The sequence below is a fragment of the Nicotiana tomentosiformis genome, chromosome 2 (assembly GCF_000390325.3).
Source record: "Nicotiana tomentosiformis chromosome 2, ASM39032v3, whole genome shotgun sequence".
NCBI lineage: Eukaryota > Viridiplantae > Streptophyta > Magnoliopsida > Solanales > Solanaceae > Nicotiana > Nicotiana tomentosiformis.
In genome coordinates this window covers 25,635,699-25,779,877 of record NC_090813.1, presented here as the reverse complement: position 1 = coordinate 25,779,877, position 144,179 = coordinate 25,635,699, and the positions used below count along the sequence as shown (strand labels likewise).

Here is a 144,179-nt window from a genome sequence, read left to right as displayed (position 1 = left end):
ATTACACGGGTTATGGCGTAAGATTGTATTGATGTGGCATGTCACTAGAGTGGTCGTGTTGGATGAGATAATATCATTGGACCTAGAATGGATACTATTGGAATTGATTACAGCATATTCTGAAGGATAATATCGAAAGTCGGCTTAGAATTTGCTATAGTTCTTGTCGAATAAGAGGGAATCCCATGACTGGTCGATCAGATGAATGGTTATGAGTTCTGCGTGTTTCTTTCATCATCGGCAGTGTATGAAGGTTTTAGAATGAGGTTTTGTTTGATATGAGGTTTATTACCGGTATTGGGTTATTTTGAGCAGCTACTGTGATTTGAAATTATCGCTATAAGTATTTCAGTTATGTGGTACATCATGTGATTACATCTTGGGTTATGGTGAAGGCTTGTTACAACTTGTTCAGACTTATACAGTGTGTAGATGCGAGATTCTGATCTTATAGAAATTTCGGATGTTGGAAATTGGATTCTAAGGTTTATGGGCTAAGTTGAATTAAGAAACTATAGTTATGCTGTGTTGTCGGGCCTATATGGGATAGGGTGACGCGATATCACCCCCGGGTATGTGCATGATAAGGTTACACGATGATTTGATGGATTTTGGAACAACTCTTGGCACGTTCGACGATGAATGTATGTTTAAGTGGGGGATGATGTAACGACCCGACCGGTCGTTTTGAGCATTTACACTTCGCTCGGTTGTTTGAGGGCATGAGTAGCTCCGTATGATATATTTTTACTTGTGTGAATCATCGAGTTTGACTTTCAGGTTATTCGGAATCGAATTGGAAGAAAGAATTTTATTGTTGAAACTTAAGTTGGAAAAGCTGACCGGATATTCACTTATGTGTAAACAACCTCAGAATTGAATTTTGATGATTCCAATAGCTCTATATGGTGATTTTGGACTTAAAAGCGTATCCGAAAAATTTGTTGGAGGTCCGTAGTTGAATTAGGCTTGAAATGACGAAAGTTGAACTTTTGGAAAGTTTGACCTGGGAGTTGACTTTTTGATATCGGGGTCGATTCCAATTCCGGAAGTTGGAGCAGGTCCGTAACGTCGAATGTGACTTGTGTGCAAAATTTGAGGTCAATTGGACGTGATTTGATAGATTTTGGGGTCGTTTGTAGAATTTGAAAATTTTGAAGTTTCTTAGGCTTGAATCCGTGTGTAGTTTTTCGATGTTGTTGGAGGTGATTTGAAGATTCGATTAAGTTCGTATGATATTATAAGACTTGTTGGTATGTTTGGTTGAGGTCCCAGGGGGTCTCGGGTTGATTTCGGGTGGTTAACGAACTTGGAATGTGATTTGAGAACTTGCTGAAGTCTAAGAGTTGTTGGTGTCACCGCTCCTGTGGAGAGGGGACCGCAGATGCGATGCCGCAGGTGCGGCAGGTTGAGCGCAGGTGCGGAAAGGGTGGAGACCAGCAGGGGTCGCAGGTGCGATGGTTTCTCCGCACATGCGATAGCGCAGATGCAGACCATGGGTCGTAGGAGCGGAGGCAACCGGAGTTAATCATTTTCGCAGGTGCGCCCAGATTTTTTGCACCAGCGGGTGCGCAGGTGCGAGCCCAGGCTCCACAGGTGCGGAAGTGCCTGGGCAGAACCTATATGAGCGGGGTCCGAGATTTTTGGCTTCATTTCATCATTTTGAGCTCGGATTTTAGAGATTTTGAGAGAGCTTTTCAAGTGGGATTCTTGAGGTAAGTTTCTTGTCTTCATTTTTCTTCAATAATTATGTTTTCCCACTGATTTCCCACTTAGATGGTGTGTTTTTGAGGTGTAAATTGAGAATTTGAGGCTATGGATTTGGAGAGTTGGTTTTGAGGATTTGAATGACCAATTGGTGTCGGATTTTGATGAATTTGGTATGGTTGGGCTCGTGAGTGGATGAGCTTTCAGATTTTGTGACTTTTGTCGAATTTCGAGACGTGGGTCCAAGGGTCGGGTTTGGGCCGATTTCGAATTTTGGCTATAATTTCATATTTTTCTTGTGAAATTAATTTCTTTAGCCTATATTGATTGTATTGAACTGCTTGTGGCTAGATTCGGGACGTTTGGAGACGTATTTGAGTTATTTTTGGTTAGTTTTGAGCCGTTCGGAGGTCGGAAAGTGCGCGATGGCATCTTTGGAGCATCGCTTGGCTTGCTCAGCATTGGTATTGGCTTGTTCGAGGTAAGTAACACTTCTAATCTTGGAGATGAGGGTATGAACTCTGAATACATGTATTATGTGAATTGTTGGGAGGTGACGCACAAGCTAGGTGATGGGCGTGTGGGCGTGCATTATGGAAATTGTGACATAATTATTTCCGTGAAATTTTATAATAAACTAATCTTGGCATTTTCCTCGTATTGTCATATGTTAAATAAATTTGAGCTGAGAATCATATTAAAAATCATGTTGAGGCTATGTGTCAGTACTATTGGGACCCAAAGAAGTCATATTGCTGTGAATTATTTGTTTTAAATTAAAAATTTATACTCAGTCATATTCATGTCATTACATATCATATCTCAGTCTCTGTTATTATTTATTGATACATCATATCATCATTTTTGGTCTATTTTCATGACATTGTGAACCCATGAGAGAGAGACTCGAGAGATTGATGACTAAGTGAGACCGAGGGCCTGATTATGAGGATTATTATGTGGATCGAGGATGTCCGCCTGCAGCAGGCCTTATAGGATTTATTATAGCACGTGAGTTGTCCGTACGGATCCAGATATTATTATAGCACGTGAGTTGGTGCGGATCCAGATATTATTATAGCACGTGAGTTGTTCGTACAACACGTGAGTTGTCCGTGCAAATTATAGCTCTTGGGCTTAAGGAGCCCCTCCGGAGTCTGAACACCCCAAGTGAGCGCAGGTACCTACTGAGTGCGAGTGCCGAGTGATTGGGAGGACTGAGTGACTGTGAGGACTGAGTGACTGGGAGGACTGAGTGAAATGATACTCTGAGAGTATGCATATGAATTTATCACTGAGTTGCATCGCATTGACATGCACACATGACATACAGGCATAGAGATGTATTTTTTCTCATGTTGTACAGTATCACATCATTCATGATTTTCTCACACATATTGACAGATTGGCATAGTGATACATTTGTTTTTACATTGGTTATGTGGAAAGAAAATGAAACATCTCATTTATTATTGAAAGGATTTCGGAAAATTATTGTTTTCAAACTTACTCATATTTTTGGCAACTTCGGTAAACGATTTTGGGTTTCACCGATGTACTTGAAAGGATGAACTATTTTTGGAAATCATGATTTAGCTAAGCATTTTACCTCTGAATTACTTCTTGTATTATTTGTTTTACGTTGTTATGGACTGTGGTGGACTATTAGTTTTGGACCCGACCTTAGTAAAAGTTTGTCATTGCTTTCAACCTAAAGTTAGGTTTGTTACTTACTCAGTACATGAGGTCAGTTGTACTGATACTACACTTCTGCACATTACGTGCAAATGTTGGCTGATGTTGTTGCTGTACTCGATGGTTGCCGGATTTGAAGATGTACATGCGTTCCTATTGTAGCTGCCTCTTATTCATGGTAGCCTTATATTCATAAAACTCTGTTTATGTACTTTTCAAACAGATGATGTATTTATTTCATACCAGCTTTGTATACTCTATTCTTAGAAGCTCATGATTTGTACTACCAGTTCTTGGGGAATGTATAAGATTGAGATTTTTCTTTACTTAAACTGCTTTAATAATTATTAATGGAATTGGATAGTTAATAATTGGCTTACCTAGCGGGTTGGGTTAGGTGCCATCACAACTAGTTGGATTTTGAGTCGTGACATTTAGCAAATGAACTAAAAAACTTAAGCATGTTTAGTCTGAAGTTTTAGCAAATAAACTAAATAACTTCATCATGCATTAACAAAAACTCATTAGAAAATTACATACTGCAAGACAAGAACTTAAGCATGTTTAGTGTAAAATTTTAGCAAATGAACTAAAAATCTTAAGCATGTTTAGTATAAAATTTTAGCAAATGAACTAAAAAACTTAAGCATGTTTAGTCTGAAGTTTTAGCATATGAACTAAATAACTCAAGCATATTTAATCTAAAGTTTTAGCAAATGAACTAAAAAACTTAAGCATGTTTAATATGAAATTTTAGCAAATGAACTAAAAAACTTAAGCATGTTTAGTATGAAGTTTTAGCAAATGAACAAAAAAACTTAAGCATATTTAGTCTGAAATTTTAGCAAATGAACTAAAAAACTTAAACATATTTAGTATGAAGTTTTAGCAAATGAACTAAAAAACTTAAGTATGTTTAGTCTGAAGTTTTAGCAATTGAACTAAATAACTTAAGCATATTTAGTCTGAAGTTTTAGCAAATGAACTAAATAACTTCAGCATGTTTAGACTGAAATTTCGGATAAAATTCATGACAAAACTGTAGACTGCAGGATAAATAATTTTAGCATGCATTAGCATGAAGTTTTAGCTTCAATATGAAACAACTTCATGCTATATTAGCATGAAGTTTTAGCTTCAACATGAAACAACTTCATGCTACATTAACATGAAGTTTTAGTTTCAAGGTGAAACAACTTCATGCAAGTGTGATTCTAAAGATGAATCTGGACAAGTTTCTTATTTTTTGATAAAGCTGCTCAGAGGAGAGGAGGAGATATGTTTTCACGGATGAGGTTGCAGATCACGTGATTAATGCGTGATGCAGGTTTTATATCTTTTGTCAAAGGTGTAATAGTCATATTATTACGGATTTTTTATCAGCTGACTATCAAATCAATAATTTTTAAAAATAGGATAAAGGTTATAAGATGTCACAAATATAGGGTACGGCTGCAAATCCCCAATATATATTGTTTAGTTATTAGCACCATTTTGGTCGGCAAATTTTCTTAGTTTTCCTCGTTGGTCCACGCAGAAGTACTCATGCTTTCTCACTTTATTCATTATAAAAACGTCGATCCATGTAATGTAAGCTGCAGCCATATATCATAAGATAGTCTTAAAATAACTATTTTACAAAATATTGACCTCTTCACCGTATATATCTAACAATTGTTTTATTTAAACACTGATTCAATAGATAAATATTAACATTCACAGATTAACATCACTATCAAATTCTAATCTTGTTTTATTTAAGGAAAATCTTATGCGAATTTGGACTAAGCGCAACTTATCATGTGAAAATGACACCAGGGGTGTGTTTGGTACGAAGGAAAATATGTTTCCGGAAAATATTTTTCAATTTTTCATGTTTGGTTGGGTTAAATGTTTTGAAAAATATTTTTTTCGTCAACTCATTTTCCTAAAATGTTTTCCCTATCAAAGGCAGGGAAAATATTTTTCAAAACTCTTTTTCAACCTTCTCCAACTTATTCTTCATGCCCACCAACCCACCCTCACCCACCCCATCCCCAAACCACCACAACACCCTCCCCCAAACCACACCCCACCCATCCCGACCTAGCCCACCACCCACCATAAATAAGAACTATTATTAAGAGTATTTTCTTTTCATGTTGTAGATAGAGTATTTTTTTTTTTATTTCAACAAAATTAGTATATTCTTTTCATGATATAGTAAAAATATTTTCTTTCATTTTAACAAAACGAGCACTTTTTTCATGATGTAGAAAAAAAATATTTTCTTTCATTTCAACAAAATGAGTATTTTCTTTTCATGATGTAGAAAAAATATTTTCTTTCATTTCAACAAAATGAGTACTTTTTTTTATGACGTAGAAAAAAGTATTTTCTTTCATTTAAAAAACGAGTACTTTCTTTTCATGATGTAGAAAAAATATTTTTTTTCATTTCAACAAACTAAGTATTTAAAAGTAATTTCTTTCAAAAAATGAGTACTTTCTTTTCATGATGTAGAAAAATATTTTCTTTCATTTCAACAAAACGAGTACTTTCTTTTATAATGTAGAAAAAATATTTTTCTTTCATTTCAATAAACTAAGTATTTTCTTTTCCTGAAATAGAAAAAGTATTTTTTTTTCAAAAAATGAGCACTTTCTTTTCATGATGTAGAAAAAATAATTTCTTTCATTTCAACAAAACAAGTACTTTCTTTCATTTCAATAAACTAAATATTTTATTTTCCTGAAATAGAAAAAGTATTTGTTTTTTCAAAAAATGAGTACTTTCTATTCATGACGTAGAAAAAATAATTTCTTTCATTTCAACAAACTTTTTTTTTATGATGTAAAAAAGTATTTTCTTTCAATTCAACAAACTAAGTATTTTATTTTCCCGAAATAGAAAAAGTATTTTTTTTTTCAAAAAATGAATACTTTCTTTCCATGATAGAGTAAAAGTAATTTCTTACATTTCAACAAAACGAGTACTTTCTTTTCATGATGTAGAAAAAGTAATTTTTTTCATTTTAACAAAACAAGTACGTTCTTTTCATGATGTAGAAAAAGTAATTTCTTTCATTTCAACAAAATGAGTACTTTATTTTTATGATGTAGAAAAAGTAGTTTCTTTCATTTTAACAAACTAAGTATTTTCTTTTCCAGAAATAGAAAAAAATATTTTTCCAACAAAGCGAGTACTTTCTTTTTATGATGTAAAAAAAATATTTTCTTTCATTTCAACAAAAAAAGTACTTTCTTTTCATGTTGTAGAAAAAGTATTTTCTTTCATTTCAACAAACTAAGTAATTTCTTTCCTAATGTAGAAAAAATATTTTCTTTCCTGATGTAAAAAAAATATTTTTTTTCAGTTTAACAAAACGAGTACTTTCTTTTCATGATGTAAAAAATATATTTTCTCATTTTAACAAACTGAGTATTTTCTTTTCATGATATAGAAAAAGTATTTTCTTTTATTCAACAAAATGAGTAATTTCATTGTAGAAAAGATACTTTTTTTTTCAACAAAATAAAATATTTTCTTTTTAGTTATCAAGCTCAAACTTTAACGTTGTTCTTATGTGAAAAAGTAAAGTAGCACATTATTTTCTTTGGGTTGTGTGAATTTTGAAAAGAATAATTAAATTCTTGAAGAAAATAGAGTCCGGGGTGGAGGAGGGGGAGGGGGAGGGGGGGGGGGGGGGGAAGGAATACAGGAAACATGAGGATTTTGGGGAAGGTGGGTTGAGGAGAGTAGCATAAAAAATTATTTTCCAAAAAATATTTTATACTCTTTAACCAAACACTAGAAAATATTTTTCGGAAAAAGTTTTCCACTCTCCAACCAAACAAGGAAAAATAAGTGATAAAACCATTCATTTTTCAGGAAAATATTTTATAGAAAAATATTTTTCTTCATATCAAACACACCCTAGATAGTCACTTTTAAGCATGTTGTTTAAAATATATCCATAGTTTACAATGTATTTAACCATTAGCCAATTTCGCTCAAACTTCATGACACGAAATCCTAGAGTTTAAATCTCAAAGTTCAAACTTCAGGACATCGTATCCTAAAGTTAGAAAATTGGTCTAGAAGTTCGAATCTTATGTTCTGAATTTTAAATTAGTAGTTCCGAAATTCAGGACTATTAGCAGCTCAAAAATTCATGACAGTAAGTCTTGTATTTCCAAATTCAGGAGAATAAATTGGCTAAATTTTAAATATATTATAAATTATGAATATATTTTAAATAGCGGGCTTAAAAGTGACTTTGGTGGACTTAGCCCACTTGTCATCAAATAAAAGCAAACTTAAAGTAGTAGTAGTAGTAGACAGTAGTATTTTAATTTTTTAAGAATGAGACTCTCCAGAGTCGTAATATTTGAATTGTAGAAAGAGTCAAAGACAAATTAATAAAACTCTCTGGTTAAAATTAGACTCACTCAAAAATTCTCGTACCCAAGAATAAAGAAAGGTCAAAACCTAATCTTGGAACACTTGCTTACTCTCTGACAAAAGGAAATTAAAATAGCAGCCAATGAAATCGCAAAGCTTTACTTCCAAGATTATGTGACCTTTGTTCCATCAATTTAAGGAAGTCATATATCTCCATCAAAGTCTCCCTTTCTTAATTTTTCAAAAGGATACTGCTAAATGCCAATCTTTTGATGTCTAAGAATGGCTGGAAAAAGATAAAAATGCTACTCTCTCAATTTATTTTGTTTGCCATAATTTGACTTACAGAAAGTCTAATATAAAAAATTAAAATTAAAATTAAAATTTTTGGTCTTAAATATGCCATAATTTTTGTATGGTAATAAAACTTTTGAAACCTTATGGTTCTAAACATGACATAACGTTTGTGTGACTATAAATGTTTATAATTAATAATAAAATATTAAAATATATTATATTTTAAATTATTCACTCCGTTCACTTTTACGTATCATGTTTCGCTTTTCGAGAGTCAAACTATATAATCTTTAACCAATGTTTTAACATGTATATTTTTACCATATTGATATGAGACGAATATTAAGAAAATCTAATCTAATTTAACTTCAAAGATTAGTCAAATTGACCATCGAAAAGTAAAATGTGGCAAGTAAAAATGAATGAAGGGAGTAATAAGGAAATAATGTCAAACAACAAATTGGAATGAAGGGAGTATTTGTCCTCTCATTGTAAAATGGCTCCAAAAGTCGGTCTTTATGTTCCACTTTAGTTTTCATTTGAAAGCAATAATTAATTGTATCAACAAGTAATTATTTTTACCTTCCCAACAATAATACATTTGCCACAATTTCTCAAAGTTAGCGCATGAAGTTCGGGATGAGCAAATTAGCCAGACCTTGAACGATTTTCTTGAAATTTGGCTATTAAAAAAATCACATGTTACAATTTCTTCAAGCAAGTTAGAGAAGGAAAAAGGAAGAAATTACATCAACTAAATGATTTGCTAATCTCACGTTAAGTTAGGAATTCAATCTCACCAAACTCCCAAAAAAGAAGAAAAAAAGGCCATAACTTTGAACTACAAACCAACACAATTTCTCGAGGTAGTAACCCCACCATCTACCACAAGATTATGACCACTTACATATCTTGATTCATCACTTGCTAAATATAGAGCAGCCTCAGCAATATCTTTAGCCCTTAAAGTTGTACCTTTTAAATCTGCCAAATTTCTCACAAACTCTTCAGTTTTCTCTACTTCTTTCTCACTAGGCACCCCAAAATTCATCCCATTTATTTCCCCTTCATCTCCATCTTCATCACAATGGTTCCATGCATTAATCAACATTGATGTTGCAACCCCAAATGGTGATATACAATTAACCCTAATCCCATAACGTCCCAACTCGCACGCTGCATTCTTCGTTAGCCCTACAATCGCGTGCTTAGACGCCGTATAAGCATGTGGCCCGAGCCCTCCCAGGACTCCGGCCACACTAGACGTGGAAATGATGCAACCGCAGCCTTGTGGTATCATTACACGGGCCGCGTACTTCATTCCCAAAGCAGCTCCTCTTACATTAACGGACATAACACGGTCGAATTCGTCAGGGTCAAAATTAACTATGCTTTTTTTGTGATTCGATTGACTTCCTAGGACTCCGGCATTGTTGAACATAATGTCGAGATGTCCATATTTGGAAATTGTTGAGTCAATTAAATTCTTGATTTCTTCTTCAGATGTAACATCACAATGAATGTAAGTAACTGAGGGAGCTAACAAATTTGATAGAGTATTGCCAAGATTGTCTTCTATGTCCGCAATTACAACTTTGGCCCCATGTCTTGCAAAGAGTCTCACTATTGCCTCTCCAATCCCTCTAGCTCCACCTGTTACAATCGCAACCTTTCCTTCTAACCTGTACAATTAATTACATAATAAAGTTGATTTAGGAATCTCAGGTAGTAGTCCAATGACATTCATAATTTAAAGATTTTTTATCTGAATACAATATATATCGGAGTGAAACCTACTTCTGAAAAGTCTTAAATGAGAGAATATAGAAAATTTTGTCATCATAGAAATATGTAGCGTTACTAGATGACAAATGTGCCAATTTCATGTATAGGATACAAATTGATTCTCTCGCGTTCACATTTTTCAAAATAAAGCTTTTAGTTTTGGCACTTCAATAAAGTTGTCGACAACCCTAGCTGCTTCTTGACTACTAAGACAATGTCTAAAGCCGGGAGAGAAATCGTTAGGAGAAAAGTTTTCTTTATTTCTTTTCCTTCTCTTTCTTGTTTTAACCTCAAAAGAGCTACAAAAGTTGAAAATACAAACAAGGTGTTTACAGCTTTTCATGCATCAACTCATCTAGCTTTTATATTACTCCCCTCTGTCTCATTTTGTGTGATGCAGCATGAAGTTTTAAACAAGACATAAATATTTGTGTGTTATAAATCATCTTATTAAAAATAAAAGTTAAATTATTTTTAAATATAAAAATATATATCTTATATTTTTGGACAGACTAAAAATGAATGAATTATTAAAGTATATCACATAAATTAATTAGGACAAAAGAAGTACCTTGTAGTGAAGCTTGGAGAAGTAATGTCCTTGCCTATTGAATGAACTCTTGCAAATGTTTTCTCAGGCATCACTTGAGCAGGCATGATTACTCTTCAAGAAATAGAAAAGAGAAGGACAAAGGATACAACAGGGAGGTATAAAGAGTAAGAAAAATAGAGAATAATAGTAGTATGAGAGTAGGTGGATTATACTATAAGAAGATGGGAAATTTATAGGGGAAGAATAGAGAGAGAGAGAGAGAGTAGTACAGTGGGGAGGTGTGGGATTCTATAATTGAGGGCAACTTAATTAATTTCTTGGCAATTTCGTTCTAACCTTAACCAATATAATGTTTGTCTCTCACTGCTAAAACACAGCTATAAATTTTTCACTTTACCAGTTTCCATCATGCGGTCATGTTCTAATTGGACTCTTTTCATGTATTAAAACTACACACCAATTCCTTGGAAAATTCAGTTTGCGTATAAAGTACTCATATATATATATATATATATATACACACACACTTAGTTTATGCGCACGAAGACCGTGTAGAAAATATTTACGTAATCAGGTTATTTAAAAATTATTTAGTTTATGCATAAACTGAAAATTCAAAGAAAAGGTAAAATCATTCTATTTTCCATAGTTAAGGGGTACTTTTGGCCCTTTTCCCTTTTATATGTGTAGCATTCTCCGTTATTCTTTTTCAGATTTTATATATATTAGATAGAGACAAGTGAGGCTTGCTCAATTAGTAAAAACATCTCCACCTACGGACAGGGGTGGCTCAATAAGTTTGGTGGCCTAAAGCCAAACTTGAATGAGAGGCCTTCAATTTTTTAAAAATTAATATATAATTTTATTTAAAGTCTATTTTTAACATTTTGATATGTAGTTGTAAATAATTTTCTAAAATCTACACATTTTCAATTGAGGAAAAATAAAAAGAGAAAACAATAATGTTCATGTCAATCCTATTTCCCAATTTATTCACACCTAAAATATTTAGGGGAAGATTCACATTACCAGTTTTTTCGTGAAACAGTAAATCTATGATGATTTAAAATGTTATCATTTTTTAATTTATAAAAAACCTTTCTACAAAAAGTACTTCATACAAATTTGACTAAGTACTCTATTTTGGATAAAATTTGGGGCCCAAAAGGGGAGACCTAAAGTAAATGCTTTAGTTGCTTCACTATGCCTCTTGTGTAGGCGGATCCTCCTATACTCAATATGTAGGATACTTCTCAACGCTCTTGTCCCACTTCACATACTAGCCCGGCCTCCGAAATTCATGCTGCAACATGAAACCTTCAGCAATTCAACTACTTCGTACCCCTATCAGCCGGCCCTGCCCACAATCGTTAGGTTCTGGGTTCGGGTCACATCGGAGGGGAGTGTGGAGATCCTCATAATTTGGGAGGGTTTTAAAAAAAAAAAATATATATATATATATATAGAAGTTGGCTTTACACTATTTCATGGTCCGCGTACTCGTTTGGTATGACATATCCATTTATTAATTAATGTAATGACAAGTTGGTAAATACTCCATGATATTTCTCTCGACACTTTTATGTCAGTGTGGAATTCCCTTAGTTCAAATTTATGCGATATGCGCTGGTCTGACTTAATTGCGTAAAATAACTAAGATATCTAGGGTGTGTTTGGTATGAAGGAAAATATTTTTCAATTTTTTCATGTTTGGTTGAATCTAACTCATTTTTTTTCAATTGGAGAAAAATATTTTCCCTATCAAGAGAAGAGAAAATATTTTTCAAAACTCTTTTTCAATCTTTTCCACGTTATTCCTAATCTCTACCAACCCCGACTAATGTACCCCCACACTCCCACCCACCCTAGACCCCCGACCCCCATCCCACCCCACCCCACTCTACCCTCGACCCTCCACCACCCACTCTTAATAGAAATATTATTAAAAGTACTTTCTTCTCATGTTGTGACCTTCCATTCACCAAACAAACATGAGAAAATAAGTGATAACACCATTCATTTTCACTACTAGAAATTCGACAACCGATCACGGGTCAAAAAATCGACCAAAAAACTGACTAAAGTTGGTCGATTTTTTAAAATATTTTATTTTTAATTTTTTTTTTACGAAACCGACCAATGTTGGTCGGTTTTCTTTAGCGCAAAAATGCGGAAAAATATTTTTGAGTCCCGCGAAATTTATTTTTCAAGAAACCGACCAACTTTGATCGATTTTTCATTCAAAATAAATTAAAATTAATATTAAAAATCCGATCGAAGTCGGTCGGTTAATTCGGCCGGTCATTTTAAAAAACTGACCGAATTCGGTCGATAATTTTATTTTTTAATAAAACCGACCAACTTTGGTCGGTTATTTTCGTGCGAAAATACAATTAAAGAGTATAAATGAAATAAAAGACACTCTTAAAACAAAATGCACCAATGGTCTAGTGGCAGAATAGTATCCTGCCACAGTACATATCCCGGTTTGATTTTCAGATGGTTGCATTTTTTAATTACATAAACCGACCAATTTTGGTCGGTTTTTTTGGCAATTATTTTTTAATTTAATTGACCGACCAAAGTTGGTCGGTAATTTCCGATCAACTTTGGTCGGTATGCCTTTCCGACCTTCAAAATACGGACCGCACGTTAATGGTCGCGTTTTGGACGGTTATTGGTCATCACCGACCAACTTTGGTCGGGTTTTTTGGACGATTTTTACCGAATTTCTAATAGTGTTTCCAAAAAAATATTTTTTAGGAAAATATTTTCCTTTCGTACCAAACACACTCCTAACCTTTGCTACTTTTGAGTAGTCTTTACTCTTTAGAGCAAGCCAAAAGGCATTCCAACTGTATGATCAACTCCAATCTTATATATCTATATTATATTACAGGTTTGATGATTTTTGCATGGCAAAAGGATAGAGGAAATTAACGAGCAAACCAAAGTGGGCAAGGGGAAGGGTAAGATTTACTTGGAATTGGAAGTTATATTTTGAAAAAACTAAAAAAAACATATTTTTATTTGGTTGAAAAATAATCTTCGCAAATAATTGAAAGCATTTTCCAAAACAAATATTTTCAAAATTTTAGAAGCATGCGCCACCTTTTATTTATTTGCTATATATATAGACAAAAATATTAGTCAAACTTTTCAAAACCAAAGGAAACCTAGAGGAAAGTGAAACCAGGAAGGTAGAATAGAATTAAATATGTTTTTTTGGTTCTCATTGGTTGTTCGGTATCCGCATCACAATATTGAGACTCGACTAAATTCGAATTCGCTCCGAAAAATCTCATATTGGGAGTAAAGCATTCTCTTATAAAGACGATTTCATACCCAAGACTCGAACTCGAAATATTTGATTAAGGATAAAAGAGTATTTATCAATTCCATTATAACCTTGTTGGTAAAATTAAATATGTTGGTACGACGTGCTGTTGATCTGATCCTTGAATAGGCGTTCAACTATGTGCAAAATATAACATAACCAAATGGTGTTCGTTTTCTGTGCCAGCAAATTTTACAAGCTGGATCCTGGATATCTATAAAGCATTTTTATTTTTAGGGATTTTGGGAAGATCTTTTTAGAAACAATTACTTTATTTTAATTAGTAGATATCTCAATCCTAGTAGGATATAGTTAATCTTCCAATGAGTACGGATTAAAATATCCAAGAAATATGGACCAATTAAAAGAAGCAAAATGTTGTAGAATGGCTTGTCACAACTCAGAAGTTCATGCTATCATGTGCCTCTGAAGTGTCAACTAGAACATGATGTCCATTTTCTGCCTTCTTTTAATTTTAAACTACAACTTGATTCCTAACGATATCAACTTCTATTATATTAACTCGCCGTGGATCCTTATTTTTAAATTTCTATTATTGCATCCATTGTATATTTGAAATTGTGTGTTATATATCATTCAAAAATTTTATCAATGTCGAATTATTGAGTTCTCGGATTGATTAAAGCATAACAAGGATTCATTCGCTTCCAATTATAATACAACGGCCATAAGATGAAAAGAAGAAAAAAAAGCGTACTTTTACAATTTTTACTAACTTCCTTCATATAGTTTAAAATTAATAGAATCCATATTATCCTTTCTACGTTCAAAGCATTACACATTCCCACCTTATTGGATGGTTAAGTACCAAAATAACACTTCGTTACATCCATTTCGGTTAAGTACCAATACTGATCAGTATTACTTCTCTTTATTGGTCATAAGTATTTCTTAGTGAAATATGAAGTTTTGCATTAGTCAAAGCAATTAGCTGTAAAACATTTGTCGTTCACCTTCTTGTTCATTTTCCTAGGTTACGACTAGATTTATTACGAGTCCTCCATTTGCTTTATTCCAGCTGTATAAACTTACTCTCGATCCAACTTAGGGTCAAATTAAAGTCACAATTTTTTGATATATTAATTAGTGGAGCGTGCATGAGCCGGAAGGGCCTGCAAATCTACTTCAAAGCATACAGAACAGAGCTAGAGTTTTAGTTACGAGCCTAACCGAGTTTAATAGTTAAAAGTTTTATATTTATATTAAGAATTTAACGTGATATGTACAGATAATATATATTCAGTAAATTTCTTTTTCTAGAATTCAGTACTCATAAGCTCAAAATTCTAGATCTATTTCTAAGTACTTATGGATTGAAATTAGTTTTCAACGACACCTCTAATTTCGAACCAATATTACACATGTTTTTTAAAATTTAACTTCTAACTCATTAACATGCGTAACTTCGTCCGTATGCGGCCCTCACCATCAATCATGTTAGTTGGCTCACCAAAATTTCATTTAAACTCTATAGGCAGTTTTTAAAAAAATACTGTAACATTTAGCCATCTTGAAAGTAATGGTGGAGCTAGAATTTATACGAGGGGATTCAAAAAGTTAATACACTATCATATTCAGCATTTGAGCATAAACTTACAGTAATTTTTGGACCCTCTTTGTCATTTCACTAGACTTTTTTGTTATATCAAGCAGATTAAATAATTTATATATAATCAAAAATATTTTTTTATCCCATTTACATAGTAGTATAACTTTTCTTCGAAAGAGATTCGATATTATCCCCTTTTCTCCACTTAGCTTAGCCACTACTTATAAGATTGCGGTTGCTCTTTTGCGAGGAGGTCAATTCAAAATTTAAACTTAATGTATTTGACCTTTTTATATAAGATTTTTAATATTGAATTTATTATATTTTTTAATATTATAAGTCCAAATTTATCATTTGTTGAAATATTAAATTAAGATGAATTCGATACCGAAAAGTAGGGGTGTACAAAGAAAACCGATAAAACGCACCAAACCGATAATCCGAGTCAAACCGGAAAAAAAAACCCGATGTGGTTTGGTTTGATTTAGTATTGGAAAATAAAATCCGACCATAATTGGTTTGGTTTGGTTTTAACTAAAAAAAGTCAAACCAAACCAAACCAACTCGATAGTACATTTATAGAATTTTTAAAAATATTTTATACATATAAATATTTATTATAATATAATTTATAAATATTTCTTAAACTTTTTCATACTTTTATCTTTTAACGTATTATTTCAAGTTTAGACTTAACATTATTAAATGGTAAATAAATTTTATAGCCCATAAATGTAGTTGTAACGACCCGACCAGTCGTTTTGAGCATTTACGTTCCTTTCAACTATTTGAAGTTTTGAATAACTTCCTATGAGGTATTATGACTTGTGTGAAATGTCGATTTTGGTTTTAAGGTATTTCGGAGTTAGCTTGAAAGAATGAATTTTCATGTTGGAAGCTTAAGTTGAAATAGTTGACCGGATATTGAATTATGTGTAAACGACCTCGAAATTTAATTCTGATGATTCTAATAGCTCTGTATGGTAATTTTGGACTTAGGAACGTGTCCGAAAAATTATTTGGAGGTCCGTAGTGGAATTAGGCTTGAAATGCCGAAAGTTTAATTTTGGAAAGTTTGACCGGGGGTTGACTTTTTGATACCGATGTCGGAATTAGAAAATTTGATTATCTCCGTTATGTCATTTATGACTTGTGCACAAAATTTGAGGTAAATCGGACGTGATTTGATATGTTCCGGAGTCGTTTGTAGAAAATAGAAATTTCAAAGTTCATTAGGCTTGAATTGGGGTGTAATTCATGATTTTAGCGTTGTTTGAGGTAATTTGAGGGTTCGATTAAGTCCGTATGATGTTTTAGGACTTGTTGATATATTTGGTTGAGGTCGCGAGGGGCTCGGGTGAGTTTTGGATGGTTAACGGATCAAAAAATTGGACTTGAACAGCTGCTAGAATTTTCTGATATTTGAAGATGTTTTCCTTCTACGCGATCGTGTGAATGCGCCTGCGATCACGTAGGCTTAGTTGGTCAGTGGGGGTTTTTATTCTACCCGATCGTGTGGGGATATCTGCGATCGCGTAGGGTTAATATGAGGCAGTGGCATTTTATATTTCGCGATTGCGTGAAGCGGGACGCGATCGTGTAGCTCTGGGATTTTGTGATTCGCGAACGCGTGAAGAAGGTCGCGTTCGCGTAGAGTAAGTGGAGAGGAAATAGAAGTCATGCGTTTTGTGCTTCGCGATCGCGTGGACGAGTCCGCGACCGCGTAGGTCTGTGATGTTGTGCTTCGCGATCGCGTGGGAAAGTCCGCGATCGCGTAGAGTAAAATCTGGGCGATGAAAAATTGTTCTTCGCGATCGAGTGGGAATGTTCGCGATCGCGTAGAGCAAATGTCTGGGCAGAGTGTTTAAGTTCTGAAACGAAGTCCCATTTTCAGTTTTTGACGGATTTGAGCTCGGGAAGAGGCGATTTACGTGAGTTTTTCAAGGAAAACAACGGGTAAGTATTCTTAATTCAATATTGGTTAAATTACCCGAATCTATGATTGTTTTTATCATTTAATTGGTGAATTAAGTTGGAAAAGTTTGAAAACCCTCTTAGTTTAAATTGAAGATTTGAGGGTCGAGTTGGGGTCGGATTTTGATAAAATTAGTATGGTTAGACTCGTGGTTGAATGGGCTTCCGGAGTTTGTAACTTTTGTCGAGTTCCGAGACGTGGGCCCCACATGCAATTTTTGAGCTAAAATTCGGATTTTTATGAAAAATTAGTATTTTCTTATGGAATTAATTCTAATAAATTTTATTGACTGAAACGAATTATTTGTGACTAGATTCGAGGCATTCGGAGGACGATTTGTGAGGCAAAGGCATAGCAGAGTAAAGAATTTCACGTTCTGAAGTAAGTAACAGTTTTAAATCTGGTCCTGAGGATATGAAACCCCAGAATTTTATGTCGTGTGATTATTTTGGAGGTGACGCACATGCTAGGTGATGGACGTGTGAGCGTGTACCGAGGGAATTGTGACTTGGTCTGTCCCGTGAAACTGTAAAGTTGAATAATTTATTGTTAGCTATATGATATCTATGTGTTGAAGAAATTTGACTATAAATCATGTTAGAAATCATGCTTAGGCTATGTGATAGTACTGTTGGGACCCACTGAGGTCGCGTACTTGTTGAATTATTTGCTAATTGTTGTCTTATACTCAGTCATAATTTTTCTTGCGTATTATACCTGAGTCTTTTCTGGATATTTGTTGATACACTATGTTATCTTTGTTTGGGCTGATCTTTGTGATTTCTGAGAGCCCGGGAGACTAGAGAGGTTGAGGACTGAATAAGGCCGAGGGCATATCGGTGAGGTAAGGATATTATGGCACGTGAGTTGTCCGTGCAGGATATTATAGCACGTGAGTTATCCGTGCAACACATGAGTTGTCCGTGCAAATTATGACGCTTGGGCTGTAGGAGCCCCTCTGGAGTCTGTACACCCCCAGTGAGTGCGGGTACCCATTGATTGTGAGTGCTGAGGGCTGAGAGCCGAGTGATGAGTTGAGTGACTATTGCCTGAGAGGTTGTACTTGCTTTGCATTTGTTATTGCACTTGGTTGCTATATGTCATTGTTGTAAAATCTCTGAAAGATTTTATATCCGGATTACATGAACTTGAATTGTATAAAATTGATTTGACTTAAACTGCCAGATTTGAAAGCATGTCTATTTGTTGCGGGAATTACTGAAAGTGAACTATAACTGTGTAGCTCGTCATTATCTTCAGTTCCTTAGTTATTATTGTTACTTGCTGAGTTAGTTGTACTCATACTACACCCTACACTTTGTGTCCAGATTCAGGTATTTTCGGACATAGCGGGTATTGATCCTTTCGCGCGGTTGATTTTTAGGAGATTTTGAGGTAGCTGCCGTATTTCGCGGACCTTGTTTATCCTTCTTTATCTCCTTGTTTACTGTTTTTGGTCTCAGACTATTATAGACTTTAAGAAAATATGAAAATTATGGAATGATTAAGTTGTTAATTTGAAGGATGTAGTGCGCACGAAGTATGAATTCGATTGGTCGTGTTAAGGTAGGGTTACTTCTTTGAGTGTTGATCGTGCTAAAGGAGCACATATCTTTTGGCCCGTTTGGGATGGAGTAAATTAGATTTGAGCAGAGTGGATGACTCTCGAGAGGGTTTTAATGGATTCAAAATGTATATGTGAAAATTGAAATTTTTTTCGAATTTGTATATCACTAGAATCGGTTACTTACATTGGATGGTATCGGGACGTGCAATAATTCTGTTTGACTATAGATTCTACATTTTAGTATAAGAAAGGAAAGAGGAACAATTTTAAATTTGCATAAGGTATTTTCAGAGTGAGTGTTACAATTGTGGTATTTATGGAGGTGTTTAAGAAGAATACAGTGGCTTATGGGCCTTAGGGCGGTGTAGTTTTATGTTAGGAAGTCTTGTAGTGAGCTTTGGGTAAAGTAGTGGTGTTGTGACAAGGAGAAATGGCAACTTAAGGATAATCCAGAAGAAACTCAGAGAAAATAGGACAAATGGGTAACATGCTGGATCAATATGGTAATGATATGCTCGGTTCTTTTAGTTCTTATGATAAGGTGAGGCTTTACGGGTGTTTTGTGGTAATACTCTCGGATTTGGCAACTTGTGTGGCTTGGTGGAGTTATAGGGATTTAGTTCTGATAGCTTGGTTATATGCAAATGGATTTTAAAGTGTTCTTAATGGTTTCTACCATGGGTTGAACCGAATATATTCTAGCGGTGTAGGGAACGTGTTTTATATTATGAATTCCTCCTGGAAGGAAGCAAGATGAAGGTTACTGAATGACCGGGCATGTAATTTGCTAGTTACCCAAAGTTGATAATGAGATTCTCGTGCTTTTCATATGATGACATGATAGATGTGGTGTGTGGCGCGGGATTAAGATTTACATGTACAAGGTGTCAGTTCATTCTTGAAAGGAAGATCACGAATTTTGGATAGAATGGTCAATTTCAGATAATTAGATGAATGTTATAATTGCTCGGTAATCCCTGAGAAGGGTGCACATTTCAAAAGGCACATTGTATTTTGACTTACGAATGTCTATTGGTATTGCAGTACTCACCTAGTTGATAGACTGCTGATATTCAAATTATTGCTATGTGGCACAGAAGAATTATAAAAGTATTCCTTATGGGAAGATCGTGAATGGAAGATGTGTTAGTCATTCTAGTGCTGGAGTTGAGATCAGTTACGGTGATTCATGTGTTTGATGAATTTGGAGACTGGGAGTTCTCAGAAGTATATTGTTTCGGGTTGCGGCCTGTTTGAGATCAGTATTTTCTTTAAACTCAGTGGAGGCACTAGTTGCGTTAATTATTTGTGATATCTACGCGCTATAAGTGTACATATATGTGAGGTTTGAGCCAATGTGTGAGCATCAGGGCATGTGTTCATACTCGAAAGAATGCTTAGGCTATGATAAACCTAGAGTTGACTGTTAAGCGTAAAGTTATAACGTTTGTCATATTCATACCTTTGCTCAAAACTATCTAGGCTACATTTGAGGTTACAAAGAGGCTAATTTCCTTGAACAAATAGGGTAGTCACTATTTCTGCATTAAATTACCGATTTGAAGTGTGATGTAGAATTTGTACATGCTTACACTATGGCGTGTTATTTATACCAGTCCAGGAGCATGGGAATCTAATTTCATTATTATATACAAGTGTACTTATTTAATTTCTCCTGTATGATATGATGGGACTGGAGGCCTGTGACCATGCCAGGCGATTCATATTATTGGCACGTGAGTCGCCCGTGCCGTATGTTGGAATTTTATTTCTATGATACTTTATCTGATTTATTAATTTTCTTCCTCTACAATTGTGCACATGCGCCTACGACTTAACGAAATTTGAGGAGTTGGTTGTAACATTGCGGTTGTGGTAGTGCTTGTTGAACTTGCAATACGATTCTCTTCCTTGAGACATCTCCCATATTTGGGTACACGGATTGCACAGTTGTGGCTTGAGTTATATTGATGTGGCGTGTATGTGGGATAGTTGTTTTTAATTATATAAGGTCATTGGACCTATAATGGCTACTATCAGGTTTGATTAGGGTATATTTGGGAGGATAATATTGAAAGTCGGCTTATAAAGTGATTATGGTTTTGGTTGGGGCGAGAGAGCTTTATGACTTGTTACTCTGATAAGGGGTCATGAGATTTTTGCATGTTTCTTTTATTATCAGCAGTGTACGAAGGTTTTGGAACGAGGTTTGGCTTGATATGAGGTTTAATAGTTGCACTTGGTTGATTTGGAAATGGTGCTGCGAGCATGTCAGTTGTGTAGTATGCAATGTGATTATATCTGGGGTTATGACTATGCCTTGATACAGCTTGTTCAGGCTTATACAGTGTGTAGATGTGAGATTCGGGTCTTGAAAAGAATTCTGGATGTTAGAAATTTGGCTCCAAAGTTTTTGGGCTAATGTTAAATTAATGATTTTCAATTATGTTATGTGGTCAGGTCTATATAGAATAGGGTGACATGAGATCACCCCGGGTATGTGTTTGGTAAGGTAGAATAGAGATTTGAAGGTTAAGAACAACTCTTGGCACGTTCGAGGATGAACATATGTTTAAGTGGGGGAGATTGTAACGGCCCGACAGGTTGTTTTGAGCATTTACATTCCTTCAACTATTTGAAATCTTGAATAACTTCCTACGAGGTATTATTACTTGTGTGAATTGTCGGTTTTGGTTTTAAGGTATTTCGGAGTTAGTTTGGAAGAATAAATTTTCATGTTGGAAGCTTAAGTTGAAATAGTTGACCGGATATTGACTTATGTGTAAACGACCTCGAAATCTAATTCTGATGATTCCAATAGTTCCATATGATGATTTTGGACTTAGGAGTGTGTCCGAAAAATTATTTGGAGGTTCGTAGTGGAATTAGGCTTGAAATGCCGAAAGTTAAATTTTGGGAAGTTTGACCGGGGGGTTGACTTTTTGATATCGAGGTCAAAATTCAATTCTGAAAATTTGAGTATCTCCGTTATGTCATTTGAGATTTGTGCACAAAATTTGAGGTAAATCGAACGTGATTTGATAGGTTCCGGAGTCGTTTGTAGAAATTAGAAATTTCAAAGTTCATTAAGCTTGAATTGGGGTGTAATTCATGGTTTTAGCATTGTTTGAGGTGATTTGAGGGTTCGACTAAATCCGTATGATGTTTTAGGACTTGTTGGTATATTTGGTTGAGGTCCCGAAGGGCTCGGTGAGTTTTGGATGGTTAACGGATCAAAAATTTAGACTTGAACAACTGCTAGAATTTGTTGTTATCTGATGATGTTTTCCTTCTACGCGATCGCGTGAATGCGTCTGTGATCGCGTAGGCTTAGTTGGTCAGTGGGGGGTTTTTGTTCTACGCGATCGCATGGGGATATCTGCGATCGCGTAGGGTTAATGTGAGGCAGTGGCATTTTGTGACTCGCGAATGCGTGAAGAAGATCGCGTTCGCGTAGAGTAAGTGGAGCGGAAATAGAAGTCATGCGTTTTGTGCTTCGCGATCGCATGGACGAGTCCGCGACTGCGTAGGTCTGTGGTGTTGTGCTTCGCGATCGCATGGACGAGTCCGCGATCGCGTAGAGTAAAATCTGCGCGATGAAAAATTGTTCTTCGCGATCGCGTGGGAATGTTCGCGATCGCTAGAGCAAATGTTTGGGCAGAGAGTTTAAGTTCTGAAACGAAGTCCCATTTTCAGTTTTTGACGGATTTGAGCTCGGAAAGAGGCGATTTACGAGAGCTTTTCAAGAAAAACAACGGGGTAAGTGTGGTGCTTAGTTATGTAATTAATATTAGTACTTATTTACTATACTTATTTTAGCATGACCTATATAGTATTTTTAGATTATGTTAATTTTCATTATGGCTTATTAATTAGCAATATTTATTTTATGTAATTTTATTATTTTATCTTTGTTATTGAATATTTTGGTATAATGCTATGACTTATCTCATATTATTGTGTTAGTTTCTTGAAAAATACATTATATAATTGTATTTTACTAGGACTTAAGAAATATTTGGAGCACAAGTTATATATTTTATGCTATGAAGACTTTACAGGAAGAAACCTGAAAACCCGAAAAAACACGAAAAATTCGAGAAAAATCGAAATTGAAATACCCAATTTTATTAGTTCGGTTTGATTTAAAAATTTAAAAACCCAACACCATTGATTTGGTTTGATAATTGAAAAATACTAACCAATCTTCCAAATGATGTACACACCTATAGAAAAGCTACCTCAACCGCTGAAGCATCACAAGCGCCAAGCCGGTTAGTGATATAACTTGCGCATCACACGACTTTAATTACTTGAAGTGCTTTCATTTGAGCGTCAAAAAAGTGGCGCATATATATATACTAGATGGCCTTCGGCCACGTGCCCAATAATTTATGTTAAGATATAATTTGTTTGTAGTTTATGTCTTAACGAATTTCTCTATTTTGTTTCCCAAACAAACTTTGATATTGCAAGCATGCATGCAGGGCGGATCCAGTATAGTGTTACCGGATTCAATTGAATTCAATACTTTTATTATAAAGTATAAATTTATGTGTAAAATTCTACTAAATTTATAAAAATAGTAAATGTGAACCCGTAACTTTAAATATAAAATTGATTTTATGTCAAAAACCTTAAAAATTGAACCCATAGAATTTAAATCCTGAATCTGCCTCTGCATACATGGGTAGTTAAATATATAATCGTATACCAATAAAAATAGTTATGGAACAAATTCGTTTTTGCTGATAATTACATTTATCCTAACATGAAGTTTTAGATTATACAATTCCAATTTTTTGGTAAATATTATCAACTTTAAGACCTTTAAATTGTTGACTTTTCCATGAGAATGGGGTGGAACGGCAGGTAAGCACTTGATGGACAGACAATAATTAATATATGTATTATAAGAAAAATTAAATTTTGGTGAATGTCTACTCTTCCTCCATTATTTTCTCAAATGTTTAATGACATATTTCTATGCATAATGACATATTCGATGGCATATTTTTCTTCACTTTTCATGCCTAAATAAAGGCCTTGTAATAGATAAGAAAATACACACAATTGAAGAAGAAAATCTCTTCTTTCTCTCTATCTCTATTCTTTGTTCGTGTTTTACTAAATTACTTTTATTTCATAACAACATGTCTTGTTCATATTTTACTAAGTTGCTTTTATTTTATAACATGTTATCAGTACGATACCCTAATCAATTGAGTTACTTACATCTACAAAATTGTCCTACATCATAAAAGGCATGTTCCTGCCATGCCTAATATTCATTTTGAAGAGATAAGCTTTTCTTTCTCATTTAGCAATTTCAAAGAATGGTATCAAACATAACTGAAGTAACAATAAGGTTGAGGAGACCAGTACATTGTGATAAGGCATATAATGCTAATGCTAAGATACGTTTTCTAATCCTTTTTAATTAATTCATTTTCTTATTCGTTTTTCTCATACGTTCTTTATTTGTTATGAAAGTTTCCAATGCTAAGTATTTTCTTCTTACAAATCCATTCATATTCTTAAGTGTTTTACTTTATAAAGGAAAATACTTAAATATAAACTAATTACTACTCCATATTTTACTTATTTTATTTTGTTGCATTATCAATATCCATTTCAATGAACGAGTTTCTAATATTTGTTGTAAGTTTGATCTGATCTCTTTCATCTCGTATCCTGGTTATATAGATCTTATTATAAGAATCAGAAGTATATAATGATGCAGTCAAGAGTTACGTACTAAACCAAAAATCAAAAGAAGTACAAGAAATTGGGGAGCTACTACAGCTTTTGCAAAGTCATTTGAGGAACTTTGGTTCCTAAGTTTAAAAAAAGCAAGAACCTTATGTAAAGTTTCCCTTAACTGAACGTTTTCCTATAAAATATATGTTTGACCATCATGCGCCATTCTGACTTTTGAAAAGGTAATGTGAGGTAAGTTTCTCTCGGGTAATCTTAATAGCATAACTAGCATACGTTATTGATAAATAAATATACGATCCAAATAGAAAAATATTTTGAATTAGCATTGGCCGATCAAAACTTTTAATTCTCGTATATTGAAAAATTGAGTGAGTTTGTATCTCTACAACCCAATTTTTCATTATTTGTACACGATATTCTTAGTACATTCCATTAAATAAATAAATAAAAGGGTTTAGTTTCTTGTGACTTAAAATATATAACTGCTCCTATTTTATAACTGATGTGGGAGGCAACAAGATGGTAGAGTCATTCCAGTATTGACCTTTTCATTAAGGTTAAAAATATTGTCAATGATTTTTTCAATTAAAGGTTCTGCTATATCTCTTTGTTTTTCTAGAGAGCATAATACTTAGTTTCCATAAAAGTGCATGGTAACTAGTAGTACTATATTATTCTATTTGATACATTATTTATATTTAATGTTCTAGTCATATCACTTTCATCTTGAAATAAGCTTATTGTAGCAAAGACCACATGTGAATTTTCAATATTATTTTATATTTTTATATATCTGTTTGATACTAATTACTTAGCTGATTTGAGTAAACGAAAGTCTATTATTGAGAATTATATCCAAATGACATTATGAATAGTTTAACTCAAGAGGTAAACATTGCCTTCGCATTTTGAAGAACTATTGGTAAGCAAAATAATAAAGCACGCCGAAGAGAATGTGACTTGTGATAAGCATTGAGAATGCAGACCCATTCCTAAAGGTGAATGTTATAATATGTGATAAAAGTAATGAATAAAGACATGCAATGCATGATTGGATGAATACCACACAACTCACCTCTGAAGGAGGTTTGAGTGAAATAAAGAGAATAAATATTATTGTGTGGTTACATGAATATGTCATTGGTCGCGTACATGTGATACGCCAAAAAATAAATATATTTTGTTGTGCCTTATAGAAGGTTATTAAAGGCAAAATTAAAGCAAAAATGACTTTGCTTATGATGATTTTGATAATGACAATTTATTATGATATAATTTTTTCCATGAAGGAGACATTTACTATATGAATGGTGTGACAAAAGATCTTGTAGTACAAAAGTTATTAAGAGCTTCGGAAAAATTAATTTGTTACTACCCGGATGAATAAAAATATTCACGATATTGATATTGTAAAGTCTCAAAAGAAACTTTTTGAGTTTCAAATGTATAAGTCAAAGTGGTTGGAATATTGAGACTATAAATGAAAGGAATATTGAATATTTTTATATTTCTATAATCATAACGGATAAATATGAAAGATTACCCGATTTTCTTTCTATTTGTACTACACAAATATAAGCATGACGATGGAATCATATGTCACAAGTAAACTAGAGGTTTACTAAAATAAATATTAGTTGGCATGACCGGTTGACCATCTCGGTTCAATTATAATGCGAAAAATTAATTGAGAATTACATTGACATATATTGAAGAAATATAAGATTTTTCAAGAATTCTCTTGTGCTGCTTATTCTCGTGATATATCAGTTAAAGTTGGGATTGAATCCTTTGATTTCTGGAACTAATAAAAGGTGATAAATATATGAGCCCAATCACCTGCCATGTCGACCGTTTACTATTATATGATTTTAATAGATGCATCTATTCTTTGGTCACATGTGCATTTGTTATCAACTTGCAGTTTGGCTTTTGCAAGATTGATTGCTCAAATTATTAGAGCACATTTCCAAAATATAAATTATGATTATTTATCTTGATAATACTGGTTTAAATCCAAGTTGGTTTAGCAGAAATTGTATGTCTCCAATTATAGCTAAACCATTAGTTATGAGAATAAAATTGCCAAAATAAAATTTGGTATGTGATGTATTATTTAATATACAACAGCACTTGTACGCATCTAGTCAAATTAAGATAAGTTCTCCCTATCACAATCGGTTCAGGGTCAGGAACCAAATAATTTCCATCTAGAAATATGAATGTGTTATATGATTTAATTATTCCACCACAATGTACAAAGATGGATCCCCAAATAAGGCTGGGGATATGCATTGGTGATCCCAACAATAGGGGAAGAAAATGGGCAGCTGAAAAAGTAATGCATGTAATGAATTATTATGAGTACATCTAGATCCTCGTATGAGAAAATGTGAACTTGAAGTTCAAGGGATAATTCATTTGCAAAATATTGCCAGACGTATTTGCTGACCCAAAGTTAAATATCATATTCAGCTGCTAATGCTCCAAATAAAATAAAGTTCATAATGAATAGAGTCTATGGCATGCATGAAGCATAATAGACTAATCGGTTCCAAAGATAAAACTCCTTAAAAAAAGGAGAGGAGCAAATGTTCAAGATGGTCATAATAAGGAGGCAAGTGTTCTAGAAGAGCACCACGACATAACACTTCATAAAACTTCATGGGAAAGGCTCAGGTACCTAAAAATAATAAGATAAAGAGATCTCAATAAGTTATGTCTTTATTGGGTAATAGTAGAACCGATATAAAATGATCGTCGACGATATTGTTAATATAATGTAGTGCTCAATATTATTAATATTGACGAGGATCTTGAGCTCAAATCTATCATGAAATTTGGACAGATAAATGATTGGCCAAATGAAAAATATGCAATGAAAATTGATTTCACCTGAAAAATATGAAGTTGGACGGATAGTCCAACACCTGAAAGTATAAAGCCCATGGAGGTATAAATGCGTTCTTGTGCGAAAAAAAGGTCAAGTCGATAAACATAAAGACGACTTGTGTCACAAAAAAATTTATAAATATCCTGGCATTGATTATATAAAGACATATTCTCCTGTGGTGGATGTCGCCATTTCAGGTTTTAATCCGGCAATACAAGAAAAATATTATATGCGTATAATAGAAGTCATTGAAGGATTTAAATTGTTCTGAAGCATATTAAGGTTTCCAAGAAATTTATTAAATAAAGCTTCAAAAATTCTTATACGGATTGAAACAATCAGGGCGCATGTGATATAGTCGCCTGAGTGAGTACCTGTTGAAAGAAGGGTACAAGAAGGATTCAATTTGTCCTTGTATCTTTATAAAAAGATTTGGATCTAAATTTGTTATAATCACCGTGTATGTTGATGATTTAAATATCATTGGAACTCCTAGGGAGCTTCCTAAAGCAGTAGAGCTTCCTAAAGCGGTTGACTATTTAAAGAAAGAATTTGAAATGAAAGATCTTGGAAAGACAGAATTTTGTCTTGGTCTACAAATTGAGTATATGAAAGATGGAATTTTTGTCCATCAATCAGCATACACTAAAATGATTTTAAAGCGATTATATATGAATAAAGCACATCCATTCTGACATCATGAAAATAATGAAGAGCTTATTGGTCCCGAATTACCATATCTTAGTGCAATTGGTGCACTAATATATCTTTCTAATATTACAAGGTCTGACATAACTTTTTCAGTTAATGTCTTAACAAGATATAGCTCTGCTCCTACAAGGAGACATTGGAATGGAATAAAACACATATTACGGTATCTAAAAGGGACTACCGATATGAGATTATTTTATGGCAATGATTGTAGTCCCGATCTTGTTGGTTATGCCGATGCTGGGTATTTATATGACCTACACAAGGCTCAATATCAAACAAGCTATGTGTTTACATATGGAGGCACTGCCATATCTTGGCGATCGACTAAGAAATCAATCGTGGCTACTTCATGCTGAGATAATTGCTATTCATGAAGCAAGTCGAGAATGTGTATGGTTGAGGTTTATAATACACCTTATTCGAGACAAATGTGATTTGAAGTGTAACAAACTACCCACAATTTTGTATGAAGACAATTCAGCATGCATAGCCCAATTGAAGGGAGAATTTATAAAGGGGATAGGACAAAGCAAATTTCACCAAAGTTATTTTTCACACATGATCTTCAAAAGAATGGTGATACCAATGTGCAACAGATCTGTTCAAGTGATAATATGGCTAATCTGTTCACCAAATCTCTACCGACGTCAACCTTCAAGAAACTAGTGTACAAGATTGGGATGCGAAGGCTCAAGGATGTGAATTGATGCTCTCATCAGGGGGAGTTAATACGTGTTGTACTCTTTTTTCCTTACAAGATTTTGTCCCACCGGGTTTTTCTTGCAAGGTTTTTAACGAGGCAACCAAAAGGCGGATTTCTAAATATGTGTACTCTTTTTCCTTCACTGAAATTTTTTTTCCCATAGGGTTTTTTCCTAATAAGGTTTTAACGAGGCACATTATCTATGGACATCCAAGGGGGAGTATTATAAGAAAAATCAAATTTTGGTGGATGTCTACTCTTCCTCCATGATTTTCTCAAATGCTTAATGACATGTTCAATGACATATTTCTATGCTTAATGACATATTCAATGACATATTTTTCTCCAGTTTTTATGCCTATATAAAGGCCTTGTAATAGATAAGAAAATACATACAATTGAAGAAGAAAATCTCTTCCTTCTCTCTATCTCCATTCCTTGTTCATGTTTTACTAAATTGCTTTTATTTCATAACAACATGTCTTGTTCATGTTTTACTAAGTTGCTTTTATTTTATAACAATATGTACTTTTTCTTCTCCTTTTTATTTTTTACTTTTTTCCAGATTGTTTCTCCCTTTATTTGTATTTAATTTTGTTCTTCCTCCCTTTATTTTTTCAGTATGTCCTAAGTTTAAAAAAAATCCAACCTATAGTAAATATATATAGTTTCTACAACATTAAACTCTTAATTGATTAATTGTTCCTCAAAAATAAAATGCACTATAAACTTCTATAACTTTAAATGTAATAAATATCTTATGCTCTTTAATAGTATTTCTCAAAATTTGAATATACTATAATTGATTTTCTCTAGATTTTCTTTATTAAATAATTTACCGCATTTTATCATAACACGGTACCCAACATCGAAAGTGGTAATCCAAATAATACTCAATATTTTTCTTACAATGAAGCGCGTAAGTTTCTATAGTATTAAGTCTGTATATTGTTTTACTTGTGGTGAAACTTATAAATAATATACTTAACAATACAACAATTTATCGTTAACTCTAGAAATTAATGAAATAGACCTTAAAATAAAATCTGATTTGAAATTGATAAATTAATAAGTGATCTTGTTAGCACTCTTTTGGTCTCATTTTACGTGATTGACCTATTCGATAGAATGAATAATACAATTGTCTTCTTATCAATACTTATTACTCCGTAGTTAAATATATTCTCTAGTATTTTTAAGTTAATAAAACTTTAAATTAGTCCCTATTGAATCAAAGAGAATATACCACGCTAAGAGCCCGTTTGGCAATAAAAAGTTTTTCACTTCTTTTCGAAAAAATTTCACCTTTTTTTGAAATTAGTGTTCGGCCATAATATTTTGAAGATGAATTTTGAAATTTTTCGAAAATTTAAAAACTCAAAAAAGTTGTTTTTCAAAATTTTCATTCAACAAAAATTCAAAAACAACCTAAAATTATATTCATGTCCAAATACAATTCTAATTTTCAAATACCATTTTTGCTTGATTTATTTTTCTTCACTTTTTTTCGAAATTTTACAATTCATATGTCCAAACGCCCACTAAATTTATTGAGAAAGATAGCATTATAATAGTGCATAGTTATTTTCTTTGTTACGGGAACAAAATTGATCGAAATTACATTTTCTTTATTAGTATTGATGATAACAATTACAAGAAACTGAAAATAATTTTTAAGGTTTATTCATCATATTTTTAATATAATCCCCAAAATAATTTGTTAAAGATCATATGAGCCTATTTATTCTTGAGAGCAAAAAACATTATCTATTGCAAATATTTCATTGAATTTAGCAAACTGATTTTGTTAAATCTAAGTTTTGTTCTTTAATTGGATGGGGTGGGATGTGGGGTCCTTGTGAAGTTGTACAAAGAAAGTACGGTAAATGGCCAAATATACCCCTGTATTTTCGAAAATGGTCTAAGAATACTCATCGTTATACTCTTGGATAATCTAAACCCATGCAGTCATATTTTGAGTTCAAATATACCCCTCATTTAAACGGAGAAATACATGTCATCGTCCTGTTGGCCAATTTTAAATATCTTCTAATTAATTAAAAAGGATTTTTTTTTTTGTAAAAACTGGAAAAAACTGACTTTTTTTTTTTTTACTAAAAACTGAAAAAACGAATTTTTTTTTCCTTCAAGTTTTTACAAAAAAACTGCTTTAATAAAAACTGAAAAATATTTTCTAAAATAATATTTTTGTAAAAACTAAAAAAAAAATGAAAAATAATTTTCTAAAGCAATATTTTTGTAAAAACTGGAAAAAACTGAATGTTTTTTTTTACTAAAAACTGAAAAAATCAAAAATAATGTTTTCCAGTATTTAGAAAAATATTGCTTTAAAAAAATAAAAAATAATTTTTAAAGCAATTCTTTTTGTAAAAACTAAAAAAAAACTGAAAAGCAATTTTCTAAAGCAATGTTTTTGTAAAAACTGAAAAACAAATATTTTCTCAGTTTTTAGTTAAAAAAATTTCAGTTTTTTCCAGTTTTTAATTGTTTTAGAAAATTGCTTTTCAGTTTTTTTTTTCCAGTTTTTACAAAAATATTATTTTAGAAAATATTTTTCAGTTTTTTTAAAGCAGTTTTTTTGTAAAAACTAGAAAAAAAATATTTTTGTTTTTTTTCAGTTTTTAGTAAAAAAAAAAAAAATTCAGTTTTTTCCAATTTTTACAAACAAAAAAATTGCTTTAGAAAATTACTTTTTAATTAATTAGGAGATATTTAGAATTTGCCAACAGGACTATGACACGTGTCCCTCCGTTTAAATGGGGGGTATATTTGAACCCAAAGTATGACTTGGTATAGATAACCCAATAATATAACGATGAGTATTCTTAGACCATTTTCGAAAGTAAATGGGTATATTTGGACCTTTGCCGAAGAAAGTATGTGGGTGATGGCTGATGATTAAGGGTGTTCATGGTTAGGTTTGGGTCGGTTTTTTCTGAAAAAGAAATCAAACCAAGTAAGTCGATTTTTTAAACATTGGAACCAAACCAAACCAATTAAGTCGGTTTTTTATCGATTCAGTTTGATTAGGTTTTTGTCGGTTTTTCAATTTTTTCGGTTATTCATCGGTTGTTTTTCTTAAATATGAGACATACACTACCAAACGCATATTCCGGCGACTATATTTTCAACGTAACACTATCAAATCAATTGCTCTTTGAGAAATCTATCATTTACCAATATATATTGATGATAATTGAATCAAATAGTGATGAATAATTAAAGTACTCAATTAAAAATCGATTATTTTTAACATGAAATAAATTCTTGTACTTTGCAAAAGAAAACTACCAATCAAACTAGAATGTAAAAGCAAAAAATTAGATTATTATAATAACAAAGAACTAGACTAAAAATATAAATGACTAGTATGTACCATAAAATTTTAGAAACTTTATATTAAAATATACATATATATTAAAATACACACACACACACACACACACACACACACACATATATATATATATATATATATATATATATATATATATATATATATATATGTATATAATAAATTTAAACATCTACTTTTATAGTCGGTTTGGTTCGGGTTTTTTCGGTTATTTTTTGATTAAAACCAAAATCAAACCAAATTTGATCGGTTTTTAAAATTCAAAACCAAAACTAAACCAAACCTAAAAAGTATCGGGTTTTTTTGTCGGTTTGATTCGGTTTTCGATTTGGTTCGATTTTTCGGTTTTTATGAACATCTCTAGTGATGATATAAGCAGAGGGCTAAACTTGTCAAAGTGCTCAAAGTTTTAAAGGTGCCTGATTCTCTATCAACCAATCATATAGCTTCATTTCAACTGAAATGACCAAATACTCCTCAGAAGCCCAAGCAGACATGTCGTCCAGCTCCTGCTAACTCTCTCTTATTAGATAGTAGAATATATATATATATATATATATATATATATATATATATATATATTAAATTCAATCCAATTACTTCGTTATATAAAAAGAATTATCCAAGGAAAAATAATAAAAGTGAAAGTACGTATTCTTTGACTGTTGTAAAGAATTATGGAATGTACGCTATGCTACATGTGTTGTTAGTTGCTAGTGCTACCAGACAAAACTAAAATTGTCGTGCTTGCTGGCCACTTTATGTTTTTTTGCCTTTTTACCTTCTCTAAAATTAATGAGTATGCATCTATAAAGGCTAATATATAGTATTAATTATTAAGTAGGAAAGAAAATCCTAAAAAGAACAAAACAGTTCGTTTTAATTGCTAAAAACAAATAACCTAGTGTTGCTAATGAAAATGTTTCATCAAGTAAGTGTCAGTTTTTGACTTTCGCAATTTCACTATCCTCCCGTCTCCATAATGTAATAAAATAACAAGAAAATCGTTCATTTGTGATTTCAGAAACACGATTTCACATTTAACAGATAAGGAAAAACGGGATTAGAAAAATAATTAAAAGTCGGTTAGGCTTTACATTTGGAAATTTGAAGAATATATCCCACGGTATTAGACTATATGACTCTGACTTTGACTACAAGGTACACTCTTCTCTATTACTCCATAGAAGTTTTTTATAATAAAAATGGGAATTTATGGAATATATTCTTCTTGTTTTTCCTCTTCTTTGTTCTGCTTCTTTTCTTTTTAAAATTTTTTATGTGGACGAAAATTGACGACTGTTTGTTAGGTACCAGAATAAAAAAATAGAATAGGTGGTTTATATTTAATTTCAACGACAATGAAATCAAAAGTAGAAAGGCCCAAAACGACCGTACAGTATTGAAGTGATTGATTTTATAACAAGGTTTCTTATGAAGATAACGAGCTAATATCATATGTATTTACGACCTTTTGCACAATTTGGAATTTATGTCTTTATTATCATTTTTTAAAACTAGATATTCCCCTTTTTTGTCAAGGAATAGAATTGCTTATATCCCTTCATTATTCCTTGCATAATGGTTGCCCTTTTAAGTAAATGATGCACCAGAGAACATGTAAAAAGGGAATAAGAAAAAAGAAAAGCTAAATATTTTTCATTGGAATTGTCCGTTACCCGTTGAAAATTAAAATACTGAAACACGAAAAGAAAACATATGCGTTCTTAATTTAAATTTAGAGCACTTGAACTCGTTTCAATATTACTGAACTAATGTTCAACAGACCTACATCTTAAGCCCAGTTATGCATAAATGGGCTAATACAGGGGCAAGTACACAGATAGCCATTCTCAGAGATGCTATTTAGAGATTAGTCATTACTTATTTTGTACTAAAATTTTAATCTAAAAATATTAACTTCAGGATAACTTAAGACATTTTTGTCCTGAAAATTTGAACTGAAAAACTGAAATTCAGGACGCAGTGGCTAATTCCTAAATAACAACCCTTTAAGTGGCTACCGGGTGCCATTTCTACGCTAATACCCCATCATTAAATTTGAAAAATTAATGTGTATTATTAGCCGCTTACAAAAATAATAACCGATAAAATATGTATTTTTTGTATACATGTATATTATAGAGAAAACATATACGTATTTATAGACTTTTTGGCTGACAAATGCAATTAGTTTCAGTCGAGTGGCCAATTTTGTATTTTGGCCTAAATTTTACTGGACTTGCAAATTGCATCACTACGACTTCGGCTCATTAACCATGAAATATGTAACTGTAAGGAAAAATCATTTCCGTAATCAATCTGAGTTATGAGCTTTCATGTGATTTAGGATTATAATAGGATGATATATAAACCAAAAGGAAATAGGCAAAATTTACGTGCAATTTTAGCAATATGTGCTAATAGATCTTAGGCATAAGCAACAGCTAAATTTTTGCAACCCAAGTGTAGAAAGTCTAGAAACTATGTACTGTTATAAATCACATTATTTTAAAATTTAAAATGTTGATCTAAAGTTTAAAAATTATAATCAGTAAAAGAATTACTTGACTCTCTCCAAATATTACTGGCGCCAAACAAACTATGAATCTAGAAGAAGTAATATTAATAATGTAAGAAAAACAATATAATAGCAAAAAATAGGGAAAGAAAAATGGAGACAGAAAAATAAGAGAGGTGCAATTGAGGGCAATGCGAGTGTAACTGAATGGTCAAACTATTCACGATTTATCCAAAAATAAAAATAAAATAAATAAAAAGAAAAAGAAAAGGACTATATTGACGATTTTATTCTCCTCTATTTGTTCCTTTATTCCTCACAAATCATGAATGTTTATCTCATGAGACAACATTCTTGATTTGTCCTCCTTATTGTCTTTTGCCTCTTTGCCAAGATATTCATAGGAAACTTGTATTCTAATTTCCATTCCATCTTCAAAATTACTATAGGAATAATCCATTTTCCACATTAGGAAAAGGACCAAATTAACTAGTCAATGGATAAGAAAACTCTGCCTTTTGTTGAATCTGAAAATTATATGGAATGGTTTTAAACTCCTGAGGCAAGATTTACTTTTGAGGAGATTATATTGCAGAAAAAAATATTAAAGATGGGTGCATGTTGTACCTGTCAAAGGGTACGGCATTTTGATCAAGAAAATTATCGTCACCATTTTGTGGAGGAGAAAGAGGAGAAAGATATTATTATTGTTGAAGATGATAATTATAATGGTAATTTTGCAGGAAAGGGAGATTTTGGTGCTCATATTAGGTTGCATGGATATTCTAAGTTTGTATCAATGTATAGTCAACAAGGTAAAAAAGGGATTAATCAAGATGCCATGACTGTTTGGGAGGTACATTTTATTCTTTCTTCTTCTCCAAAAACTAATATTGTAATATTATGCATATTATCATTATGTTTGTGGGTAATTAGCCCATTCTTAAGGACGAAAGATATAATATTTACATTTTAACAGACAGATGAAAGTTATGTCTCTATTCCTTTTCCACGAGGAAGAAAGGGGTGAGAATAATCACTTTAAATTAATGTTTCCATAATCTTTTTTTATTTCTCGGATATCTAATTTGTATTTCCATTCATTACCATGAATATATAAATTTTTTTTTATGTTTACCCTCATAATAGTAAAAAAAAAATCATCCTTTTCTTATTGATGATTGTGAACTGTTGCCCGGAAATGGATGAATTAGTACTAATACATTTTAATTTATACATAATGGCTGTGTTTCTATGAAGGAAAAATATTTTTTTTGAAAAATAAATAATTTTCTTACTTATTTTCTGATGTATATGTAGAACTTTGGTGGACAGAAAGGTACGTTCTTTTGTGGTGTATTTGATGGACATGGTCCCTCCGGCCACAAAGTCGCGCGCTATGTACGCGACTTGTTACCGGCGAAAATTTCGTCATCTTTAAAGGAGTCTAATGATGTGAGTGATCAAAGAAGCACTGAAAATGATGATGAAACTGATCAGAACCCACTCTTTGCTACACTGAAAGCTGCATTTCTCAAGTCCTTTAAGGAAATGGATGAAGAACTTGAAAAGGAACCTTCTATTGAGAGTTATTCCAGTGGCACAACAGCTGTTACTTTATTTAAGAAGGTATACAAGTATTCCCTATGTTTTATTATATATGACCAGTGTTTGACTAAGTATCAAGTTTAAACAAAAAAGGACTTCAAGTGTATAGCAACATTATTACAGAGGCGGATCCAGGATTTCAAGATGATGGGTGCACTATTGTGAAGACGTGGATCTAGAATCACGTGTTTAACTTTAGTCTTTTACCATGAACTCACTACATTTTTAAAATTATATATTAATGCCATTTAAAAAGTTTTTGGTGATTTTCACGTATAAATATCAATGCTCCATGCCGAAAATAAGTTCGTCCGAAGTGGTATTTGAACCGTCAATTTTACTCGTAGAGATGCATCCAATAATTATTGCACCATATGAGTCTTTGAGCATAGGTGCACTCACATATATTTAAGTAATTTTAAAAAAATATAACATAATTACACATGGTTTAGGGAGAGGAACAATACCCTTAGGCCTAGATACGCCCCTGACAACATAGCCTTAAAATTTGTGTATTAAACATGCATGTTATGAGATTTTATCGCTATAAAGAACACGTAATTAACGATAATTGCAAGTTTGAAGTTAAAAAATTCAAAATTTAGAAAAGATTATTCTTTTTAGAATAGACTAAAAATGAAATAATGTCGATAGATGATTTGCTTGTGGTTCTTTATTTAGTCTAATTGTTGAATTTTCAGGGAGAACATTTGTTAATTGGAAACTTAGGGGATTCTCGAGCTATAATTTGCACCAGGGATGAGAAAAATCAGCTTATTTCTGAACAACTCACAGTGGACTTGAAGCCTCACATTCCAAGTAGGTCTTCTCAAGAAAATGTTTACTGAACACAATTTTAAGACCCAAATAAAAATCTCAGATTATATTTATTGTATTATTTTTTTATCATTAGGTGAATATGAAAGAATCAAAAGTTGCAAAGGAAGAGTAATGGCAATGGAACAAGAACCAAATGTGTATAGAGTTTGGATGCCAGATGAAGATTGCCCTGGCTTGGCCATGGCTAGAGCTTTTGGAGATTTTTGCTTGAAAGATTTTGGCCTCATTTCAGTCCCGGAAGTGTATTACAGAAAGCTTACTGAGAGAGACGAATTTGTTGTATTGGCAACTGATGGGGTAAGCATCTTTTTACAAATAACAAGTTTTTCTAGCCGGTATACATTGATTATACACTGATTATACACGGTTATACATATTTTTGTATATGAATTATGCATGTATGATATATTCACCGATTTTTTTTAGTTTGAGCGATTGGGTGGACAACTATTTGAATTAATTCTTCAACTTAAATACCACATTATTGCATTATCTGTCTGGTTTTTTCTACACTTGAATAGATGCATAATCCTACATATGACAAGTACAATGCATCTACATGTTTAGATCATAGGAATTACTAAATCATCTTTGACATGACTTAGTTATTACTTAAATTATTCTACATAATGCCTGAAAGGCTTACTTTTTAGATTAATTATGTTATAACAGGTTAAGTTGCATTAATAATGTAAAGATTTTTCGTGTTATCAGTTGATAGAACTTAAACTCTTTTCTACTTTTAGGTGTGGGATGTTTTAAGCAACGATGAAGTGATACGGATAGTGGCTACAGCAAGAAAGCGATCAATGGCAGCAAGATTGCTTGTGGAATGTGCAGTTAGAGCCTGGAAATACAAATATCCGCGCGCAAAGATAGATGATTGTGCTGTAGTATGTTTGTTCTTGAAACGCCAAAGGCCACTGTTAACCAAATCAATGTCCGAAGTTACTCAATTGAGCTTCAACTATACAGAGCTAGCAAACGATCAAAATTACCCTGACAACACCAAAACAGACGATGGCCTTGATACATTGCTTAATTTTCAAGTCGAAGAAGATAATGATCAAGATATTGCTCGTGGACCTGAAGATGGATCGGATAATATCGATAATAAGAATTCATCGACAGAGAATACACATAATCAGGGCCGACGAAGAAGATCTGGAATGAAGTTTGTGTATCCTGATGATCATCAATAATGTAAGAGAATATAGGTTACTGGAAATTGAAACCAAATGCTTGTATACATATATATATATAAGTGGCCAGATTTTCTTCTAAGTGTTTAATATTTATTATTACATAATATGTTGCTCTATCAGTAAGAATGTAATAACTTAGAATTTTATTATGTACATATCCTTTTGTGTCTAGTTCGTTAAATCGAGTTCTGTAACATTTGCGTTTGATAAATTTTATATATTTTAATGTATTCTCGATGCAATTTCATATTGTAATCTATTTTAAAAGTTCTACATTTTCAAAAAAATAAAAATAGAAGATTTATGAGATTTACGTGCCATGTTAGCACACTACTCCATTATAGGTATACCTAATATCAATTACACTGGTTGTGGAGTTCATATCAGTATTTTGTAAATGCGACTTATTTCGCTCTTAAAAATATCTTTGAAATGCAAAGAATTCAAAATTAGACTCAAGAGTACTCAAGAGGTAATTAAAAACGTAAAAGACATTATAAAAGAGGTAATCAATGTAACTTGTAGCTTAAAATGAAGCAGATTCATGAAACTAAAAGTAGATCGCATTTCCTAACAAGAGATCATAAATCAAAAGTCATTTGAGCTTAAAATAATATATCTACCTTATGTACATCATGATCAACTGTAACGATCCGGCCGGTCGTTTTGAGTGTTATAGCCCCGTTCCTCCCAATTACTGCTTATTTTATGCTCAATTGTCGTTATGTGACTTGTCGGGCTAGTTGGTTCGGTTCCGGGGATATTTCAGAATGAGTTGAGATACTTAGTCTCAAGGTTGGAAGCTTAAGTTGAAAAGGTTGGCCGGATATTCACTTATATGTAAATGGCTCCGAAATGGAGTTTTAATGGTTTCGATAGCTCCGTTGGGTGATTTTGGACTTAGGAGTGTGTCCAGATAGTGATTTAGAAGTCCGTAGTTGATTTAGGCTTGAAATGGTGAAAGTTGGAAAATTAGAAGTTTTGAAAATTTGAGAAGTTTGACCGAGAGTAGACTTTGTGCTTACCAAGCTCGAATTTTGGTTTTGGGAGTGGGAGTAGGTCTGTTGTGTCATTTATGACTTGTATGCAAAATTTGAGGTCAATCGGACTTGATTTGATAGGTTTCGGCATCAAATGTACAAGTTAGAAGTTCATAAGTTCATTAGGCTTGAATCGATGCGCGATTCATGGTTTTAGCGTTGTTTGATGTGATTTGACGCTTCGAGCGAGTTCGTATGATATTTTAGGACTTGTTGGTATGTTTGGTTGAGGTCCCGGGGGCCTCAGGTGGATTTCGGATGGTCATCGGAGTGGAATTGACTTGGAGAAATGGCTGGAGTCTCCTGAAGTTTGTTGGTGTTCAGGTTTGGTTTCCTTCTATGCGATCGCGTGGATAGGTCCGCGATCGCAAAGGCTTGTTTGGGAAGGTGGAATTTTTACTCTTTACGTTCGCGAGTAAGAGTATGCGCTCGCATAGGTTGGTCAGGCAGTACATCACGAGCGCGTGGGCTAAGCCACGTTCGCGAAGAGGAAGTGAGGCAGCTGGGTTCCACTTGGTTGTTATTCGCGATCGTGTAGCAGTGTCTGCTATCGCGTAGGTTTGTGAAGGTTAGTCACCGCGTTCGCGTGGGTCTTTAGGCGATCGCGTAGGGTTAATTCTTGGGCAGCTGAGTTTTTGCTTCGTGATCGCGATTAAGGGATATCTGGGCAGAATTTAAAGTCTCAAAATGACGGTTTGAGTTTATTTCACAAATTTAATTTTGGGAGCTCGGATTGAAGCGATTCTTGGAGAAATGTTCAAGGGAGTAATTGGGATAGGTAATTCTTACTTAGTTTTGTTTAAGTTCCATGATTATATCTTTGATTTTATCATTTAATAAGTGATTTGGGGTGAAAACTTTGGAAAAAATGGAGAAAACTTCTTAGGCCGAATTTTGCGGATTTGAGCGAGATTTTGGTATCGGATATGAGAAATTTTGGTATGGTTGGACTCGTGGTTGAATGGGTGTTCGAATTTTGTAACTTTCATCGAATTCCGAGATGTGAGCCCGGGGATTGACTTTTTGACTTTTGATTAAGAACTAGCATTTTCATATGGAATTGATCCCTATAGCTTGAGTTGATTGTATCGAATTATTTGTGGCTATATTCGAGGCATTCAGAGGCCGATTCGCGAGGCAAGGGCGTGTTGGAGTAGAGATTTGCACGGTTTGAAATTACCTGCTATGTGATTGATGTTGAGGTGACGCGCATGCTAGGTGACAGGCGTGTGGGCGTGCACCGTAGCAATTGTGATTTAGTCGATTCCATAGAACTGTGTAGCTATCTTGTCTGAATAATTATTACTGTACTCTATGTGTTAGAGCACTTGAGGTGTGATTTATGCTAGAAATCATGTTTAGGCTATGTGCTAGTAATATTGGGACCCACAGTGGTCGTTCTTTGTTGTTGAGCTACTTAATTGCAGTTATGTACTCAATTGCATTCATTATTGCATGTCATATCTCAGTCTCGGTTATCATACATCGTTACATCATGTATCATTTATTTGGGCTGCATAGCATGAGTGTTGTGAGCCCGAGAAACTGGAGAGATTGATGATTGAGTGAGGCCGAGGGCCTGTTTGTGAGTGATATTTATGGGATCGAGTTGCACGCCATAGCAGGATTTATTGATTCATACCATGTTTGGCTTATTATAGCGCTTGGGTTAGATCTGCCCCTCCGGAATTTGCACACCCACAGTGAGTGCAGTTGCTATTAATTCACGATATTTGATTCAGGTTGGATCTGCCCTGTACAGTGCTGAGTGATTGAGTGTTATGAGTGAGAATTGAGACAGTCAGGCCAAGTACTCCAAGAGTGTGAGTACGCGGGGCTTTCATTGTGTTGCATCACATACGATATACATATTGGCATATAGATATAGAGATGTCATATTCCTCATATCATTCAGACTTGACATATTTTATCTGTTCTGAGTTTAATTATTAAACCTGGAAGTATGTCTACATTCCTGTACTGGTACCTATAAATTATGAGTTTCTCTGAGATAGTACTATCATATGTTCTGTAAATTTCCGTACTGTTTAATTATGTGTTTGGACCGTATTGTTTGGACTCGTCACTACTTTCAGTCCAAAGGTTAGATTTGTTACTTATGGAGTTGGTTGTACTCATGCTACACCCTGCATTTCATGTGCAGATCCAGGTATTTTCAGGCACGGTGGTTGTTGATATCAGAGTTTTCAGCCGTTCGGAGATTAACGAGGTAGCTGCCTTGGCATCCGTAGACCTTGACTCTCCTCCCATATCCCTCAGTTTTATTTAGTCAATTCTACTTTCTTAAATAATGTATCAGACTATGTATTTGTGTAGATGCTCATGTACTCAGTGACACCCGGATTTTGGAAATTTTTATATTTAGTTGTGACGTTTCATCCAGTATTTATGAGGTTTTCACTTATTTAAACCTGTTTTAGTATAATATGAATTTGAAAGTGTTGGTATGCATGAGTTGTTGGCTTGCCTAGTTTCATGATAGGCGCCATCACGGCGGGTGGAGATTTAGGTCGTGATAAATTGGTATCAGAGCCTAGTTACATAGGTCTCACGAGTCATGAGCAGGTTTAGAGTCTTGCGAATCGGTACAGAGACGTCTGTACTTATCTTCGAGAGGCTGCCGAACCCTTAGGAAAACTTCACATTCTTGTATTCTTGTCGTGCAGATTTTTTTATTCCGGGAACTAAACTTCTCATATTCTATTCTGTCACAGATGGTGAGGACACGTGCTACCGGACTGGATGGACAGCCACCAGTACCACCAGCTAGGGCCACGAGAGGCCAGGGCCGCGGTAGGGGCAGAGGTATAGCTTGTATAGCAGCTAGAGCAGCACCTGCAGATCCACCAGTTGCTTCAGCTCAAGTGTAGGTTCCAGATGTGGCTGAGCCAATGGGGCCAGCTCAGGCACCAGTTGTGCCCATTTTGATTCCAGGCCTTCAGGAGGCTTTGGCTTAGATATTGATTGTTTGCACTAGCCTTGCTCAGGCAATTTCTGTTCAGACCGTGCCAGACACTTCTCAGGTCGGGGGAGGTACTCAGACTCCCGCTGCCCGTACTCCAGAATAGGTGGTACAGGGACTTCAGACACCGGAGGTACTACCAGCCTAGACGTTTGCAGTTTCTCAGGACCAGGTGGGTCCCATTATGAGTGATAAGGAGCAGAAGAAGCTAGAGAGATTTCGGAGGCTCAGGCCTCCATCATTCAGTGGGGCTGAGTCAGAGGATGCTAAGGACTTCTTGGATAGGTGCCAGCGGATTCTTCGCACGGCGGGTATTCTGGAGACTAGTGGGGTCTCCTTTACTACTTTTCAGCTATCAGGGGATGCCTTCAGATGGTGGGAGGTGTCACAACCCCAATTCACCCTCCGTAGGTTGTCGTGATGGCACCTAGTCTCTAAGACTAGGTAGGCCTAACAATTTGCGGAAATACGTAAAATAAAACTGAAGCCCAATTTTCAACATATGAAATAAATATAAAACTGCAATTCAATAATTTCAACTCCCAAAACCCGGTAGAAATAAGTCACAAGTTTCTAAGAATTTATTCTGAGTGTCTCAATACATCATAGTCTAATGAGAAATCAGGAAGACAACATATTAAGTATAGAGGGGGACTCCGAGGTCTGCGGACGTTGGCAGATGTACCTTGAAGTCTCCGTGTACAGCTAGTTCACTGATACCTAGTCTGATAGGAAATACCTGGATCTGCACAAAAAGATGTGCAGAAGCGTATTATGAGTACACCACAACGGTACCCAGTAAGTGTCAAGTCTAACCTCGGTAAAGTAGTGAAGAGGTTAGTTCAGGCCCTATTGGAAATAATAGAAAAGTAAGACAGAGGATATAATAATATAACGAAATGACTGAGAAGTGAACAACACAGTAAATAGAGGTAAACAACAGAGGCGCTCCAGAGGTACCGTCTCGTAGTCCCAAAAGTAAAATACAGTGCAGAGGAATCTCCCGAGGAACTGCCTCGCAGTCCCAAAAGTAAATATGCAGTACAGGGGGATCTCCCGAGTAAACGCCTCGTAGTCCCAAAGTAAATATGTAGTAAAGGGGGATCTCCCGAAGAACCGCCTCGTAGTCCCAAAAGTAAATATGCAGTACAGGGGGATCTCTCGAGGAACCACCTCATAGTACCAAAGTAAATATGCAACAGATATCCGAAGGAAACAACGAATTTACAAAAAGAATCTCACAGTTAAAGATTTAAATCAAATCAAATAAGCAGGTAATTCAACTAAGCATGTTGCACATATTGCAAGTAAGAGTTAGAGCATGTAGATATGTGATACTAGACTAAACATGATCACTACATATACTAAAGCAACTTAGTTAAAGAATTTAAAAGAAGACTACTCATCAAGAACCGATATTTTCAAATTTAGCCAGTGTACGCACTCATCACCTCGCATACACGACTCTCACATATCACAAAATGTTACAACAGTATCAAATCCTAAGGGGATTTCCCCCACACAGGGTTAGACAAGCCACTTACCTCAAGCCAAGCTCAATCAGTTAATAAGAATGTCTTTTCCTCGATTTTCCGACTCCGATCAGCTCGAATCTAGTCACAATTAATTCGATTCAGTCAATACAAATTATAGGAACAAATTCCATATGAAAATATAAATTTTCCAACAAAAAATTGAAATTTAACTCAAAAATTGCCCGTAGGGCTCATGTCTCGGAACCCGACAAAAGTTATAAAATACAAAAGCCCATTCAACCACGAGTCTAACCATACCAATTTTACCTAATTCCGACATTAACACGACCCTCAAATCTTCAAATTAAACCAAGAGGGTTTTCTAAATTTTCCAACTTCTGCATTCGATGCCGAAACCTATCAAATAAAGTCCGATTGACCTCAAATTTTGCATACAAGTCATAAATGACATAACAGACCTATTCAAATTTCCAAAATCGGATTCCGACCCTGATTTCAAAAAGTCAACTTCCCGGTCAAACTTCCAAACTTAAACTTTTGTTTTAGCCATTTCAAGCCTAATTTAACCACGGACTTCCAAATAATTTTTTAGACACGTTCCTAAGTCCAAAATCACCATACGGAGCTATTAGAATTATCAAAACTCTATGCTGGGGTCATTTATACATAAGTCAATATCCGGTCAACCTTTTCCACTTAAGTTTTTCCTCTTTGAGACTAATTGTCTCAATTCATTCCGAAACCTCACCGGACCCGAACTGATTACCCCGACAAGTCATATAACAACTATAAAGTACAATATGAGTAGTGAATGGGGGAACGAGGCTACAACTCTCAAAATGACCGACTGGGGTCGTTACATCCTCCCCCTCTTAAATAAACATTCGTCCTTGAACGAGTTTAGAATTATACCTAGAGTGGTGAAAAGAAGAGGATAACAGCTACGCATATCATGCTCGGTCTCCCAAGTCGCCTCCTCGACCGGATGACCCTTCCACTGTACTTTTACTGAAATGATATTTTTCGATCTCAACTTTTGAACTTGCCTGCCCAAAATGGCCACTGGCTCCTCAACATAAGATATGTCCTTGTCCAACTGGACTGAGCTGAAGTCTAACACATGAGACGGGTCGCCGTGATACTTCTGAAGCATGGAAACATGGAACACTGGATGAAATGCAATGAGACTAAGTGGTAGTGCAAGTCTGCAAGCCACCTCTTCAACTCTCTCAAGAATCTCAAAAGGTCTGATATACCTCGGTCTCAACTTGCCCTTCTTTCCGAACCTCATAACACCCTGCATAGGCGAAACCCGGAGCAAGACCTGCTCACCAACCATGAATGCAGCATCATGAACCTTCCGATCCGTATAACTCTTCTGTCTAGATTGGGCTGTACGAAGTCAATCCTGAATCAATTTAACCTTTTCCAAGGCATCCTGAACCAAGTCTGTAACCAATAGCCTAGCCTTGCCCAGTTCAACCAACCCACTGGGGACCGGCACCGCCTCCCATATAAGGCCTCATACGGAGCCATATGAATGCTTTCCTGATAACTGTTGTTGTAGGCAAACTCCACAAGTGGCAAGAACTGATCCCAAGCACCCCCAAAATCTATCACACACGCACGAAGCAAATCCTCAAATATCTGAATAGAGCGCTCGGATTGTCCGTCCGTCTGAGGGTGAAATGCTGTACTCAATTCTACTCGAGTACCCAACTCACGCTGTACGGCTCTCCAGAACCGTGATGTAAATTGTGTACCCCGGTCAAAGATGATAGATATCGGTATGCCATGAAGCCTGACAATCTTGCCGATGTAAACCTGAGCTAGCTGCTCCGAAGAGTAAGTAGTAACCACAGGTATGAAATGAGCTGACTTGGTCAATCTATCCACAATTACTCAAACTACATCGAACTTCCTCTGAGTCCGTGGAAGCCCAACAACAAAATCCATAGTGATCCGCTCCCATTTCTATTCTGGAATCTCTAGCTTCTGAAGCAATCCACCCGGTCGTTGATGCTCATATTTTAATTGTTGACAATTTAGGCACCGAGAGACATATTCCACTATGTCTTTCTTCATCCGCCTCCATCTATAATATTGTCTCAAGTCTTGATACATCTTTGCAGCACCCAGATGAATGGAGTACCGCAAACTGTGAGCCTCCTGGAGAATCAACTCATGCAAACTATCTATATTGGGCACATATAGCCTACCCTGTATCCGTAATACACCATCATCTCCAATAGTGACTTCCTTGGCATCACCGTGATGAACTGTGTCCTTAAGGACAAGCAAATGTGGGTCATCACACTGACGCTCTCTGATACGATTATAAAGAGAAGACTGTGAAACCACACAAGCCAAAACTCGGCTCGGCTCGGAAACATCCAATCTAACACACTAGTTGGCCAAGGCATGAACATCCAAGGCTAAAGGCCTCTCTGCCACCAGTAGATATGCTAAGCTGCCCAAACTCTCCGCCTTATGCTTCAAGGCATCGGCCACTACATTGGCCTTCCCGGGATGATAGAGAATGGTGATGTCATAATCCTTAAGAAATTCAACCATCTTCTTTGTCGCAAGTTAAGATCTTTCTGTTTAAACAGATACTGTAGACTCCAGTGATCGGTGTAGACCTCACAAGGGACACCATACAAGTAGTGCTACCATATCTTCAAGGCATGAACAATAGCTGCTAATTCAAGATCATGAACAGGATAGTTCTTTTCATGTACCTTTAACTGTCTGGACGCATAGGCAATCACCCTACCGTCTTGCATCAACACTGCGCCGAGACCAATACGCGACACATCACAATACACAATATAAGACCCTAAGCCTATAGGCAATACCAATACTGAGGCTGTAGTTAAAGCTGTCTTGAGATTTTGAAAGCTCTCCTCACATTCCTCGGTCCACCTGAACGGAGCACTCTTCTAGGTCAATTTGGTCATAGGTGCAACAATAGAAGAGAAACACTTTACAAATCGGCGATAATACCATGCCAAGCCAAGAAAACTCCGGATCTCCATAGCTGAGGACGATCTGGACCAACTCTACACTACTTCAATATTTTTCAGATCTACCTTAATCCCCTCGCACGAAACTATATGACCCAAAAATCCTACTGAATCAAGCCAGAATTCACACTTTAAAATTTTTGCATATAACTTCTTTTCTCTCAAAGTCTGAAGCACAGTCCTAAGGCATTGTTCATGATCCTTCTGACTTGGGGAATACACCAGAATGTCGTCAATAAACACAATGACGAAGGAGTCAAGATAGGGCTGAAATACACTGTTCATCAAATGAATAAATGATGTTGGGGCGTTGGTCAGCCTAAATGACATTACAAGGAACTCATAATGACCATACCGAGTCCTGAAAGCAGACTTCGGGATATCTGGCTCCCGAATCTTCAACTGATGATAGCCTTAACGCAAGTCAATTTTAGAGAACACTCTAGCACCCTGAAGCTGATCAAATAGGTCATCAATACGTGGCAAATGTTACCTGTTCTTTACTCTAACCTTGTTCAACTGGCAGTAATCAATACACATCCACATAGAACCATCCTTCTTCTTCACAAATAAGACAGAAGCACCCCAAGGCGATACACTGGGCCGAACAAAACCCTTATAAAGAAGCTCTTGTAACTGCTATTTTAATTCCTCAATTCTGTTAGGGCCATATGATATGGTGGAATACAAATGGGCTTAGTTCCAGGTAAGAAATCAATGCCAAAGTCAATATCTCTATCGGGTGGCATACCCGGAAGATCTGCTGGTAATACATCGGGAAAGTCCCTTACTACCGGAACTGACTCCACGGTAGGAGTATCAACACTAATGTCTCTCACATAGGCCAGATACGTATCACACTGGCGAGCGCAAAACCGACGTATAAACTTAGGCTCGCTAGTCAAAGATAGAATAGTATCAAAACATCTCCACAGGGATTGGTTTCAATAATATTCTATTAATTATTCTGCTTAACACTATCCAGGATAATCAACCTTTTGATTTATGTTATTATTGACTACAAATAAACTAAGATTATTAGCTGTAAGAAACTGGTGATACCCGATTGATTAGTAATAACAAAGGGATATCAATGAGAGAGGCAAGGGTGATGACAAGATATGTGATCAACTATTATTCCGGGTAACTCTATGCTAAATTCAATCTTAGCTTCTATTGATTCTTTCGAATTTAACAGATGATAAGGCTACTTCAGGTATTTCAATTCTTCTTCCGAATAAATTTTAATTCCTTTCGCTAACCCAATAACATGCCCTATGAATGTATGCATAAAAATAGTGAATGAATGATCTTCCGGAGAACACCTCTCGGTTATTCTCCTGAACTGGGTAAATAAATAACTCCTTAAGCTCTTTCGATTACCTAGAAGATGCGTAAAATCAACCCAATTAAGATAGCACAAAGCAAATAGCAGTAAACTTCTCTTTCGATTAAAGTGAAACTACAATAAACCTTGTAATTCAATTAAGAACTCATTCAGTAATGTCGGGCAATTAACATAGAGTAAAATCCAAAACAATAATCAATTCACAACATCTGTCAACAACCCTGAGGAGAATTACTCCATAACGAAGAAAGTATTCAAAACAAGAGTGTTAGAAGAACAAGAAGATATTACAATTCCCAAATTCAACCAAACTTTCGTATTGAGTGAATTGGATCAAGTATCTCGATTTCCCGTTGCTTCTGTGCTTCTTCTCGCTCAAAGGTTACTCCTAAAAACCAAGATACCCTTTTTTAGACGACCTGGGCTTCATATAGGTCAAGGAAAGTCACCCCTGGAATTATAATTTTAGCCCTGGTAAATATTCTCTCAGAAGAACGTGCGCGGCCGCACACCTGGGCAGGTGACCGCGCATCTGGCCGCGCACATTGGACAGTTTCTGCTTGACTTGCGCGGCCCAGTACGCGGTCAGTGCGCGGCCGCGCACCTGGGAAATTTTTTGCTCTCTTTTTTTCATTCTTCCTTTTAAGTGCGCGAACCTCCTATGATCCTCGGACGAACTCCCAATTTACTCCATAAGCTTTTACTTGGCCTTCAACGCTCCATATTAGCTCAAAAACGCTCCCTAACCTCATTGTAGCCCGGAATTGCTCCTGCAAAGCATAAAGCACTCACTCAGAGCAATTTACTACCATTTAACGCTCAAATATCAGTAAAGTGCAGCGAATTAGAGTGCAAATAGTGGCCAAAATACATAGTTATAGCCTACCATCAATACCCCACACTTAAATCATTGCTCGTCCTCGAGAAATTAAACCACACTTTACATAGACACAACCTCACTAAGCGACGTTTCTAACTCATTACACTAAGAATATTTAAAATAGGCTTATAAGCACACTAGTGTAACATCTTTACCTTAAGAATTGACTCATAAGCACCACGCATTATTCACAACTTACTCACTTACTCTAACATAGAGGTAAAGAATTACCTTTCCTTCATGAATCATGTGCCCTCATACAACAAAAGTGAGTAGTTCCACAAACAATAAAATTCAAGAACAATTGGAAAATCAAGATAGAAAGAATTCACTCACTCTCAGAAACAACATTCATGTGCCACAAAAGATGCACCATAGGCTTGCCCGTAGTATACTACTCTACTAATTGAGCTCATTTAGTCAAGGATCAAGTAGGACTTTTAACTGGTTGTAATGTAGGTTGCGGGACGGGTAGGATACATTTAGAAATAAGAGTGACTACACCTCTCTAAGCACTTTAATACATACACTTTAACAGTTGAAACCCACGCTTACGTCAAACTATACTCCACCTTAACATCAACAAGCATTAACTCCCAACTATTTAAGCACATTTACATCAAGAGTCACCACTATTTTTTCAACAATACAACTTCTTTTTTTTCCAGTTCAAGTGACTCTTCCTTTTTCAAAAACATTACACATTTCTCCTTATTTCAATAGTTCCACCCAAAAGCCAAACCAACCACCCCACATTTCAACTTTTACAAAGTTCATAACAATTTTAAGTGCTCATGGGAGGTAAATGGTTCAAATAGATGGTCAATTCAAACAAAAGGATAAGGATTATAATGTGGTTGCCAACAAAACATGATTAGAGGCTCAAAGGGGTGAACTAAGATACATAACAATTAGATGGTAAAAGCATATCACTGACTCAACAAAGAAATGCCTATATCACTTTCTAGACTGAACAAGACTACTATTTCACTTTGCAAACATACGGGGAAGGTTCTAGACATCGAATGCAATGCACAGAATAACACAAAAAATCTCACACACATATGGCACATAACTCACTTAGGATCGGACTATCAAGACACTTTAGTCAAAACAGTTAAGCAAAGTTAAGAAACATACAATTTAAGGCACTTATACAAGAGTCAAAAACTGATCCTAGCATCACACTAAAGCACTCACTATTCTCAAGGCATAACTAATTCAAGAGACCTTGTTTTCATTTCAACCCATACCACAGGGGTTCCTACTTCTAAAAAAAAAACTAACTACACGTTCAAACGAAACCTTTGGAAAAGAAACGCTACACAAAGAAAAACCAAGGGGGAATTATTACACTAACTACACAAGAAAATATTTTTGCATTTTTCTTTTGACTTTAATCCCTCAAGAAACCCGTCGAATGATATCCATCATCGGGAAAAGTCGAAAATTTTAAGCTTTTATGTTTTTTTTTCGACTTCTCAAACTAACAAAAGAAACTAAAACTAATATACATTACTACATATATACACTATACATACAACATATCCCCCAGCCCATACTTTAAAATGGTGGCATGTCCCCATGTCACACAAAAAACAATGTACGGTAAAGAAAACTTCCCTGATAGAGTCAGTCCGTGTCGGAGACAATGCCGGGGTCTAGATGGCAAGACCGGCCAAGCGCACGCAGCAATGTCATGACCTTTCTCTCAGACTTGGCATTTTGGGTAGCAAGGGCATCCACTCGAGCTCCCAAGTCTGTGACATAAGTACGTATCCCCGTCATTTCCTACTCTAAGACACTCATTCTTGTGTCCTATCTGACAACTGAGGTTCCCTCAACAACCTGCTCGTGCGGGGGTGAAGCAGCCACATCCTCAACTTGCACTTCATTACCCTCTTCTGGTGCATCAGATTCATCACTATTTGCCTCAACAGGTCCAACAGGGTCCTTCCCAATTACTACTTTATCAGCCCGGAACTTTTGTTCCCTTTTTACTTTCCCATCCAAGTCCCTATATTCCGGTACACGTGCCTGACGACATAACTGAGTGATTAAGGATGGAAAGAAGAACCCATACCTTTGCACAGGACAGTGAATGAACATCTTGCCGTGGATAACCTTAGACACATCAAAGTCATGGCCATTGATAAAACACCATATCAGTGCAGCCCGGGGACCATTCACCTCAGTGGTATTTGAGGAAGGCATCAGGAAGTTATTTATAATGTAGAGCCAACACTTCCCTTCAAAGTAAGCGATGCCGAATGAAACTTCCGCCCCAGCGTAACCCACACTACCTCCTTATTGGGCACGCAGATTGTTCTAAAGAACAATTGCCACATGGGTGGTTCTCTGCTATATGTGTCATAGTAGTCTTCTGCTTCAAGATTTTCCCCAAACACTGGCAAATGGTAGGCCCTCCGAATGGCCTCTATGGATGCGTCCACACTCTTCTTTTGAACCGTGCAGACATGGTTAACATGTTTTGGGCAGTTCGCATAAAACTCCCGAACAACCATTAAATTGGCTTCGTCAAGTTCTTCAAAAAATATCCCCATCCCTCCCTAGAACAATTCATGATACATATTGGGGCAGTCATTTTGGAGGGACCCCATATAAATTCCCCTCTCCGGTATGAGTTTCTTGGGTGCCTTTTTACAGAAGCGTTCCTGGGCTGCACTGGATACGAACTTGTTATTATCAAATGGGCGAGCATCGGTAGAAGCTCGTGGCCAGGACGAGCCAGCGTGATCACTGGAGGAAGCACCTGTGGTTCTTCATTTCTTGGATGGCATCATAATACCTGTAACAAACACCAATATCAGCTAAAAGCATGATGGTTGGACCAAGAGTGGTTACTCAGACTTCACCAGCACACTTGGTCACAAACTTACATTCTCAAACTCTTTGGGGAATTTACACAAATACCTGATGTGCACAGTTCACCCGAACCCCTAAACAACAATTCTTTAGCCCCCAATTTCGACAAAAGATACACTAATGTCACACCCAACCCATCATGGTGAAATTTAACTATTACCCCAACATAATAACAAGTATAACTAGAAAGAAAGAACTAACAAAAATCTACTACAATTCAAGGAAAAGAAAAGAAAATAAACTAAAATAAGAGGGGGGAAACATCTCACTTACCTGAGGGGAACTTGTGACGATTTGGGTTGGGGAGAAGAAGGAGGAAGGCACTTCAATTGATGGTGGGGATCTATGTAGAGAAGAGATGAGAGAAGGGGGTAGGGTTAGGATTTGTTAGAAGAAGGGGAAATGGGGGAATTGGAGATTGGAAGTGTTTAGAAAGGGGGGCGGGGGGTTCGAATTATGTGAAGGAAAGAGGAGGGGGCGGAAGTTCTAAAGAAACAAGAACGAAAAGAAAAATAAATATAAAAAAAAATTACCTGTGCGCGGTCGATGCGTGGTCGCGCACGTATGGCAGTGAAGGGCCAAAAATGCGCGGCCAGGTGCGCGGTCGCGCATGTTTGGCAGTGAGGGCCTGAAAGTGCGCGGCCATATGCACGATCAATGCACGGCCGCGCACGCTTGGTTTTTTTTCCGATTAATACCTACTACATCATATTACACACCAAAGAAAAGAAAATCTAACTAGTAGAAGGGTTAGAGGTAGTTTTGAATTATAGTCACCAGCTTGACTCAACCGGGCATCCTCAGTTGATTTTGATGCTCGAGGATTGTTGTGCAAATCCTCCAACAAGATACGATTTTAGTCTGTGCCCATTTACTTTGAAACTTTCTGTTCTGTCTTTGTTCTGGATCTCAATTGCCCCGTATGGTGATACATGTTTCACCACATATGGTCCTGTCCATCTGTACTTGAATTTTCCCGGAAATAATTGGAGTCTACTATTGTACAGAAGAATCTGTCCCCTTCATGAAACCTCTTTAGCTTAATCAGACGATCATGCCACCTTTTAGTCTTTTCCTTGAAGATCCGTGCACTTTCATACGTCCAGTCTGAACTCTTCTAATTCATTCATCTGCTCCAACCTGTGATCACCTGCAAGACTAAGATCAAGATTAAGCATCGTAATTGCCCAATAAGCCTTATGTTCTATCTCAACAGATAGGTGACACGACTTACCATACACTAATTTGAATGGTGAAGTACCTATGGTTGTTTTGAACGCAGTTCTATACGCCCATAGTGCTTCATCCAACTTGATAGACCAATCTTTACGAGAAGCACTAACCGTCTTTTCAAGAATTCGTTTTAGTTCCCAGTTAGCCACTTCGACTTGCCCACTAGTTTGGGCATGGTACGGGTTCCTGTTTTGTGTGTGACCCCATACTTGGATAGAAGTGTAGCAAACTGCTTATTACAAAGTGTGACCCATTGTCACTGATAATCACTCGAGGTGTCCCAAAACGGGTAAAGATGTTTTTCCGCAAGAACTCACACACCACTCGAGCATCATTGGTCCTAGTAGGGATTGCTTCAACCTATTTAGAGACGTAGTCAATGACTACTAGGATATACTCATGAGAATGCGACATTAGGAACATACCCATGAAGTCAATTCCCCAAACGTCAAAAATTTCACATACCAGAATGGAGTTGAGCGGCACTTCATCCCTCTTGCTAATATTACCTGCTCTCTGACACTTGTCACATGCAGCTACATATGCCCTTGCATCTTTATACAGAGTAGGCGAAAAGAAATCGGCTTCCATGATCTTTGCTGCTGTGCGATTTCCACCATAGTGACCTCCAACTGCTCCATCACGGCAATGAGACAGAATGCTTGCCATTTCTCCTTCAGGCACACATCGTCGAATCATACCATCTGCACACAGTTTAAACAAGAATGGTTCATCCCAAAAATAACTTTTTACCTCACCTTGAAGCTTCCTTATTTGATCACGAGTGAGGTCATGGGGTAACCATCCACAAGCCAAAAAGTTGGCTACATCCGCATACCAAGGCGGCCTTTCGAAAACCGCTGCTATTGAAAAAATCTGCCCATCAGGGAACTCTTCCCTTATTTTGACTGTTTCAACTGGAGGTTTCTCAAGCCGAGATAGATGATATGCGACTTGATTTTCTATGCCCTTCCTATCTTTTATTTCCATGTCAAACTCTTGGAGCAACAACACCCACCGCATCAGACGCGGCTTGGATTCCTTCTTACTCAACAGGTATTTCAACGCTGAGTGATCAGTATGTACAATCACCTTGCTTCCCACCAGGTATGATCTAAACTTGTCAAAAGCAATAACCACATCAAAAAACTCTTTCTCAGTGGTGGCATAATTTACTTGAGCATCATTTAATGTCCTGCTTGCATAGTAGATTGGTCTAAACATTTTATCTCTTTGTTTCCCCAGAACAGCTCCCACAGCTACATCACACATTATCTCAAATGGAAGGCTCCAATCAAGTTTCACCATAATATGAGCACTCACAAGCTTTTCCTTTATCAATTTGAATGCTCTTAAGCACTCCACATTGAAAATAAACTTGGCATCCTTCGCTAGCAATTGTGTCAATGGCTTGGTAATTCTGGAACTTTTATTTATAAACCTCCTATAGAACCTAGCATGTCCCAAGAAGCTTCTTATGCTCTTCACCGAAGTCGGGGGAGGGAGCCTAGCAATAACATTCACCTTAGCTTTGTCAACCTCAATTCTATGCACAGTTACCTTGTGGCCCAGGACAATTCCCTCCTTTACCATGAAATGACAATTTTTCCAGTTAAGAACCAAGTGAGTAGCTTCACAACGTTCAAGCACGAGCTTCAAATTCATCAAACAATCCTCAAAGTCATCACCAAAAAGGGTGAAATCATCCATGAACACCTCTAGACACTTCACGTTTAAATCAGAGAATATAGATATCATGCACCTCTAAAAGGTGGCAGGTGCATTACATAGCCCAAACGACATCCTCCTGTAAGCAAAAATACCTGACGGGCAACTGAATGTGGTCTTCTCAACATATTCTGGTGCAATGGGTATATAATTGTAGCCTGAATACCCATCCAGGAAGCAGTAGCATCCGTGTCCAACCACCTTCTCGAGTATTTGATCAATAAAAGGGAGTGAAAAGTGGTCTTTCCTTGTTGCCTCATTCAGCCTTCTATAATCAATACACATTCTCCACCCGGTGACTGTTCTTGTGGGGATCAATTCATTATTTTCATTTTTCACCACTGTCATGCCCCCCTTTTTGGGTACAACTTGCACTGGACTAGTCCACTGGCTATCAGAGATGGGAAAAATCACTCCCGCATCTAGCAATTTGATGATCTCCTTGTGCACTACCTCCTCCAAATTTTTGTTCAGCTTGCGTTGAGGCTGCACCATTGGCTTGCTATTTTCTTCCAACAGGATTTTGTGTATGCATATAGCTGGATTGATTCCTTGAATATCAGCTATGCTCCAACCAATGGCCTTCTTGTGCTTTGACAGCAGCTCCACCAATTTTTGCTCCTGTGTACCTGTTAAATCAGCAGAAATAATCATAGGAAAGTTGTTAGTTTCAAGAAAAGCATATTTCAAGTCAGTGGGGAGGACTTTCAATTCCATATTGGGCATAGAAGCCTCCTTTTTTAGTTCCTCCTCATCAACCACTTGCTCCTCAGTTTCAAGAGCTTCAACCTCTTTATTTCAGGATCTTCATCATCCACTGTGCTAGACTAAGTAATACACCTCTCTAGAGTATCCCCCACAAGCTTGTCAAACTTGTACTTCTCAGCCAACTCCCCAATGATATCTAGCTTGAAACACGAGCAGGCAGACACCTCATCACTGGGGTATTTCATCATTCTCTTTATCTGGAACACTACTTTCTCAGTTCCCACTTTAAGCATAAGCTGCCCCTCATAAATATCAAGGGTGGCTCTACCTGTACACAAAAATAGCCTCTCTAGAATTAAAGGCACCTCCTTGTTCACCTCCATATCCACCACAATAAAATCGTCGGGGAATACAAACTTGTACACCTGCACTAGAATATCTTCAATGATTCCCTCAGGTAGAACAGTGGTCTGGTCGGCCAGTTGTCGGGACATTGGTATTGATTTGATCACTCCAAGTTCACCTTCCAGTTTCCTGAATACAGACAGAGGCATTAGATTTATAGACGCACCTGAATCACAGAGGACCTTGTCAAACTTTTCACTCCCTAACGAGCATGGTATGGTGAAGCTTCCTGGGTCCCCACACTTTTGAGAAATTTTGTTTTGCAATATAGCACTGCAGTGGACATTCAGTTTGACCACTGTTGTCTTCTCTAATTTTCTCTTGCTAGACAGGATTTTCTTCAAGAACTTTGCATAAGCGAGTATTTGAGTGAGTACCTCTGTGAAGGGGATGTTCACATAAAGTTGTTTGAGCATCTCCAAAAATTGCCCAAAACACTTGTCAAGTTTCTCCCGCTTCATCTTTTGAGGGAACGGTAGAGCTAGCATATGTCTACTTTCTTCAATTTCTTTTTGTACCTCGCTATTCTGGATCTTTTGCTCTTCATTCTTTTCCTCTGCTGGTGTCTCAGTCTGCTTGTTGACCATTTCCGATTTAGCCTTCACTATTGGGTCAGTCAATGTTTTTTCCGCTTCTCAGAGATATAGCTTTGATTGTTTCCTTCGGGTTCTTTTCAGTGTCAGATGGGAGAGTCCCAGGAGCCCTCTGAGATAACAAATTTGCAATTTGTCCCATTTGCCTTTCTAAGTTCCGGATAGTCGTGCCCTGAGTCTCAAATTTTTCATTTGTTTTGTTGATGAATGCCTTCATGAGATCTTCCATATTTGACTGATTTGGCTGTGGTGGCTGGTATTGTTGTCTCTGCTGGTTCTGAAAACCTGGTTGTCCCTGACCCTAGGGTCTGAGATTATTTTACTGCCATGAGTTCAAGCTCCCATTAGGTGAACTCCACGAAAAACCTGGATGTCTTTGACCCATAGCATTAAAGTTGTTCCCACCTTGGTAGTTTTCTCTATTAAAATTTCCTACAGTGTTGACCTCCTCAGATGTAGCTTGACACTCGTGTGTAGGGTGTCCTATCCCATAGATATCACAACCCATCTGTGGTTGAGTTTGCACCTGAGCCATAGTCAATTGCTTGATGTCCTTAGCCATTGCTGCAATTTGGGCTTGCATTGCTACAAATGATTCTACTTGGTGCACCCCTGCTGATTTTCTTCGATCCCCTTGGTCTATGGACTATTGATCTGCATCTTCAGATAGTTCATTCAAGAGAGTAATGATCTCTTCCGGAGTTTTCTTCATCAGAGGGCCTGCAATTGCACTATTTAGCAATCTCCTTGATAACGGGTTTAAACCATCCCAAAAGTCCTGAAGTTGCATTCATTGCTCCATTCCGTTGTGAAGGCACCTCCACAGCAACTCCTTAAATATTTCCCATGCTTCGAACACTGTCTCTCCTTCACTTTGGCTGAAATTGTGAATCTCCTTCCTATCTTAGCAACCGAGAAATATTTTTCCAGAAACTTGGTAGTCATCTCCTCCCACATACGGATTGACCCTGTAGGCAAACTTCTCAGCCACTGCTTTGCATCATCCTTCAGCGAGAACGAGAATGCTCTGAGGTATATAGCATCATGTGATGCTCCATTTGTAGCAGAACGTGTTCATAATTTCATCAAAGTCCATGAGATGGTTGTTGGGATCTTCATTGGGTTTGCCTCTGAAAATGTAATTATTCTGAATGGTCTGGATGACTCCCTGTTTGAGTTCAAAATTGTTGGCATCGATGAGTGGGGGCCACACACTAGACTGTTGTTGGTTGTACATCGGTCTAGCATAATCTCCCAGGCCTAGGGCCTACATTTTCATAGGCATCCTCGATAATTCGGTTGGGATTAAGTCTTCGATCTCTATCAACTGTTTCATCAGCAATTCTACGGGCCGCTTCAGCCGCTAATCGTGCTTCCTGTTGCTGAGTTGCCTCTCTGGTAGCTAGGTCTACTATCTCTTCGTTGTTCACCATTTTATCCTGAGTTGAAGGCTGACCCAACAACAATCCACTCGCTCCTTTCTCTCTTTTCAACTGCCTCAGATGTTTGTCTAACTCTGGGTCGTATGGCACCAAGTCCTTTGAAGAGGATCGAGTCATACACCGATGAACTTAACCTGTTGCCTGCACACAGATGATAGCGTAAAAAAGGAAAATAAAATAAAGTAATTCCTGAATTAGCACTGAAAACAAATTTAAACACTATTAATCGCCAATCCCTGGCAACAACGCCAAAATTTGACTAGCGCAAAACCAGCGTATAAACTTAGGTTCGCTAGTCAAAGATAGTATAGTAACAAATCGTCTCCACAGAGATTGATTTCAATAATGTTCTATTAATTCTTCAGCTTAACACTATCCAGGATAATCAACCTTTTAATTTATGTTATTATTGACTACAAATAAACTAAGATTATCAGCTATAAGAAACTGGTGATACCTGAATGATTAGTAATAACAAAGGAATATCAATGAGAGAGGCAAGGGTGATGACAAGCTATGTGATCAACTATTGTTCCGGGTAACCCTATGCTAAATTCAATCTTAGCTTCTATTGATTCTTTCGACTTCAACAGATGATAAGGCTACTTCTAGTATTTCAATTCTTCTTTCGAATAAATTTTTATTCCTTTCGCTAACCCAATAACAGGCCCTATGAATGTATGCACAAAAATAGTGAATGAATGATCTTCCAGAGAACACCTCTCGGTTATTCTCCTGAATTGGGTAAATCAATAACTCCTTAAGCTCTTTCGATTACCTAGAAGAGGCGTAAAATCAACCCAATTAAGATAGCACAAAGCAAATAGCAGTAAACTTCTCTTTTGATTTAAGTGAAACTACAATAAACCTTGCAATTCAATTAAGAACTCATTCAGTAAGGTCGGGCAATTAACATAGAGTAAAATCCAAAACAATAATCAATTCACAACATCCGTCAACAACCCTAAGGAGAATTACTCCATAACGAAGAAAGTATTCAAAACAAAAGTGTTAGAAGAATAAGAAGATATTACAATTCCTCAATTCAACCAAACTTTCGTATTAAGTGAATTGGATCAAGTATCTTGATTTCCCGTTGCTTCCATGCTTTTTCTCCCTCAAAAGTTACTCCTAAAAAACAAAATACCCTATTTTTAAACGAGCTGGGCTTCATATAGGTCAAGGAAAGTCGCCCCCGCAGTTACAATGTTAGCCCTGGTAAATATTCTCTCGGAAGGACGTGAGCGGCCGCGCACTTGGGCAGGTGACCGCACATCTGGCCACACACATTGGATAGTTTCTGCTTGACTTGCGTGGCCCAATGCGTGGTCAGTGCGCGACCGCGCACCTGGGAAATTTTTTGCTCTTTTTTTTTCATTCTTCTTTTTAAGTGCGCGAACCTCCTTTGATCCTCGAACGAACTCCCAATTTACTCCATAAGCTTTTACTTGGCCTTCAACGCTCCATATTAGCTCAAAAACGCTCCTTAACCTCATTGTAGCCCGTAATTGCTCCTGCAAAGCATAAAGTACTCAATCAGAGCAATTTACTACCATTTAACGCTCAAACATCAGTAAAGTGCAGTGGATTAGAGTGCAAATAGTGGCCAAAATACATAGTTATAGCCTACCATCACACACCCCTTCTCAACCATTCGTTGAGACTTAAGAAATGAAACAACCTTGCTAGGAACATAATCCAAGGTACCTCTCCACTCTAACCGCAGTAGACCTGGCATAGCCAACGTCATCGTCTTGGCGTGACAATCAAGGATAGCGTGATAGGGCGACAACCAGTCCGTGCCCAAAATAATATCGAAATCCACCATACTGAGCATTAATAAATGAGCTCTGGTCTCAAAACCACTGATAACAATCAAACACGACCGATACACGCAATCAACAATAATAGATTCACCCACAGGTATAGATACATAAATAGAAGAACTCAAAGAATCATGGAGTACACCCAAATACGGGGCAAAATAAGTTGACACATAAGAATAAGTAGAGCCTGGATCAAATAAGACCGATGCATCTCTATGACAGATCGGAACAATACTTGTGATAACATAATCGGATGCAACTTTCTCCGTCCTAGCAGGAAGGGTATAATATCTGGCCCGACCTCCCCCTCTAAGGCGACCTCTACCTTTCCGATCTCCACCTCTAGCTGGCTGTGCAGGTGGAGTGGCAACTGGTTCAGTAACCATGGCCTGAGAAGCCTGAGGGCCCTGTAGAATAGGTGAAGCCTGCGAAATCTGTGGATGTACACCCCTTTTGAATCTGGGGCAATCCCTCACCATATGACGAGTGTCACCATACTAAAAACAAGCTCTCGAAGGACGTGTCTACTGTGACTGGCTCAGGCTTGATCGACTGGACTGACCGCTGGAAGCACCCCGTACAGGAGGTACACTAGACATTGGTGGTGCATAATAAGGATCCTGGGGCCTAGGAATGGCCGGAGTACCGCTGGTGGCTGGAAGTGCTGAATGAACAGGACGACTCCCATAACCCCTACCCTGACGAGCTGTAGATGGGGCACTAGAACTATTATACATACCAGAATCTTGGGATCTCTTAGCTTCCCTCTTGTGTCCCTCCCAGATCCGCATACCCTCCAATATCCTAGCAATTGACACCACATGCTGGTATGCGATATCCATCTCCAACTCTTGGGCCATACTGAATCTGATACTAGGGTGGAGCCCCTCAATAAATTGGCGAACCCGCTCTCGAACAGTAGCAACCAAGGCTGGTGCATGCCTAGCCAAATCACTGAATCAGACTGCATACTCTGACATAGTCATAGAACCCTGGCGCAATTGTTCAAACTCTGCGTGCCATGCATCTCTAAGACTATGAGGAACATATCTGAAAACTGAGTCCATATAAGTGAAGCTGCCTCAGCTGGACTATCCAACTCGTATGCCCGCCACTACTGGTAGGTCGCTCCTCTAAGCTGGAATGTCGTGAAAGAAACCCCACTAGAATCCACAATACCCATAGTATGAAGGATATGGTGACATTCCTCAAGAAAATCCTGAGCATCTTCTGAAGCCAAACCACTGAAAGTGGGAGGGTGGTACTTCTTGTACCTCTCGAGCCTAAGCTACTCCCCCTCCGAAACTACTGCCTAACCTCGGGCTGAACTAGGATAACTGGCTGCACTGGTATAACCTCTGGGGCATGGTCAACCTGGGCCCGTGGCTCTGGGGTATGGGCGGTGGGAGTCTGTGCGCCTCCCCCGGCCTGAGATGTGGCAGAAGCAAGTGGAATCAACCTGCCTGAGCTAGAGTGCCAAACATGCTCAAAAACTAAGCAAGAGTCTCCTGAAGTGCAGGGGTAGTAACATGCATCTCAGGTGTCTGCTTTCCAACTGGAGCTACTGGTGGCTCTGCCGCAGCAGCTCGAGCAAGTGCTCTAGCTGCACCACGTGGTCTTCCTCAGCCTTTGGCTCAGCCTCTTCCCCAGCCCCGGCCCCAGCCCCGGCCTCTTGCGGCTCTAACATGGGGCGTGGGTGTCTGATTATCAGATCCAGTTGTGCGTGTCCTCACCATCTGTGAGAGAATAGAAAGACAAGAGTTTAGAATTTCGAATCTAACAAATACGCACGATAAGGAATCAAAGAAGTGAACATTTTCCTAATAGTTCCATAGCCTCCCAAAGATAAGTACAAACGTCTCCGTACCGATTCGCGAGACTCTACTAAAACTGCTTGTGACTCATAACACCTATGAACTTAGAGCTCTGATACCAACTTGTCACGACCCCAATTCACCCTCTATAGGTTGTCGTGATAACACCTAGTCTCTAAGACTAGGTAAGCCTAACAATTTGCGAGAATACATAAAATAAAACTGAAGCCCAATTCTCAACATATGAAATAAATATAAAACCGCAATTTAATAATTTCAACTCTCAAAACCTGGTAGAAATAAGTGACAAGCTTCTAAAAATTTATTCTGAGTGTCTCAATACATCAAAGTCTAAAGAGAAATCAGGAAGACAACATATTAAGGATAGAGGGGGACTCCTAGGTCTGCGGATGCTGGCAGATGTACCTTGAAGTCTCCGTGTACAGCTAGTTCACTGATACCTGGTCTGATAGAAAGTACCTGGATCTGCACAAAAAGATATGCAGAAGCGTAATATGAGTTCACCACAGTGGTACGCAGTAAGTGCCAAGCCTAACCTCGGTAGAGTAGTGACGAGGTTAGGTCAGGCTCTACTGGAAATAATAGAAAAGTAAGACAGAGGATATAATAATATAACGAAATGACTTAGAAGTGAACAACACAGCAAATAGAGGTAAACAACATGGGCGCTCCCGAGGTACCGCCTCGTAGTCCCAAATATAATATGCAATGCAGGGGGGTCTCCTGAGGAACCGCCTCGTAGTCCCAAAAGTAAATATGCAGTATAGGGGGATCTCTCAAGTAAACGCCTCGTAGTCCCAAAGTAAATATGTAGTACAGGGGGATCTCCTGAGGAACCGCCTCGTAGTCCCAAAAGTAAATATACAGTATAGGGGGATCTCCCGAGGAACCGCCTCGTAGTCCCAAAGTAAATATTCAACAAATATCCGAAGGAAACAACAAATTTATAGAAAGAATCTCACAGTTAAAGATTTAACTCAAATCAAATAAGCAGGTAATTCAGCTAAGCATGTTGCACATATTGCAAGTAAGAGTTAGGGCACGTAGATATGTGATACTAGACTAAACATGATCACTACATATACTAAAGCAATTCAGTTAAAGAATTTAAAAGAAGACTACTCAGCAAGAACCGATATTTCCAAATTTAGTCCGTGTACGCACTTGTCACCTCACGTACACGACGCTTACATATCACAAAATGTTACAACAGTATCAAATCCTAAGGGGATTTCCCCGATACAGTGTTAGATAAGCCACTTACCTCAAGCCAAGCTCAATCAGTCAATAAGAATGCCTTTGCCTCGATTTTCTAACTCCGATCGGCTCGAATCTAGTCACAATTAATTCGATTCAGTCAATACAAATTATAGGAACAAATTCCATATGAAAATATAAATTTTCCAACAAAAATCCGAAATTTAACTCAAAAATCGCCCGCGGGGCCCATGTCTCGAAACCCAACAAAAGTAACAAAATCCAAAAGCCCATTCAACCACGAGTCAAACCATACCAATTTTACCTAATTCTGACATCAACTCGACCCTCAAATCTTCAAATTAAACCAAGAAGGTTTTCTAAATTTTCCAACTTCTGCATTCGATTCCGAAACCTATCAAATCAAGTCCGATTGACCTCAAATTTTGCACACAAGTCATAAATTACATAACGGACCTATTCAAATTTCCAGAATCGGATTCCGACCCCGATATCAAAAAGTCAACTCCCCGGTCAAACTTCAAACTTAAATTTCTATTTTAGCCATTGCAAGCCTAATTTAACTACGGACTTCCAAATAATTTTCCGGACACGCTTCTAAGTCCAAAATTACCATACGGAGCTATTGGAATCATCAAAACTCTATGTCGGGGTCGTTTACACATAAGTCAATATTCGGATAACCTTTTCAGCTTAAGTTTTTCCTCCTTGAGACTAAGTGTCTCAATTCATTCCGAAACCTCACCGGACCCGGACTGACTACCCTGACAAGTCATATAATAGCTATTAAGTACAAAATGAGTAGTGAATGGGGGAACGGGGCTACAACTCTCAAAATGACTGGCTGGGTCGTTACAAGAGGCCTATGAGAGGAGCAGGCCAGTCGGTACTGCACCACTTTCATGGCATGACTTCTCCATTCTCTTCTTGGAGAAGTTTGTGCCAACGTCAGGAGGGCATGTCTGTGATCCAGTATGAGATGAGACTTTTAGAGTTGGCTCGTCACACAGCTTGGTTGGTTCCCACTGAGAGGGAGAGGGTTAAGAGGTTCATTGATGGCCTCACCTATCACTTGCATTTTGTTATGACTCGGGAGAGTGTATCAGGTGCTAGGTTCGGTGAGGTGGTTGATATTGCTTGGCGGCTAGAGTTGGTTCGTAGTCAGGAGAGTGAGGAGAGGGAGGCCAAGAGGCCTCGTGGTTCGGGTGGTTTCAACGGTGTTCCTTTTGGGGGTCAGTTCCAACACAGTAGGGGTCGTCATTATAGGCCCGCTCAGATGGCTCGTCTAATTCATTGTGGCACATCATCTAGCCATGGTTTATACAATGCTCGAATGGGTCAGTCATCTCTTAGTGCACTCCCAACTCAGAGTTCATCTCGTGCACCTTCAGTTCAGAGTTCATCTGCACCAGGTTCATCTGGTAGTAATTCTGGTTCTCGGGGTCCGCCTCAGTACCTGCCACCATTTTTTAAGATGGGTTATTTTGAGTGTGGAGAGTTGGGTCATGGGAAGAAGTATTGTCCCCGCCTTTCGGGAGGCCAGTTCAGCAGAGAAGTCAGGCTGCAACTTCCATACCAGTTACTTCACCACCCACTCAGCCAGCTCGGGGTGGGGCTCAGGCAGCCAGAGGTCACCCTAGAGGGGAAGGCCGATCAGGTGGCGGTCAGGCTTGATTCTATGTTATTCCTGCCAGGCTAGATGTTGTTGCTTCAGACACAGTGATCACAATTATTGTCTTAGTATGCCACAGGGATGCTTATATATTATTTGACCCTGGTTCCAATTATTCATATGTATCATCATATTTTGCTCGTTATCTGGATATGCCTCGTGAGTCCTTAGTTTTATCTGTTCATGTATCTACGCCAGTGAGCGATACTATTATTGTGGACCGTGTATATCGGTCGTGTGTAGTGACTATTGGGGGATTGAAGACTAGAGTTGATCTCTGATTGCTTAGTATGGTTGATTTTGACGTGATCTTGGGTATGGATTGGTTGTCTCCATATCATGCTATTCTGGATTGTCACGCTAAGAACGTGACGTTGGCGATTCCAGGGTTGAAGGCCCAACGTCACTCTAGACTATGTTCCCATCAGAGTGATTTCACATTTGAAGGCCCAACGGATGGTTGGGAAGGGTTGTCTTTCATATTTGGCCTTCTTGAGGGATGTTGGTGCTGATACCCCTACTATTAATTCTGTTCCAGTGGTGCGAGACTTTCCGGATGTGTTTCCTGCAGACCTGCCGGGTATGCCACCCGACTGGGATATTGACTTGATGCCGTGCACTCAGCCCATTTCTATTCCTTCGTATCGTATGGAACCAGCTGAGTTGAAGGAATTGAAAGAGAAACTTTAGAAACTTCTTGATAAGAGGTTTATTAGGCCTCGTATGTCGCCTTGGGGTGTACTGGTTATGTTTGTGAAGAAGAAGGATGGTACTATGCGGATGTGCATCGACTATAGGTAGTTGAACAAAGTTACAATCAAGAACAAGTATCCTTTACCGCGCATTGATGATCTATTTGACCAGCTTCAGGGAGCGAGGGTGTTCTCTAAGAATGATTTGAGTTCTGGGTATCACTAGCTGAAGATTTGGGACTCAGATATTCTGAAGACAGCATTCAAGACCCATTATGGTCACTATGAGTTCTTTGTGATGTCTTTCAGGCTAACCAATGCCCCAACAACATTCATGCACCTAATGAACAGTGTATTTCAGCCTTACCTTGATTCGTTTGTCATAGTATTCATTGATGATATCCTGGTGTACTCACGTAGCCAGGAGGATCATGCCCAATATTTGAGGATTATACTACAGCGGTTGAGGGAGAAGAAACTTTATGCCAAGTTCTCCAAGTGTGAGTTTTGGCTTAGTTCGGTAACGTTCTTGGGGAACGTGGGGTCCAGTGAGGGGATTAAGGTGGATCCAAAGAAGATAGAGGCGGTTCAGAGTTGGCCCAGACCATCTTGAGCTACTGAGATTCGGAGTTTCCTCGGCTTGGCTAGATATTATTAACGATTCGTGGAGGGTTTCTTGTCTATTGCAGCGCTTTTGACCAAATTGACCCAGAAGGGTGCTCCATTCAGGTGGTCGGATGAGTGTGAGGAGAGCTTTCAGAAGCTCAAGACTGCCTTGACCACAACTCCAGTTCTAGTTTTGCCTTCAGCTTTTGGCTCTTATACAGTGTATTGTGATGCTTCTCGGATTGGTATTGGGTGTATCTTGATGCATGAGGGTAGAGTGATTGCTCGTGCTTCGTGCTAGTTGAAGCCCCATGAGAAGAACTACCATGTTCGAGATTTATAGTTGGCAACCATTGTTCATGTATTGAAGATTTGGAGGCATTATCTCTATGGTGTGTCTTGTAAGGTATTTACGGATCATCGGAGCCTCCAGCACTTGTTCAAACAAAAAGATCTAAATTTGAGGCTGCGGAGATGGTTGGAACTACTAAAGGACTATGATATCACCATTCTGTATCATTCCGGGAAGGCCAATGTGGTGGCCGATGCCTTGAGTAGAAAGGCGGTGAATATAGGTAGCCTTGCATTTATTCCTATTGGAGAGAGACCACTTGCAGCTGATGTTCAGCCCTTGGCTAAACAGTTCATGAGATTAGATGTTTAGGAGCCCAGCCGGGTTCTAGCTTGTGTGGTTTCTCGGTCTTCCTTATATGATCGCATCAGAGAGCGCCAGTATGATGATCCTTATTTGCTTGTCCTTAAGGACACGGTTCAACATGGTGATGTCAAGGAAGTTACTATTGGGGATGATGGGGTGTTGAAGATGCAGGGTCGTATTTGTGTGCCCAGTGTGGATGGGCTACGTGAGTTAATTCTTGAGGAGGCCCACAGTTCGCGGTATTCTATTCATCTGGGTGCCGCAAATATGTACTAGGACTTGAGGCAACACAATTGGTGGAGGAGGATGAAGAAGGATATAGTGGAGTTTGTAACTCGGTGCCTAAACTGTCAGCATGTGAAGTACGAGCACAAGAGACCAGGCGGATTGCTTCGGAGGCTTGAGATTCCGAAGTGGAAATGTGAGCGTATCACCATGGATTTTATAGTTGGGCTCCTACGGACTTCGAGAAAGTTTGATGCTATTTGGGTGATTGTGGATCGGTTGACCAAGTTCGCGCATTTCATTCCAGTTGGGACTACTTATTCTTCGGAGCGGTTGGCTGAGATCAACATCCGCGAGATTGTTCGCCTTCATGGTGTGCTGGTGTCCATCATTTCAGATCGGGGCATGCAATTTACATTGTAGTTTTGGAGAGCAGTGCAACGAGAGTTGGGCACACAGGTTGAGCTGAGTACAGTATTTCACCCTCAGATAGACGGACAGTCCGTACAGTCCTAGCACACTATTCAGATATTGGAGGATATGCTACGCGCTTGTGTCATAGATTTCGAGGGTTCTTGGGATCAGTTTCTGCCACTTGCAGAGTTTGCCTACAACAACAGCTACCAATCGAGCATTCAGATGGCTCCGTATGAGGCTTTGTATGGGAGACGGTGTCGGTCTTCGGTGGGATGGTTTGAGCCGGGTGAGGCTAGGCTATTGGGTACTGACTTAGTTTAGTATACTCTGGAAAAGGTTAAGTTGATTCAAGATCGGCTTCGCACGGCGCAGTCTAGACAGAAGAGTTATGCCAATCAGAAGGTTTGCGATGTTGCTTACATGGTGGGGGAGAAGGTACTACTCAAGATTTCACCCATGAAGGGTGTTATGAGGTTGCCCTCGGTATATTGGGTCGTTTGAGGTGTTTCAGAGGATTGGAGAGGTGGCTTACAAGCTTGCCTTGCCACCAATTCTGTCGAGTATTCATCCAGTGTTTCATGTTTCTATGTCGGCGATCCATCTTATGTTTTGGATTTCAACACGGTTCAGTTGGATGGTGATTTGACTTATGATGTGGAGCCAGTGGCCATTTTGGATCGGCAGGTTTGAAAGTTGAGGTCAAAGAACATAGCTTCAGTGAAGGTGCAGTGGAGTGTATCCGGATAGTGATTTGGAGGTTCGTAGTTGATTTAGGCTTGAAATGAAAAAAGTTGGAAAATTCGAAGTTTTGGAAATTTGAGAAGTTTGACCGAGAGTTGACTTTGTGGTTACGGGGCTCGGATTTTAGTTCTGGGAGTGGGAGTAGGTCTGTTGTGTCATTTATGACTTGTGTGGAAAATTTGAGGTCAATCGGACTTTATTTAATATGTTTCGGCATCGAATGTAGAAGTTAGAAGTTCATAAGTTCATTAGACTTGAATCGATGCGCGATTCATGGTTTTAGCATTGTTTGATGTGATTTGACACTTCGAGCGAGTTCGTATGATGTTTTAGGACTTGTTGGTATGTTTGGTTGAGGTCCCGAGGACCTCTGGTAGATTTCAGATGGTCATCGGAGTATAATTGACTTGGAGAAATGGCTGGAGTTTGTTAAAGTTTGCTGGTGTTCAGGTCTGGTTTCCTTCTATGCGATTGCGTGGATAGGTCCACAATCGCAAAGGCTTGTTTGGGAAGCTGGGAATTTTACCCTATGCGTTCGCGAGCAAGAGTATGCAATCGCGTAGGTTGGTCAGGCAGTGCATCGCGAACGCGTGGGCTAAGCCGCATTCGCGAAGAGGAAGTGGGGCAGCTGGGTTCCACGTGGTTGTTATTCATGATCGAGTAGCAGTGTTTGCGATCAAGTAGGTTTGTGAAGGTTAGTCATCGCGTACGCGTGGATCTTTAGGCGATTGCGTAGGGTTAATTCTTGGGCAGCTGAGTTTTTGCTTCGCGATCACGAAGCATTTTTCGCGATCGCGATTAAAGATATCTGGGCAGAATTTAAAGTCTCAAAACGAGGGTTTGAGTTTATTTCACAAATTTGATTTTGGGAGCTCGGATTGAGGCGATTCTTGGAGAGATTTTCAAGGGAGTAATTGGGGTAAGTGATTCTTACTTAGTTTTGGTTAAATTCCATGATTATATCTTTAATTTCATTATTTAATTAGTGATTTGGGGTGAAACATTTGGAAAAAATGGAGAAAACTTCTTAGGCCGAATTTTGGAGATTTGAGCGAGATTTTGGTATCAGATTTGATAAATTTTGGTATGGTTGGACTCGTGGTTGAATGGGTGTTCGGATTTTGTAACTTTCATTGAATTCTGAGACGTGGACCAGAGGGTTGACTTTTGAGTTGACTTTTTGACTTTTGATTAAGAACTTAGCATTTTCATATGGAATTGATTCCTATAGCTTGAGTTGATTGTATCGAATTATTTGTGGCTATAATCGAGGTATTCGAAGGCCGATTCGCAAGGCAAGGGCATGTTGGAGTAGAGATTTGTACGGTTTAAGGTAAGTAGCACTTCTAAACTTGGTTATGAGGGTATGAATCCCTGAAATTACGTGCTATGTGATTGGTGTTGAGGTGACGCACATGCTAGGTGACGGGCGTGTGGGCATCCACCATAGAAATTGTGATTTAGTAGATTTTGTGGAATTATGTAGCTATCTTGTCTGAATAATTATTACTGTACTCTGTGTGTTAGAGCACTTGAGCTGTGATTTATGCTAGAAATTATGTTTAGACTATGTGCTAGTACTATTAGGACCCATAGTGGTCGTTCGTTGTTGTTGAGTTATTTTCTTAATTGCAATTATGTACTCAGTCCCATTCATCATTGCATATCATATCTCAGTCTCGGTTATCATACATCGTCACATCACGTATCATTGATTTGGATTTCTTAGCATGAGTGTTGTGAGCCCGAAAGACTAGAGAGATTGATGATTGAGTGAGGCCGAAGGCCTGTTTGTGAGCGATATTTATGGGATCGGACTGCATGCCGCAGCAGGCTTTATTGATTTATGCTTGGGCTGGATCTGCCCCTCCGGAATCTACCCACCCATAGTGAGCGCAGTTGCTATTGATTCACGATATTTGATTCAGGCTGGATCTGCCATGTACATTGCTGAGTGATTGAGTATGATGAGTGAGAATTGAGACAGTCAGGCTGAGTACTCCGAGAGTGCAAGTACGTGAGGCTTTCATTGTGTTGCATCACATACGATATGCATATTGACATGTTGATATAGAGATGTCATATTCCTCATATCATTCAGACTTGACATATTTTGTATGTTCTGAGTTTAATTGTTAAACCTGGAAGTATGTCTACATTCCTATACTGGTACCTGTAAATTATGAGTTTCTCTAAGATATTAGTGTCATATGTTATGTAAATTTTCGTACTGTTTAATTATGTGTTTGGACCGTATTGTTCGGACTCATCACTGCTTTCAGTCCAAAGGTTAGACTTGTTACTTATTGAGTTGGTTGTACTCACACTACATCCTGCACTTCGTGTGTAGATCCAGATGTTTCCGGGCATGGTGGTTGTTGATATCAGAGTTTTCAGCCGTTCGAAGGCAGACCTTGACTCTCCTCCCCTATCCCTCAGTTTTATTTATTCAGTTCTACTTTCTTAGATAGTGTATCAGACTATGTATTTGTGTAGATGCTCATGTACTCAGTGACACCCGGGTTTTAAGAATTTTTGTATTGAGTTGTGACGTTTCATCCAGTTTTTATGAGGTTTTCACTTATTTAAACATATTTTAGTATAATATGAATTTGAAAGTGTTGGTATGTATGAGTTGTTGGCTTGCCTAGTTTCATGATAGTCGCAACACGACGGGTTGAAATTTAGGTCGTGACATCAACCAACCTGCAATAAGTGTTATAGTCTATTTGGCCAAGCTTTTAAAATCATCTTATTTTGAAAAATATTTTTTTCAAAAATTCTTGTTAAGAAAATACTTTTAATAAGAAATAATCTGTGTTTGACTAATTAATTTTAAAATCACTTTTGAACAGCAATTTAAAAAATAGTGTTTAATGCCAATCTTTCCTTTTCCATGTTCCATTTGAATGGAAAAATAGGAGAATGGTTGAATTCAAAGCATGATAAGCAATATATTTAAACTTTGCTTAAATCAGACTTTGATTCCTTAATATTTTTTGAATTAAAATTAATATTTAAATAATATAATTTATTTTTTTTAATGTAAGGAGGTTTATATAATATTTTGAAACAATATAAGAACTCTAATATATAAATAATAAAGTACTAGACAATATATTATAAAATACACTAGAAGGAAATTGAAACTTACCATTAACTTTTGCGCTTTTAAATTTGTCATTTTCTTTCCCTTCTTCTGCCATACACATATACTTATATTATAAAAAAAGTTGGTCTTTAACGTGTCTGTTTCGCTCCTCCACTCCACTGACAGTTCCTTTTTCAGACTATCTGCATTTTCCCATTGTTGCCAGGTCTGTCGTCTTTCCTTCTTCCGCTTATAACTACATTAACCATAGTTTTATACTCTGCATCCCTCACATTTGGCTTCACTGGAAAAATCGATCACTGAGTTGGAGCTTAAAAAGTAGGTTTCTAAGTTCTTTAATTTTGGTGAAATTTTTTGTTGTCAAGGAACAGGAAAAATGTCTATATTTTGTGAAAAGTTTTTCATATCGTCATGTGTTAAGTTGCTGAATTTCTATTATACATTTCATTTTTTAATAAATGATCATGCTCTCTCTCTTGCTCTTTTAACAATGGTGGTGTTCAAGCCAGCTTGTACGTAACTCAAATAGAAAAAATCACCTAATGAGCATCCAAGGTTCAATGAGGTAGGAGGAGAATCATGAAGTTTCGGTTTAAATTTTAGTAGAGGTAAAAAATGTTAAGTGATTTTTTCTCATATGTTTAAGTTTTGATGGACAGAGTTATCCGATACCTGTGCTGGTGGGAGGTAGATTAGTCGAGGTGTGCCGTAAATTGACCCGGACACCACAAGCATTTGTAGGCAGAGTTACCTGGTATCTTTGCTCGTGAAAGGTAGCAGGTGGAATAGTATATCAAAAAAAATAATCTAACATTTTTTGCTCCAGCTAGAATTTGAACCCTGATCTCCCATAGTTCATTTTAATTTTTCCCAAAAAAGCATAGTATGCTGAACACCTAGTGTTTTTGCCTATGTTGAGGTTTAAACCCTGATCTCCCATAAATTTTGTCCCACTTTATTGATTGTTAGGGCACAACTTGGGTGGCAAAAATGATCATGCTCTCTTGGGTGGTAAATGTGGAAACAGGGTGAGCTATAGGTTGTAGTTGTTCTTAGTGTCCCAATGATATTTACCTTCGACTTCTGAACACCAAAATAAACTAAATGACTAGACAAGTGGAGACTTTTCTTTTTCTTTTTCTTTTTTTCGTTTTTAAAATGGTTTTGCTAGGCTTCTTGATGTACTATTTATGGAATTTTATGTGAGACTTTGTAGAACTCTTTTCATTTACAAATTTTAAGCAATCTGAATTCATGTGTGGCTGTGTCATCTCTGTCTCTCTTTTTGTTTTTAAATACAAAGTATAACACAAACTTTCCCGTAAAAACTAACATTAGCATGCTTGTAATAGTGTTTTTATTTTTTCTGTTGTAGTCACGATAAATAAGTTTTATGCATATTAATTTTTCAGGATGGGAGCAGGGAGAAGAACGCAGACCTTTGTATTTGATTCTGCATCATCACTACCCAACCAGACAAGCTACACTGGAGATTTTAGATGCTTGACGAAAAGACAACTTGGCGGTGTCATATTTGGTTGCACGAATGGTACCATGAAAGAATGTCTATGTAAACAGCTATTTGGTTAGTTATTTGGGCGCTAATAAGTGGGCCGCTTGGCCTTTCACAATAATATTTAAGACATTTAGGAGTAAAGGCATATATATGGTTTGATAATTAGCTTTAAATGTCCTTTTAACTATCACATGAGAGCTGAATTGTTATATATACTCTTTCCTTTCTTCTTATTTTTGTCCTTTGATCGAATTGCTGATCTTTTTTTTTTTTTCCTTTTTCCTTTTTTCTTTTTTAGGTTTGCCTGCTAAACATTTTTCATATGTGAAGAACATAGATCCAGGTCTGCCACTGTTTTTGTTCAACTACAGCAATAAGGAGCTTCATGGTATTTTTGAAGCTGCAAGCTCTGGAGAAATGTCTATCAATCCATATGCTTGGACAAAGGACGGTTCTGGAAGAACGCTATATCCTGCTCAGGTTTTATGTCATGGTTTTTACATGGGGTTTATTTTCTTTTGTTGATGCTTTCCTGTTTATGTCCACAGAAGTATCTTCTGTTAAAAGTTTGCTGTTTTCCTCTCTATAAATGAAGGTTCTGATGCGTGTCCGTCTGCAGTGCCAACCACTGCCAGAAAGTCTGTTTAAACGTATAATTCTGGATAACTATTACAATCAGAACCATTTCTTATTTGAGCTAGATCATGTTCAAGCTGGTAAATTGATCTCCAAGCTCTCATCTCTTGCATTTGCTCCAAGCAGCTGCATGCCGGAGAATGCAGCTACATGGAGAAATATAATACAAGGTTTACCGGCAAATGACAATAGAGAGGAAAATGGTCGGTCCGAGCCACAAGACTTGAAAGAAAAGTTTTTCAACCCACTTGATTTAAATGGGAATTTTGGTTGGGGGGGGGGGGGAGGGTGGGGGACATTTTTCTTTGTCCTAATGGCTCTAACCAGCAGCTGGAGGCACCATTAGATAATCAAGTTGAATTATATGATAAGGATCTTATACACACGGAAATTAGAGAATTGGCTATTCAACATGAATGCTCAGGGACCTCTATAAATGGGCATGCAGAGGAAAGCACTAATGCAGTGACGAATGCCACTATAAATGATGTAAAGATTGGGCAAGAAACTTTTAAGAAAACACAGACAATGAGAGAGGAAAAGAATGAAGAAAGCTCGTCTGACTTGGCTGTCTATCCTGATATTATAGCTCAGGTACTTCATCTTCTTGTAGTATCTGCTGATTGATGGAATTTTAGTTCACTTCAACTATATATTTTGATTACAGCTGCTTCAAGGAATGGAAGAATTGAAAGCTTCTAAGGAAGCGCAAACTCATAAGATGTGTAGTTTGGAGCAGAAGCTGGTACGCAATCTCAGAGCTTACCATATCTATTCTGTGCTGAAATTGCATTCCTTCTTGGTTTGTCTCTATTGGAGAATATGGCCGCAGAAGACATGCACTATGTTAAATATCTTGGAACAATGGATGAATACAGAGATCTGATCTTTTCCTCTCCTTTTTTTTTCTTTTCCGTTTGGTATTTTTTATTTTTTTGTGTGTGTTTGGGGGGGGAGGGGGGTAGGTGGAGGTGTTGGAATAAGTAAGAAAACACATTTTCATATAACACTGGAATCCATATGCAACCCAAGGATTTGTGTTACCACTTTTGACTGTGAAAAGTCATCAGTCTGTCATCTTTCAAACAAAATAAAGGAGTTTCAGAAGGATTTTGACATTTGTCTCCTCTTTCGAAGTAAATGAAACAATCAGAACAAGCAATAACTTCCAATGGTCTTCAGGATTCATTGGGATGTATGTATCTACGAAAAGCTAGCCTAATTTCTGAAAGAGGATGATAGGGATATTGTTACCAGAAAATTATCTTTCTTAGTAACTCGTATGAGAAAGTTACTCTGTTTTCAAATGATATTTACCAAAAGATAGAACTGTGAAAGTAAAGGCTTAATGATAGGTAGAAGTGAGATAGAATATATGCACTTCAAATTTAGTCCCCTGTAAGAAAAATGTAGGTCGGGTGAAATTAGATGAGATTCTGGTGCTTAAGTGCAAACAATTCAGATATAGGCTTAGTCTTCTAGGAGAATGGTTGATATACCTTACATAATAGGAGTAATGTTTTTAGGTGGTATAGTGGTGGAGCTTTAATAGGTTGATTCATGGGTTTTGTTAGTGCTATGAACATACTGAAGGACAAAAAGTAACATGAGTAGTAATTATAGAACTGGTTAGTTTACTTAAAACTCTTTAAGTCGGGCTTCAATTGTTGAGAGAAGAAGATACTGGAAATTGAATATTTAGAGGAGAACCCTACCTGTGGGATTACACTAGGTATGTTGTTGTTGTTGTAGAGGAGAAATTATCAGCTTTAGGCTGTAAGAGACTTGGAACATTACAACTTGGGGGAAATGGGATCGATCATTCAACAATTTGGAATTGGATGTCATGGTGTAATTAAGGTTAGATTATGAACCAAAAGGAATGAAATAAGGTTCTTGGTGCGCTGCAGGATGCAAAGGGAAAATGATATTTGTATTCATGAAAACTGAGAAGTGGATCCAGTGTTATTATCTAGCATCAAACATGAGACAAACCTTGTGTTTCCTTTATCAGAAAAGAAGAAGAAGAAGAAGAAGAAGAAATACTGGTATTTCTAAAACCTTGTGGCTGTGTCAGGGAATTTAGTACTTTCTTCTCTTGTTGCTTATTGTGCATTCTGCTGTATCTAGATGTTCTAAGGGTGAATAAATCCTTTTGCCCGCCTCTGGAATTCTAGTATATTTCCCACTTCATAGTGTTTATTGTGCATGTTGTACTGCATCTACACGTTTTGACGATGAAATTTTGTATTATTGTGGTAAGTTCTTAGTTGGAGAAGTCTAAATGTCTAATAAGTCTTTTTAGTTGGAGTAACCTTTCCCCTGTAAATGATATTATTCCCCTCTTAGACTTCATTAGTTCTCTCTCAATGGTCTAGTGACCATTGCTTTTTGCTCTTGGTTAACTCAAGGCTCTAGAATAGTTTTTTTGTCCTAAGGAGTTAACCAAGTTTTCTATTGTAACCTTTTGCATCTTCTTGATGCCTTTAATACAATACATTACTTCATCAAAAAAAAAAAAAAAATTACCACTTGTGTGCATGATGTGCATTTTAGAAATGCACTCCTGATGATTGTTATCTGCCTTGCATTTCAGGCCGATGCAAGAGAAGAGATTAAGCAGTTAAAATATAGATATATGATGCCTGAGTCCTCAATTCCGTCATGTCAATTGGCTGATGAAACAGTGTTTGAGCCAGTTGATCAAGTACTGCTGGATCCTGAGTCAATCTTCCTAGCTGGAGGATATGACGGGGTATCATGGTTATCTACCTTGGAGTCATACTCACCTTCAAATGATGTGTTAAAGTCTCTTAAGCCAATGAGTTCAGTTCGATCATATGCCTCAGTTGCAAAACTGTGTGGAAAGCTTTATGTATTTGGTGGCGGAACTGGAAGCTTGTGGTACGACACAGGTACATCTTATAGTTTTTAGCCCCCAGCACTCATTGCTCCCAAGTGCCACTTTCTCTAGCATCTTAAGTTGCTAATGCTGATGCTATGCTGCTTTTGTATAGTTGAATCATATAATCCAGCAGATAACGAGTGGACCCTACATCCTTCCTTGAATAAGAAAAAGGGTAGTTTAGCTGGTGCTACTTTGAAGGACAAAATTTTTGCAATTGGCGGTAGCAATGGGATTGACTGCTTTTCAGAGGTTGAGATGTATGATCCTCTAGTAGAGCGTTGGATTTCTACAAGATCCATGTTGCAGAAGGTTAACTTCATTGCTCCTTGTATTTGCATGTACCAGTATTTATTTGTTTCAGCAACAACAAACTATATATGAAAAGATGAAACTTGTTTGCTTAGATGGCCGAATTTGAAGTAATTAATGATGAGAAAGCTTATTTCGGTTAAAGTCAATTTTCCAACTAGCACGTTGATGTGTATTGCTCTGGAATTTATTGTCACTCTTAAAAGTTGTGGCAAGTCAATATGGGATCATCTTGTCCTTGAGCTTCATTTTTTCTTATTGAAATCTTTATGTGTTGCCTCTTGGTCAAGCCTTATCAGCCTCTTATTATAATTAATTAATAGTGAGAAAACCTAAAAATGTGGAGAGGAAGGATAACCTAAAAATTGCAAACTGAAGTTATGCAGGTTGATTAGCAAAGATTTTAATCCAATAGCAATTGAATTCTGGTCAGTGCTCGGTAAAAAATGTGAAGTTATGCTGTTTCCTTGCCTTGTCCTTGTTTAAACATCAGGACCTTCACTTATCTTGTTTTGCGTTATTGTTCTTAAGTAGTTTCTCATATATGTTTCCATTTACTTTCTTTTACTGTTATATCTGTCTTACAGAAGCATGACTTTATCTTCCCTGCGTGTGTATTTGCAGCGATTTTCTCTTGCTGCAGCAGAACTCAATGGTGCGTTATATGCGGTTGGTGGATATGATGGAAGCAATTACCTGGCGTAAGTTATGAAATTGCATTTTTTCTTATTCTGGCGCCTTCTTTGAACTGTATGTTTGAATGATACTTGACGTTGTACCTCATGTCTCCAATCACTTTTATAACTGTTAATATCTTCCCCAAGGAGGAGACTTGGTTTTCCAATCTGTTGGTCTCGTAATGCTGATTACGCGAATTTTAGTCAAAGGAATTATGCAAAAGTGCATGTGTAAAGGCATTTATTTGTTGTTACAATTTTCTGCTCTCTTCTCCTATCTCCTTTCTGATCAAATGTTACCACAGGACTGCTGAAAGATTTGATCCCAGAGAACATTCCTGGACAAAAATTAAGAGTATGTGTACGAGCAGAGGATGCCATGCATTGGCTGTGTTGGACGGGAAGTTGTAAGTTGTTATCATTTTCGTGCTTTTTGATTGCTTATCTAATATTATAATGCCTCCAAAAGGAGTAGGAGGTGCTTTCTCCTGTAGTCACCCTCTTTATTCTGGTTCGGGGATGGGGTTTGGGAGCAGGGCCCAGGTGCTATGCCTTACGTTGTAGCCTCTCCCATTTGGGATGAATATCATCTTGTTATTTACTTTTAGCTTTACAACTGCTATGCAGATACGCACTTGGTGGGTACGATGGGTCTACAATGGTGCCTAACACTGAGATATATGATCCCCGTCTTGAAACATGGATGGTTGGAGAGCCAATGAAGCACCCGATAGGGTATTCAGCAGCTATTGTTCTAAAGGAGTCTATTTATGTGATTGGAGGGGTTCAACCTGGTGAGGAAGTTGTAGACGTGGTGCGTATCATTATTTAATATGTTTAAGTTATATACGCTGTTAGTGTGAGTAACATTATACTCTATTATATCTACAGCACTACAGCTAAGCCTCTTTAAAATGTGCCATTTAATTTGGAAATTAGACAGATTACCTGCTACTATAGTTAAAGGTGACATGATGGTATAAAAATTCCTTACACTAATACTGTATATAATTAAACTTTTATTTAATTGTTTTTCGTCATGCTAAGTTTCCATTATGTACACGCGTTGCTCCTGCTAGCTAACTCTCTGATCACGATTGCAGATCGAATGTTATAAGGAGGGTCAAGGTTGGCAAACACCCAACTTGAGGGGAATAGGAAAAAGGTGTTTCTGCTCAGCTATAGTTTTATCAGAAGACTGAGTTCTGTTTTCGAAGTACAGAAGCTGCATCTTCGTTGGCATCCTTTGTTCAATATTTGCCATTTTACAATTCTGAATAGGGTTACTATATGTTTTTGGAAGCCTAGAAGCACTTCCTGAACGTTGGAAAGTAGCAAAGTGGTGTCTGTTGGATCGACACCAGAATTGGCGATCCCTGTAGAACACTGATAGTACAGTTAAGTAGCGTCGCGAGCCATCTTTTGCACAAATTCTCTTGGGAAAATCTCTAGTTCCTTTCACAACATTATGCTTTTGCCAAGGGAAAACCATTAGTTTTTGGAGGGTTGATATTCAATGTTGTGTCTTCTGGGATGTTTACACAAATAGTCAATCAGATTCACTAGCTATTTACTTTTCGTAGCATCTCTATATATATATATATATATATATAGATTATACATGGTTATACTCATATTATATATGGACTATTCCCGGTTATTTTTAGTTTAAGCGGTTGGATGAGCAACTATTTAGGTTAATTCTTCTTTCTTTTTTTTTTTGTTGCTAAAATCACCGCTAGTGGTGGTAAAATGGATTAAAAAAATAGTTATCCATTCATATTATCCACTAAAAAATAGGTTGGATAATGATTTTTTTAATTTAAAAATGGGTCAAATATGGATAAAAACTATATTATCTACTTAGAAAATAGATAACCCATGGATAATTAATGAGTTTAGCTTTTACATTTGTAAACACTTAAATTGGGGGTTCCTCAAGTTTGGAAGATTAAGAATTCTCGCAAAAGTGATCATATTCAAGAAGTCATGGATAATATATCCGCCGGTTAATCCATTTTATATCCATATTAAATATGGGTCTGGTCGGATAATTTATCTATTTGCATTATCCATTTTCAACCCGTCCATATTCGACCCGACCCCGTTTGCCGCCCCTAATCAGCACCAAGATACCTCAAAACTGTCGGGAGAAACTAAATCCATAAAAGAAATAGGAAGGGTGGATTGCCCTTTAATAAAATCACTATATCATGCTTTCATTGCAATGTAAATTAAACAAAAAGGAGAACGAACATGACAGTGATATTGATTTGAGAAAATTAGAGTTTGGAGAATTTGGTAGCCATTGTTGTATCATAGACCTTGAGAAAGAATCTAGCTCTGGGAATGGAGAAATTATTCTGCAAAATGGTGCCGAGAGTAGCAATAAGGTTTCTCTTGACATCTGAGTTAATGCCACCCATTGATATAATCTCAGCAAATGCAGCTGCTTCCTTGTTCCCTCCAAATGATATATCCACTGATCCTTTCAGTACAACCATTACGAACTGCGAAAACACATATATACAAAGTCAAAATACGAAACATACGAAGTTCCATGTTTTTTTTTTTGTTGTTGGTTTTGTTGGTTTAAAGTCTAATATATTGGGGAGCATCTTGAAACCATAAAGAAAATATATACATGTCAATTTGATGTTGCTTTTATAATAATAGTAACATAATAATAAGACTCATCATGTCATAGTATCCTCCGCCCATGCCACAACAACAAACTCAATGTAATTTTATAAGTAGGGTTTGGGGAAGGTAATATGTACGCATATCGTACTCTACCTTGTGGAAGTAGAGGGGTTATTTCCGATAGACCCTCACCTCAATATATCCTTCGCCCATGCGTTTTTTTGCCTTTTGACACGACAAGGTTTATATATTCTTCCAGAGAGTTTAGCTTTTGTCAAATTCTCATTTTTCAATTCTGGCACTTTTATATTAATTTTATCTATTAATTTCTTATTTGATCTATGCTGACAAAGGCATTTACTTGCATGCATATAGTCTTTATCATAGTGTCTATCACGGACATGATTTCACATCAAATTACGTCATTTGGACATGCATAATACTCTGAAATAATGTTAAAAAATTGCAATTCAATGTTTAGATAACAAATTTGTTGGGTATTTCAACTTCTAATTCAAAGTATAATTAATGGTTTGAGTAATATTTCAAGTGCAATAATAGTTCTACTCACAGATTTTCAATTTAAACGTATCTTCAAGTGAAGGTCGATCATATCCAAAGCAATTACTAGTAATCTTTTTCAACTGTAACTTCAAATATATATTTTTTCCAATAGATATTGACAGACGCGACTGGTGGAGAAAACAATACGAGCTAGGGTCAAAAGAGTTTCTTTTCTTTTTCACTTTCCAATAACAATGGACACGTTTTTATATGTGTCAAGTGCTAATAGTTGCTAGGGATCTCAAATAACCTCAAACCCTCTGATCTGTGGCCATTCATTTTGGTCAACTAAGTCAAGGATTGGATGCAAAAGTTGCACATGACTTTTCCAGCTTAGGACATTTGTTTTGGATAAGAAAAGTGTGAACCGTTTTAAACAACGAACAACGTACTTCAATCATTTCTACAACTTGATAATACACAAATCAATTGACGACAGACGACAGACAATAAGGGCCCTGCTAGTTTTCTTATTACCACAAATTTTTAATGGTAAAATATACATCTCCTCTCAGTATAAATTGCTTGGGAATATAATTATAAATATGCCATGACAAAATTACAAGTTTTAAAAGTAGTTCTCATATATGTCCATCTTCTCCGAAAAATTATACCGTTTTGCCAGAAAAAAAAATTATTTTTATGCTAAAATACTACTATGTTGATTCCCTTTATTTTATTTTTTATATTTTGACAACCCTATTAAAATTTCTAGTTCCGCCACTATATGTGTGTGTCTCTACTTTTTTTTTTCCTTCCTGAAGTCCGGCCGGAAGCAAACACCGCCAACATAAAATGAAAACGATCGGAGGGTGTATAAGAGTTGTTAAAGCCCTACCAAATAACATTAACCGTTTACAAACCTCACCTTTACACGAATCTTATACCCCTCTTTAAGAAAGAAGAAAGTAGAATGAAAAAACTCTTGCTGAAAGAAAGAAAATAGCTAGACAGTTTCGGAAGAAATCATCATATATAGCAATCATATGGATAAGAAAATATTGACGAAAAATTCATATAGTCGATCCTAACTTGTTCGTGCAGAGGTAGAGGGAGGTAGAGAATACGTACGTTCTCGGGTTTACCGATGATAGAAGCAACAGCTTTGGTAGCTTCAGAGAAGAAAGGAGCAGTGTCTACTCCATCTAGATTCACGTTAGTTGAAACATTAAAGCAAGGCATGATTTTTCCTGCCTTTAGTTTGCTGTATAATAGAAGAGAGTGTTTCTTTTTCAAATAGGTTGTAAAGCTTCTTAATTTATAGGACCCGAAATTAGAATTATGCTGCAATTTGCTTTTTTTTTTCTTATAACCCTTCGTGGGTCCTCAGTATGGTACTAAATAATGCGGTTTGTCCCCCCTTTTTTTAAAACTTTTGATAGTTAGTGGTAGTTCGAATTAACTTTCGCTTATGGGATATTTGTTATTGGGGACGGCGACCAGCATAGACAGTGGCAGAGCCACATTCATTCAATTTGACATCCTTATGCCGGAAAATTTCACTTTGTCACGGGATAATTTTTTAATGTGATTGTTGATTCCCCTTCATATTTTTTTCTATTTACTTTTTATTATTTGGACACTTCTTAGTAAAAATTTTGGTTCTGCCACTAAACATATGCATGTGATAACTATGTTCTCCTAAATTTCAGAGGGAAAGAAATCACTTACTCCCTCCGTTCACTTTTACTTGGCATGTATACTAAAAATAAATTTTTATTTTTACTTGTCACTTTACGCATATCAAGAGAAGATAATTTTTTTTTCTGTTATACCCACAGTATTTATTACTCGTTTCAAATCATTTTCTCAAATCCAATAAAATATACATCAATTAATATGTGTATCATGGTAAATTATACACTTCATTTATTATTTCTTAAGGGACGTAAAAAGTTAAAACGTATCAAGCAAAAGTGAACGGATGAAGTAATATTTTTGTCCTCACTCTCTACTAGTAGAATTTAAAGTTGAAACCTAGTGGTTCTAGATACATGCATTGACTATTGAATTCCACCAACATATCCAGCTCCTCTCTACAAATTTGCCAAAAAGTACAAGTTATACCACCACACACAAAAATAATTATCTTATAGTATAAATTTTACTTCATAACACTAGCTTCCTTTGTGATTTGTAATATTATACTTACCTTCATTGCTTTAATTTTTTTTTTAAATAAATTCTTTTAAATTACTTATCATCAGTGCAAAAAATTTGCAATATGACTATTTTATCATTGTTCAATATTTTACTCTTTAAAATTGATTTTAGGGATATTTGCGTTGCTTGAGCAGAATGTCTATGGGAAATAGCCTCTCAATCTTTATAAGATAGGATAAGGCTGCGTACACACACTACTCTCCCTAAACGTTGCTTGTGGGATTATACTGTATTTGTTGTTTTCGTTGATATCTATTTTGAAAGATATTCTAGAGTATCCAAATCTTTTAGTTCTGCATTCATTCTTCAAGTCAGTGGTTATTGATAAAAGCTGAGTGGTTAGTACCGATTCGGTAATGATTCTTGCTGGCAATTTCTAATGTTATGTCTTTGCTTAATTTCTTTTTTAAGACTCATGATTCTGTTGTCCTTAATTATGGTCATTACCTGCTGCAGCTCAACAATATGCAGGGCCTAAAGCCACAATTTAATACGGAACCTAAATTTTAAAAAAGAAGTTATAAGATTATTTTTATTTGAAGTATGTTCTTCTAACTTTTTAAGATACAAAATTATTAATAATCTTTTTTATATTCGATTTTTTCTAATAATTCCTTTTCAATTGATAATATAGTCAATTTATCATTTAATCTTTTTTGGAAAATTATTGATCTTAGATAAGATCTTATAGAGCAATAGAAGTATAGAACTATTAAAAACTTAAAAGTATTGTTGAACTCTTGAACTAATGAAATCTTGAAGAAAGAAGGCAAGTAAGAATATTAAAGAGAAAGACAAAAAATATGTATGGATTTCTGAAATATGAAGAAATTGAAAATAAGAAAGATTGACTTGGAGAAATTAAGGAAGAGAGTAAACTTTTTACACGTTATCTAATGAAGGAGTATAAAGTAAAAAAATTGAAACGTTAGGAAAACTATTAAGTAGTTAGGTTATTACTTTACTTATATATCTAAAAAGTTTTCTTTCTTTTTATATTAAAACCTCAACTTTTATATTAAAAGTACTAAATATTTTTTTTAAATACCTATAAACCTATTATTTTTAAAAAATGGGGCCCCCAAAGGGAGGGGGCTAAGGCACAAGTCTTGAGTCCGGAACCAAAGTATGGTTCATTTGGACTCAAGAGACACAAATATGTTAAAAAAAATTGGGCACCATTTTATATATAGCGCGGTTATTCACCGCGCTATACCTTAATGACAATTTTGTCCGTTAAGGTATAGCGCGGTGAATAATCGCTCTATTTATAAAATATGTCCCCACCAATAATTCACATGTACTTAACTGACCCACCAATAAATCATATAGGTATAATGCCTATTATGCACATGCTATACATCCACTAATTGTACTTCCGGACTGATTTTTTTCTTATTTAAAGAGGTTTTGAATTTGGTAAAAATCCATAAATCCATTCAGCATCCTTTAAGTCTTCCGAAATATTTATTTCGTTAAGTTATTTTGCATTTTGTCATAATGTCTTCCGAAATATTTATTTCGTTAAGTTATTTTGTATTTTGTCATAATGTCCGAAGAGCGAAAAATTAAGGTTTCATTATATTGGGGGAGGGGGAGGGGGAGTGAGGTTGTGGCGGAGAATAACTCAGTATGTGATAGTAGGCTATATTTATGCAATTTAGACACTATTTATACTCTAATTTAGCCGCACTTTATTGATATTTGAATGCTAAAAGATAACAAAATACTCTAATTAAGAATTTTATACTTTGCAGGAGCCACTCCTAGCTAGGAGGAAGCTAAAGAGTGTTTTGGAATCAATATGGAGTGTGGAAGGCCAATCGAAGATTAGCCCGGTCGAAAAGGAGCGAGAAAAGTAAGCGGGGAGGTCCCCTCCAGGTGCGCGGCCGCGGAGCTGACCGCGAATTGGACCGCGCACTGGAGGCAGAACACTAGCTGAAATCCGCGGCCGAATCCGCGGCCGCGGACGGAGGCTAACAACTCAAGGGAAATTATATAATTTCTAAGACGACTAACTTAAACCTATATGAAGCCTAATTCGCCCAGAAGAGAAGGAGAGCTGTTTTTAGGAGATTTTAGAGGCAAGAACAAGAGAGAGAAGACGGAGAATTTCCTAAGAGTTTTCATCTTCTTTTTCTTACTTCCATTGTTGATTATGAATTATTATAGTGAATTTTTATCCATTCGTATGAGTAGCTAAACCCATCATTTAGGGTTGATGGAACCAATTATTGGATGAAGTTTTGACTATGTTTAGATATAATTGAGCTGTTCTTATTCTATGATTGTTCAACTATGTGTTGTGTTATGATTAATTGAAAGGGCCCTTGATTAATCGTGTCTAGTTACATTGTGTTACTTGAGAAAGAAAACTTGGTTAGATTGTTGTTGAACAACACCACTTTCGGGTAAGTTAAGAGATTAATTACTTGAATTTAAAGCGGGGTTAGAGATAACAAAGCTTTGGTGGGATAATTTTGAGTTGCATAAATTGTTAACTAGAGTAGTTCGAGAGAATGCTTCTAGTAAATTATCGTAATTGATCGAGAGAAAATTACAGTAGCCCGGAACTCCTAATCCTCATAGAGTATTACGGCGAGATTATAGCTAACGTGTCAGGAATTAGTCTGGCAATTGGGGAAATCAATAGCCCTAGATCCTTTTACCTTTGAATTCAACCTTATTCTTGATTATTGCTAATTTTGTTGTTATTTTTCATTAGATAAATAAATTCCACTTATGCTCTATTAAAAATCTTATATCCGGAAATTGTCTGAGCTTATCATTAGCATTGTTAAAAGTTGTAGTAAATAGGTTAGTTCCCTGTGGAATTCGACTCCGGACTTGAACCGGATTATATTTGCAGCGACCGCTTAGTCCTTTTTACAAGGCATAGTTAGACGTGATGAAATTTTGGCGCCGTTGTCGGAGAACTAACGGCGTTATTTATTACAACTTAGAATAATTGCTAGGATTCTTAGTTTAGATCAATTTCCTATGGTGTTAAAAATTTTCCATTGAAATTCTCACGTTTGAACTCTTCTATGACTCAGGTGTATGCCTAGAAGCTCTTTGAGGATTGGTGAACTTTTTGAAGGACTCTCAGACCCCGAGAAAGAATTCAGGGCATTGAATTGGGCCAACAAGAAGAACAAATAGTTAAAACAAAAAGACCAACTCGAAAGTGAAATGGACAGCGTGGACGACGTCAGCGGAAACAATCAGAATGATCGTACTGACCCAAACAATGGAGTGGTGGCACCTCTTGTGCCGGAAGCTGCTCTTTATGATTGGGCACAACCAACTGCTGATAACCTGGCCACCACTATTGTTGTTCCTCATATACAAGCGGAGACATTCCAGATTACCAACAACATGCTGCACCTGTTGCAGAATAAGGGACTGTTCTCCGAGTCATACATTGAAGTCCCATAACAACATCTAAAGAACTTCCTATCAATTTGTGTGACTCAAAGACAGCCGAATGTGACTCCTGAAGCAATTAAGCTATTACTGTTTCCATTCTCAGTGACTGGAGAGGCTCAAACTTGGTTGAATTTGCTCCCAATAAACCCCATTGCTACTTGGGAAGCATTAGTCAAGCAGTTCTTAAACAAGTTTTATCCTCCCAACAAGACTGCAAGGCAAATTGATGAGATATTGCAGTTCAGGCAGAAACCGACTGAGACCTTGCAAGAAACCTGGGAGAGATTTAAGGGTATGCTAGTGAAGTGTCCACACCATGGCATTCCAGATCGGATGCTGGGACAGAGATTCTACATGGGTTTGGCAAACAGTTTGAAGGCCAATGTAGATGCTTCAGCTGGGGGTGCATTTTTTAGCAAAACGTTCACAGAGTGCAAGATTCTTCTTGACAAGATGGCTCAAAATTCAGGCTGGATGACTAGAGGTACGACACTTACACCAATAGTGTATTATGTTGATCTTGACCCAAACAATTCCAATGCAGAGAATATAGCCACTCTTATGACCCAGATGAGCTTCCTGACAAAGAAAATTGATGAGATGGGTACAAAGCAAGTGCACATTGTTGATACAACAAATTGAGGTTTGTGCACTCCTTGCATAAACCAGTCATATGTGTGCTCGTGGAGTGGAGAGAATGATAACCAGGGCTTCAGAGAAGACATGAATTATGTCAACAATTTTGGAGGTCAGAGGAAAGGTGGGCAGCAATGGGGACCAGCACCAAACCAACAGTACAGACCAAACCAGCAGTACAGACCAAACCAGCCACAACACAACCCCAATCCAGGAAGCGCACGACCACAAGGCCAAGTCGTGCCTTATCAAAGGCAACATGGCTATAATCAGCAGCACCAGCAACAGTTGGCCTACCAACCACCTCATCAACAACAGGACAACAACATGATAGAAATCAGGGGCATGCTGCAATAACTCATTGGAAAAAATGGTAAGATGCAAGAAAAGTTAGTAGCACATGATTCGGCAATTAAAGGCATTGAAACTCAATTGGGACAGCTGTCTATGGCCTTGAACTATCGCCCATAAGGAACATTGCCTGCAGATACAAATATTAACCCAAAAGAACAGAACCCAAATCAGCTAATGGCAGTGAGTCTCAGGAATGGAAGAGATTTAGACAGAGAGCAAGAAGTTGCTCAATCTAGGAGAGAGACTATGCCAACTACTCTAGTTACATTAGAGGCAGATGATTCAGCAGATCTCACCGAGGTTGTAATTGAACAAGCACAGGTTGACAAGGGTAAGGAGAAGGAAGGTGAACAACTCTTAGAACAGGTGGTAGAAAAAGCTTCCAACAAAGAAAAGACACCAAGCAGTGGGTAGAGGTCGACTCCTGGACCATTCCCTCAGAGATTGGAAAAGCAAAAGAAAGATGATCAATACAGGAAATTCATGGAAAGGCTTCGACAAATTCAATTGAATATTCCACTGATGGATGCTTTGAGGGAAATGCCAGGGTATGCAAAAATGATGAAGGATCTGATGTCACAAAAAATTGACTTCCAGGACCTGTCCACTGTAACTTTGACGCAGACCTGCAGTGCGGTAGTGACAAGACCTATGGCTCAAAAAGTGTCTGATCCAGGTAGTTTCACTATCCCATGCACTATTGGGAGTTATGCTTTTGCTAAAGCATTGTGTGACTTGGGGGCCAGTATAAACTTTATGCCCTTGGAAATCTATACAAAACTGGGCATTGGCAGAGCTAGCCCGGCCTCAATGTTGTTGCAACTGGCTGATCGCACAGTCAAAAGACTGATAAGAATTCTTGATGATATGCTTGTTCAAGTGGGGAAGTTTGTACTCCCTGCAGACTTCGTTATTCTTGACTGTCAAGTGGATGAAGAGATACCCATCATTCTAGGAAGGCCGTTCTTAGCCACTGAGAGAGCATTGATTGATTGTGAGACTGGAGAGTTGAAAATGAGGTTGAACAATGAAGAAATAATATTCAATGTTCAACAATCCATGAGGAGACCTAGCGAATTTGCAAATTGCTCGCTAGTAGAGGCCGTGGATGTGATACTGCAAGAGGAGGATGAGACCCTTAATGTTAGGGATCCGCTAGAAGCTTGTTTGATGAATTTGGAAGAGATGGATGGTGAAGGGCTGGCGGAGTGGGTCATGGCTCTCGAGGGTCAAGAGTTCTGGAAAAGGGAACCTCAGTTCGAGCCCATACGCTTAGAAGAAAGAGCAACACCACCTGCAAAACCATCAATAGAGGAGCCACCACAGTTGGACCTGAAACTGCTTCCAGTTCACCTCAGGTACGCATTCTTTGGGCCTAATTCTACTTTACCTATTATTATATCATTTGGTTTTCTAGCTGTGCAGGTAGAGCAACTCTTGCAGGTGTTACAAGAATGTAAGACTGCCATTGGTTGGACCATGGCATACATAAAGGGTATCAACCCAGCCTTTTGTATGCACAAGATTCTCTTGGAAGAGGGGCACAAACCTTCCATAGAGCATCAACGACGGTTAGACCCGAATACGAAAGAGGTGGTAAAGAAGGAAGTGATCAAGTGGCTGGATGAGGGTATCATCTTTCCCATCTCTGACAGTAACTGGGCCAGCCCTGTTTAAGGTGTGCCGAAAAAGGGAGGAATGACGGTCGTACAAAATGAGAATAACAAGTTGATATCGACTCGTACAGTCACAGGGTGACGGATTTGCATGGACGATCGAAAATTAAACACAGCCACCCGAAAAGACCATTTCCCCTTGCCTTTCATTGACCAAATGTTGGACAGGTTAGCGGGGCGGTCTCACTTCTGTTTCTTGGGTGGATATTCGGGGTATAACCAGATCTCAATAGCCCCTTAAGACAGAGAGAAAACATCCTTCACTTGTCAGTATGGCATCTTTGCCTTTCGGAGAATGCCTTTTGGACTTTGCAATGCGCCGACTACATTCCAGTAGTGAATGTTTGCCATTTTCACTGATATGGTTGAAGACATTATGGAGGTGTTTATGGATGATTTCTCCGTGATGGGGGATTCATTCGAAGATTGTCTTCACAATTTAAGAAGAGTGCTCAAAAGATGCATTGAGACAAATTTGGTGCCGAATTGGGAAAAGTGCCATTTTATGGTACAAGAAGGAATAGTTTTGGGGCATCGAGTATCCAAGTAAGGGAATTGAGGTCGACCATGCTAAGGTTGATGTGATTGAGAAATTGCCATCGCCCACTTCGGTCAAGGCAGTGAGAAGTTTCCTTCGGCACGCCGGGTTCTACAGGCGATTCATAAAAGATTTTTCCAAGATTGCTAACCCTTTATGTAAACTTCTTGAAAAGGATCAGCCCTTTGTGTTTTCTAATGATTGCAGGTTGGCATTTGAGGAGATAAAGAAGAGACTGGTAATTGCACCAATCATTGTTGCACCCAACTAGGAGCAACCGTTCGAGCTCATGTGTGACGCCAGTGATTATGCTATAGGAGCAATCTTGGGGCAGTGAAAAGACAAGATGATGCACCCAATTTACTATGCAAGTAGGACGCTCAGCGGTGCACAACTCAATTACACCATAACGGAAAAGGAAATGTTGGCTGTAGTGTTTTCCTTCGACAAACTTAGGTCGTACTTAATTAGTTAAAACGTTATTGTTTATACTGACCATGCAACAATTAGGTACTTGATAGCAAAGAAGGAGTCAAAGCCACGCTTAATCCGCTGGGTTCTTTTAGTACAAGAATTCGATCTAGAAATCCGTGGCAGAAAAGGGACGGACAATCAAGTGGCAGACCACCTCTCAAGGTTAGAAGGAGCTGAAAAGAAGATGTAGGTTGAATATATAATAGAGACATTCCCGGATGAACAGTTACTCGCTGTTACAATGGAGGAGATGCCATGGTATGCTGATATTGCTAACTATTTAGCAAGCGGTATTGTACCTTATGAACTCTCTTCAATTCAAAAGAAAAAGTTCTTTCGCGATTGTCGACCTTATTATTGGGATGAACCTCTACTTTTTAGAATATGTGTAGATAACATGATCCGGAGGTGTATCCCAGAGAAAGATCAACCTTCTGTTTTGCAGGCTTGCCATGCTTCACCATATAGTGGACACTTTAGAGGAATTCGGACAGCAGCAAAAGTGTTGGAATCGGGGTTGTATTGGCCAACTCTATTCAAGGATGCACATGCTTGGGTAAAAAGTTGTGATGAGTGCCAAAGGACAGGCAACATATCTCGACGTCACGAGATGCCGATGACTACAATTCAAGAGGTGGAGGTTTTTGACATGTGGGGGATTGACTTTATAGGGCCTTTCGTCAGCTCGTATGGTAACAAATACATATTGGTAGCAGTTGACTATGTCTCCAAATGGGTCGAAGCGGTGGCTCTCCCAACCAATGATGCAAAAGGGGTGACAGGCTTCCTAAAGAAAAACATCTTCACACGTTTTGGCACCCCGAGAGCTATAATCAGTGATGGTGGAACCCATTTTTGCAATAGAGCATTTGCACGGCTGTTGGAAAAGTATGGAGTTCGCCATAAGGTAGCCACACCTTACCACCCACAGACGAGCGGGCAAGTTGAAGTGTCCAACAGGGAAATCAAAAGTGTCCTGACCAAGACAGTGAATGCGACAAGGACTGATTGGGCAAAGAAGCTGGATGATGCATTATGGGCGTACCACACAACATTTAAAATTCCAATTGGTATGTCACCATATAAGTTGGTGTTTGGAAAAACATGCCATCTTCCGGTAGAGCTCGAACATAAAGCCCTTTGGGCACTACGGCAGTTGAATTTGGATATGGAGACCGCAGGCACTAGCAGAGTCACTGAGTTACATGAACTCGAGGAATTCAGGTTCCATGCATTTGAGAATGCAAGATTGTACAAAGAAAGGATGAAAATGATGCATGATAAGCACATTCTAGATCGGAACTTCAAACCCGGAGATCTAGTATTGTTATACAACTCGAGATTGAGATTGTTTCCAGGTAAGTTGAAGTCCCGATAGTTAGGACCCTTCAGAGTGGTGCAAGTGTTCTCAAGTGGAGCTGTAGAAATTGAATCCAAAGATGGGACAAATAAGTTTACGGTGAATGGGCAAAGGTTGAAACATTACCTTGGAATGATCGAAGAAAAAAGGGATAGAGTGGTGATATCTTTGGAAGAGCCCCAATACGCCAGCGAAGAGTAATAATGAAAGCCTGCGTCGTGCCGCAACATTAAATCAGGCACTTCCTGGGAGGCAACCCATGGTATGTTGTAAATCATCGTGCCGCGACGTTAACTCAGGCGCTTTTTGAGAGGCAACACATTATTTTTCTTTACTCTTGTTTTTGTAATTGATTTTGAACGGCATTGAACGATCTACTAATGTACAAGGATAAAATTATGCGCATCAGAAGGATTTAGGGGACGAAATTAACCCGGAGATAGGTAAAAGTGCGAAAAAGACAAACAATTGCTGGAGATTGATATCCGCGGCCGCGGATTAGACCGCGGAGTAGGCCGTGGATTTTGCACAGACCACTGCCTCCTCGTCCGTGCCTACGGAGTCGACCGCGGATTTTACTACCTTTAGTGTCGTAAGTCCGCGCCCACAGACTTGACCGCGGGTTGGGGCGCGGATTTTGTCCCACTCACTGTTCCTCATCCGCGGCCGCGGATTGGACGCGATCGACTGCGGATGAGGCGGTACCAGGTTCAGAATTTGTTAGTATTTTTTTTTTCTTTTCTCTTCTTTTCTTTTCTTTCCTATTAATTAGTTTTTTTTACTTAACCTCCCCCCCCACCCCCCCCAAAAAAAATCGCCCACTCCCCCACTTCTTCTTTCCCTCCCCCTTAACAAAATCTAAAACCCTTCCCCCTTCCCCTAAAACAAAACACACGCCCCTTCTCCCTCTCCCTCAATCATCAACAAAGCTTCTTCTCCTTCCTCCTCTCCTCCACTCAACCAATCCCCAATCTCCGTTCCTCCCAAGATCTCCAAGTAAGTAACATGATTCTATTCCTCTTTCTTAGTATTTTTTTTGTTTTCAATTTTTTATTTTCCCCATTCTTTTCCTTTGCTATTATATGTGTAGGATAGTAGAATCATGGGTACTCTTGTCTTGGTTTAGGATTGTAGTATATATGTGGCATGTGAGGCTAATAGATTTGGTTGAATTAGGGGAAGACATTGTTGAGTTTGTGAGGAATGGAAGTTTAATTGGGGCTTTGGGTAACTTGGGGGTATATGCTCCTTAAGTGTTTGTTGAATTGCCACAATGAGTTTGAATGTAAATTGTGACCAATTGTGCGAGTTAAGTCTGAGTAACCGCCATTGGTTCCCATATTCCGCCCATTACTGATAGTAGTGTTTTTTGTGTAGGTACCATGACCCCTTTAAAGAAGATATGCACCACCGGAACCTCGTCAAGTGGTCATGGAGGTTCATCCCGGGCACGGGCACCGGCCAGTGCAGCTCAGTTAGATCGTACCAGGTTTGTCTCTAGAGTTGCCCAAGACCGTTTCAGTTTGAAGGCCACTAGAAAACCTGTACCGGAAAGGGGTATTGACAGGGCATCCCTCTAGGATAAGTGCCCTAATATGTATCGGGAGTTGATCAGGCGCAGGTTGGACAACTTTTTCGAAGAGCCGGAGGAGGGTAACTTGATGCTTGTCCGGGAGTTCTATGCCAACTGCCCCGAACATGAGGATAGAATATACACTGTGCGACACATGAGGGTGGATGCCTCGATAGAAGCCATCAGGAGAGTGTATCGATTGCCTGTATTCAATGGGGAGGAGTATTTCTATGATACTTACAAGCCAGAACCCATCACATGGAACAGGTTTTTCAGAACTATCTGTGTACTAGATAAAGAGGTAGTGTGGGTTGTGCCGGGATCGAAGCTACACTCTGCCTCACTCATTTTTGAAGGAAAGTGCTGGTTTCACATCATCAACAGTCACTTGCTGCCGTCCCACAACACCACAGAGGTAAATGGTCCGAGAGATGCCTTGATCTGGTGCTTCGTGAATGGCCACAATTTTGATTTCAAGGTTATTCATTCTGAGATGTTAGTTCGTTCACCACTGAAGAGGTATGGGTTTTTTCCCTCTCTTTGGTCACTAGATTGTGTCGGGAAGCAAGGGTGCCTGAGAACCCAAATGCGGATGGCATGGTGAAGAAAGAAGCAAAGTTCCGGGCAGACAAAGTGACCATTGGGAAAGACCCGGTGGCACCTGGGGCAACTCATAGTGATGATTCCGATGCACCGGAGGAGGGAGATGAAGGGCAGGAGGAGGTTGGACCTACCTCACTCCCACAGGAACAGGCTACAGCGGCTGAAGGACCATCCCGGGTCAGACGGAGTACACGGATGACAGCCTTAGAACAGGGTATGGCAGGGCTGCGCACTTCCGTCACGGAATTGGGGGCTAGAGTTGATGCCTTGGCCACCCAAAATGCAAAGTCAGAGAAGAAAATCATGGGCTGGCTGCGTGCGCTGGGGAGGGCGTGTCATCTCGACCCTGACACTATCTTCGATCAAGACTGATCCACCAAGGAAGTTCCTTTACCTCGCATTACTTTATTTTGTATGACATGGGGACATGCCATCTTTTTAAGTATGGGGTGGGGGATACTTTGTTGTATGTTGTATGTAGAATAATTTCGTAGTTTATTTACATAAATCATTTTCGACTTGTCCCGACGATGGATATCATTCGACGGGTTTCTTGAGGGACTAAAGTCGAAAGAAAAAAAAATTGTTAAAAGTAAAAAATGGTGCGGTGAGCGTGGATTTTCTTTTGTAGTAGTGTATCAATTCCCCCTTTGTTTTTTTTAAAACCACAGTTCTTTTCCAAGGGTTTCATTTGAACCAGGTGTAGTTAGTTTTTATTTTTTAGTTAGGAACTTATGGGCTATGGGCAGGATTAGAATATGATCTCTTAACTTCGTAATGCCTTGAATATAGCGGGTACTTAGTGTGACGCTTAGGCTCATTTGTTGACTCTTGTAAGAATGCCTTAAACTGTATGTTCTTAATTTGGCTTAAGTACTCTGATCTAAGTGTTTGATGATCCGATCTGGAGTGAGTCATGTGCCATGTGTGTGTGAGGCTTGTTGTGTTCTGTGCACGACATTTGATGCCTAGAACTTGCCCTGTGTGTCTGCAAAGCGAAATAGTAGTCTTGTTTAGTCTGGAAAGTGATATAGACATTTCTTTGTTGAACTATATATATACATATTCCACCCACCTATTTGTTATGTATCATAGTTAAACCCGTTGAGCCTGTAATCCTATTTCCTTGGCAACCACATTACAAGCCTTATCCCTTGTTTGAATTGACCATCTTTTTGAACCCTTTACCTCTCGTAAGCACTTGAATTACTATGAATCTATAAAGGATAAAGTGTGGGGTAGTTGGTGGGGCTTTTGAGTGGAACTAGGAAAATCAGGATAAAGGTGCACGTTGTTGAAAAAAAATATGTATCATGTGTTAATAGTGTATCATGTTGATTAGTAATATTCTGTGATGGCTTTTAAGGTAATTGTGCTCAATGAAGTGTAGGGTAATTTACGTGGTGTTGAAGGTGGAAATATTGGTTTAAGTGTAGGCTTGATTATTAAATATATGTATTAAAGTACTTGGGGAGGTGTAGTCACTATTATATCCAAATATATCCTACCTGACCTGCAACCTACATTACAGCCAAATAAAGTCCTACTTGATCCTAGACTGAACAAGCTCAATTAGTAGAGTAGTACACTACGGGCAAGCCTATGGAGCGTTTTCTGTGGCACAAGAATATCATTTCTGAGGGTGAGTGAATTCTGTTTATTTTGAAGTTCCTCAGTGTGCGTGAATTTTATTGATTGTGGAATGAGTCTCTTTTGTAGTGAGCATGCACTTGATTCACGAAGGAGAGGTAAGTCTGGACCTCTGAATAGAGTAAGTAAGCTGGTTAGGAATATTGCGTGGCTCGCGGGAGTCTACTCTTGAGGTGTAGATGTTACACTAATGTATACTCAAACTAAGTGAAATATTCTTGGTGTGACGAGTTAGGGAAGTCTCTCAGTGAAGTTAAGCCTCTATAAAGTGTGGTTTGATTACTCGGGGACGAGCAATGGTTTAAGTGTGGGGTGTTGATAGTAGGCTATATTTATGCAATTTAGACACTATTTATACTCTAATTTAGCCACACTTTATTAATATTTGAATGCTAAAAGATAACAAAATGCTCTAATTAAGAATTTTATGCTTTGCAGGAGCCACTCCGAGCTAGGAGGAAGCTAAAGAGTGTTTTGGAGTCAATACGGAGTGTGGAAGGCCAATCAAAGGTTAGCCCGGTCGAAAAGGAGCGAGAAAAGCAAGCGGGGAGGTTCCCTCCAGGTGCGCGTCCGCGGAGTTGACCGCGAATTGGACCGCGCACTGGAAGCAGAACACTGGCTGAAATCAGCGGCCGGATCCGCGGTCAAATCCGCGGCCGTGGATGGGCGGACGGAGGCTAACAACTCAGGGGCAATTATGTAATTTCTAAGACGACTAACTTAAACCTATATGAAGCCTAATTTGCCCAGAAGAGAAGGAGAGCTGTTTTTAGGAGATTTTGGAGGCAAGAACAAGAGAGAGAAGACGGAGAATTTCCTAAGAGTTTTTATCTTCTTCTTCTTACTTCCATTGTTGATTATGAATTATTATAGTGAATTTTTATCCATTCGTATGAGTAGCTAAACCCATCATTTAGGGTTGATGGAAACAATTATTGGATGACGTTTTGACTATGTTTAGATATAATTGAGCTGTTCTTATTCTATGATTGTTCAACTATGTGTTGTGTTATGATTAATTGAAAGGGCCCTTGATTAATCGTGTCTAGTTACATTGTGTTGCTTGAGAAAGAAAACTTGGTTAGATTGTTGTTGAACAACACCACTTTCGGGTAAGTTAAGAGATTAATTACTTGAATTTAAAGCGGGGTTAGAGATAACGAAGCTTTGGTGGGATAATTCTGAGTTGCATAAATTGTTAACTAGAGTAGTTCGAGAGAATGCTTCTAGTAAATTATCGTAATTGATCGAGAGAAAATTACAGTAGCCCGGAACTCCTAATCCTCATAGAGTATTACGGCGAGATTATAGCTAACGTGTCAGGAATTAGTCTGGCAATTGGGGAAATCAATAGCCCTAGATCCTTTTACCTTTGAATTCAACCTTATTCTTGATTATTGCTAATTTTGTTGTCATTTTTCATTAGATAAATAAAGTCACTTATGCTCTATTAAAAATCTTGCATCCGAAAATTGTCTGAGCTTATCATTAGCATTATTAAAAGTTGTAGTAAATAGGTTAGTTCCCTGTGGGATTCGACTCCGGACTTGAACCAGATTATATTTGCAGCGACCGCTTAGTCCTTTTTACAAGGCATAGTTGGGCGTGATCTGTACGCTATAGTTGTTCTCCACATTGTCATGTTAAGTTGCCACTTATAATGGAGTACGATAGATTGGCATCATTGTTATATAAAAAAATAAGTGTGAGAAAACGTTCGGTGAATATTAAAGTAATCGGAAGATATCTGTATTCTATTACTCCGCAAGGGGTTGCTTGTTATGATGAGTTTAACATCGAAGACGATGAAACTTTGACAGATTTTTTGAGGACTCTGGATGAACATCGGGAACTTTTTGTGATAAAAATATTAGAAATATACTTCAAGGAGGAAGACGTTCACAATAATGAGGTTTCGCAAAGTAGGGATATCCCTCAATCATCAGGTGGTTATTTTGGAGTAGGTTTAGCCAAACAGGTTCCGGGTAAAAGAGTTTGGCCTGATCTAAACTTATCTCCACGGGCGAATGAGGACCGAGGACATAATTTCTTCCCAAGTTTACATAATCCACAAGCCGAGTGGTAAACTTCAATTTTCCTCTGTGTTACGATGTTTATTTTTATGTATTGAATTTGTATTAACACTCATATATTCCACAAGGGTACCAGCCAGATATGAGTTTTACAAGTTATGAACCAACAAACAGTTGAAATATGGCTAGTTTTGGTGTGTTGGATCATGGTAGTCCATCCGGGAGTCATCACCAATATGATAGTGTGCATCATGGGATATCAACACATTATGATTTGTAAGTAAAATGATAAAGTTTATATGTAAAGTTTGGATGAATTTGAGAAACTCATTTATTTTATTGGTTGTGTAGTGAAAACGAGCAACTTGGAGGTCGTGTCCTTACTCAATTGCCCGAAGACAACATATTTAATCGGGATTTGGTAGATGCGCAGAGTCAGGAAGATAATAGTGATTATGACAATAATGCTGATGAGTCTGTAGATGACACACCTTTCTCTGATGAGGGTAATGATGATGAGGCCGAGAATGATGAACCTGATTTGACGAGGGAGCATGCTCTACCTCCCATTAGACCAAGAGTGTACGAGTCCCATGTGCCGTTTCATTCAAGGGAGATTACATACCTTGATCAGTTGCCAAGTATATCGGATGTGGATGCCCTCACAAGGGATCTATGTGGGATGAATCTAGAGCAACAGTGTTGTCAAAGGGCATATTTTTTGTTGATAAAGCGTGTCTTAGCAGGGTGGTGCTAATGTACATCATAAAAGAGTGTCGTGAGATTGTGGTTCATGAGTCATCTCCGAATGTATACAAGATTATTTGTCGTAGATGGTTTCAAGGTTGTAATTGGATGCTGCATTCGAGAAAGTTGAAAATAAATATGTGGATTGTGGGTAAATACATTAGCACCCACAATTGTAAAATGGACACATTCAGTGGGAATCATTTTAACTTGAATGTTGACTTGATTTCTCTTGTGTTGATTCCACACATTGAAGCGTCCATAAGGTACAAGATCAAAGAGTGTATAACATCTGTCCACCAAGTATATGGGTGTACCATTATCAAAAGCAAAGCATTTCTCGGGCACAAACGTGCGTTTGAAATTGTTTATGATAATTGGGATGAGTCCTTTACATCTCTACTCAGGTACATGGCCGTATTGAAACACTTTAACCCCAGGACTGTTGTTGAATGGAAGCTTGAGCGGAGTCCGAGAATACCGGAACACATATTCAGATATGTGTTTTGGGCATTTAAACTAGCCATTGATGGTTTTGTGCATTGTCGGTCGGTAATATCCATAGACGACACTCATGTCTATGGAAAGTACGATATTAAGTTGTTGATCGTCGTTGCAGTGGATGATAATGGAAGTATATTTCCCCTAGCATTTTCTATTTGTGCCAATGAAAGCCAAGAGGCGTGGACATTGTTTTTGAACCACTTGAAGGAGCATGTTTTCAGACAACGTTCAAGTATTTATCTAATATATGATCGGCATGGTGGTATTTTAAGTTCTATACAGAATTTGCGTGCATGGCAGGAACCGTATGCCTACTATCGTTACTGCGTTAGGCACTTGAAGGCCAACTTCCAGGGGACTTATCCTAACAAGGACTTGTATGATTTAATGTGGATGGCTGCAATAGATCACCAAGACTGTAAATTCAGGAGGCGAATGGAATTGATCAGGCAGGAAGACCAAGAAGCCTATCGTTGGTTGATGTGACATGAGCTTGACAAGTGGACTTTGTATGTGGATGGTAGTAGAAGATGGGGAATTCTGACTACAAATGTGTCAGAGTCTTTCAATGGGTTATTGAAGTCTGCACGTGGATTTCCAGTCACTGCCATGGTGCGGATGTCATTCAAGCAGATGGCAGAGAGTTTTGTTGAAACATCTATAAGTGCATCGTCATTGATGGAAAAAGGTGTTGAATTTATGCCACAACAAATAAAACAATTGAGAAAAATAGGAAGTGAGCACATTGGCATTCATTTTTGTAGTATTACAGTGAGAGAAATATTTTAGAAGTTCTCACTGGTCTGCATCACAACCGTGGGAATAATACACACACCGTCAATGAAGCCAGAAGATTATGCTCCTGTAGAAAATGGTCAATCTATCACTTTCCATGCTCATATGCCATGGAGTGCTTTCAACATAAAGTTTCGCGGCAATGAGTTATGTTGATAAAAAATATAGTGTTGCTGCATACTTAAACACCTATAGTGGACAGTTGCAGTTAGTGGGTGCTAAGCATCTTTGGCCTCCAGAACCATTTAAAATGGTGTGTAACAAGGATTATGTATGTCAACGGCAAGTGAAAAAAAGAACGCGTATACGGAACCAAGTGGATATTAGTGATACCGTTTATGCGCGTAAATGTGGCATATGTTCCCAAACAGGACACGACTATCATAAATGTCCTTCAACTGGTTTGGGAAGCGGTGGTAATTCAGCACCAGGTGGCAGTTCATCCAATGTGCCTAATTATCAAGGATAAACGTAGTATTTTATTGGAGTAATTTTGGTGTACTAAAGTTATGTAAATGTTCAGGTTGCAAAATGTATGAATAAAACTATGTTTCCAATAGGGTTAAATCTAATTGTTATTTAGAATTAAAGATTCAATACAACAGTTTAACATACATCCCAATGAATAAAAAAAAATTCATTCGCCATTATCGTCGCTGTCTGGCACTATTTCGTTGTCACCATCTTCATCTTCTTCGTCAACATCTTGTACGCATCCTTCGGGACCAAGGGCATCGTAATCCAAGGGACGCAGAACAACATACCAGTTGTCATCAACAAAATCAGTATAGCAACCTAGGATATTTTTTTCAAGGTAGGGATTGATTGTGTTATGACGTATTCCATTTGGATCTTTTGAACGACCTTCACCTTTTTGCCTCTTCGTAAACCACTTATTAAATGTTAGTAGCATTTCTGAATTGGATGTTGTTCTGATTCTTCAAATGGTATTTGAGTATTGATCTCTTAGTTCAACTTAAGAAGAACTAAGCTGCATGTCGACCTATATGAATGCGAAATATAGCGCCTCACCAATATGTGCTGTGTGTCTTGTCATGTCGACCTGAAAAAGCTGTCGGCCTGAAAAAGCTGCTGACCTGAAAAGTTATCGTACTAAAAAAGTTGGACCCACTTGTACCCGAAAGAATTATTATCACGCGAAACATAGCACCTCACCAATATGCGCTATATGTTTTGTCACGTCGACCTGAAAAAACTGTCGGCTTGAAAAAGCTGCTGACCTGAAAAGCTATCGTACTGACAAAGTTGGACCCACTTGTACCCGAAAGAATCATTATTACGCTAAACATAGCGCCGCACCAATATGCGTTATGTAACCTAAAATTACTCTTAGCTGTCATTTTTTTTGTGTTGTACTGTTAGACTACTAAATATCTCGAGAAATAAAAACACATGCGCAAATTATGTAAAACATAAATAATGTTGCTATTATATATTTAATGTCATATATACAAATAATAATAAATGCCAATGTGTATCACAGCCTGTATGCTTTAAAGCATTGGCTGGCCTGAGGCGCATCCCATCACGCTCTATCAGAATCATCCTCATCACGTCTCTTCTTTATCGGAGGATGCGTTGCAGCATGATTATCGGTAAGGCTGACGGACTCGGTAGAAGCGGCCTTCCGGCCGGCATTAACCTACAGAATAATAAGATATTTTACTATATGAAATAATAACTACTAACGTACATATTAGGAAATGTTTTTTTAATGGTCATACCATGGTCTCAATGGGCTCCTGAATTAAATCATCTGTCCCCGGTATCTTAGTATCACACAATGCGGCCTCCGTGACGGGCGATGCCGATGTCTTTAAAAAAAATAAAAACGCTTTAGATATTACTGACTAATATATGAGATAAAAACAAATAGAAATAATAGTAATACAAACAAACCTGCGCCTTAGTAGCGCCGCAACGCTCTGTTGGAACATCGAGGTGCACTAGAGTAGATGAAGTATGTACTAGATCCTCAACATCCCTCGATGATGATCCATAACTCAGTCGTCGCCCCCTATGCACGTCTCGTGTCGGACGATCCTCAGCAATCGTCGATGGCTTTGGGGGATCAGGAAAATACTGATCCTAATCCTGTCGCGTAATGGACGTGCCCGTGATCAACAATGGAGCTGACGGGGTCAACTGCAAAGTCCCTGGCAATAGCTGAAGGTTGAATAACGGCATATCATGAGGAGCATCATGTGGCTCAGGGTGGTCACCCGGCCGATCATCTCTAATATCCTCCACGGGTGCCTCAACGCCCCCTTGCTGGGGACCCCATCCTCGCCGACCACCATGACCTTGTGGGACACCCCTTCCTCTTTGGCCACGCCTGCCACGTCTACCACATTCAGGCTCCACTGGTGGCCCATGATGGTACTCCTATGGCAGCACATAAGCAGCCTCGTGTCCTAATCACTCATCATCTCTGGCACGCCTCAATGTCTGGGCAGTCAGATCTGTAACTTGCTGGCTATACTCGTGCAAAGCTGCCGCTCCCTCGCCGGTATGCTGCAGCATCTGCAGTCCCAACTGGTATAACTGATGTAAGCCAATAGCCTGCATAACATGTCAAATATTAATTAAGTAAGAATAATTTAACATTATAAGTAAGTATAACAAATAACATACCAGTGCCTCATGCCTCCCGGCATATGGAATGTACCGACCACCAGCGCGATGAACAGGATTCCCGACGAGAAGTCGGGTAATGCTGCAATACCAGCCCATATACTCATGCTCGCCATTTGTATGCTCAGGTGGAGGGGGTGGCAGAATCAGGTTATACCTCTGGTCCTAAATCTCAATTTGAGCCTCTAGCCAGTCCAAGTATGTCTGGTCAAACCTGGAACGATCATCCCACTGGTAATGTGTCCTAAGCTAAGCGGGCAGAATAGGTACAAGCTACGGTCGACCAAACTGGCGAAGGACTCGCTCGGTAGCATGGTGCTCGAAAATATTGAGACATATCAGTGGGACAAAAGAGATCCACATAGCTCGGCCGCGAAAGCAATAATCGGGCAAACCAGTTGTGAGCGCGTCGTTGTATGGCCTCCATAAGAACTATTAATTAAACATAAGAATAGTAAGTAAATGCAACACATATAAAGCCAGGCCAAGTAAACTTAAGAATACATGTACATGCGCGCCTTCAACCAAATCCAACAAATCCTTGTAATAGGGGAGATGATGTCGAGCCTCGACCTCGCGTCCGTAGCCTCGCCTATCAACCCACCTCCAAGCTAAAGGGAGAAACGGTGGAGGTGGTGCATCTGGAGCGATGGGTGGTAGAAGTGGCTGGAACTGCAGGAACCGCTCTCAGGCCCAAACCTAATATAGATTGTGGACGTAAAATTTAAGGTATTTTTTACTATGTATGTTATAATCATGAAAATAATTGACTATGTTTTCACCTGCAGCAGCGGTAAAAATTCGGCAATGTCTCTCTAGGTGCCCATGCACGCCCGACACATCTGCCTATACAGGTAACCTAGAACAGTTGCACCCCAGCTGTAACCAGGTAAATCATCTAGCCGCTATGATATAGAAATCTCAAGCTGACTAGGTTTTCCGAAGTGTTCGGGAACAATACACCACCAAACATTAACAACAACACCGATCTCATGTGCCGGTCCATGACCTCCGGCGGTGAATTATCCGTAATCTCCGCATCCATCGCCTCCAGATGTTGCCGTACGGGCATCAGCTGCAAATGACTGGCCCCACTCAATGCAGTCTCCTCCGCTGGCTAGAATCCGGTGAGCCGCTGCAACATATGCAGGTAATACAATCCCCTGTAGTCTCTAAGAACATGCGGGTAAGCTACAGGTAATCCATCAACCGACAGCCCGAAAAGAACCTCCACGCCCTCAAGCATGATGGTAGCCTCGCCGATGGGTAGATGAAACGTGTGTGTCTCCGGTCGCCACCGCTCTATCATAGCTGTGATCAACGCCCAGTCGAACTGCAACCGACATATCGGGGCAGAATGTCCGGGACAAACACTGCCCATCCCATATGTATGAAGATCTATGGTTGGCATGTAGCAACAGTAGCTCTAGAGATGCAGGTCCGGGATGCACATGGGGAACCTCCATGACGATGTCTGTAAATTGAAAAATATTAATTAAAGTATTTTTTTTAATTACTTAACATCTTTAAATATATTGCAATATCTTTTATATTAATATTTAATCGATATTTTTACTATATTGTTACTTAGGTTGATACATTTTTTATATTATAATTTTATATGTTAGTTTATTATTTTATATGCTTCTTTCTTATTCACCTATTTTTGGGTATAATAGAATTAAATAATTAATTTTTATATGAATGCATGATTTAATTAATAAGTATTCAGGTACAAATAATTAGTATGACAAATATTGTTATTTTTTATGTTATTTTCTTACATTTGTTGCCTAGTATTCGAGAGACTTTGTGTTTGAACTATCATCTTCTTTTAGATATTTTTGGGGTTGACAGATAATTAAATGATTAATTTCAATAACTATAAAGATACTACGCTAAAGGGCACTACATTGTACTACGCTAAAGGGCACTACAATATAATTACGGGCGATACATAAAAATTATAGGCACAACATAACACAAAATTGAACTAAATAACATTAATTATTCATAAAATAATAATTTATTTATTTTACTAATCTTTTATCATATAAATAATCTAATCCGGATAAAAAATAACAAATTAATTTAAACAATATATATACCACAGTAAAAAATAACTAACAAAATATTTTTTATAACAATTAATAACATTAATTATTCATAAAATAATAATTTCTCTATTTTACTAATATTTTTAGCACAATAATAATCTAATCTGAATAAAAACAAATAAATTAATTAAATTACAAAACAATAATGAAAGAACATATATCACAGTAAAAAATAACTAATAGGCATTTTTAATACACGAGTTTTAACAAAAAATAAGTCGGAATACCTCGATTTTAAATTTTTTAAAAGGTGAAGATTTGATGATTTGGGGGCCGAAACGAGCAATTCACTACGCGATAACGCCTTAGATCCGATGTTAGCTTGCTACAATACCGAGAATCTACACTTTTTGTGGGACCGGTGGGCTCCAATGGAGTTTTTTTTTGCGTTAAAAATTTGGGGGAGGGGGGAGCTGGTTCACGTCTGGTTGGGGAAGGAGAAGACATGATTTTTTTTTTTTAATATAGGTATAACACGCATATATAAATCATTATACTATAGCGCCTTATATATGTGCGCTATACCTTTATCGTTCAAATATAGCGCGGTGAATAACCACGCTATACCTTAACGGATAAAACTGCCGTTAAAGTATAACGCGGTGAATAATCGCGCTATATATAAAATGGTGACCAATTATTTTTTTAATCTATTTGTGTCTCTTTAGTCCAAAAAGACCACATTTAGATTTGAGATTCCACAAGTCTTGACTTCCATAACATTGGAGCCGCCCCGGTCATTATCCGATGATAAATGTGTACGTGCTGCTATTATTTAAATAAAAGTTCCAGATTTGCGTATCAAATAAACTAAAAGAAAATTTGCATAACAAATTACTGTTTTCATAATTGGTTTTAGAATGATAGCACGATTTCTATATGTTTGTTCAATGGAATTTGAAAGAGTTGATGCTTTTGCCTGTCCAGCTCACTGCACAATTTAGTTTTTCTTTAATATTTATTTGTAGACATAATATTGTACATTAGAAACGAGTTAAACATGGAGGGAGGTTTTTAAATTATGTAAGTTTTTCATGGAATGGTGCTATGATTACCAGGAGCCTTGGAACAACGGTAAATTTGTGTTTGTGTGACCTATATATCACGAGTTCGAGCTGTGAAAACAGTCACTACCATAATGGTAGACTGTCTACGTTACACTCCTTGGGTGCGGTTTTCTCCGGACCCTGTATGAACGCGGAATATATTATACACCGGACTGCCTTTTTAATGAGATTCAATTTAGTAGAAAACTTTAAGTTTATTATTGATACGAGTCTAAAAAACCATTTGATATAAGCACGCTACAATTAAGTTTTAATTTAAACTAATTTCATGAAATTAAATCCCATTTGAATTCAATTTTAAACTTAAGCGATCGATTATTATATTTTTCTTTATCGATTAGTTTATTTGAATTTTGTTTTGTAAAACAAGAAGTTAAAGTTAAAGTTAAATTATTATTTTCATTAATTCAATATTCATAACACCTCTATTATAGTTTGTTTAATAACTATTGTAAAGTCAATTCAAATTTTAAAAAAATTAAATTTTATTTTAATTTTATTACTTTCAATTATTTGTATATCAGTAAATGAGAACATCTTAGTGGCATTCTCAGCAGGCAAAAACAAATACTAGAAAAGAGTCAACTCTCACTAAGCTCATACTTGACTAAATGTAAGCTCGACTTGACTCTAACGCAAACAGTAAGAAGCTTGGTTAGACTCATATTGCGCCTAAGTCTAACAATAACTATATGACAGGATTAGATCAAAATTTCAATCAATTAAATAATTTTTCTTAAAATGGAATCTTGCAACTCTTAGTTAATCCCTTTTATTTTAGGCAAATATTTCCCAAACCACTTGTACAACCATGTTATTGTCCAATATCCTTTGCCTAGCAACCATGTGTTTCAAGTTCAGCATATGATAACTGGCATCCTTACTTACACAACGAAATTGAGTTGATGGAGTAGCCAGGGGCGGAGTTAGCATCCTAGATACGGGTTCGCCCGAATCCAGTAGTTTTGGTTCAAACTATGTATTTGTGTTAAAAAAATCATTAAATATGAACAAATTATCAATTTAGAACTCAGTAACTTAAACAGACTAATATCCCGAATCCATAAATTTCAAATCCTGGCTCCGCCTCTGGGAGTAGCTATTGCCCTTGAGTTATACTCTTCGGACTGCTTTATTTTTCCAACTTGGCAAATAACATCCCGCAACATAATGACATTCTTTGTTTGTGTGCCGCTACTAATTGGGTTTCAATTGATTTTTCTTCCTTGATCTATTAAGATGTTTCAGTTCGCTAACCTTTAGGTCATTGATTCGATTCGTAAAATTAATTGGGTGACCCTTGTGTTAGGGTAGACTGCTTACGTATCACACCCCCTTGGATGGACCCTTCCCTTGACTTTGCATACAGTAGGCTGCTTACATCACACACCTTTGGATGAGCCCTTTTCCCTATCCTGCCTGAACGCAGTATATTTTATGCACCGGGCTCCCCCTCTTTTTTTCTTTTAATCCTTTGGCTAGAGAAAAAATGATTATACGGGAAGACAATCAGGTGGTCTGTGAATGATGACATTACTGAAGTATAGCACTAGTTCATGAGTGGCTGCTCCAGTTTATTAAAGAAAAATAAAAGGGGGGGGGGGGGGGGATAACTGTTTAAATTGCTGCTATGTATATAAAGTGTTTATATTGAGGTGAAATAGAGTGGGATAAAAAAATGAAGGGGCATTTTGCTGAAGCTAATTTTGAAACATCCTATGTGAAAATAGGAGATTGAGGATCAACAATAATGTTATACCACTTGTTATGGTGCTTTCGTGGTCCATTTTCTCCATAAATTAAAGTCTATTTATGGTTTCCATTATATATGTATATTCAACACATTTTTCTTGCCATATCTTTGTCTGTTTTTTCATTGTCTCGATCATCTTTATACCAACCTATGTGAAAAACTGAAAATGAAGGATTGAGCTACAACAATAATGTTACACAATTTTTCTTTGTATACCTCTTCTATGAAATAGACATGAGACTAGCATTTTTATGTGGGAATATAAGAATAGTTCACATCAGAAATGCAAATTCTACTGCGGATATTTTGGTCGTTCGAAATTAATGAAAATTAAAAATGATCATCTCTGACGGGATTTACAAATAGCACAACTAGAGGAATAAATGAGAAAAATATCACTTGAGATAGTTGGTCATGTCTTATGTAGACTTTCAAATGCACCCCTCTAATGGTGCAATATTAAAAACAAGGTTAAAGTTTTAAGAACAAATTGGGAAGGCAAAAATAAGCTTTTAGAGAGATCTCACACATTCAAAGAATCTCTATGGGATTAGTGTTTCAAAGAGGAATCTCAATCTTGCACTTTATTCTCATCAATCTTTCTCAGTAATATTGCACATGGTTTGCATTTGATATTTTCCCTTTGACCTTGTTAACATGGTCGGTTAAGAATATTTCCGAAGTCAATTGTCTGGAAAAGAAGATGCCTAGAGGAGGAAGAGCAAAAAGATATTTTGTATTCTGAAATGTGCCTTTTATCATGTGCCATTTAAGATCATGTAGATTCTATTTTAGTTACTACTACACCATTGCCACAATTCCAAACAAGTTAGGGTCGACTATATGAATTCTCACTGACCATGTTTTCATCTATCAAGAATGTCGACTCAAAACCTGAGATGGTATTTTGGTATGATCTCATAGCCGGAATATCCGCAATCCAGTAAAGGGAGCTACGAGCCTATGACTTCTCTGTAGAAAAACAAAATAAAATAAAATTAAGCATGCATTTTTTCTGTATGTTTTACTTCAGTACTACAAGAAAAGGAAATACATAAAGCTGGTAAAACTTCAAATGAAATATCTACTCCTCCTATTATATGGTGTAGCTACTGATTTGGGTTCTGAAATTGGTAATTTCAGCCCATTTGTTTAAGCAGGTTTTGGAGCTTACAAATGCTGTCTCAACACCAAAATAGGAAATAACAAAATCTTGAAGAATGAGAATGCAGAGCAAACTTATCCAGAAAGAGAGAGTGCATGAAGAATGATACTCTTTTAAATTAGTATACAATTATGTGTCAAATAAGCTATTCAACTTTACAAGTATCACTTGGCTGATGATCCAAAGTCTTCTCTCTTTGAATTATTTTACAACATGGAGAAAAAGGAAAGGAAATTTTTCCAAGTTGGAATGTAGCTAGACTTTTCAAATGGTCAGTGAGATGATTTAGCTTGATCATAGGTCTTTAAAAAAGATGGTTGTTCTTGAAACCTCCACAATAGCGGTCTCAAAAACATAAATCGTCAGTCCCTCAGTACAGACCAAAGAGACTGATGAAATCAACAGCCTGTACTGTAGAATGTCTTCCAGAAATCATGAGTTGAATTTTGCCAAGATCTGTAAAAGCCTGTGTAAAGTATGATCAGCAATTCACACAATCCTTAGCATAAGCCTAATAGAGTTTGCCGACGATTATAGAGAATCAATCACTTGCTCATTGAAAGTCAGACACCATCCTCTTCCATATCCGACCGAAGAAATTTCCATGGTCCATCTCTTGTTTGTAACCTGCTATTCACAAGTACTTGTCAAAAATTTCTCGCTGAAAGGTAACACTACAGAAAAGAAAAGGCTATGACATGAACATAACGATTTAGACCATTTTCCATTTTATGGTGACTTAGAGGCGTAACCACTTGGCCGGTAACTAGGCCATAGGAGAGTTCTTAAAGCTAATTGTACCAAAGAGACTAATGATGATCACTGGAGAGATTAATAACCTGCATTACTAAAATAGATTCTGTTCACCTTGCTGCAAGTGGAATATTATGACTCAAACACTCAAGGACAAAAATCAAATAAACCAAGCTACAACAGAAATATTATGACTCAAACGCCATTGTTTTTTCCCTAGAAATATACAGAAATTTGAGGCTTTGATTCAACCTACAACTTTCAATTAATGATTAATACAGTCAAAATGGAAAACAAAGAGCTTTTTACTATTCGTTACAGCATTAAGCAACTGACTAAGACTGCCACTTCATTAACTAAATGAAAAAACTAAGACAGCATATACGATAAAATGCAACTTGGTTCAATTTGTAAAATTACCAAAATTCTCTCTAAGGTTGACGAAAGAGATAGACACAGAGATTTACCTCAAAAATCCAGCTACAACACGCAAAGTCATGAAGAGAAAAAGTCCCGCCCAGACTCCAGGAAGACCAAATGATGGTGCAGCCACAAGTAAGAAGATTGAGGAGACTAGTCCAATCAGAAACTGTTTGACAAATATAGGAAGCTGAATCAGAAGGAGAGAACATAATCTAACGATATTTATCTTGTTGGTCATAATGTAGGACACACTCCAAATCCATCATCTTTTTTCCCCAATTGGTGTTTGGATCACATTCAATTAGATACACCAACAAGAATGTTCAAGCAGCATCTCACTGATTGGCTAAAAGCCAGCCAACTCAAATTGAAATGTATGTTCTAGTCTTTACTTTATTCATTTGTAACAAAGGCCCTAGAACATGTAGCAACCAACATTGGGAGTTGGGACAATAATTCATTACTATGCATAATCAGCTTCCAGGACAACTTATTGCTTGATCCTGTTTTAACTCTTCTCTAGACGTTTCCTTCCAGGCATCTTCTTACATAATGTTACTGAAAAAGCAAAAGCCTAACCAGAAATACAAATATCATATAAAGATTTCTTTTGTTCAACATTTTGATCACCTCATTGAACCATATAGACTCTGCCTAATATTTTCCTTTTAATTTGCCGCTGGTGCTAATAGTTATTCAATTAAAGCAAAAACTAAGTATATATCTAAACATTTAGTAGGTGTTCCAGTGTAAAAGTTTACATTCTTGCTTCTCACTTTGATTCTACTCTGGCTCTATTTCTGGTTGCGCAGGTCAGAATACTATTTTCTGAAGAAAGGTGCAGAAATGTGTTACCATAGAATATGCAGCAAATTCGAAGTCTGAAACACCATAATAGAGCCCATCAAGAACGAAGGCAATGGCATTTATTGGCTGAGATCCAGCAACAAACTGTCCAACAAATCATATTAATAAGAAAAGAATGAGTAGTTTAATTTATCATTCAAATATCAAGTCTAGATAAGGAAACCCGACAACTTTATACAAGTTTAGAAATGACAGCTGTGTAATTACTTCTAAATGACCAAAACAATTTCATGATAAAGAAATTACCTAGCTGGTGCAAAGCAGGAATTGTAGTCTAACATAAATATATGTCAACTTTGGGGAACATGCTACAGTTTTGGGGTTCAAAATCCACCGGAAAAATGCTGAGAAATCTGGATAAGACTTTCATACCAGAGTACCATATCTGGCAATTTCCAGGACTTCAGAATCTGAGCTGAATAAGCCGGAGAGCGCTTCAAAACCAACAAACAAGCTAAAACCCAAGGTGACTCCTGTCAATGCACCAATCTGACATAATTCACATAAAGAGTAAAAGATGTAGTAAGTCAATATTATATTCTTAATGTTTTCTCTTACAAGCTGAGTCAGTAATTAGGGTTGAGAATTAATAAAGAGTACTGGAGTAGGAAACCAAGTTACCTGTAGAACTTTATAAACCACTTCTCGTGCTTGGCCATAATTACCTTGAGAAACTCCACTGGCAAGGAGAGCCTAAAAATCAACAGAATAAGAATGCAATCAAAAAAGCATCGAAAGACTAAACTCCTATTTCACAACTAAAGATTGCAGGAAATAATTCCATGGAAATTGTCTAAATATGACCTCGTTGGGAACTTCAGTTAAAGAAAAGCCTGTGACTTCATAGGTAAGTGACAACCAAAAAAAAAAAAAAAGAAATTAAAAGAAGAGATTCAGGAGTTATATGATGCAGTTCCATCTGTTACAGGGAAGCACAATTGAGGTCCTAATCACTAATAAAATTGAATAGTATTTGGCTTTCACTGAGACATAAAAACAGAGCTGCTGAAAAATTTTCTGAAAATTATTCAATAAAGCCAGAAATGATGGCAAAGAAAACAAATAGTTTAGTCAAAGTATGCTCACCTGTCCAGCAAGTGCCAAGGCATCAGTTAGCAATGATACAGCTAGCCAAACTTGAACACAGATCTGATGACCAGCCATAGGAACGGGGCCCTCTTGTGCTGCCATTGCTGTTGATAGCGTAGTGGTAATTAGAAGTGCTAAAGTCCTCCCTATTAGAAGGGAACCTGGAAAAGATAAGAACAAGATTAACCTAAGATAGGTTCGATCTTTTCATTTTGAATAAGCTTAACCTAGAGCATTTTGATGTGTTTTGATAAAGTCCACAAGAGAAACTCTTAGTTATCTTTCCACGGGTTCAGACATAGAAAAATATTCTGCAGTCGCTTAAAGACCAAATGCTACTTTATATGTTTGGTATAAGTAATCCTTTCAATCTACATTTTTTCTTGAAACAGATCTAAAGAATCTATAAAAGTTGTTAGTTTCATTAAAGGCAAGAGATTGTATTTATGAAGTATCATGGAATAGATCAAATCATTATAGTTTTTTTTAAACTTAATTTGCTGTACCTTCGTCATTCTCCCATTACTCAATCTTCATATTTGAATGAAATCATATTCACATCTTCAATCATTTTCTCATTTGAAGTATTCATCTTCAACTATTCATAGATTTATATGCAGATATACCAATTTCAAGTTTCACTAGCTGCTGCTATAGGAGATTCAGTTGGACATATTTGACTATTGTGTCAAAAACATTATCCACACAAAATGGGAGCCTTTTCATCAAAATTTTCTTTGTTAACTACAAAAGATATCCTGATTCAGGTGTCGTTTTGACAGTTTGCAGGAAAGTACCAGATTTAAGATACTGAGCAAATCTTCCCACGTCAACGTCTGGAGCAATAAGAAGTACTTTTTCGTTTAACTTCCACATAAGGATAAAAGCAGACAAGTATCTGGTAAAAATGTAGATCAAACAAAAAATAAGATAGAGAAAGTGGACAGGAAGTTATATCATGTACAAAGTAAAGGTTTACCGCATCACCAACATACTCAGATATCACAGCAGCAGTTGCAGCCCCACTAATACCAAAACCAAAGGGAAATATCAAAATTGGAGACAATAATGCATTTAGCAAGTTACCAGCTCCTGACAATCCAGAACTGTTCTTTGTCAGATATAGAAGTAGAAGCATTAAGGAAGGATTATACTTAAATATTTGGGACATAACAAAAAAAGAGCCGTATTTAGCAGACCATACTGAAGCGGGAGCCGAGATATGCCATCAAGCGAAGACAATAATTTGTTAATATAAAACCATACTCTAGCCCGTCTTACAAGGTAGTAGCATTTTCAAGAGTTGTTTTCCTAGTTTACTAAGCTAAACAAGTCTTTAATAAATGTTAGATCTTATCCCTACTTATTCAAGATATATAAAATCAAAACAACAACAACTACGCCTCAGTCCCAAACAAGTTGGGGTCGGCAATAAACATGTTCATTCCTTTCATTTAGCTCAATTCATATCATCATAATTACTAAAATAAAATAAAATAAAAATGCAAGTAAAATAAATAAGTATATATATAATAGTAATAATAAAGTTCTCTACCAACTACCAAGTCTAAAACCTATTCACAACTAGTAGGTATCACCTATATGAATTTTTCTCTTCCAAGATATATAAAATCAAATGAAGTCAAAATCTAAAGTAGTGCCTAGACCACCTATATTGTTGGAACGGTACTTATGTCTGAAAGCTTACTATATATTGAGGTTTAATAAACAGATTTAGCTCAACTAAATGAGTGGTCCATATACACAAAATATTTGCATCTCAACTTTCCCAATGAGCTCGTGAAGTCAATATCCAAACAGCAATAAACAGCTTGAAGCAGTTATCTACCAACAATCCATAAATAATATTTATGAAATTTGAATATTAGACACAAGATGCCAGGACAGCTTCCAAGTGGCCTTTGTTTTATGTAGATTAGAGAAGTATTTGGATATCTTTGATACTTGCCAACAGCATATAAAGGAGTTTTTGTGTCCTTAAATCCACGAAATGCTCCTTGAGCAGCAAGTGCTATTACGATTGGTGGAGCTCCAAAGGCCCGCATTGTAAGGAATTGCTCAGCTGGTACACGCATTGGTGAATCCTGCAACACATCAACAATCCCAAATGGATTTACATTGAAGATCTTCAGCAAACATCAAGACACATGGGCTTTATACTAATGCACGGGAATAGGGGAAGCATAAATCCAAGTGGCATCTCTGAGATCTGATTGTCACTATGTCATTCTCCAAGATATATTGCCCGAACAAAAAAGGCCTCAATAGCTTACGACTTGGGAATTGGAAGAGAAGAATTTAGCCCTCATGCTAGAAGATAAATTTGTTTTCCAAATTAAGACATACAACAGATATACCCATGGTATTCATCAGGAAACCGGAGCCAAAAGAAAGTCCAACAGCTTCTGCAATGCCAAGGCCAAGAGCAAGTAGCAAAGAAGTTGATACTGAAGGAAGTAGTATTTTGCTTTGTGAATCAGGTGAGCGACCTAATTAAAGAAAAAAATATAACCCATATCAGGTAAATGCAGAATGTTTGATAAATTAAAAGTAGCGCTTTGACAAAAGACCACTGTCACCTTTAGCAATTAATGCCTGCTCTTCAGCAACAAAAGAAGTTGTGACGTTGAGCAAAGGAACATTGAATAATTTCGATATGAGGTTGAAAACTGATACAGAAATACCTACTGCTGCCAATTCAACCGATCCTACAAAACACATGCATAGATAAGTAAGACAAACATGAAACATGGACCAGAATGTTGTACTTCATCATTTCAAAATTTTATCCTCTCCTACTTTATTTCAGCAATGTCGGAACAATACTTTTTTTCTTAAAGTGGGACCCAGTCTTCAAACTAAACTTTAGTTGCAACCCACTTATACAGTATTTGAACTAGTTTTAAATTTACCAAATTGTAAATAGTAAGTAAAGCACATTTTTAACTTTCATCTTAATCCTAGTAACTATTTCACATTAAGTCAAACAAGTTAAGTAACGGTTCCTTCAGGGTTAATTTCATGGATGATGACTCAATTTTCACCGTATTGCACCGAAGTAACTAAACTTTTGTTTGTAACAAAAAAGCAACTGACTTTACCTAGGTATCACAAAATTTAACTATTTTTTGTAACCCAAAAGTCATTCAACGTCTTACATAACAGTTACTAGGAGGAAACAAACGAGACATTTTGCATGATACTTAGGCAAAGTTGAATGACTTGTTACAAAATATTTAGCGACTTTATGTGATACTTAGACAAAGTTGAGTAACTTTCTCATTAAAAAAATAATTTAGTGAATTTGGTGCAATGAAGTAAAAGTTGAGTGACCATCCACAAATTACCCCGTTTCAGCAGCTAGTTTAAATCACACAGCTATCAGCTAGTCATATTGTTCTACTATGATCCCTTGGCAGAGGCAGGATTGGAATTAAATTAAATATCAGCTCACTGGAGAACATAACCATAACAAAGAAGGGATAGTAAAAAAGTACCCAAATGTCCAACAAATGCAGTATCAACAAGTGAAGTAATGGGATCAGCAGCAAGAGCTAACGCCGCGGGCAACGCAATGGACATAATCTCCCATCCAGTTCCATCTAATTTCAGCAGGGAAGAGACTGAATCCAACAACGATGACGAGGATGGAAGGTCCGAATCGGGTCCTGGGTCAGGATCCGGACTCTTGACCCGACTTTCTCCCGAATCAGAATTGGAATTGGTATTATCGACAGAAGTTTCGGATAGGACAATACGATTTTTGTCCCTAGAAGATTTGATTAGTGTAGTACGCAGTCGAGTTGAGTAGTTAGTATTAATACTCTTTAGCGGAAGAATAGTAGAATAACAGAAATAACTGTAATTATAATTTTTTTGGTGAAGAGACTGCGTAAATAAGGGATTATTTTGGTGGTAAAGAGCAGACGCCATTGTTGCTTGGGAAAGAAAAAAAAATATTTTGGATAGAAGAAGAAGGTGAATAGAATCTGGCTTTTTAGATACGTGGGGAAGAATAAGAAAGGTAAATTTTGTTTGGCTATCAACTAAATTAACGGCTGGAATGCGAGTTCTTCAATAAAATATCTTTCCTAACATTATACTGTACCGACACTTAGGGCGCCAAATTTTGTTATTTAGATTATATATGAGTAGTTGTTATTTTGTACCATTTTCTCCTTTTTTCAACAATTTTCCAGATACTCTTCAATATATTTGTTATAAAGAATTATGATCTATTATTTAATTATAATTAGTTCGGTTTTGAGTTAAACGAATTAAGGAATCAATGTTTGACTTTGAGCACACGAAAAATTAGAAACTTTGAAATCTTGTACTTAAATTGGTTATTCGATCGGAAGGGATATATCTTTCCGTTGTTTTCAATTTCAGTAAGTTTCTGCATTCTCTAAAAAGTCATATTTCATTCTTGGATTTTGAAGTGTTCAAATGCACCTTCATGATTAATACATTTTGTAAACTAAGAATGTGCTTGACCCATCTCCATATCTTGATCATTTCGTCTGACAGTGTAAAACTTTTCCACTGTATTTCATATATGAAAATCTCTTATACCTCTACAATGCTCAACTGTCCGTTTGGTTGTGGTTTGTTTTTCTCCGGTCCACTTTAAGTGATTTTTTGTGGTCCATAATATTTAATTTTTTCAGATATCAAGAAAGAATTAATGTAAACTTTCCAAAGTTGCCTTTGGAATAAAGAGCCTAGGAGTAATTTGTTATATTTTCAACGAGCAAATTAAGGTAAATATGGTCAATTTCATTATTAATTAATGCTAAAAGGTGAATTACTTAAAATGTCCTAAAAGAGCCAAAAAATCACTTAAAGTGAACCAGAAAGAGTAATAAAAGTACTTCAGTGGATAATTGTGCTGCTCACTCCAAACTTCAAGGGCCAATCTGAATATTCCCAAGTTCAATGCTAAAGTATTAGCCAGAGTAGCATAATTACTAAACATATTAGCAGATTAGAAGATACAAGAATGCTCATACTGCAGGTCTAGAATACACTCTTTTATGCATTGACTTGGCTAGTGGCTTTGGGCTAAGCTCACGAACCTCAATTTACTGAATTGACTTGCTGCTAATGAGCTTTTGATACTCTTCGCGAAGTTCATATATTCTAATTTGAATTCCCCCAACTGTGGTTCATGGTATACACTCATTTAAACAAAATTTCGAGCAAAACAGAAGAACGACTTTTTTCTATAAGGCTGATATCTGCTAGTTTGAACATACTTCAACTATTTCAACGGGTACTTACTATCTCCCAGCAGCATTGTTATTGAGAATCACCAAACTATCAAAGTGAAACTCAAACGAAAGAAGCATCATCTCTTCACTCTGCAATTGGTTTACCTTGAGGTTCAAGATTTTGCTTCAATACTAACAGTAGAAATAAGGGCGTGCTCATTCGAGATGTACATTACGTTAAGGTGTGAACTTTTCTTTTCTCCTATGATAGTGGAAAGATTACTTACAAAGTGCACCTGTTTTTTTCACAAAAATTGAAATAGCAGCTCGTTCCATACATCAGGAACGCCAGGCAAGCACCAATGGATGCAATCCGAGTAACTTGCAGGATCTGCTAATTTCTCAGGAGTCAGCGTCTCCCAAAACTTACGATATATGGAAGGGTGGCCGTCTTTCCTATATTCTGAAAGCTGAGTAATGTTGAGAACATTAACCTTTGAGCCCAACTTGGCCAGTATCCTTTCAACCATCTGCATTGTGGGAAAGTCAGAATCTATACCCCAGTATGTTCCATTCTTTATTGGAAGCTTCTCGTCGTAGCAGTTTCCTTCGCTTCCTGGTTCCCATTCTTGTTTCCTGAATTTTGAAAGAAGAAAAAAAAAACACGATTTCTTACTGTAGAGAAGAGATAAATCTAAACCAAGATAAGCATCTTTCATGTCGGATCCAAATTAATATTTCAAATGAAGAAGGAACTCGGCATCAACTTTAAATAATGGTGAGACATTTATGAACTCGTATCAATAAATGCACAATCGCAAATGAAATGAGAGTATTATGTTGGGTGCAAATCTTTTATCAGTTTAGTTCACCGCCAATGTTTCACCTGGCATTGACAATCTAACTAAAAATGTTAAATTTAGCTACTTAATATTAGGTGCAAAAATCAACATACACAAAACAAGCTGCTTCCAATCTCCTAATTAGTTCATATATAACAATCAAAATTGATTCTGAACTTTGGAATCCAGTCAAATCCATGCAGGCATATAGTTAAGACCTTTGTAGTTAAGTACTTAAAGTAAGCTTTAGAAATAAACGAAGAGCTTCTCACTTACGTGAAATGCGTAGGGGACATAGTGACAAAAAAGACCTTCTTCGCGCGATCAACATTGGAATCCACCCACTTTGCCCATGCTTCCATAGCTAACTCCATGCCTCCCAACCCATCTATTTCCTCACAAACTCCATTTTCTTCGCTACTCCATCTAAAAAAGTAATGGAACTGATAAGAAAGCAATCCTTCTTTCTTTGCAAAACTTCAATTTATTTAGATATATAAATAATAATCGTTCCTTGAGCTGAAAGTTTTCATTTATCAGCTTTCTGAGATGTCAAATATTAGGTCTTGGCATATCTGCTTAAGTCATGACCTAATTAGAGTTCATACTTACAATAACTTAACAGGGCCCTGTCTCCACCAAAGATATGAATTGAAGACTAATATATCAGCGTGCATCCATTCTGATGAATGCCTAAGAAGTGAATCAGGACGAAGTATTCGCTCAGGCAGTCTGTGATCAACAGGATCATCAGAATTTGATTCGACAAGAAGTGGCGCCCAAAGAAACTCTATGCTGGCATTGTATTCCTGTCATCAACACCGAAACACATGAATTTAGTAACAGTCGTTATATTTTCTAGACATAATCAATACCATCTGCATATACCGAGATACCTATAAATTGAGTCAAGCTTGACATTATATAAAGTTTGAGATCACTTAGTAGAATGATAAATCTCATATACTCAAAAAAATTCACTTGACCTCTGCTCTAAATATTGAAAGGTGAGCCTGTGGTGTCATGAACTTCTTCTCAGCAGGAATAACAGATTGCAAAAGACACACCATCGATATCCACTGTCCTCTATTCAGTGAGTCTCCCACAAACATTAGTCTTTTCCCTCTTAATTTCTCCCACATTTCAGTCACATTCCACCTGTGTATCAACATTAACAAGTCAATAAATGTAATAAGCATGACACAACAATTTCTACAATTATAATTCAAAAATTCAAACATGTATAGGGTGAGATTAACTAATCTAATATTTTATAATTTGATTAACGTTAACAACTTTTTTTAGTAAAAGTGGTGTCTAGGCCAACCTGCCGCTTGCGCACACCTCGACTGTTCCACCTGGTAACTGTTATTTCCGACCAGCACAGGTAGGTAACTCTATCTACCAAGGCTTGGGCAAATAGAAATTATTCGAATATTCTATCATCTAATGATTCAGTTGCTTATTTAATGTTATTATATTTAGGTATTGGTTACAAATGAGCTATTACACAAAAGCAGAAAAGAAATTAATGGAAATCAAAATGTTACCTCTTCAAATTGCAGTGGTGAGGTTGCCATCTCCAGTACTGGTAGTCCAGATCTTGTCGGCCATGCTTGTGGCACGCCAATTGATCAGACATATAAGGACAATCCGAATCTTTATACAGTGGATATGAACTATTATCAAACACCCATTCCCCTGAAAAATAATCACATGTCTCCGGCATTTCTCTTCGGCCACTAATCTCCGGTTTGAAGCTATCCCATTCAGCTCTCTTTCCACTATACTTCACAGTGGACTGGCAAGCACTTGATTTATCCAAAGGCACTACAAAACCACAAAAATCCCCTCAGATGGACTCAAAAATGAAATACTCCCTGAGTCCCAATTAAGTGGAACACTTTCCTTTTCGGTTTATCCCAAAAAGAATGACAACTTTCAATATCTATATCTAGAAATAGTTAACTATAAAATTCAAATTTTATCGTTAATGAGATAATTTATAGCTACACAGATGTCTATGGCTTGTTTTAAATCACATATTTCAAAAGTCTTTCTGTCTTTCTTTAACTTGGGCTCAAGTCAAGAGAGGCGGTGCTAGAACACAACCTACAGGTTCGGCTTAAACCAGTAGCTTTTGTCCAAACCATGTATTTGTCTTAAAAAATTTATAATTTATTAATTTAACTTAAACATATTAGATTCCGAACCCATAAACTTCAAATCTTGGATCCGCTTTTGTGACAGTAACAAATGACACATAAAGTGGGATGGAGAGTGTAAACATCAAATTTCTTTTTTCATTTTTAGCATAATATTTGAAATAACTTATTCAAGGAAAAAAGGGGTTCTAAAAATATGTTTGTTTCTGAATTCCAATTTCAAGAAAATGCACAAAAAGGCACTATATACAGAACCCCACAAAAAAACCCTAGAAAATTTGCTCAAAAAACGACGAAAATGTCAAAAAGAAAGGATTTTGCTGATACCCAAGAAATGACAAGATCACAAGACTGACCTGGAGGAATTCTTGGGAGGGTGTGTTTGGAATGAATTTCTTGAATGCTACTTTCATTATAGAGGATAGAGAAAACTATGAAGACGAAGAAGATGAGCGCTATGAGAGGATACTGTGTTCTCTTCTTCGGCCATTTCTGCATTTTGTGTGTGTGTGTGCGTGAGAGAGAGAGAGAGAGAGAGAGAGAGAGAGGAATGAAGAATATTGATTGACTAATGTATTTGGACAGCCGACAGTGACACCCTTTTAAATCTGAACAACTTTTTATGAAAATAATAATATCTGCTTATTGCGATTAAAGTATGATTTTATGATTGTGTTTGCTTATATGGCAACAATTAAGAATTATGATTTGGATCAAATTACCCTTAAATTTTGGATTTATTAATAATGGAAGGGTCCACCTTATTGATTCCTAGATAACGTGCATCTAACTAAGCGAGTTGTATAAAATAAAAAAAATAAAAAATAAAAAACTACGGGAGTTTTATTTATTTATTTATTTATTTTGGTTCACAAAAAAAAAAAAAAAAACAACTATGGGAGTTGTTTGTGTTTTGCACGTTTAATGTCGGTTCCCTTTACAATTAGCCGTAATTACTTTTTTTGTTTTAAGATTTACCATAATCTCTTCAATATTTTTGCAAAGCACGAACTCTCTGATTTACATTCTTATATAATGTATGTTCCTATTCTTTTTATTTTCACTTGATCAACCTTTTCTTATTACGGTTTATATTCGTGATTAGTTGAAATTTTTTATATTGCGTTCAAAAATAAAAAGGATAACGTGCAAAATGGGAAAAGAGTATAAGTTAAAAGTAAAACACAAAGAATTCATTATTATGCAAAAATAATGTAATAATAAAGAAATTATAAGGTAATTCATAAGAAGTACAAAGATGAAAGAACACAACCTTAGAGACGTTGGTGAAAGTTCTTGATAATTATTATCAGACGTTGGTGAAAGTTCTAGGCTTCCTATTTAAATTATTATTTTAAAATGGAGATTTCTTATTTGATAATTGGAGTGGAATTTATTTGCAATAAATAAGTGGAAGGTTTCACATAAATGCACCATATACCTATGTATAGAGACATATATCAATAGGTACAAATTCTCATTTCAAAATACTTTACCTTTTATAAATATTCGTTCTTCTTTTCTAGCAGGTTAAAGGGATCAAATAATGTACTTATAGAAAGAATGCAATTTATCCTGTTAATGCCATAAAAATCTATTGATATCTGCTCAAAGGTGATCAGATCAAGGTAACGAGAACAACTAATTGCACCATTAAGAATCTCTCATTAGGAACACATTTAACACGAGTAATCATCCAAATTGAAACTCACAATATAACTTCTCTAAAATTGTTACTATTTAGTAAAATGTAAAAATTGAAATAAAACAATGAAGAAAAATTTTGCAAAGAAAGAGTTAGAATTCTTATTGCTTTGAGTTGAATTACAATGTAATATGACCCCTCTATTTATAGGGATAGAGTGACTTAGCCACCAAGTAAAATCCCTAAAATCTCTCTAAAAATATAAACATTCACCTTCAATAAAACTCTATTTATAACACTCCCCCTTGAATATCTATTCAACAGATAATGTGCCTCGTTAAAACCTTAACTAAAATAAAACTCAGTGGGAAAAAAATTCTAGTAAAGAAAAAAGAGTACACATATCTAACCATACGCCTTTTGGTTGCCTCGTTAAAAACCTTGCAAGGAAAACCCAGTAGGACAAAATCTTGTAAGGGAAAAAGAGTGCAACGCGCATTAACTCCCCCTGATGAGAGCATCAATTCACATCCGTGAGCCTTCGCATCCCAATCTTGTACACTAGCTTCTTAAAGGTTGACGTCGGTAGAGACTTGGTGAATAAATCACCCATATTATCACTTAAACGAATTTGTTGCACATTGATATCACCATTATTTTGAAGATCATGAGTAAAAATAGTTTTGGTGAAATGTGCTTTGTCCTATCTCCTTTTATGAATCCTCTCTTCAATTGGGCTATGCATGCTGCATTGTCTTCATACAAAAATTATGGGTAGTTTGTCACATTTCAAACCACATTTGTCTCGAATAAGATGTATTATAGACCTCAACCACACACATTCTCGACTTGCTTCATGAATAGCAATTATCTCAGCATGATTAGATGAAGTAGTCATAATTGATTGCTTAGTCGATCGCCAAGATATGACAGTGCCTCCATAGGTAAACACATAACTTGTTTGAGATCGAGCCTTGCGTGGGTCAGATAAATACCCAGCATCAGTATAACCAACAATATCGGGACTGCAATTATTGCTATAAAATAAGCCCATATCGCTAGTCCCTTTTAGATACCGCAATATGTGTTTGATTCCATTCCAATGTCTCCTTGTAGGAGCAGAGCTATATCTTGCTAAGACATTAACTGAAAAGGTTTTGTCAGTCCTTGTAGTATTAGCAAGATACATTAGTGCACAAATTGCACTAAGATATGGTACTTCAGGACCAAGTAGCTCTTCATTCCTTTCTTGAGATCGGAATGGATCCTTATTCACATCAAGTGATCGAACAACCATCGGAGTACTTAATGGATGTGCTCCATCTATGTAAAACCGTTTTAATACCTTTTCTATGTAGGCAGATTGATGAACAAAAATTCTGTTTGCCAAATATTCAATTTGCAAACCAAGACATAATTTTGTCTTTCCGAGATCTTTCATCTCGAATTCCTTCTTTAAATAATCAATTGCCTTTGGAGTTCTGTAGGAGTTCCAATAAGGTTTATGTCATCGACATATACGGAAAGTACAACAAATTCCGATGTTGTTTTCTTTATAAAAACACATGGACAAATGACATCATTTATATAACCTTCCTTTAATAAATACTCACGAAGACGATTATACCACATTCGTCCTGATTGCTTTAGACCATACAAAGATCTTTGCAATTTGATTGAAAATATTTCCGAGGACTTTGAATTATATGCGTTAGGCATTTTAAATCCCTCGGGAATTTTCATGTATATCTCATTATCAAGTGAGCCATAAGGGTAGGCGGTAATCATATCCATTAAATGCATGTCAAGCTTTTCATGGACAGCAAAACTAATGAGATAACGGAATATTATAGCGTCCATAACGGGTGAATATGTCTCTTCATAATCGACACCAGGCCTTTGTGAAAATACGTATGCAACAAGGCGTGCCTTATATATTTGTACCTCATTTTTCTCATTCCTCTTGCATACAAAGCATTTATAGCCAACAGGCTTAACACCATTAGGTGTTTGGACTACATGCCCAAAAACATCACGTTTTGCAAGTGAATTCAACTCTGATTGGATTGCTTCTTGCCATTTTGGCCAATCACGTCTTTGTCGACATTCTCTAACAGATTGAGGTTTAAGATCCTCACTATCTTGTATAATGCTAGATGCAACATTATATGCAAAGACATAATCCACCACTATATCCAATCGATTCAAATTTGTCTCAATATCGATTGGATTTATTGATAATTCTTTATTTTCTTGAGTCTCAGGCTCAGTGATTTTCTCATGAATCTCAGGATTGGTTAAATCGTGGATTTCTTCATGAGACTCTTTCGTAGTGTCATCTTGATCATTTATTTTCTTTTTTATAGGATTTCGATCCTTAGAACCTAATTGTCTGCCATGTTTTAGGCGTTCTTTTGACTAATTAGCTATGACATTAGAAGATTGTCCAACAGGGACATCAATACGGATTGGAACATTCTCTGCAGGGATATATGATTTTGTTATCCTTTTCAGATCCGTAAATGTATCTGGCATTTGATTTGCTATTTTTTGTAAATGAATAATCTTTTGCACCTCCTTTTCACAAATAGAGGCACGTGGATAAAGATGAGACAATGATGAATTTTTTCACAAAATTTCCCGTTTGGTTTCACCATTTTCTCCCCCTAATTTTAGGAAAAGTGTCTCATCGAATCGACAGTCTGCAAATCGGGCAGTGAACAAATCCCCCATTAATGTTTCGAGGTATCGAATAATGGAGGGCGATTCAAACCCAACATATATTTTTAACCTTCTTTGGGGGCCCATTTTGGTGCGATATGGCGGTGCTACAAGCACATATACCGCACATCCAAAAAATTTTAAATGGGATATATTAGGTTCATGACCCAAAATATTGCAACGGAGAATATTTATGATAATTTGTATGTCTGAGACGAACTAGCATTGCTGCATGTAAAATGGCGTGACCCCGAGCAGAAGTGGGCAACCTCATTTTCATGAGTAACGGTCTTGCTATCAATTATAAATGTTTAATTAAAGACTCTGCAAGGTCATTTTGAGTGTGAACACGAGCTACAGGATGTTCCACTTTTATCCCAATTGATAAGCAATAATCATTAAATGCTTAAGATGAAAACTCAGTAGCATTATCAAGTCTAATAGACTTAATTGGATTATTGGGGAATTGCGCTCGTAATCGAATTATTTGTGCCATTAATTTTGCAAATGCGAGGTTGCGAGATGACAATAGGCACACATGAGACCATCTAGAAAATGCATCTATTAAGACCATAACATATCTAAATGACCCAATAGGTGAGTGAATAGTTCCACAAATGTCTTCTTGTATACGTTTCAAAAACGAAGGGGACTCAATCCCAACCTTTGTTGGTGTTGATAATAAGAAGTGCAAGAAAATTCATTATTTAAAAGAATCTTTAAATTCTATAATGGATGCCCATTTGAGTTTTCTATAATCCGTCTCATCATAATTGATCCAGGGTGTCCCAATCGATCATGCCAAAGTACAAAAGTATTGGAATCAGTAACCTTTTGGTTTACAATAGAATGTGCCTCAATTGCACTAATTCTTGTCCAATACATGCCACAAGATAAAGATGAAAACTTCTCAATAACTCTCTTTTGGCCAGAGACATTCTTGGTAATGATGAGATATTCAAGATTGTTCTCATCTATTGTCTCAATATGATATCTATTTCGGCGGATATCTTTAAAACTCAACAATTTCCTCTTGGACTTGGAGGAGAACATTGCATTCTCTATGATAAGTATTGTTCCTTTAGGTAGAGTTATAGTAGCTCTTCCAGAGCCTTCAATTAGATTATTACTATCAGAAATTGTAGTAACATCTGCCTTACACATACTTAAATAAGAGAAATATGTTTTCTCTTTGAATATTGTATATGTCGTACATGAGTCAATTAAATAAATATTTTTACAATTGAACTGTGATCCAATTTTGCTTTGAGAGTTAACCATATTTGCTTCCCATGGTTTGACATACAAAAGAAATATACGAATAAACATTAGCATATTCTTGTCTATTAAATAAATTCGTGAATTTATTCTAGCATTTAACAAGGAAAAAAAATTGAATGAATGGATATGCTAAAACAATCTCTATTGATTTATTATCATAGACGGTGGTTACTGTTTATGGATAAAACAATCTCTAAGTACCAAACTAAAACGAAACACAACTTAGATGTAATCTAAATTACAATTATGAGAACAAATTACTTTTTTTTTTCCTACTGCATCTAGTTTTGTGCAACATCATAGTACAAGCAATGTGCATTAGGAGTTCGGACTGTATCAGGTATCTTTCAGAGATGCAGTATCCTCACATAGTTGATCTCAAAATCATCTATTTCCTAAGTGTTCTGGGACAATGTTTCTTCTCAGAGTTATTGGCGTACAAGTAGGAGAAACAATTAACTTAGAAATCCGTTTTACCTTGTTTATTTCATTTGAAGAATGACAGACAAAAAATATTACTTTAATAAAGAATATGACAATCCTTAAATTTTCAAACTAAAGAAATTGTTTAAAACAAATATTAGAATTATATTTAATCAAAACGAACAAGCACTATTTCATAAAATAAATAATACTAATTGATACTAATGACTACTACTCATGTAAAGAACTATAATTACATGATGTTTATTCACTAGTTACTACGAATAGACAAAAATAAAAATTAAACTACTCAATCATTTTTAACCACGGATTTATCATCGATCAAGTGGTCTATTTTTCCATCAGGGTGCTCAAAGAAGTCTGCCACATCCAAGTGAGTGATGTCAAAATCATTGTCAGAGATAAAATTGGCTTCAGGGCCTTTATTCTTTAGAGATGCTTGATAAAGCTCAACCAAATATATTGGTGTACGACAAATATTTGCCCAATGCCCTTTTCCACCGCAACGATAGCATTCAGTTTCTGAATCATTTGTCTTTGGCTTCTCATCTTTCCCTTTTCACTTTTGGTGGTTATTTTTCTTTGGGGGGTGATTAACACCAGGAGAATTTCTTCCTTGTCTATGGCCACGGCCACAACCACGACCACGAATAGGGCCACGGCCTTTTCCACGCTTAGCATAATGGGAATACAATTCATCCACTTCAGGCAATGGTGTAGATCAAGTGGGTCGATTTTCGTGATTTCTCATGAGCAAGTCGTTGTTTCGTTCATCCACAAGGAGAAGAGAAATCAACTCAGAGTACTTTTTGAAACCTTTCTCTCTGTACTGCTGTTGCAGGACCATATTGGAGGCATGAAACATTGTAAAAGGTTTTTCAAGCATATCATAGTCAGTGATAGTATTCCACAGAGTTTCAATTTAGAAGTAATTCTAAACATCGCAGAATTATATTCAGAAACAGACTTAAAGTCTTGGAGCCTCAGATGAGCCCAATCATATCGTGCTTGTGGAAGAGTGACCAACTTTAAGCTGCCATATCTTTCCTTTAAGTCATTCCACAAAATAAGTGGATCTTTGACTGTGAGATATTCTATTTTTAACCCTTCATCAAGGTGATTGTAAAGACCCGACCATTCGTTTTGAGCATTTACCCTCCTTTAAACTATTTGAAATCTTGAATAACTTCCTACGAGGTATTATGACTTGTGTGAATTATCGGTTTTGATTTTAAGATATTTTGGAGTTAGCTTGGAAGAATAAATGTCATGTTGGAAGCTTAAGTTGAAATAGTTAACCAGATATTGACTTATGTGTAAACGACCTCGAATTCGAATTCTGATAATTCCAACCGTATGGTGATTTTAGACTTAGGAGCGTGTTCAAAAAAATATTTGGAGGTCGGTAGTAGAATTAGGTTTGAAATGGCGAAAGTCGAATTTATGAGAAGTTTGACCGGGGGGTTGACTTTTTGATATCGGGATCAGAATCCAGTTCTGAAAATTTTTATAGCTCTGTTATGTCATTTATGACTTGTGTACAAAATTTGAGGTCAATCAGAATTGATTTGATAAGTTTCGGCATCGAATGTAGAAGTTGGAAATTTTTAAGTTCCTTAAGCTTGAATTGGGGTATGATTCATGGTTTTAGCGTTGTTTTATATGATTTGAGCTTTCGACTAAGTCTGTATGATGTTATAGGACTTGTTGGTATGATTTGACAGGTCCCGAGGGGCTTGGGTGTATTTTTTTGGATCATTGGTTGAGAGACTAGTAAGATTAAGAAATTTGGGAGTTTGACCATGTTCAATATCGGGTCAAGACGACCTCTTTTCAGTGTTTTGAGTGCGCGAATAGGTCTGTAGCGTGTTTTATGATTAAAATTCATATATGGTTTATGTCTGGGAGGTTTCGGGTGAGTTTCGGATGGTTAACGGATCAAAATTTGGACTTAAACAGCTGGTGGAAATTTCTGCTGCTGGAAATATCGAGGTCATGAAAAACATCGAGGTAATAAAAATCGAGGACCGAAGGCCGGGGACCGAAGACCGAGGGCCGAAGACCGAAGGCCGGAGACCGAGGACCGAAGGCCGAAGGCTGAAGCCCGAAGACCGAGGATCGAAGACCGAAGGCCGAGGGCCTGGACATAACTGTGAGTTATAAAGCAGGGGACTTTGTCCCATTTTCTATTTTTGTCAAATTGGAGCTTTGGGAGAGGCATTTTTTGGGAGGTTTTCAGAGAAAACATCGGGGTGTTCTTAACTCAATTATAGTTAGATTACCCAAATCCATCATTTGTTTTCACCATTTAATTAGTGTTTTGAGATTGAAATTTGGGAAAATTTTAGAAATCTCATAGAAATGAATTTTTGAGATTTCGGTGTCGATTCAGAGTCAGATTTGAGTGAAACTAGCATGGTTGGACTCGTAATTGAACGGGTTGTCGGATTTTGTGAGCTTCACCGGATTTTATGGAAAATTAGCATTTTCTTATGGAATTAATTCCAATAAATTTTATTGACTGAATCGAATTATTTATGGCTAAATTCAAAGCATTTGGAGGCCAATTCACGAGGCAAAGGCATACCGGAGTAAAGAATTACACGATTTGAGGTAAGTAACACTTCTAAACTTAGTTTTGAGGGTATGAATCCCTGAATTGGTGTTATATAAATTATTTGGAGGTGACGCACAGGATAGTTGACGAGCGTGTGGACGTGCACCATTGAAATTGTGACTTGAATAAATTCTGTGAAATTGTAAAAATTACAGAATCATGTTGTTATCTGAACACTTCCCAAGTGTTAGAGAAACTGAGCTGAGGCTCTTATTAAAGATCATGTTTAGGCTACGTGCCGATATTTTGGGACCCATGGGGTCGTGTTGCTGTTAAATTAATTATTTTTAAAATGTACATTTCACATTCAGTCATATTCATCCATTGTGAGGATATTTATGGGATCGAATTGCCCGCCTGCAGCAGGCCAGAATGGCTTTATACATTATTATTGTTTTGGATCGGGGTTGCCCGCCTACAGCAGGCCTTATTGGCTTTACTATTTTATGGATCAGTGATGCCCGTCTGCAGCAGGCCTTATAGGCTTTATTATTATACGGATTGGGACTGCCCGCCTGCAGTAGTCCATGAAGGCTTTATATCACGCTTTGGCTCAAGGAGCCCCTCCGGAGTCTGTACACACCCCTAGTGAGAGTAGATGATTATATATATTCGGGATGGACTTCCCAGGGCATGGACTTGCCTTACTTACGATGATTATATATATATTCGGGATGGATTTTCCTAGGGCATGGTCTTGCCTTACTTATTTGTATTGTAATGAATTTATCTGGACATGGATCTTGTCCGTACCATTTATATTTGGGAATAAATTACCCCAGGGCTGGATTGGCCTTATACGGTACTGAGTGACTGACTGTAAGTCGATGTATATATATATACGGGTTAGAACACCCCTAGGATTGATTGGCCATAAACTGTACCAAGTGACCGAATAATTAGTGACCAGTATTTACACGAGGTCTTTCTACTGGGATGTCATATTCCTCATATCATGCAGTATTGTTCTATTTCACTTGTACTGAGTTTAACTTGAACGCATGCCTACATTTTGTACCATTATTTATATTGGACTGTACTTGCGGAGCTCGTCACTACTTTTAGCCCAGAAGTTAGTCTTGTTACTTATTGATTTGGTTGTACTCATACTACACTCTGTACCTTGTGTGCAGATCCAGGTGCTTTCGGATACGACGACTGTTAGACCTCAGTGTGTTACCAGTTGGAGACTATCAGGGTAGCTGCCTGGCATCCGCTGACTATGTATCTCTTTCCTTCAGTTATTGTACTGTTCTATACTTTCAGATAATGGTTTTTATTGGTCAGACATTGTATTCATATTAGATGCTCATGTACTCAGTGACACCGAGTTTTGGGAGTGTTATATTTGTAATTGTGAGATTTCGTCCGCTGAATTTAATTATTTTGTTTTCAAATTTAAAAGATATGGTGGTTTATTAAGATTTTGGGCTTGCCTAGTATTGAGATAGGCGCCATCACAACTGGTGAGATTTTAGGTCGTAACAAGTTGGTATTAGAGCTCTAGGTTACATAGGTCTCACGAGTCATGAGCAGGTTTAGTAGAGTCTTGCGGATCGGTACGGAGACGTCTGTACTTATCTTCGAGAGGCTGCCAAACCCTTAGGAAAAATTTCACTTTCTTGTATTCTATCGTGCAGAATTGATTCAGCTTGAAACATAACTCTTTGAATTCCTTCCACGTATTCCTGTGCGCATGTGAGCGCTCAGTATCAGCTGTGCATCGCTGGCTTGTGATTCCATGAACGAGGTTCGAGATATGTATTTTGTGTTTTGGTGATGGGCCAGTCTGGAGGACTTGAGGCCAGGGTTAGATTGCAGCTTAAGCTCGGTAGCTTCAGTTGTAACGTGTACATTTGGACTCATATGTTCGGTAATGTCCCTACGGGTGGAATTTGTGGCTCGATGAGCGGTGGAATGGCTTTGTGATGAGTATGATGTGACTGTGGAATATGTTAAGATGATTTGAATATGACGAGAAATGTTTCCTTGAAATGTAAAAAGGGTTATTAGGTGCTTGATTTTCGTTTTGATATGACGTACAGTCTCGAGTATGGATGTTTTGAAGGATTTTTCAGTTAAATTGTAGGACAAATTAAATTCTCATGCCTTCTTAATGATTTTGAACTCAGAAAGATTAAGTTATTGCGTTGTAATTGCAGATGCGAAAGGGTATAACAAGATGCCAATTTGAGGCTAAGCAGGTGGGTTATCTCCTACGGAGTAATCTACATAGGTGTGTTCCTTATAATGTTGAGTGGAGAGTTTCTTTTCTACCAGCAGAGTGTATGTGTTGAGATTTGAATTTGAATCTGGTTGAGAAAGTTGACTTGAGTGTCAAGAGAATGAATAACTTAGCGGATGATTGAGGTATTTTATGGTTTGTGTTACCTGAGCTTATGAAGAATTTTCGTTGAATTGACTGCAGTATTATGGCAGTAATAGAGTATTGATATTGTGAGTTATGGAATATTTTGTTCTATGTATTTGAGCCAAGTGGGTGAGCCTACTATTGACGATTTGATTTCATGGTTATGTGTTGTACTGGTTTCGGTTTGAGGCATACATGTGAATCGGTTATGACTTGCAGAGATTAAGATCGAGGATGACTCAAGTAAAGAAATTCCTGAATACAGGTTATATTGCACTTTATGAGTATATAAAAAAATCATGTAGTGATTAAGTTGTTATTTAAAGGATGTAGTGCGCACGAAGTATGATTATGGATTCTATATTTTAGTATAAGAAAGATAAGAAGAATAATTTTAAATTCACATAAGGTATTTTTAGAGTGAGCGTTACAATTGTGGTATTTATGGAGGTACTTAAGTGGAATACAATAGCTTATGGGCCTTATGGAGGTATGATTTTATGTTAGGGTGTCTTGTAGTGAGCTTTGGGTAAGGATCGTGGAGTTCTGATAATGAGAAGTATCAAATGGAGGATAATTCAGAAGAAACTCCAAGTAAATAGGACAACTGGGTAGTAGGCTAGACCAGTATGGTAATGGCATGCTCGGTTCTTTTAGGTAATAATGATGTGAAGGCTTTACAGATGTTTTGGTGACCTGCTTGGCTTGGACGAGTTAGAAGAAATTAGTTCTGATAGCTCGATTAGGTGCAAATGGATTTCAAAGCGTTCTTAATAGTTTCTACCATGGTTTGAACCGGATATTTTCTGCCGGTGTGGGGAACGTGTTGTGTAACGACCCGACCGGTCGTTTTAAGCTCTAGCGTTTTGTTCGGCAGTTTGAGGCCATGATCAGCTTCACTTCAGGTATTATGACTTGTGCGTATGGTCGGAATTGAATTTCGGGAAGTTCAGAGTTGGTTTGGAGAGAAAATTCTAAGTTCAGAAGCCTTAAGTTGGAGGAATTGGCTAAGGTTGGATTTTTGAGTAAACGATCTCGAAATCGGGATTTAAAGGTTTCAACAGGTTTGTATGATGAATTCGGACTTAGGCGTATGTCCGGATCGGGTTTTGGATAACCCGGGAGCATTTCGGCGCCTATTGTGGAAGTTTGCATTTTGGAAGAATTTTATAAATTTGGATTGAAGTGCATTTCAATGTTATCAATGTCCGATTGGGATTCCGAGTCTGGGAATAGCTCCGTATGGTGATTTTTGTATTGGGATTGCATCCGAAAGTGGATTCGGAGGTCCGTAGGTCATTTTGGAGTCATTTGGCTAAAGCTAGAAATCTAAAGGTTTTTGAGAAGTTTGACCGGAAGTGGACTTTTTGATATCGGGGTCGGAATTCGATACCGGAAATTAGAGTAGGTTTGTAATGTTAATATGACTTGTGTGCAAAATTTGAGGTCAATCGGACATGATTTGATAGGTTTCAGCATTTAGTATAGAAGTTGAAGTTTCAAAGTTTATTAAGTTTGAATTGGGGTGCGATTCATGGTTTCAATGTTGTTTGACGCGATTTGAGGCCTTGAGACTCAACCGGTTATTTTGATTTTTAGAACCCCGTTCCCTAAAATTAAACTCCCCGTATGTGCTTTTAATAATTTATGACTTGCGGGGATGGTTGGTTCGGGATTTGGAGGTGTTTGGGTTGAAATTGGAACACTTGGTTCCTTAAGTTGGCTTTAAGGCCAAGTTTGACTTTGGTCAACATTTTGAGAAAATGAACCTGGAATCGGGATTTGACGGTTCCAATAGCTCCGTATGGTAATTTTAGACTTAGGAACGTGTTTAGAATTTTATTTGAAAGTCCGTAATTAAATTAGGCTTGAAATGGCTAAAACAAGAATTTAAGTTTGGAAGTTTGACCGGGGAGTTGACTTTTTGATACCGGAGTCGGAATCCAGTTTCAAAAATTTTTATAGCTCCGTTATGTCATTTATGACTTGCGTGCAAAATTTAAGGTCAATCAGACTTGATTTGATAGGTTCTGGCGTCGTTTGTAGAAATTAAAACTTTCAAAGTTCATTAGGCTTGAATCTATGTGTGATTCGTGTTTTTAGTGTTGTTGGATATGATTTGAAGATTTGACTAAGTTCGTATGATGTGTTAGGACTTGTTTGTATAATTGGTTGAGGTCCTGAGGGGCTCAGGTGATTTTCGGATGCTTAACGGATCATTTTTGGACTTGGCTTGATAGCTGAAGTTCTGGTTTCTGCAGGTTCTGGTTTCCTTCTACGTGATCGCGTGAGAAGGTATGCGATCGCGTAGGGTTAATTGGGCAGCTGAAATTTTGTGCTATGCGATCGCATGGGTGAGTCCGCGATCGCATAGGTTTGGCAAGCCATGCTATGCGAACGCATGGCTAAGACCGCGTTCGCGAAGAGGAAACGAAGCAGAAGCTGGACCACGCGCTTAATGCTTCGCGATCGCGTGAGGAGGCTCACGGTCGCGTAGGCTTGCGGAGACTGTGCTTCGCGATCGCGTGGGAATTTCTGCGATCGCGTAGGGTTATTTTATGGCAAGAAAAATTTGTGCTACGCGATCGCGTGAGTTGGTCCGCGATCGCGTAGAAGGAATCACTTGGGAGAGAGTTTAAGTTCTGAATATGGGACATTTTTAACGATTTGGAGCTCGGATTTGGACCATTTTTGGGAGATTTTTAGAGAAAACAACGGGGTAAGTGTTCTTAACTCAATATTGGTTAAATTACCCGAATCCATCACTGCTTTTATCATTTAATTGGTGAATTAAGTTGGAAAAGTTTGAAAACCTTCTTGGATAGATTTGAGGGCCCAATTGTTATGGAAATTTAGTAATTTTGGTATGGGTAGACTCGTGGTTGAGTGGGCGTTCATATTTCGTAACTTTTGCCGGATTCCGAGACGTGGCCCCCACAGGCTATATTTTGAGTTAATTTCGGATTTTTATTGAAAAATGTAGTATTTTCTTATGGAATTGATTCCTATAATAATTAGTGATTGTATCGAATTATTTTGGCTAGATTCGAGCTAGACAGAGTTGGATAATCGTGGAAAAGGCCTTCTAGTGGATTAAATTGGAGCAAATTGAGGTAAGTCTCTTGTCTAATCTTGTGAGGGGGAAATTACCCCATTGGTAATTAAAGTAATAATTGTTGCTAATTGTGGGGGCTACGTACGCACGAGGTGACGAGAGTCTGTGCGTAGTTACTATTAATGCTAAAGTCCGAGTAGTTTAGGACTCAAAGCATGAATTACTTGTGTAAATGGTATTCTTTGTTTAATTAATATTATTTGATATATATATATATATATATATATATATATATATATATATATACACACACACACACATACGTGTATTGTGAATTGTTAGATAAAAATATTAAAAGATGAAAATCTCATATGCTTGATTTTCTGTTTAAATTAATTAATTATTAAGAGAAATTGTTCATCCTCCCGAATTTATCTTATAATAAATATACTCTCCTTTCGGAGGTACATAAGAAAATGCCCTCCTTTCTTGTGGAGCGGGCCGAATGCCTCGGCAGGATAGATGCATCTATGGATCGCGCCACACGTCCCTCGGCAGTGTACACGACACTCTAGATCGGGTCGTACAACCTCGGCAGAAATCATGCCTAATAATAATAATTACACGATACTTTGATAGTTTATTGTAACTTGTAAAGCTAATTGATAAATTGAAAAGTTATTGGAATTGAAGGAATTTAATTAATATATTGAGAATTGTTGCATTTGAAGATTTTTTATTATTTCTGCTGATTCGATAAAATTATTGTCAACTCTATGAATCATGTTGATTTAGATATTCTATTTTTATTTTAATTATTATTATTGACCCTTAATGAGTGTCAAAGTCGACCATCTCGTCTCTACCACTTCGAGATTAGGTTTGATACTTACTGGGTACACGTTATTTACATACTCATACTATACTTGCTACACTTTTTATGCAGGACTTGAGGCAAGTACTAGTGGAGGATCTATCATCTTACACCCACGTTATCCAGAGGCGTAGTGGTGAGCTGGCTTGTTGGGCCGTTCTGTAGCTACCATTGCATCTCCTTGTATTTTCTTTCTGTCTATTTTTATTTCAGACAGTATTTGGAGTTTTGTATAATCTACTAGATGCTCATACACTTGTGATACCAGGTCTTGGCACACACATTGGTAGAGTTTGAGATTGTATTATTTTCTTGGATTTAAGTAATCAATATTTTTTTTAAATTTATTTAATATTTCTAGAAAAATAATAAAATTACTTAGAAAATTATTCTGAAAATAATTGATATATGTTTAATTTATTTGTTGGCTTGCCTAGCTGTAGTGTTGGGCGCCATCACGACCTATAGGTGAAATTGGGTTATGACAACATGGTATCAGAGCACTATGTTTACGTAGGTCTCACAAGTTATGAGCAATCCTAATAGAGTCTTGTGGATCGGTACGGAGACATCTGTACTTATCTTCGAGAGGCTATAGGGTGTTAGGAAACTGCATTTCTTCATATTCCATCGTGCAATTGATGTAGTACTAAATATCCTTCTCTTATTCTTTCACATATGGTAAGAACGCGCTCTAATGAGGTTCCAGACCAGGGAAGAGCTACTCCCCCAGTTGCTAGAGGCCGAGGTAGAGGCCGAGGGAGGGCTCCAGCTCGTGGTAGAGGGCAAGGATGTCCCAGGACTGTTCCATTTATGCAGCTAGTGGGTCCAGCAGAGAATCCCATTATTGAGGAACAAAGGTGAGGTGCCTGTGGCAGAGCCAGCTTCGGTGGATTTCACATCTGCACTGGGATTTGGCATGATGGGTACTTCTTCTGAGCTAGTCGTGGAGATAGCCCCCAGGATTGAGGGTGTACGTCAGCGGAGCCAAGAGCAGGTTATGAGAGATAAGCGGTTCAGGTATTCTAGAGAGTTCAGAGGTGCTCCGTCTGGGGGCAGAGGTCAGTTCGTGAGAGGGCAGTCCAGCAGGCCCCCATATCCAGCACCACCGCCTCCTCGAGGTGCTCTAGTGCGACCTTATCTCAATGTTATACCAGAGAGTTCTTATCTCCCACCAGCTATTCAGGGTCCTCCCAGTGGGTATTCAGTTCCCCAGGGCCAGACTATTAGTCAGCAACCCATCGCACCGAAGAGTTATTACGAGTGCGGGGACCTCAGTCATATACGGAGATTTTGCCCTATGCTTCGGGGTAAACTAGTTCAATAGGGTCAGCAACCTATGATTACCGGACCAGTTGCTCCACCAGTTGTCTGACCACCAAGAGGTGGAGGACAGGTGGGTAGGGGCCGTCCTAGAGGTGGAGGTCAGCAAGGCGGAGGCCAGCCAGTTGGCGCTCCAGCTCGGTTCTATGCTTTTCCGGCCAGACCATATGTAGAGGTCTCAAATGCCGTGATTACAAGTATTATTTCTGTTTGCAGCAAAGATGCCTCAGTATTATTTTATCCAAGATCTACGTATTCATATGGGTAATCTCTATTTGCTCCATTCCTGGGTATTTCTCGTGAGTCCTTGAGTACTCCTGTTTATGTGTCCACTCTTGTGGGCGATTTTGTTGTTGTGAACCAGATCTACCAGTCCTGTATTATTACATTCTGTGGTTATGAAACTAGAGCAGATCTCCTATTGCTTGAGATGACCGGTTTTGAAATTATTCTGGGCATGGACTGGTTATCTCCATATCATGCTATTTTAGATTGTCATGCCAAGACTGTTACCTTGGCTATTCCAACATTGCCTAAGCTGGAGTGGAAGGGTTCATTTGTTAGTTCATTTAATCAAGTTATTTCTTTTATAAAGGCTCAACACATGGTTGAGAAGGGTTGTTTGGCTTATCTAACCTATGTTCGGGATACTACTGCAGAGACTCCGGCTATTGATTCAGTGCCTGTAGTTCGGGAGTTCTCCGATGTATTTCCTTCAAATCTTCCAGGTATGCCAACTGATCATGATATTGATTTCTATATTGACTTGGCTCCAGATACCCAGCCTATATCTATCCCACTGTATCGCATGGCTCCAAAAGAATTGAAAGAATAGCTTGAGGAGTTACTAGCCAAAGGGTTCGTCAGACCGATTGTATCGTCTTGGGGTGCACCGGTATTATTTGTGAAGAAAAATGATAGAACAATGCGGATGTGTATTGATTATCGCCAATTAAACAAAGTCACTATTAAGAACAAGTACCTGTTTCCACGTATTGGCGATCTATTTGACCAGTTGCAGGGTGCTAGGGTGTTCTCTAAGATCGACTTGAGGTCGGGGTACCATCAGTTGAAGATTTGGGATTCGGATGTTCCGAAAACTGCTTTCCGGACTAGATATGGTCATTATGAGTTTCTGGTGATGTCCTTCGGTTTGACTAATGCCCCGGCAGTGTTTATGGATCTGATGAACAGGGTATTCAGGCCATATATTGATTCGTTTGTCATTGTCTTCATTGATGACATTTTGATCTACTCGCGCAGTAAGGAGGAGCATGAGCAACATATGAGAGTAGTGCTTCAGACATTGCGGGAACAAAAGCCATATGCTAAGTTCTCCAAATATGAGTTCTGGATAGAGTATGTAGCATTTTTGGGGCTTATTGTATCGGGCGAAGGTATTAAGGTTGATCCCAAAAAGATTGAGGCAGTTCAGAACTGGCATCGTTCCACTTCGGCGACTGAGATCAGGAGTTTTCTGGGTTTAGCAAGTTATTATCGTCGGTTCATGGAGGGTTTTTCGTCTATTGCAGCACCTTTGACCAAATTAACCCAAAAGGGTGCTCCGTTCCGATGGTCCGATGATTGTGAGGTGAGCTTTCAGAAGCTCAAGACAACATTGACTACATCACCAGTGTTAGTGTTGCCTTCCGGTTCGGGGATGTATACAGTGTATTGTGACGCTTCAGGCATTGGCTTGGGTTGTGTATTAATACAGGAAGGGCGAGTTATTACATATGCTTCACGTCAGCTGAAGCCCCACGAGAAGAATTATCCGGTACATGATTTGGAGTTAGCTGCGATTGTTCGCATTCTAAAGATTTGGAGGCATTATCTTTATGGGGTGTCTTGTGAAGTTTACACTGATCATCATAGTTTGCAACATTTGTTCAAGCAGAGGGACCTAAATCTGAGAGAGCGCAGATGGCTTGAGTTACTAAAAGATTATGATATTACTATCTTGTATCATCCGGGTAAAGCAAATGTGGTTGTAGGCGCCTTGAGTAGAAAGGTGGAGAGTATGGGTAGTTTGACTTTCATTTCAGCAGAGGAGAGGCCATTAGATTTGGATATTCAGTCCTTGGCCAACAGACTTGTGCGGCTGGATATTTCAGAGCCCATCCGAGTTCTTGCATATGTTGTAGCTCAGTCGTCACTATTTGAGCAGATCAAGGCTCGCCAATATGATGATCCACACTTAATGGTTCTTCGAGAAACGTTACTACGGGGTGGTGCCAAGGAAGTTACTATTGGAGAGGATGGTGTTCTATGACTCCAGGATCGCCTATGTGTTCCTAATGTGGATGGACTAAGGAAAAAGATCCAAGAGGAGGCACACAGTTCTCGGTATTATATTCATCCAGGTGCTACGAAGATGTATCGTGACCTGAGGCAGCATTATTGGTGGCGACGAATGAAAAAAGACATAGTTGAGTATGTAGCTAGGTGTCTAAATTGCTAGCAAGTTAAATATGAGCACTAGAGTCCAGGTGGCCTACTTTAGTAGATGACTATACCATAGTGGAAATGGGAATGCATTACTATAGACTTTGTAGTTGGGTTGCCGCGGACCTTGCAGAAGTTTGATGCAGTTTGGGTCATTGTCGACAGGTTGACCAAGTCGGCGCACTTTATTCCTGTTGTGACTACGTATACTTCAGAAAGGTTGGCCCAGATATATATATTAAGGAGATAGTTCGGTTGCACGGTGTGCCAATTTCTGTCATATGAGATAGAGGCCCTCAGTTTACTTCACATTTCTAGAGAGCAGTACAGAGTGAATTGGGGACCTGTGTAGAGCTCAACACAACTTTTCATTCGCAGACCGACGGGAAGTTAGAGCGGACAATTCAGATTTTGGAGGATATGCTCATGGCATGTGTGATTGACTTTGGAGGTCAGTGGGATCATTTCTTTCCTTTGCCCAAGTTTGCTTATAATAATAGTTACCAATCCAGCATTGAGATGGCTCCATTTGAGGCTTTATATGGTCGGCGATGTCGTTAGCCCATTGGGTGGTTTGAGCCCGGTGAGGCTAAGTTATATGGTACTGATTTGGTGAAGGATGCCTTGAAAAATGTAAAGTTGATTCAGGAGCGACTTCGTACAGCGCAGTCCAGATAGAAGAGTTACACAGATCCTAAAGCGCGTGATTTATCCTTTATGATGGGTGAAAAAGTTCTCTTGAAGTTTTGCCGATGAAGGGAATCATGAGATTCGAGAAGAAAGGCAAGTTGAACCCAAGGTTTATAGGCCCATTTGAGGTGTTGAGACGAGTTGGGGAGGTTGCTTATGAGATTGCATTGCCTCCCAGTCTATCAGGAGTTCATCCGGTTTTCCATGTATCTATGCTCCGTAAGTATCATGCCGACCTATCACATGTGTTAGATTTCAACACAGTTCAACTAGATAATAGTTTGGGCTATGAAGAAGAACCAGTTGCCATTGTTGATAAACAGGTTCGCCAGTTGATGTCCAAGAGGATTTCTGTAGTAAAAGTCCAATGAAGGGGCCAACCAGTCGAGGAAGCGACTTGGGAGGCTGAGTAAAACATGCGGAGCAGATATCCACACTTATTCAACACTTTAGGTATAATTCTAAACCCATTCGAGGATGAACGTTTGTTTAAGAGGTGGAGAATGTAATGACCCAACCGGTCATTTTAACTTTTAGAACCCCGTTCCCTAAAATAAAACTTCTCGTATGTGCTTTTAATAATTTATGACTTGCGGGGATGGTTGGTTCGGGATTTGGAGGTGTTTGGGTTGAAATCGGAACACTTGGTTCCTTAAGTTGGCTTTAAAAGGCCAAGTTTGACTTCAGTCAATATTTAATAAAACGACCCCGGAATCGGGATTTGACGGTTCTAATAGCTCCGTATGGTGATTTTGGACTTAGGAACGTGTTCGGAATTTTATTTGGAAGTCCGTAGTGAAATTAGGCTTGAAATGGCTAAAACAAGAATTTAAGTTTGAAATTTGACCGAGGAGTTGACTTTTTGATACCGGAGTCAGAATCCAGTTCCGAAAATGTTCATAGCTCCGTTATGCCATTTATGACTTGCGTACAAAATTTGAGGTCAATCGGACTTGATTTGATAGGTTCCGGCATCGTTTGTAGAAATTAAAAGTTTCAAAGTTTATTAGGCTTGAATCTATGTGTGATTCGTATTTTTAGTATTGTTGGATATGATTTGAGGACTCGACTAAGTTCGTATGATGTGTTAGGACTTGTTGGTATAATTGGTTGAGGTCCTGAGGGCTCGGGTGAGTTTTGGATGCTTAACAGATCATATTTTGACTTGGCTTGATACTTGATGTTCTGGTTTCTGCAGGTTCTGGTTTCCTTCTACGCGATCGCGTGAAAAGGTATGCGATCACGTGAGAAGGTATGCGATCGCGTAGGGTTAATTGGGCAGCTAAAATTTTGTGCTATGCGATCGCGTGGGTGAGTCCGCAATCGCATAGGTTTGGCAAGCCGTGTTATGCGAACGTATGTCTAAGACCGCGTTCGCGAAGAGGAAATGAAGCAAAAGCTGGACCATGCGCTTAATGCTTCGCGATCGCGTGAGGAGGCTCGCGGTCGCGTAGGCTTGCGGAGACTGTGCTTCGCGATCGCGTGGGAATTTCTGCGATCGCGTAGGGTTATTTTCTGTCCAGAAAAATTTGTGCTATGCAATCGCGTGAGTTGGTCCGCGATCGCGTAGAAGGAATCATTGGGCAGAGAGTTTAAGTTCTGAATATGGGACACTTTTAACGATTTGGAGCTCGGATTTGGACTATATTTGGGAGATTTTCAGAAAAAACAACGGGGTAAGTGTTCTTAACTCAATATTGGTTAAATTACCCAAATCCATCACAGCTTTTATCATTTAATTGGTGAATTAAGTTGGAAAAGTTTGAAAACCTTCTTGGATAGATTTGAGGGCCCAATTGTTATGGAGATTTAGTAATTTTAGTATGGGTAGACTCATGATTGAGTGAGCGTTCATATTTCGTAACTTTCGCTGGATTCCGAGATGTGGGCCCCATAGGCTATATTTTGAGTTAATTTTGGATTTTTATTTAAAAATGTAGTATTTTCTTATGGAATTGATTCCTATAATTTTTAGTTATTGTATCGAATTATTTTTGCTAGATTCGAGCTAGACAAAGTTGGATAATCGTGGAAAAGGCCTTCTAGTGGATTAAATTAGAGCAAATTGAGGTAAGTCTCTTGTCTAATCTTGTGAGGGGGAAATTACTCCATAGGTAATTAAAGTAATAATTGTTGCTAATTGTGGGGGCTACGTACGCACGAGGTGACGAGAGTCCGTGCGTAGCTACTATTAATGCTAAAGTCTAAGTAGTTTAGGACTCAAAGCATGAATTACTTGTGTAAATGGTATTCTTTGTTTAATTAATATTTGTGAATTGTTAGATAAAAATATTAAATGATGAAAATCTCATATTCTTGATTTTCTGTTTAAATTAATTAATTGTTAAGAGAAATTGTTCATCCTCCCGAATTTATCTTATAATAAATATACTCTCCATTCGGAGGTACATAAGAAAATGTCCTCCTTTCTTGTGGAGCGGGACGAATGCCTCGGCAGGATAGATGCATTTATGGATCGCGCCGCACGTCCCTCGGCAGTGTACACGACACTTTGGATTGGGCCGTACGACCTCGGCAAAAATCGTGCTTAATAATAATAATTACAAGATACTTTGATAGTTTATTGGAACTTGTAAAGCTAATTGATAAATTGGGAATTTATTAGAATTGAAGGAATTTAATTAATATATTGAGAATTGTTGCATTTGAAGAATTTTTATTATTTCTGCTGATTCGATAAAATTATTGTTAACTCTGTGAATCATATTGATTTAGATATTCTATTTTTATTTCAATTATTATTATTGACCCTTAGTGAGTGTCAAAGTCGACCATCTCGTCTCTACCACTTCGAGATTAGGCTCGATACTTATTGGGTACACGTTGTTTACGTACTCATACTACACTTGCTGCACTTTTTGTGCAGGACCTGAGGCAAGTACTAGTGGAGGACCTATCATCTTACACCCATGTTTTCTAGAGGCATAGTTGTGAGCTGCCTTGATGGGCCGTTCTGTAGCTATCAGTGCCTTTCATTGTATTTTCATTCTGTCTATTTTTATTTCAGACAATAAATATTTGAGTTTTTTTATAATCTACTAGATACTCATACACTTGTGACACCAGGTCTTCGTACATACATTGGTAGAGTTTGGGATTGTATTATTTTCTTCGATTTAAGTAATAAGTATTTCTTTTTTAATATTTCTAGAAAAATAATAAAATTACTTAGCAAATTATTCTGAAAATAATTGATATATGTTTAATTTTTCGTTGGCTTGCCTAGCTGTAGTGTTGGGCGCCATCACGACCTATAGGTGAAATTGGGTCGTGACATTTTGGGACAGGTTGGTATGATTGGACGGTGTCGCAGGACCTCGGGTGTGCTTCGGGTCAATTTTCCCATGTTTTTCTGCTGCTGATGTTGGTTCTGGTATCCTTCATCACAAACACGTGGAGGAGATCGCATTTGCGAATAAGGATTTGTGGGCTGGAGGAATTACTTATCGCGAACGCGAGGTGTAGGTCGCGAACACGGAGAGGTTGACTGAGGAAACTACGCGAACGCGAAGGGGCATTCGCGAACGCGTAGAAGAAATAATGAGCTGGGTCTAAGGCCATTTGGCCTACGCGAATGCGTAGAGGGTAACGCGAACGCGAGGGGTTTGGGAAGTTGGCCTTCGCGAACTAGACCGGTACAACGCGAACGCGTAGAGGAAAATTTGGGTCTGGAATCTTTGGCCTTCGCGAACGCGAAGAAGGGTGGACTTGGGCTGGGCAGAATGTTTTTAAGCGGGGTTTGAGTTTATTTCACCCATTTTCCACACGGCTTGGGGCGATATTTGGAGCTTTTGAAGAGGGGATTTCATCATCAAACATGAGGTAAGTGATTTCTACTAGTTGTGAGATATATACAAGGATTATACACGGATTTAGACATGAAAATTTGTAAAAATTTGGGATTTTGAAGAAAAATCTAGAATATGGTATTTTGGATTTTGACCACGAATTTGGGCATGGAATTGGGAACAAATCCTATATTTGAGTTTATAAGGTTATGAGTGATGATTATCTTCAAAACTCTTTGGAATCCAGGCACATGGGCCCAAGGGTGATTTTACCGATTTTTCGAGCGGAGTTGGAAATTGTAGTTAATTGAATTGTTATGAGTATTAGAGTATATTTTCATTGGTTTGTTTGATTAGTTTTGGAGCGTTGGGCATAAGTTTGAGGTGTTAGAGTGGCGTTGGAGCCGGTTATGGAATTTCGAAGCGAGGTAAGTCTTCTTTCTAACCTTGTAAGAGGGAATTAACCCCATAGGTGAACTAAATTATTATGTGATTCTATTTGTGGGGGGATACGTACGCACGAGGTGACGAGAGTCTGTAGGTAGATACTAACTATGCCAATGTCCGAGTAGTTTTAGGCTTACATCATGCCTTGTTGCTATTGTTGTTGAATTTATGTTTATCGCTTGCCTTGAAAGGAAGCGAGATTGAGTTAGCCTATTAAACGTTTCGAAAGGAGTTGAAATTGGGGAAAGGTTGGTAACTTAAAGGTTTTCATTTGAACTTCATATTTTTGAAAAGAATTGAGGAACACTATAATAACTTAAGAAATCTATGTGTAACCGCATCGCATGTATGTTTCGCGAGCGGGGTAATATCTTTAAAGAAGTACAGGCTGAATTTCCCTTATTTTGAAAAGAATCAAGAAAGAGATATGATTTTAATTGTTAAATTTATATTTGAACGCGTCGCAAGTATGATCCGCGAGCGAGGAAATTCCTTAAATTTTTATTTGACCGCGTCGCACGTATGATTAGCGAGCGGGGTATTTCCTTCTTCCACTCTTATGGGATCATGCCATTTGCCTCGGCAGGATTTATGTACCACACTCTCATGGGAGCGAGCCGTTCGCCTCGGCAGGTTAATAGATGCATCTATGGTTCGCGTCGTTCGACCCTCGGTAGTGCACAATGTACTTTTATGTTGGATCAGGCCGTACGTCTCGGCATTTCCTATATATACATTATCCTCGTGGAATCGTGCGTAACATTTGGCAAGAAGCCAGTGTATCTGAGGGTTCTTCCCTGATTTGAATTATGACAACTACCTCTTTGATGAGATCCACTACATCTATATATATATGATCCGGTTACAGAGGGAACTCGCTAGTTGAGAGCTTGAGTAAATTGTAAAGAGGGAAATTATACCACATATTTTACACTTGTTTGTTTCATATATTTACTCTGTCTCATATTCATTCACTTCTTTACTGTACCTTATATTATTGATCCACAGTAAGTTGTCAGAGTCGACCTCTCGTTACTACTTCTTCGAGGTTAGGCGGGACACTTACTGGGTACGGATTGATTTATGTACTCATACTACACTTGTTCCACGTTTTGTGTAGGAACATATATAATTAGTGGCCTTGTGGGTGCAGAGGCGCGGTTATTACGTGGATTTAGGGGAGCTGCATCTTATGTACGACCCGCAGCCAGCAGAGTCTCCTTCAGAGTATTGTATTTTCTTTCCTGTCCAAATTATATTCCGGACAGTTATTGTATTTTAGTTTAAATTCCTAGAAAATGCTCATGCACTTGTGACAC

General features: G+C 37.5%; 8 protein-coding genes and 1 non-coding gene across 11 annotated transcripts; 4 read left to right on the top strand and 5 right to left on the bottom strand.

Moving 5' to 3' along the window:
* Window positions 1-8,722: 8,722 nt before the first annotated feature.
* On the bottom strand, window positions 8,723-10,641 carry LOC104108620 (short-chain dehydrogenase reductase 2a). The gene is made up of 2 exons (XM_009617702.4): window positions 10,439-10,641; window positions 8,723-9,764 (listed from the first exon to the last, which is right to left on the bottom strand). The coding sequence occupies exons 1-2, from the start codon at window positions 10,522-10,524 to the stop codon at window positions 8,924-8,926; spliced, it is 927 nt and encodes a 308-aa protein (XP_009615997.1). The 5' UTR covers window positions 10,525-10,641; the 3' UTR covers window positions 8,723-8,923.
* Window positions 10,642-35,059: 24,418 nt separating this feature from the next.
* On the top strand, window positions 35,060-38,692 carry LOC104097406 (probable protein phosphatase 2C 65). Its single transcript, XM_009603960.4, has 5 exons — window positions 35,060-35,653; window positions 36,118-36,426; window positions 37,107-37,224; window positions 37,319-37,542; window positions 37,992-38,692. Exons 1-5 carry the CDS (start codon window positions 35,408-35,410, stop codon window positions 38,445-38,447), a joined length of 1,353 nt encoding a protein of 450 aa, XP_009602255.1. The 5' UTR covers window positions 35,060-35,407; the 3' UTR covers window positions 38,448-38,692.
* Window positions 38,693-71,339: 32,647 nt separating this feature from the next.
* LOC104101291 (uncharacterized) lies at window positions 71,340-78,812 on the top strand. The gene is made up of 12 exons (XM_070196516.1): window positions 71,340-71,425; window positions 72,633-72,805; window positions 73,035-73,216; window positions 73,332-73,646; window positions 73,703-73,966; window positions 74,040-74,117; window positions 75,969-76,287; window positions 76,390-76,589; window positions 77,214-77,290; window positions 77,572-77,673; window positions 77,894-78,080; window positions 78,370-78,812. Exons 2-12 carry the CDS (start codon window positions 72,634-72,636, stop codon window positions 78,466-78,468), a joined length of 1,995 nt encoding a protein of 664 aa, XP_070052617.1. The 5' UTR covers window positions 71,340-71,425; window position 72,633; the 3' UTR covers window positions 78,469-78,812.
* Window positions 78,813-79,431: 619 nt separating this feature from the next.
* Window positions 79,432-81,748, bottom strand: LOC104101288 (uncharacterized). The gene is made up of 2 exons (XM_009608736.4): window positions 81,545-81,748; window positions 79,432-79,776 (listed from the first exon to the last, which is right to left on the bottom strand). Exons 1-2 carry the CDS (start codon window positions 81,653-81,655, stop codon window positions 79,549-79,551), a joined length of 339 nt encoding a protein of 112 aa, XP_009607031.1. The 5' UTR covers window positions 81,656-81,748; the 3' UTR covers window positions 79,432-79,548.
* A 4,533-nt stretch (window positions 81,749-86,281) lies between these two features.
* Window positions 86,282-86,388, bottom strand: LOC117277975 (small nucleolar RNA R71). Its single transcript, XR_004508284.1, has one exon. It is a non-coding gene; the product is annotated as a small nucleolar RNA R71 (small nucleolar RNA).
* A 2,683-nt stretch (window positions 86,389-89,071) lies between these two features.
* On the top strand, window positions 89,072-89,920 carry LOC138904503 (uncharacterized). Its single transcript, XM_070193003.1, has 3 exons — window positions 89,072-89,277; window positions 89,477-89,507; window positions 89,780-89,920. The coding sequence occupies exons 1-3, from the start codon at window positions 89,072-89,074 to the stop codon at window positions 89,918-89,920; spliced, it is 378 nt and encodes a 125-aa protein (XP_070049104.1).
* A 7,969-nt stretch (window positions 89,921-97,889) lies between these two features.
* LOC138904502 (uncharacterized) lies at window positions 97,890-98,699 on the top strand. The gene has a single exon (XM_070193002.1). It carries the CDS (start codon window positions 97,890-97,892, stop codon window positions 98,697-98,699), a length of 810 nt encoding a protein of 269 aa, XP_070049103.1.
* Window positions 98,700-107,861: 9,162 nt separating this feature from the next.
* LOC104101287 (protein DETOXIFICATION 44, chloroplastic) lies at window positions 107,862-114,976 on the bottom strand. Of its 3 annotated transcripts, XM_009608735.4 has the most exons (12): window positions 114,416-114,971; window positions 113,498-113,626; window positions 113,265-113,407; window positions 112,867-113,002; window positions 111,893-111,989; window positions 111,695-111,795; window positions 110,895-111,058; window positions 110,430-110,501; window positions 110,181-110,297; window positions 109,797-109,892; window positions 108,986-109,107; window positions 107,862-108,392 (listed from the first exon to the last, which is right to left on the bottom strand). In XM_009608735.4, the coding sequence occupies exons 1-12, from the start codon at window positions 114,849-114,851 to the stop codon at window positions 108,329-108,331; spliced, it is 1,677 nt and encodes a 558-aa protein (XP_009607030.1). In that variant the 5' UTR covers window positions 114,852-114,971; the 3' UTR covers window positions 107,862-108,328. The 3 variants fall into 3 exon arrangements, 2 of the variants coding, with proteins under 2 accessions (XP_009607030.1, XP_018627986.1); XM_018772470.2 differs by lacking the exons at window positions 107,862-108,392; window positions 108,986-109,107 and adding an exon at window positions 109,114-109,515 and having other exon boundaries at window positions 114,416-114,976; XR_687422.3 differs by lacking the exons at window positions 107,862-108,392; window positions 108,986-109,107 and having other exon boundaries at window positions 110,055-110,297; window positions 114,416-114,975.
* Window positions 114,977-116,249: 1,273 nt separating this feature from the next.
* On the bottom strand, window positions 116,250-119,730 carry LOC104101286 (protein trichome birefringence-like 35). Its single transcript, XM_009608734.4, has 6 exons — window positions 119,495-119,730; window positions 118,524-118,803; window positions 117,960-118,131; window positions 117,586-117,782; window positions 117,250-117,399; window positions 116,250-116,767 (listed from the first exon to the last, which is right to left on the bottom strand). Exons 1-6 carry the CDS (start codon window positions 119,634-119,636, stop codon window positions 116,437-116,439), a joined length of 1,272 nt encoding a protein of 423 aa, XP_009607029.1. The 5' UTR covers window positions 119,637-119,730; the 3' UTR covers window positions 116,250-116,436.
* Between the last annotated feature and the right edge of the window lie 24,449 nt (window positions 119,731-144,179).

Excerpts from the sequence above, each read along its gene's own strand:
- LOC104101286 (XM_009608734.4), bottom strand. The coding sequence starts at position 119,636 with ATGCAGAAATGGCCGAAGAAGAGAACACAGTATCCTCTCATAGCGCTC. Across the intron at positions 117,783-117,959 it reads TTTCAATATTTAGAGCAGAG|GAATACAATGCCAGCATAGA; the intron begins GTCAAGTGAATT and ends TGTTGATGACAG. Across the intron at positions 117,400-117,585 it reads CAGGGCCCTGTTAAGTTATT|ATGGAGTAGCGAAGAAAATG; the intron begins GTAAGTATGAAC and ends TTACTTTTTTAG.
- LOC104108620 (XM_009617702.4), bottom strand. The coding sequence starts at position 10,524 with ATGCCTGCTCAAGTGATGCCTGAGAAAACATTTGCAAGAGTTCATTCA. Across the intron at positions 9,765-10,438 it reads TCTCCAAGCTTCACTACAAG|GTTAGAAGGAAAGGTTGCGA; the intron begins GTACTTCTTTTG and ends TTAATTGTACAG.
- LOC138904502 (XM_070193002.1), top strand. The coding sequence starts at position 97,890 with ATGGACACATTCAGTGGGAATCATTTTAACTTGAATGTTGACTTGATT.
- LOC104101287 (XM_009608735.4), bottom strand. The coding sequence starts at position 114,851 with ATGGCGTCTGCTCTTTACCACCAAAATAATCCCTTATTTACGCAGTCT. Across the intron at positions 111,059-111,694 it reads TGCTCAGTATCTTAAATCTG|GTTCCCTTCTAATAGGGAGG; the intron begins GTACTTTCCTGC and ends TATCTTTTCCAG. Across the intron at positions 110,502-110,894 it reads CCTTGGCACTTGCTGGACAG|GCTCTCCTTGCCAGTGGAGT; the intron begins GTGAGCATACTT and ends GTTGATTTTTAG.
- LOC104101288 (XM_009608736.4), bottom strand. The coding sequence starts at position 81,655 with ATGCCTTGCTTTAATGTTTCAACTAACGTGAATCTAGATGGAGTAGAC. Across the intron at positions 79,777-81,544 it reads TCATCGGTAAACCCGAGAAC|TTCGTAATGGTTGTACTGAA; the intron begins GTACGTATTCTC and ends GTGTTTTCGCAG.
- LOC104097406 (XM_009603960.4), top strand. The coding sequence starts at position 35,408 with ATGGGTGCATGTTGTACCTGTCAAAGGGTACGGCATTTTGATCAAGAA. Across the intron at positions 35,654-36,117 it reads ATGCCATGACTGTTTGGGAG|AACTTTGGTGGACAGAAAGG; the intron begins GTACATTTTATT and ends ATGTATATGTAG. Across the intron at positions 36,427-37,106 it reads CTGTTACTTTATTTAAGAAG|GGAGAACATTTGTTAATTGG; the intron begins GTATACAAGTAT and ends TTGAATTTTCAG.
- LOC138904503 (XM_070193003.1), top strand. The coding sequence starts at position 89,072 with ATGTTTGCCATTTTCACTGATATGGTTGAAGACATTATGGAGGTGTTT. Across the intron at positions 89,278-89,476 it reads TTGGGGCATCGAGTATCCAA|GTTGGCATTTGAGGAGATAA; the intron begins GTAAGGGAATTG and ends TAATGATTGCAG. Across the intron at positions 89,508-89,779 it reads AGGAGATAAAGAAGAGACTG|GTACTTGATAGCAAAGAAGG; the intron begins GTAATTGCACCA and ends TGCAACAATTAG.
- LOC104101291 (XM_070196516.1), top strand. The coding sequence starts at position 72,634 with ATGGGAGCAGGGAGAAGAACGCAGACCTTTGTATTTGATTCTGCATCA. Across the intron at positions 73,967-74,039 it reads ATCCTGATATTATAGCTCAG|CTGCTTCAAGGAATGGAAGA; the intron begins GTACTTCATCTT and ends TTTTGATTACAG. Across the intron at positions 77,291-77,571 it reads GATGGAAGCAATTACCTGGC|GACTGCTGAAAGATTTGATC; the intron begins GTAAGTTATGAA and ends ATGTTACCACAG.